The sequence below is a fragment of the Apodemus sylvaticus genome, chromosome X (genome assembly GCF_947179515.1).
Source record: "Apodemus sylvaticus chromosome X, mApoSyl1.1, whole genome shotgun sequence".
Classification (NCBI taxonomy): domain Eukaryota; kingdom Metazoa; phylum Chordata; class Mammalia; order Rodentia; family Muridae; genus Apodemus; species Apodemus sylvaticus.
In genome coordinates this window covers 143,332,795-143,476,973 of record NC_067495.1, presented here as the reverse complement: position 1 = coordinate 143,476,973, position 144,179 = coordinate 143,332,795, and the positions used below count along the sequence as shown (strand labels likewise).

The 144,179-nt window shown below is 38.3% G+C and overlaps 1 pseudogene; it reads right to left on the bottom strand.

Moving 5' to 3' along the window:
- Positions 1-54,202: 54,202 nt before the first annotated feature.
- Positions 54,203-117,132, bottom strand: LOC127674719 (E3 ubiquitin-protein ligase RNF125-like; annotated as a pseudogene).
- Between the last annotated feature and the right edge of the window lie 27,047 nt (positions 117,133-144,179).

The window sequence follows — 144,179 nt, the reverse complement described above, 5'->3', positions numbered from 1 at the left end:
CTTAAGTTTTAGTAATGTTTATTTTGTTAATGTGACTGCCCTTGCATTTGGAAAGTAGATGATCAGAATGGAGATACCATATTGGAAGATTTTTCTTTTGGTGAGTGTGAAGTGCCCTTCCCTATCTCTTTTGATTTTGATTACTTTTGATTGAAAGTATATTTTATTAATTATTTGAATGGCTAGTCTACCTTGCTTAAGTCTGTTTACTTGAAAAACTTTTGTCCAGCCCTTTATTACTCTGAGGTAATATTTATTTTATTTCTTAGGTGTGTTTCTTGTATGCAGCAGAAAAATAGATCCAGTTTTTACATCAATTCTGTTAGCCTCTGTGTTTTGTTTTTTGTTTTTTAACTTTTTTTTATTCGATATATTTTTTATTTACATTTCAAATGATTTCCCCTTTTCTAGCCCCCCACTCCCCGAAAGTCCCATAAGCCCCCTTCTCTCCCCCTGTCCTTCCACCCACCCCTTCCCACTTCCCCGTTCTGGTTTTGCTGAATACTGCTTCACTGAGTCTTTCCAGAACAAGGGGCCACTCCTCCTTTCTTCTTGTACCTCGTTTGATGTGTGGATTATGTTTTGGGTATTCCAATTTTCTAGGTTAATATCCACTTATTAGTGAGTGCATACCATGATTCACCTTTTGAGTCTGGGTTACCTCACTTAGTATGATGTTCTCTAGCTCCATTCATTTGCCTAATAATTTCATGAATTCATTGTTTCTAATGGCTGAATAGTACTCCATTGTGTAGATATACCACATTTTTTTGCATCCACTCTTCTGTTGAGGGATACCTGTGTTCTTTCCAGCTTCTGGCAATTATAAATAGGGCTGCTATGAACATAGTAGAGCATGTATCCTTATTACATGGTGGGGAATCCTCTGGGTATATGCCCAGGAGTGGTATAGCAGGATCTTCTGGAAGTGAGGTGCCCAGTTTTCGGAGGAACCGCCAGACTGATTTCCAGAGTGGTTGTACTAATTTGCAACCCCACCAGCAGTGGAGGAGTGTTCCTCTTTCTCCACATCCTTGCCAACACTTGCTGTATCTGTAATTTTATTGAGAAATTAAGTTCATTGATATTGAGAGATATTAATGATCAATGATTTATAGTGTGTGTGTTTCCTTTTAATTCACTCGAACAGAATTATTTCCTGGGTTTTCTTAGGTGAGGTTTGTCCTCCTTGGGTTGGAGGTTTCATTCTAGTATTTTCTGTAGGGCTAGGTTTGTAAATAAATCCCATTTAAATTTTTTTCTTGCAATATCTTTTTTTCTCCATGTATGGTAATTGAGAGTTCTGCTGGGTTGACATGTAGTTTCTTAAAATCTGGAAGACAACTATTTTTCCAGGCCCTTCTTGTTTTAGTGTCTCTGTGAGAATTTGGATATAATTATGATAAGTCTGCCTTTGTATGTTGTTTGTCTTTTTCCCTTTAATATTCTGTTATTGTTCTGTAGATTTGTTGTTTAAATTATTATGTGGCAGGAGGCTTTTCATTTCTGGTCCAATCTACTTGGTGTTATATAAGCTTCTTACATTTTTATAGGTTTTTCTTTCTTTAGGTTCAAGAAATACTCTTCTATGTTTTTCTTGAAACTATTTTCTGGTCTTTGGAGCTGGGCATGTTCTTCTATCCCTATTATTATTACACTAGGTCTTTTTAAAATATCCCAGATTTCCTGGATGTTTTACAATACAAATATTTTACATGTATTATTTTCTTTGACTAATGTATCAATTTCTTCTATGAAAGCGTTTATGCGTGAGATTCTCTCTTCCATCTCCTGTAATCTGTTGGCATCTGTAGTTCCTGTTCTCCTACCTAGGTTTTCCATCTCCAGGATCTCCACAGTTTGTGTTTTCTTTATGGTTTCTACTTCCATTTTCAGATATTAGAAAGTTTTATTCATTTCCTTTACCTATTAATTGTTTTTTCCTGTATTTCTTTTTTTTTGTGGTTCATCTTTTTTTTTTTTCTGTTAGATTCTTTTGATAATTTAGCCATTCTTTTTTTTTTTTGTCTTTTTTTTATTTGATATAATTTATTTACATTTCAAATGATTTCCCCTTTTCTAGCCCCCCCCACTCCCCGAAAGTCCCGTAAGAGTAAAAGAAAAAGGCCAAGTAACATATAAAGGAAGACCTATCAGAATCACAGCAGACTTTTCACCTGAGACTATGAAGGCTAGAAGGTCCTGGGCAGATCTCATGCAGACTCTAAGAGAACACAAATGCCAACCAAAATTACTATATCCAGCAAAACTCTCAATCACCATAGATGGAGAAACTAAGATATTTCACGACAAAACCAAGTTCACCCAATATCTATCCACAAACCCAGCCCTAAAAAGGATAATAGGAGGACAACACCAATACAAGGAGGGAAACTCCACCCTGAAAAAAGCAAGATAGTAACCTTTCATCAAACCCAAAAGAAGTTAAGCAATCAAATTTAAAAAATAACGTCAAAAATGATAGGAAGTAACAATCACTATTCCTTAATATCTCTTAACATCAATGGACTCAATGCCCCAATAAAAAGACACAGACTAACTGACTGGATACGTAAACAGGACCCTACATTTTGCTGCTTACAGGAAACACACCTCAGGGTCAAAGACAAACACTACCTTAGAGTAAAAGGCTGGAAGACAATTTTACAAGCAAATGGTCTCAGGAAACAAGCTGGAGTAGCCATTTTAATATCAGATAAAATTGACTTTCAACCCAAAGTCATCAAAAGAGACTCTGAGGGACACTTCTTGCTGGTCAAAGGAAAAATACAACAAGAAGAACTCTCAATCCTGAACATCTATGCTCCAAATGCAAGGGCACCCTCTTTCATAAAAGAAACTCTATTAAAACTCAAAGCACACATTACACCTAACACAATAATTGTGGGTGACTTCAACACTGCACTTTCCTCAATGGACCGATCAGGAAAACAGAAACTAAACAAGGACACAATGAAACTAATTGAAGCTTTGGACCAATTAGACTTAACTGATATATATAGAACATTCTATCCTAAAACAAAAGAATATACCTTTTTTTCAGCACCTCATGGTACCTTCTCCAAAATCGACCATATAATTGGTCACAAGACAGACCTCAACAAATATAAAAAGATAGAACTAATCCCATGCCTCCTATCTGATCACTATGGAATAAAAGTGGTCTTCAATAGCAACAGAAACAACAGAAAACCCACATCTTTTTTTTTAATATTTTTATTTTCTATATTCTTTGTTTACATTCCAAATGATTTCACCTTTCCCTGATCCCCCCTCCCCATATGTCCCATAAACCTTCTTCTCTCCATCCATTCTCCAATCACCTCCCTCCTTTTTCTCTGTCCTTATTTTCCTTTCCCATGCTAGATCAATCCTTTCCAGGATCAGGACCCTCTCCATACTTCTTTATCGGAGTCATTTGTTATACAATTTGTGCCTTGGGTATTCAGAGCTTCTGGGCTAATTAATATCCACTTATCAGAGATTACGTTCCATGTGTATTCTTTTGTGATTGAGTTACCTCACTTAGGATGATATTTCCCAGATCAAACCATTTGCCTAAAAATTTTGTGAATTCATTGTTTCTAATTGCTGAGTAGTATTCCATTGTGTAAATATACCACATTTTCTGTATCCATTCCTCCTTTGAGGGGCATCTGGGTTCTTTCCAGCTTCTGGCTATTATAAATAAGGCTGCTATGAACATAATGGAGCATGTGTCTTTATTCCATGCCGGGGAATCCTTTGGGTATATGCCCAGGGGTGGTATAGAAGGGTCCGCTGGAAGTCTCATGTCCAGTTTTCTGAGGAACCTCCAGACTGATTTCCACAGTGGTTGTACCATCTTACAGCCCCACCAGCAGTGGAGGAGTGTTCCTCTTTCTCCACACCCTCTCCAACACCTGCTGTCTCCTGCGTTTTTGACCTTAGCCATTCTGACTGGTGTAAGGTGAAATCTCAGGGTTGTTTTGATCTGCATTTCCCTAATGACTAACGATGTTGAGCACTTCTTAAGGTGCCTCTCGGCCATCTGAATTTCTTCATGTGAAAATTCTTTGTTAAGATCTGTACCCCATTTTTTAATAGGGTTATTTGGTTTGCTGGAGTCTAACTTCTTGAGATCTTTGTATATATTGAATATTAGCCCTCTATCAGATGTGGGGCTGGTGAATATCCTTTCCCAATTTGATGGTTGCTGTTTTGTCCTTTTAACAGTGTCCTTTGCCTTACAGAAACTTTGTAATTTTATGAGGTCCCATTTGTCAATTCTTGATCTTAAACCATAAGCTATTGGTGATCTGTTCAGGAACTTTTTCCCTGTGCCCATGTCCTCAAGGGTCTTCTGCAGTTTCTTTTCTATTAGTTTCAGTGTGTCTGGTTTTACATGGAGGTCCTTGATCCACTTGGAGTGAAGTTTAGTACATGGAGATCAGAATGGATCAATTTGCATTCTTCTGCATGCTGACCTCCAATTGATCCAGCACCATTTGTTGAAAAGGCTATCTTTTTTCCACTGGATGTTTTTGGCTCCTTTGTCAAAGATCAAGTGACCATAGGTGTGTGGATTCATTTCTGGATCTTCAGTTCTATTCCCTTGGTCCACTTGTCTGTCACTGTGCCAATACCATGCAGTTTTTAACACTATTGCTCTGTAGTATTGCTTGAAGTCAGGGATACTGATTCCCCCAGAATTTCTTTTGTTGTTGAGAATACTTTTAGCTATCCTGGGTTTCTTGTTATTCCAGATGAATTTGAGAATTGCCTTTTCTAACTCTTTGAAGAACTGAGTTGGGATTTTGATGGGGATTGCATTGAATCTGTAGATAGCTTTTGGCAAGATGGCCATTTTAACTATATTAATCCTGCCAATCCACGAGTATGGCAGATTTTTCCATTTTCTGAGGTCTTCTTCGATTTCCTTCTTCAGAGACATGAAGTTCTTGTCATATAGATTTTTCACTTGTTTGGTTAGAGTCACACCAAGATACTTTATATTGTTTGTGGCTATTTTGAAGGGTGTCATTTCCCTAATTTCTTTCTCAGCCTGCTTATCCATTGAGTATAGGAAGGCTACTGATTTGCTTGAGTTGATTTTATAACCAGCCACTTTGCTGAAGTTGTTTATCAGCTGTAGGAGTCCTCTGGTGGAGGTTTTTGGGTCACGTAAGTAGACTATCATGTCATCTGCAAATAGTGATAATTTGACGCCTTCCTTTCCAATTTGTATCCCCTTGACCTCCTTATGTTGCCTAATTTCTCTAGCTAGAACTTCAAGTACTATAATGAAAAGACATGGAGAGAGAGGACAGCCTTGTCTAGTCCCTGATTTTAGTGGGATTGCTTCAAGTTTCTCTCCATTTAGTTTGATGTTGGCTACCGGCTTGCTGTATATTGCTTTAATGATGTTTAGGTATGGGCCTTGAATTCCTGTTCTTTCCAATACTTTTAGCATGAAAGGATGCTGGATTTTGTCAAATGCTTTTTCTGCATCTAATGAGATGATCATATGGTTTTTTTCTTTGAGTTTGTTTATGTATTGGATAGCATTGATGGATTTCCTTATATTGAACCATCCCTGCATCCTGGGATGAAGCCTACTTGATCATGGTGGATGATCGTTTTGAGGTGTTCTTGGATTCGGTTGGCAAGAATTTTATTAAGTATTTTTGCATCAATATTCATAAGAGAAGTTGGCCTGAAGTTCTCTTTCTTTGTTGGATCTTTGTGTGGTTTTGGTATCAGGATAATTGTGTCTTCATAGAAGGAGTTGGGTAGAGTTCCTTCTGTTTCTATTTTGTGGAATAGTTTGAAGAGTATTGGTGTTAGGTCTTCTATGAAGGTCTGATAGAACTCTGCACTGAAGCCATCTGGTCCCGTGCTTTTTTTGGTTGGGAGACTTTCTATGACCCTTTTTATTTCTTCAGGTGTTATGGAACTGCTTAGTTGATCTATTTGATCCTAATGTAGTTTTGGTGTCGGATATCTGTCTAAGAAACTGTCCATTTCCTCCAGATTCTCCAGTTGTGTTGAGTATAGGCTTTTGTAGTAGGATCTAATGATTTTTTGAATTTCCTCAGTTTCTGTTGTTATATCTCCCTTTTCATTTCTATGTTTGTTAATCTGGATACTGTCTCTGTGCCCTTTGGTTATTCTGGCTAAGGGTTTATCTATCATGTTGATTTTCTCAAAGAACCAGTGCCTGGTTTGTTGACTCTTTGTATGGTTCTCCTTGTTTCTACTTGATTGATTTCGGCCCTAAGTTTGATGATTTCCTGCCTTCTACTCCTCCTGGGTGAAATAGCTTCTTTTTGTTCCAGGGCTTTCAGGTGTGTCATTAGGCTGGTAGTGTATGCTCTCTCCATTTTCTTTTTAGAGGCACTCAGGGCTATGAGTTTTCCTCTTAGCACTGCTTTCATTGTGTCCTATAGATTTGGTTGGGGATGTTGTGTCTTCATTTTCATTGTGCTCTAAAAAGTCTTTAATTTCTTTATTTCTTCCTTGACCAAGGTATCATTGAGTAGAATATTGTTCAGTTTCCACGTGTATGTGGATTTTCTGTTGTTTTTGTTGCTATTGAAGACCACTTTTACTCCATAGTGATCTGATAGGAGGCATGGGATTAGTTTGATCTTCTTAAATTTGTTGAGGTCTGTCTTGTGACCAATTATATGGTCGATTTTGGAGAAGGTACCATGAGGTGCTGAGAAAAAGGTATATTCTTTTGCTTTAGGATAGAATGTTCTCTCTCTCTCTCTCTCTCTCTCTCTCTCTCTCTCTCTCTCTCTATATATATATATATATATATATATATATATATATATATATATATATATATATATATTAAATCTAATTGGTCCAAAGCTTCAGTTAGTTTCACTGTGTCCCTGTTTAGTTTCTGCTTTCCTGATCGGTCCATTGAGGAAAGTGCAGTGTTGAAGTCACCCACAATTATTGTGTTAGGTGCAATGTGTGCTTTGAGCTTTAATAAAGTTTCTTTTACGAAAGAGGGTGCCTTTGCATTTGGAGCATAGATGTTCAGGATTGAGAGTTCTTGTTGTATTTTTCCTTTGACCAGCAAGGAGTGTCCCTCAGAGTCTCTTTTTATGACTTTGAGTTGAAAGTCAATTTTATCTGATATTAAAATGGCTACTCCAGCTTGTTTTCTGAGATCATTTGCTTGTAAAATTGTCTTCCAGCCTTTTACTCTAAGGTAGTGTTGTCTTTGACCCTGAGGTGTGTTTCCTGTAAGCAGCAAAATATAGGGTCCTGTTTACGTATCCAATCGGTTAGTCTATGTCTTTTTATTGGGGCATTGAGTCCATTGATGTTAAGAGATATTAAGGAATAGTGATTGTTACTTCCTGTCATTTTTGACGTTATTTTTTAAATGTGATTGATTAACTTCTTTTGGGTTTGATGAAATGTTACTATCTTGCTTTTACCAGGGTGACGTTTCCCTTCTTGTATTGGTGTTTTCCTCCTAGGGCTGGGATTGTGGATAGATATTGGGTAAACTTGGTTTTGTCATGAAATATCTTAGTTTCTCCATCTATGGTGATTGAGAGTTTTGCTCGGTATAGTAGTTTTGGCTGGCATTTGTGTTCTCTTAGAGTCTGCATGAGATCTGCCCAGGATCTTCTAGCCTTCATAGTCTCAGGTGAAAAGTTTGCTGTGATTTTGATAGGTCTTCCTTTATATGTTACTTGGCCTTTTTCTCTTACTGCTTTTAATATTCTTTCTTTGTTTAGTACATTTGATGTTTTGATTATTATGTGACGGGAAGTATTTCTGTTCTGGTCCAGTCTGTTTGGAGTTCTGTAGGCTTCTTGTATATTCATGGGCATCTCTCTCTTTAGGTTAGGGTAGTTTTCTTCCATAATTTTATTGCAGATATTTGCTGGCCCTTTAAGTTGTAAATCTTCACTCTCATCTATGCCTATAATCCTTAGGTTTGGTCTTCTCATTGTGTCCTGGCTTTCCTGGATATTTTGGGTTACAAGCTTTTTGCATTTTGCATTTTCTTTAACTGTTGAGTCTATGGTTTCTATGGTATCTTCAGCATCTGAGATTCTTTCTTCTATCTCTTGTATTCTGTTGTTGATATTTGCATCTATGTCCCCTGATTTCTTCCCAAGGTTTTCTATCTCCAAAGTTGTCTCCCTTTGAGTTTTCTTAGTTGTTTCTACTTCTGATTTTAGATCCTGAATGGTTTTGCTTAACTCCTTCACTTGATTGTTTGTGCTTTCCTGTAATTCTTTAAGAGATTTTTGTGTTTCCTCTTTCATGACCTCAGCCTGTTGACCAAAGTTCTCCTGTATTTCTTTAAGTGTTTTTTGTGTTTCCTCATTATTGACTTTTGTATTCTCCTGGATTTCTTTCAATGATTTTTGTGTTTCCCTTGCAAGGGCTTCTAACTTTTGATCCATTTTCTCCTGAATTTCTTTAAGCATGTCCTTCATGTGTTCCTGTACCAGCATCATGACCAGAGATTTTAAATCCAAATCTTGTTTTACTGGTGTGATGGGGTATCCAGGACATGCTGGTAGAGGAGAATTGGGTTCAGATGTTGCCATATTGCCTTGATTTCTGTTAGTGATGTTCCTGCATTTGCCTTTTGCCATCTAGTTCTCACTGGTGTTAGTTGGTCTTGTCAATGCTGGACTCACCAGTGCAAGCTGCCCTTTCCCAGGTGGCCTCTGGTGCACAGCTTACCTCCTGCACTGCCTGGAGACAAGGTGCTATTGCCCAGGCTGTTCAGATCCCAAAGCAGACACCTGAAGGCTCCCGCTGGGTCCTGCTTGATTCACCAGAGCACACTGATTTCTCCCCGCTGGCAGCCCGGAAGCCCCTCTTGCCTCTTGCAGTACCTGGAGATGTGGTGTTGCTGCCCAGGATGATCTGGATCAGGAAGTGGAGAGATCTGAGGGCTCCTGCCAGAGGCCTCAGGACTGGAATCTAAGCCTGTGCCCCGGGAGCAAGATCGAGTGCTGTGGCCCAGGCTGTTCAGATCCCAAAGCAGGAACCTGAAGGCTCCTGCTGGGGCCCACTAGATTCACCAGAGCACACTGACTTCTCCCCGCTGGCCGCCTGGAAGCCCCTCTTGCCTCTTGCAGGACCTGAAGATGTGGCATTGCCGCCCAGGCTGATCTGGATCCGGAAGTGGAGAGATCTGGGGGCTCCAGCCAGAGGCCTCAGGACTGGAATCTAAGCTCAGTGCCACCAGAGCAAGCTGTGCGCTCCCAGACTGCCTCTGGGTGCACACCAGGTCTTCTTGTATTTCTTTAAGGGATTTATTCATTTCTTCTTTAAAGGGCTTTACAGCATTTATAAGATTGGATTTAACATCATTTTATTGCTCTTTGGTTGTGTTAGGATTTCCAGGGCTTGCTATAGTAAGATATCTCTGAAGGTACTATGCTGTGCTGGCTTTTGTTGATTATGTTCTTTTTTTATTTTTTGTTTTCTATATTCTTTGTTTACATTCCAAATGATTTCCCCTTTCCAGGTTCCCCCCTCCCCATAAGTTCCATAAACCCTCTTCCCTTCACCCATTCCCCAATCACCCCCTCCCATGTCTCTGTCCTGGCAATCCCCTAAAATGTTGGATCAAGCCTTTCCAGGACCAGGACCCTTTCCTTCCTTCTTCTTGGTAATGATTTGATATGTTAATTGTGCCTTGAGTATTCAGAGCTTCTGGGCTAACTAATATCCACTTATCAGTGACTGCATTCCATGTGTATTCTTTTGTGATTGGGTTACCTCACTTAGGATGATATTTTCCAGTTCCAACCACTTGCCTAAAAATTTCATGAATTCATTGTTTTTAATTGCTGAGTAGTATTTCATTGTGTAAATATACCACATTTTCTGTATCCATTCCTCCATTAAGGGACATCTGGGTTCTTTCCAGCTTCTGGCTATTATAAATAAGGCTGCTATTAACCAAGTGGAGCATGTGTCCTTATTGCATGCCAGGGAATCCTCTGGGTATATGCCCAGAAATGGTATAGCAGGATCCTCTGGAAGTGTGGTGCCCAGTTTTCTGAGGAACCGCCAGACTAATTTCCAGAGTGGTTGCACCAATTTGAAACCCCACCAGCAGTGGAGGATTGTTCCTCTTTCTCCACATCCTCACCAATACCTGCTGTCTCCTGAGTTTTTAATCTTAGCCATTAAGACTGGTGTGAGGTGAAATCTCCGGGTTGTTTTGATTTGCATTTCCCTAATGATTAATGATGTTGAACATTTCTTAAGGTACTTCTCAGTCATTAAAATTCTTCAAGTGAAAATTCTTTGTTTAGCTCTGTACCCCATTTTTAATAGGGTTATTTGGCTCTCTGGAATCTACCTTCTTGAGTTCTTTGTATATGTTGGATATTCACCCTCTGTCGGATGTAGGGTTGGTGAACATCTTTTTCCAATTTGTTGGTTCCTATTTTGTTCTATTGACAGTGTCCTTTTTGCCTTACAGAAAGTTTGTAATTTTATGAGATCCCATTTGTCAGTTCTTGATCTTAGAACATAAGCTATTGGTGTTCTGTTCAGGAACTTTTCCCCTGTGTCCACACCCTCAAGGGTCTTCCCCAGTTTCTTTCCTATTAGTTGCAGTGTGTCTGGTTTTAGTGGAGGTCCTTGATCCACTTGGAGTTGAGTTTAGTACAAGGAGATAAGAATGAATTGATTTGCATTCTTCTACATGCTGACTTCCAGTTGAACGAACCAGCACCAGTTGTTGAAAAGGCTATCTTTTTTTCCACTGGATGTTTTTTGTTCCTTTGTAGTAGATCAAGTGACCATAGGTGTGTGGGTTCATTTCTGGGTCTTCAATTCTATTCCATTGATCTACCTGCCTGTCACTGTGTCAATACCATGCAGTTTTTAACACTATTGCTCTGTAGTACTGCTTGAGGTCCGGGATACTGATTCCCCCAGAAATTCTTTTACTGTTGAGAATAGTTTTAGCTATCCTGGTTTTTTTCAGTAGCCTTCCTATACTCAAAGGATAAGCAAACTGAGAAAGAAATTAGAGAATTGATACCTTTCACAATAGCCACAAACAGTATAAAGTATCTTGGTGTGACTCTAACCAAATATATGAAATATCTGTATGACAAGAAATTTACGTCTCTGAAGAAGGAAATCGAAGAAGACCTCAGAAAATGGAAAAATCTTCCATGCTCCTGGATTGGCAGGATTAATATAGAAAACATGGCCATCTTAACAAAAGCAATCTACAGATTCAATGCAATCCCCATCAAAATCCCAACTCAATTCTTTATAGAGTTAGAAAAAGCAATTCTCAATTTCATCTGTTGATTTTGTTCTTATGCTGGCCTTTAGCCATCTGGTTGTCCCTGTATGTTCCTGATGTAGCAGGTATTGGGAAGGCAGGCCTTACCTGGAAGTGCTTGCTGTAGCAAGATTCTGGTGGGCTTCCTTGGGCTGAACAATGTGAATCAGGGGGGCATTGCAAGTCTCCCAGCACCAGAATTTGCCCCTCAGAACACAGCAGGCAGGTCATTTGATTGAACAAAAGGGTTAAATTTTATATGTTCCTGGTGCTGCCGGTGTATTGAAGATTGGTTACCTGGTGGCCTGACAATGAAGCTCTGGGAGGACAGCACATTGCATTGTGCAGCTGAGCATGTCCCTAGAAGACTCAGCAAGTAGATCAATGGGTGGAGGTAAGGGATATAACATGTTCTTAGATCAGCAGGTCTGGTAAAGACAGGTAGAGATGTGCTTGGACAATCCATTACTTTTTTTTTCAGAAACCAAAATTTTCACCACAATAAACACTAAACGTCAACATGATTTCACTCAATAGTAGATTAGTTCATGGACACTAAAATAGCTCTGGAGGCCACACAGTTTACAGACATCCACACAGCCTCTGATAGCAGTACAGATAACAGACATCAGCAAGGCCCCCAAATGTAACAAAGACCACGGAGATATCACAAGGAGGCATAATCCAGAAAATGAACCATTCTTCATCTCTGTATTCCTCTTCATATCTAACTGTTGCTTCACCAGCGCCAGCACTGGCCTGCCTGCCCTGAAAATTATATTTTAAAAGATATTGAAAGGAAATAAAGAGTTGAATAAATATCCTGATACTTCATCATGTCATTAGAATTTCTGTGAAGTCTCTGTAGAGAAAGAATTCTTTTTGTCAGTGGAAGCTACAAATGAAGAGGAGTCCACACAGTAAACATACCAGGAATTGTGAGCCTCACATAATATGTCAGTGCAATCTTCAAGTAAAATGTTATGAGCTATGTTCCTAATTTTATAAGAGCAACCTGAGCAACAATTGAAGATAAATCCTAAAAGTAACTGTCTTCAACATTATATTAATCTTCTGAAGATGGTAATGGAAATTTATTGAATAAATCAAAGCCTGTTGTTTCCCTCTGGAATACATTTATTCTGATGAGAAATTTTGGATGCTATTCTCAGCTTTAGTTTCCTTGTTATGTTATTTCCTTTTTTTTTTTCCCTTGTGACTTTGGATTTTTTCTGCATATGCTAGCCTTAGGGTCAGGAAACAGCTGAAAAAATGCATGAAAGCATGATGTGTGTGATGTGTGACTATTCACAGTTGAAGGTGGACTTCATATTTATGAAAAGGCTATCTCACTTTAGGCAAGCTTTATAATACAAATACTTTAAAATGAAACTTTTTCATTCACAAGTGAATTAATATTTCTTTACTCCCTCTGAAGTAAATCATCTGCCTTCTTCCAGAACAAAACAGTAGGTTTAGAAAAGAGCTCTGATTCATAAGGGTAAAGTAGATAATCTGAGAAAAAGCTCAGCTAAATAAGTTACTTTTACCTTGCATATACATGTGTGAATCCTTGTGCACAGATGCATGTGCTGGTATACATACTTTCATATAGGTGAATGTGTGCTCATGCATGTGCTTGCACATGTATGTGAACACACACACACAAAATATAGTGGGAAGAATAAAGTTCTTGTAATAGTATAGAAATGAAAAGAGAAGTTTCAGCAAGACAGTAAAAAGAAGAATGTCCCAGTTACCAAGTTGAGAAAAAAAGCGTAATGTTTTAAAGATGATTAAAATAATTATTTTTCAAATTAATATCCTATTATTAACTAATATTTAAGGTTATGAATATCACATATGTAAAAACTTATTTATACTTACATAATAGAAGAGAGTCTAACATTTATATAACCTCTTTATTGCTGAAGAATAAAACCAGTCATTTACTTGCTGCTTTTCACTGCAGTTACAGTGATTCAGTAGTCAAGATTCTTTTGTTAGCAAATACAAACAAACTCAAACTAATTAAGCCATTAAACTGTTTTTCATTGGTCTGCAGAACAAGGTAGAAAAGACCAGAAATGATGCCTGAGCACATTAAAAAGTCTATGCATATTTTCTCCTTGAATCTTCCATCATTTTCTGACATTAAGTAAAATGTAACTGCCAGGGTAACCTGACATTCTGGTTGTTAATAACACAGTTGGCAGCACATTGCTCACCACGGCTTATGATACTTATTTTGAGCATTCTATATTCACCACCAAATATGACTCTCTCCTCTACCAAAATTACAATTAAATGGAACTTTAAAAAATAATGAGTATGTAAAATATTCATACATGTGAACCATTTCATTTGATATTTGTGGTAGCAGTAGTAAACTTGTGCAGCAGCTGTCATCACATGCTTTGTAAAATTATTGTAATCTCACTCTGGAATTTTTAATCTCATTTTGGAACTTCAACTGTACTTGGCCAATTTGTTCCATTCTGTTTTAATAGAATGCTGTATTCCTGACTATTTATAGATTTAATCCACAGATCTCAATCTCTCCTATACACACACACACATACACACACAGAGAGACACACACACACAGACACACACACACAGACACACACACACACACACCATCTAAAAGACACATATTCAAGTATTGAATGATTGTATTAACAAGCTGAATTTTAAATAAATAGGAAGAATCAAACCAGTTAACTATTTATTTCATTGAAACAAGGAAGTAAATGTGCTTTTATCAAAACAGTTTTAGAAGAAAGAAATGAAACTCAGATGATCATAGGAGTTATTAAAATGTATAATAGAATATGCAGCCCAATTATAGGAAAGATATGGGCCCTATATTCAGAGAGGGCATGTCTGAGGACAAAATAGTCAGTGATGAGTACACAGCAGAAGAAGGGTATCCTTGTCAGAGTTAGATAAATTAAAATTGTTCAATCAGTATGATAACCCAGTACTCAATTCTAGAGCAACAAAATATTGTTTATATTACTATCACCAGTCTGAAATTAGCACTATCACCAACTGTGAATCATGTAGCAAGGTATATCTTTTGTGCCCAGGTAGAATGTACTATTTTCTGCTTTAATAAAAAGAGATATTTTATTTCAAATATATTTATTAATATTTCTGATATGTTTTAAAGATTAAAAATACAAAACAAAGAACACTTATTCATACAAATTAACAAATGTCATTTAATCTTTTAGCTATTTACCTCACATCCTTTTTCAGGTATAATTGTAGCACCCTAGCAATTTTTGCTGACTACAGTGTGGTCTGACTGTAAACTGCCTGCCCCTGTAGATTTGTTTATTTGAATACTCATTATCCAGGTGGTAGCACTGCTTCAGAAGTTGGTAAAACCTTTAGGAGGCAAAATCTTGCTAGTAGACTACAATCTCTGGTCATGGATCTGGAGGTTTTGTATTTCAGCTATACCTATATATATATTCCTCATTTCCTGTTTTGGATAGAATTTGACAGGATACTTCCACCTCCTGCCAACAGGTTTTCTCTATCACCATTGATATAAACCTAAATTAATTCTTTTTCTCTTAAGTTGTTCTCGTAAATTATTTGATCACAGTGATGAGAAAAGAAAATAATGCAAGATATTAGTACCAGGGGGGTATCATTGCAGTGACAAACATAACTATATATGATGCTTATGCTTTTGAAACAATCTTGTAGATGCACTATGGAAGGTTTTGGAATTGTGTGTAGGCTTATATTTTTCAAAGTCTTCTTTGATATGGGTTCTTAAATGTTTCAACCTCCCTTATAGCCCACTGACCAAAGGTAGGGGAAAGACAATGCCTAATAGGACAAGAGGAACATGGACCTGTTTAAAAGTAGTTCCTTGGGGTTATTCCAATCTTCATTGTCTGCAGTCCAGTCCACTACCAAAACACCAAACATGAACTTGTGGCAGCAGCCCAACCCAGTCTGTGAAAATGGCAAGAAACATCCTGAACAGCATAAGAAGTTCTTTGGGACACTTCTCTCTATAAAGTCTAGATAAGCAAAGGTCAGTGAAGAAAGAAAGGAGAACCAATAGAATAGTGTAGTCAGCAAAGACAAGCATCAGCAAAGCCCAACGAAGACCAACAAGGTGAACCAATGCCAGAACATCATCCACTTTCTGTTTGGTTATACTTATACTCTTTCCAAACATCGTGTGTCCTCTAAAGCATTCACTCTAGTAATATATCACATGCCCTTTCACCAGATAGCTTCCAGAAAAAAAACCCACCATGTCTCCTTCAGCAAAACATCCTCTCTTAAGATAGCTTTTAGAAAAACACCACATGATATAATTGGTTCACTAACAAAACCAGAAATTCCCACTTCAGTTGTAGGCTATAAATAGAATGCTACATGGCAAGCTGACTTAATCATTCCTGTGCAAGTTTGGAAAACAAGAATGGTGAGATAAATGCAGACTATGGCATTTATGAAATTTCAGAATGGGAAGAATGGCTCAGTTAGAAACTGAGAAATTAAGTGAGGTTCAACTGAAAATGCAATAAACTGATTTGTTTGGCAGAGTAAACCTAAAGGTGAAAATAGCACACAGGCTGGACCATGGTTGCCATTCACTATTCTCATCCAGGTATATAGTAAAAAGAGCAAAAAGTGGTGCAGAAAAATAAGAAAAAATGTGATATTTGATGAGGAAAGATGTTTGAGCATGCATTTCAGATGAGAATGTAGATGGCAAAGAATCTATAATTGTTACAGAATTTAGCACCATTACCCCCAAAAAACATCAGATAAAGACTTTATTATTTCAGAGTATGGAAATAAAGGAGATAAAGAAGATTCAGCCATTGAAACTGATAAAAGTAGGCAAAGCAGTATGGAAATTCTCCTAGAAATCAATTAATAATAGTATTTTAGGAAAGAGACACTCACATATATCCACTGTTACTGAAGGATCAAGTAACAAGATGAATGAGAACAACATAGGAAGAAAATCAAGAAAGAAATTCTGTGGTATAACATAGCTGCCTTAAGGAACCAATTGAATTCATCATATAACAGCAATATTATATCAAAACACAAACAATAAAAATAGATGTCCATCAAAACATTAAGCCCAAGTTACAGGGCTCCTAACAACTGATTTAGACTTTTCTTAAGGACTTCCAGTACCATTATTATATATTAACCTAGCAATGCCAAGCAAACATTTTCATGTTTGGTGATGTCCCAATGACCCCTTTTGTTGAATATGCAGGCATATTAGATCCTAGTCATCATCTAAAATTTTGCCTTGTGGGACATATAATGTAAATTACTACTGACTATAAAAGAATTATAATCTAGCAATAAGCCTGCCCTAGTGAGAGATCATATCCAAAATTCTTCTAGGTCTTTGTGATCTGCCTTGAATACAGACATGTGCTTATTTCACATTGATTACAAACAATGATGGTAAAGTTAGTTTGTAGAAGTAAGCAGCCATATTTGAAAGTGAAATCTAATTGAGGGGCGGACAAAGTGAATCAGAGAAAGATTTGTCAGAATAAATCAGAGATAGAGTGCATGTAAATCTCTCAAGAACAGACAGAAAAAAAGAGGCAACTTAACAGAGAGAAGGGGAGGAAAGGCAGTTTTATAAGGGCAGTTTTACAAACACAGGTTACAGAGAGAACAAGCTAGACACTGGAGAAGACAGAACAAGACAGAACAAGCCAGAGAATGAATAGGAGCCAGAAACTTAGCACCGATTGCCAGTGTTAATTTGAGGCCAAGCAGACCAATTCAGTCAGAATCTGAGAGAAGCCACTTTGATTTGGTCAGCATGGAGAGAATTTTGGACCAGAATAGCTGAGTTTAACCAGACATCTAGAGTTCAGAAAAAGCTAGAAAGGATAGATTTATTAAGCATTAAGCCTCCAAGATGACAATTATTTATCAAAGATAAAAATGTCACATTTACAATTGACTGTCATACAGATGTCATTTGTAATATTTTTAAAAGTTCATTTTTTTGACTGGTGTGAGGTGGAAACTCTGGGTTTTTTTTAATTTGCATTTCCCTGATAACTAAGGATGTTGAACATTTCTTTAGGTACTTCTCATCCATTCATTATCCCTCAGTTGAAAATTCTTTGTTTAGCTCCATACCCCATTTTTCTAGGGTTATTTTTGGTTCTCTGGAGTCTAAATTCTTAAATTCCTTGTATATATTGGATATTTGCTCTCTATCAGATGTGGGACTGGTAAAGATCTTTTCCCAATCTTTTGGTTGCCATTTTGTCCTATTTACAGTGGCCTTTACCTTACAGAAGCTTTGGAATTTTATGAGGTCCTATTTATCAATTCTTGATCGTAGAGCATAAGCTATTGTTGTTCTGTCCAGGAAATTTTTCGCTGTTCCCCTGTGCTCCAGGTTCTTGCTACTTTCCCCTCTACAAGTTTCAGTGTATGTGGTTTTATGTGGAGGTCCTTGATACACTTGGACGTAAGCATTGTACAGGAAGATAAGAATAGGTTTATTCGCATTTTTTCTACATGCTGACCACTAGTTGAACCAACACCATTTGTTAAAAATGCTATCTTTTATCCACTGGATGGTTTTACTCCTTTGTTGAAGATCAAGTGACAGCTTGAATAGCTAAAATAAAATAAAAAAAAACACCGGTGACAGCAGATGCTGGTGAGGATGTGGAGAAAGAGAAACACTCCTCCATTTCTGGTGGCATTGCAAGCTGGTACAACCACTCTGAAAATCAGTTCGGTGGCTCCTCAGAAAATAGGACATAGTATTACCTGAGGACCAAGTTATCCCACTCCTGGGCATACCCAGAAAATGCTCCAACATGTAATAAAGACACATGCTCCACTATGTTCATAGCAGCCTTATTTATAATAGCCAGAATCTGGAAGAACCCAGATGACCTTCAACAGAGGAATGGATACAGAAAATTCTTTACATTTATAGAATGGAGTACTATTTAGCTATAAAACTATCAATTCAGGACATTCTTATGTAAATGGATGGAACTAGAAAATATCATCATGAATTAGGTAACCCAATCACAAAAGAACATACATGCTATGCACTCACCAATAATGTGGATATTAGCTCAGCAGCTCGGAATACCCAAGATACAAATTCATAGACCACATGAAGTTCAAAAAGAAAGAAGTCCAAAGTGTGGATGCTTTGGTTTTTCTGAGAATGTGAACAAAATACTCAAGGGAGTAAGTATGGAGATAAAGTGTAGAGCAGAGACTAAAGGAAAGGTCATCCAGACACTATCCCACCTGGGGAATCATCCCATATACAGTCACCAAACCCTGTATCCACTATTATGGATACCTAGAAATGCTTGCTGAAAGGAGGTGGATATGATTGACTCCTGAGAGGCCCTGCCAGAGCCTTGCAAATACGGAGGTGGATTCTAGCAGCCAACCATTCGACTGAGAGCAGGGTCCCTAAAAGAGGAGTTAGAAAAATGACTAAAGGAGCTAAAGGGGTTTGAAACATCATAGGAATAACAATATCAACCAACCAGGCACCACAGAGCCCCCAGGGATTAAGCTATCAAAAAGGAGTTTGGCACATGGCTCCAGCTGCAAATGTAGCAGTGGATTGCCTTGTCAGGCATCAATGGGAGGAGAGTTTCTTGGTCCTATGAAGGCTAAATAGATATTCCAGAGAAGGGTAATTGAGGGCATGGAGGTAGCAGTGTGGTGGGTGGAGGAACACCCCTCATAGAAGCACAGGGAGGGAGGATGGGATAGGGGGTTTCAGGGAGGGGTAACCCAAAAAGAGGATAGCATTTGAAATGTAAATAAAGAAAATATCCAATAAAATAAGTTCATATTTTAAACTTCCACAAGAAATAACCTTTTAAGAGATATCACTAAAAGATATGGTAATCTTACATGTAGCCACCACCCACATTCATGATGCTTCTGCTTTGGTCAGTTTCATTCTGCTACACTGTTCTTCAGTGACACTCGGTTAAAATAATGCACTCCTGTGTTACTCCCACTATAAATACTCCTCGTCCAGGATACTGCTCTATGATTGGCTATTGTTTACTCTCTCCATGTCTTTTTGCCAAGCTAATGTAAGTCCTTTTTCAAAACAATCAGAAGTCTGAGGTTTGAGAACAGCCGTGGCTGCAACGCCACATATCTAGGTCCTGCAAGAGGCCAGAGGGGCAACCAGGAGGTCAGCTGGGAGAAGTCAGTGTGCTCTGTGAGTCCAGCAGGCCCCTGCGGGAGCCTTCAGGTGTCTGCTTTGGTATTTGAACAGCCTGGGCCACAGCACTCGGTCTCCAGGAAGTACAAGAGTCCTGGTGTGCTCCTGGAATCAGACTAGGAGGACACAGCTTGCTCCAGCCCTGAGTTTAGGTTCCACTCCTGAAGCCTCTGGCAGGAGCCTTCAGATCTCCACTCCAGGATCCAGAACAGCCTGGGCTGCAACACCACATCTCCAGGTCCTGCAAGAGGCAAGAGGGGCATCTGGGAGGCCGGCTGGGAGGAGTCAGTGTGCTCTGGTGAGTCTAGCAGGCCCCTGCAGGAGCCTTCAGGTGTCTGCTTCAGAATCTAAACAGCCTGGGCCACAGCAGCCCATCTCCAGGCAGTGCAGGAGGTCAGCTGTACACCAGAGGCCACCTGGAAAGAGGCATCTTGCACTGGTGAGTCCAGCATTGACAAGACCAACTAACACCAGTGAGAACTAGATGGCAAAAGGCAAACGCAAGAACGTCACTAACAGAAATCAAGGCAATATGGCAACATCTGAACCCAATTCTTCTTTACCAGCATGTCCTGGATACCCCATCACATCAGTAAAACAAGATTTGGATTTAAAATCAATGGTCATGATGCTGGTACAGGAACACATGAAGGGCATACTTAAAGAAATTCAGGAGAAAATGGATCAAAAGTTAGAAGCCCTTACAAGGGAAACACAAAAATCATTGAAAGAAATTCAGGAGAATACAAAAGCCAATAAGGTGGAAACGCAAAACTCACTTAAAGAAATACAGGAGAACTTTGGTCAACAGGTTGAAGTCATGAAAGAGGAAAAAAAAATCTCTTAAAGAATTACAGGAAAACACAAACAATCAAGTGAAGGAGCTAAGCAAAACCATCCAGGATCTAAAATCAGAAGTAAAAACACCCAAGAAAACTCAAAAACAGAATACAAGAGATAGAAGAAAGAATCTCAGATGCTGAAGATTCCATAGAAACCATGGACTCAACAGTTAAAGAAAATGCAAAATGCAAAAAGGTTGTAACCCAAAATATCCAGGAAATCCAGGACACAATGAGAAGACCAAACCTAAGGATTATAGGCATAGATGAGAGTGAAGATTTACAACTTAAAGGGCCAGCAAATATCTTCAATAAAATTATGGAAGAAAACTTTCCTAACCTAAAGAGAGAGATGCCCATGAATATACAAGAAGCCTACAGAACTCTAAACAGACTGGACCAGAACAGAAATACCTCCCGTCACATAATAATCAAAACACGAAATGGACTAAATAAAGAAAGAATATTAAAGGTAGTAAGAGAAAAAGGCCAAGTAACATATAAAGGAAGACCTATCAGAATCACAGCAGACTTTTCACCTGAGACTATGAATGCTAGAAGATCCTGGGCAGATCTCATGCAGACTCTAAGAGAACACAAATGCCAGCCAAGACTACTATACCCAGCAAAACTCTCAATCACCATAGATGGAGAAACTAAGATATTCCATGACAAAACAAAGTTTACCCAATATCTATCCACAAGCCCAGCCCTACAAAGGATAATAGGAGGAAAACACCAATACAAGGAGGGAAACTTCACCCTGGAAAAAGCAATATAGTAACCTTCTCTCGTCAAACCCAAAGAAGTTAACCAATCACATTTTAAAAATAACATCAAAAATGACAGGAAGTAACAATCACTATTCCTTAATATCTCTTAACATCAATGGACTCAATGCCCCAATAAAAAGACATAGACTAACCGACTGGATACCTAAACAGGACCCTACATTTTGCTGCATACAGGAAACACACCTCAGGATCAAAGACAAACACTACCTTAGAGTAAAAGGCTGGAAGACAATTTTACAAGCAAATGGTCTCAGGAAACAAGCTGGAGTAGCCATTCTAATATCAGATAAATTTGACTTTCAACCCAAAGTCATCAAAAGAGACTCTGAGGGACACTTTTTGCTGGTCAAAGGAAAAATACAACAAGAAGAACACTCAATCCTGAACACCTAGGCTCAAAATGCAAGGGCACCCTCATTCATAAAAGAAACTTTATTAAAGCTCAAAGCACACACTGCACCTAACACAATAATTGTGGGTGACTTCAACACTGCACTTTCCTCAATGGACCGATCAGGAAAACAGAAACTAAACAGGGACACAATGAAACTAATTGAACCTTTGGACGAATTAGATTTAACAGATATATATATATATATATATATATATATATATATATATATATATATATATATATATATATATATATATATATAGAGAGAGAGAGAGAGAGAGAGAGAGAGAGAGAACATTCTATCCTAAAGCAAAAGAATATACCTTTTTCTCAGCACCTCATGGTACCTTCTCCAAAATCAACCATATAATTGGGCACAAGATAGACCTCAACAAATTTAAGAAGATCAAACTAATCCCATGCCTCCTATCAGATCACTATGGAGTAAAAGTGGTCTTCAATAGCAATAAAAACAACAGAAAACTCACATACACATGGAAACTGAACAATATTCTACTCAATGATACCTTGGTCAAGGAAGAAATAAAGAAAGAAATTAAAGACTTTTTAGAACTTAATGAAAATGAAGACACAGCATACCCAAATCTATGGGACACAATGAAAGCACTGCTAAGAGGAAAACTCATAGCCCTGAGTGCCTCCAAAAACAAAATGGAGAGAGCATACACTAACAGCTTAATGACAAACCTGAAAGCCCTGGAAGAAAAAGAAGCTATTTCACCCAGGAGGAGTAGAAGGCAGGAAATCATCAAACTCAGGGCCGAAAACAACAAAGTAGAAACAAAGAGAACAATACAAAGAATCGCCAAAACCAGGAGCTGGTTCTTTGAGAAAATCAACAAGATAGATAAACCCATAGCCAGACTGAACAAAGGGCACATAGACAGTATCCAGATTAACAAACTTAGAAACTAAAAGGGAGATATAACAACAGAAACTGAGGAAATTCAAATTATCATTAGATCCTACTACAAAAGCCTATACTCAACACAACTGGAGAATCTGGAGGAAATGGACAGTTTCTTAGACAGATATCCGACACCAAAACTACATTAGGATCAAATAGATCAACTAAAGAGCCCCATAACACCTGAAGAAATAAAAAGGGTCATAGAAAATCTCCCAACCAAAAAAAGCACGGCACAGAGGGCGGCGGCGGCGGCAGCAGCGGCAGCAGTGGCTGCTCCAGCTGAAGGGCCATCAGCAGTGGAACCAAGGCGTCACAGGGACCAGTTAGGCCCTGCGCCCACGACCACTGACCTTCGCTGACCAGCCGGACAGCAAGCAGCTGCAGTTGTGCGGCGCCTTTCCTGCACGGAGGCCACTTCAGAACTCGGCCTCCCACCAGTCAGGAGAGGAGCATCCATCTTGGTTCCGTACTCCAGGAATCTGACAGACTGAGGTACACAAACATAATCCGAGGCCAACACCGCGGTGGTCTGAGCCCGACGGGCGTTGGCCTGCACCCAGGCCCTGGGCGGGTCGGGGGGCCATCGGGATGCCAACCCAACCAGGAGGTTTTTTGCCCAGGCCTGCGAGCACACCGCCGCCATTTTGCCTGCAGGGCGACAGAGAGCTCAGGCGGGCAGACCTGTAACAGGCATAGCCTAAGGCTAACAAAGCGGGGGTCCAGGCCCCAAAAGGCACAGGACTGACCCCAAGAACTGGGCGGCTTGGTGGGCCATCTGTGAGTCAACCCGCCCAGGTGATTGTTAGCAAAGCAGACTCTCCCGGCGCTTTCAGGGAGCGCGGGCACACACGCCCGCCATCCTAGTCACCTGGCAAACCCAATTAACAGTCAAAGCCGTAGGAGAACTTTGCTCAGACCTTGCCCTCCCAGGCTTTTGCCTGGACTCAGGGACTGGGCGGCCAGGCTAACCTTGTGTGCGACAGCCCGGTTGGCAGATCGGCTGCCCAGCAGAGTGAGCGGAACACAGGGGAGGTCACAGTAGCATACACCATCCGCACTCCCTGGGAGTGCACACGGGCTCCATCTGCTCCACAGACACAATCTGGGGCAAGGCCTCAGGCAGAAGCCCTTAGCTCTACTCTCTCCGCTTCCGGATCCAGATCAGTCTGGGCGGCAGCATTACATCTCCAAGTCCTGCAAGTGGCTAGCTGGGCTTCCGGGCGGCCAGCTGGGAGAAGTCAGTGTGCTCCAGTGAATCCAGCGGGCCCCAGCGGGAGCCTTCGGGTGCCTGCTTTGGGATCTGAACAGCCTGGGCAGCAGCACACTGTCTACAAGCAGTGCAGGAGGTAAGCTGTGCACCAGAGGCCAACTGGGAAGGGGCAGCTTGCACTGGTGAGTCCAGCACTGACAAGATAAACTAACACCAGTGAGATCTAGATGGCAAAAGGCAAACGCAGGAACGTCACTAACAGAAATCAAGGCAATATGGCAACATCTGAACCCAATTCTCCTCTACCAACATGTCCTGGATACCCCATCACACCAGTAAAACAAGATTTGGATTTAAAATCACTGGTCATGATGCTGGTACAGGAACACATGAAGGTCATACAAAAAGAAATTCAGGAGACAATGGATCAAAAGTTAGAAGCCCTTGCAAGGGAAACACAAAAATCATTGAAAGAAATCCAGGAGAATACAAAAGCCAACAAGGAGGAAATGCAAAAAACACTTAAAGAAATACAGGAGAACTTTGCTCAACAGGCTGAGGTCATGAAAGACGAAACACAAAAATCTCTTAAAGAAATACAGGAGAACTTTGGTCAACAGGCTGAGCTCATGAAAGAGAAAACACAAAAATCTCTTAAAGAATTACAGGAAAACACAAACATGCAAGTGAAGGAGCTAAGCAAAACCATCCAGGATCTAAAATCAGAAGTAGAAACAACTAAGAAAACTCAAAGGGAGACAACTTTGGAGATAGAAAGCCTTGGGAAGAAATCAGGGGACAGAGATACAAATATCAACAACAGAATACAAGAGATAGAAGAAAGAATCTCAGATGCTGAAGATTCCATAGAAACCATGGACTCAACAGTTAAAGAAAATGCAAAATGCAAAAAGCTTGTAACCCAAAATATCCAGGAAATCCAGGACACAATGAGAAGACCAAACCTAAGGATTATAGGCATAGAGGAGAGTGAAGATTTACAACTTAAAGGGCCAGCAAATATCTTCAATAAAATTATGGAAGAAAACTTCCCTAACCTAAAGAGAGAGATGCCCATGAATATACAAGAAGCCTACAGAACTCCAAACAGACTGGACCAGAACAGAAATACTTCCCGTCACATAATAATCAAAACACCAAATGTTCTAAACAAAGAAAGAATACTAAAGGCAGTAAGAGAAAAAGGCCAAGTAACATATAAAGGAAGACCTATCAGAATCACAGCAGACTTTTCACCTGAGACTATGAAGGCTAGAAGGTCCTGGGCAGATCTCATGCAGACTCTAAGAGAACACAAATGCCAACCAAAACTACTATATCCAGCAAAACTCTCAATCACCATAGATGGAGAAACTAAGATATTTCATGACAAAACCAAGTTTACCCAATATCTATCCACAAACCCGGCCCTAAAAAGGATAATAGGAGGACAACACCAATACAAGGAGGGAAACTTCACCCTGGAAAAAGCAAGATAGTAACCTTTCATCAAACCCAAAAGAAGTTAAGCATTCAAATTTAAAAAATAACGTCAAAAATGATAGGAAGTAACAATCACTATTCCTTAATATCTCTTAACATCAATGGACTTAATGCCCCAATAAAAAGACACAGACTAACTGAATGGATATGTAAACAGGACCCTACATTTTGCTGCTTACAGGAAACACACCTCAGGGTCAAAGACAAACACTACCTTAGAGTAAAAGGCTGGAAGACAATTTTACAAGCAAATGGTCTCAGGAAACAAGCTGGAGTAGCCATTTTAATATCAGATAAAATTGACTTTCAACCCAAAGTCATCAAAAGAGACCCTGAGGGACACTTCTTGCTGGTCAAAGGAAAAATACAAAAAGAAGAACTGTCAATCCTGAACATCTATGCCCCAAATGCAAGGGCACCCACTTTTGTAAAAGAAACTTTATTAAAACTAAAAGCACACATTGCACCTAACACAATAATTGTGGGTGACTTCAACACTGCACTTTCCTCAATGGACCAATCAGGAAAACAGAAACTAAACAGGGACACAATGAAACTAATTGAAGCTTTGGACCAATTAGATTTAACAGATATATATAGAACATTCTATCCTAAAACAAAAGAATATACCTTTTTCTCAGCACCTCATGGTACCTTCTCCAAAATCGACCATATAATTGGTCACAAGACAGACCTCAACAAATATAAGAAGATCGAACTAATCCCATGCCTCCTATCTGATCACTATGGAGTAAAAGTGGTCTTCAATAGCAACAGAAAAAACAGAAAGCCCACATACACGTGGAAACTGAACAATACTCTACTCAATGATACCTTGGTCAAGGAAGAAATAAAGAAAGAAATTAAAGACTTTTTAGAACACAATGAAAATGAAAACACAACATACCCAAATCTATGGGACACAATGAAAGCAGTGCTAAGAGGAAAACTCATAGCCCTGAGTGCCTCCAAAAAGAAAATGGAGAGAGCATACATTACCAGCTTAATGACACACCTGAAAGCCCTGGAACAAAAAGAAGCTATTTCGCCCAGGAGGAGTAGAAGGCAGGAAATCATCAAACTCAGGGCCGAAATCAATCAAGTAGAAACAAAGAGAACCATACAAAAAATCAACAATACGAGGAGCTGGTTCTTTGAGAAAATCAACAAGATAGATAAACCCTTAGCCAGAATGACCAAAGGGCACAGAGAAAGTATCCAAATTAACAAACTTAGAAATGAAAAGGGAGATATAACAACGGAAACTGAGGAAATCCAAAAAATCATCAGATCCTACTACAAGAGCCTGTACTCAACACAACTGGAGAATCTGGAGGAAATGGACAATTTCCTTGACAGATACCAAATACCAAAATTAAATCAGGACCAACTAGACCATCTAAACAGTCCCATAATGCCTAAAGAAATAGAAGGAGTCATAGAAAGTCTTCCAACCAAAAAAAGCACAGGACCAGATGTGCAGAATTCTACCAGACCTTCAAAGAAGAGTTAACACCAATACTCTTCAAACTATTCCACAAAATAGAAACAGAAGGAACACTACCCAATTCCTTCTACGAAGCCACAATTACGCTGATACCAAAGCCACACAAAGATCCAACAAAGAAAGAGAACTTCAGACCAATTTCCCTTATGAACATCGATGCAAAAATACTCAATAAAATTCTTGCCAACCGAATCCAAGAACACATCAAAACGATCATCCACCATGATCAAGTAGGCTTTATCCCGGGAATGCAGGGTTGGTTCAATATACGGAAATCCATCAATACAATCCACTACATAAACAAACTCAAAGAACAAAACCACATGGTCATTTCATTGGATGCTGAAAAAGCATTTGACAAAATTCAGCATCCCTTCATGCTTAAAGTCTTGGAGAGAACAGGAATTCAAGGCCCATACCTAAACATTGTAAAAGCAATATACAGCAAACCGGTAGCCAGCATCAAACTAAATGGAGAGAAACTTGAAGCAATCCCACTGAAATCAGGGACCAGACAAGGCTGCCCCCTTTCTCCTTATCTTTTCAATATTGTACTTGAGGTACTAGCTCGGGCAATTCGACAACATAAGGAGGTCAAAGGGATACAAATTGGAAAGGAAGAAGTCAAACTATCATTATTTGCAGATGACATGATCGTCTACGTAAGTGACCCAAAGAACTCCACTAGAGAGCTCCTACAGCTGATAAACAACTTCAGCAAAGTGGCAGGTTATAAAGTCAACTCAAGCAAATCAGTGGCCTTCCTATACTCAAAGGATAAGCAGGCTGAGAAAGAAATTAGGGAAATGACCCCCTTCACAATAGCCACAAACAGTATAAAGTATCTTGGGGTGACTCTTACCAAACATGTGAAAGATCTGTATGACAAGAACTTCAAGACTCTGAAGAAGGAAATGGAAGAAGACCTCAAAAAATGGGAAAACCTCCCATGCTCATGGATCGGCAGAATCAATATAGTTAAAATGGCCATTTTGCCTAAAGCACTATACAGATTCAATGCAATACCCATCAAAATCCCAACTCAATTCTTCACAGAGTTAGAAAGAGCAATTATCAAATTCATCTGGAACAACAAAAAACCCAGGATAGCTAAAACTATTCTCAGCAACAAAAGAAAATCTGGGGGAATCAGTATCCCTGACCTCAAGCAATACTACAGAGCAATAGTGTTAAAAACTGCATGGTATTGGTACAGTGACAGGCAGGAGGATCAATGGAACAGGATTGAAGATCAAGAAATGAACCCACACACCTATGGCCACTTGATCCTCGACAAAGAGGCTGAAAACATCCAATGGAAAAAAGATAGCCTTTTCAACAAATGGTGCTGGTTCAACTGGAGGTCAGCATGCAGAAGAATGCGAATTGATCCATCCTTGTCTCCTTGTACTAAGCTCAAATCCAAATGGATCAAGGACCTCCACATAAAGCCAGACACTCTGAAGCTAATAGAAAAAAAACTGGGGAAGACCCTTGAGGACATCGGTACAGGGAGAAAGTTTCTGAACAGAACACCAATAGCGTATGCTCTAAGAGCAAGAATTGACAAATGGGACCTCATAAAATTACAAAGTTTCTGTAAGGCAAAGGACACCATCAAGAGGACAAATCGGCAACCAACAAATTGGGAAAAGATCTTCACCAATCCTACATCAGATAGAGGGCTAATATCCAATATATATAAAGAACTCAAGAAGTTAGACTCCAGAAAACCAAACAACCCTATTAAAAAATGGGGTACAGAGTTAAACAAAGAATTCTCACCTGAAGAACTTTGGATGGCGGAGAAGCATCTTTAAAAATGCTCAACTTCATTAGTCATTAGGGAAATGCAAATCAAAACAACCCTAAGATTTCATCTTACACCAGTCAGAATGGCTAAGATTAAAAATTCAGGAGACAGCAGGTGTTGGAGAGGGTGTGGAGAAAGAGGAACACTCCTCCACTGCTGGTGGGGTTGCAAATTGGTACAACCACTCTGGAAATCAGTCTGGCGGTTCCTCCGAAAACTGGGCACCTTACTTCCAGAAGATCCTGCTATACCACTCCTGGGCATATACCCAGAAGACTCCCCACCATGTAATAAGGATACATGTTCTACTATGTTCATAGCAGCCCTATTTGTAATTGCCAGATGCTGGAAAGAACCCAGGTATCCCTCAACAGAAGAGTGGATGCAAAAAATGTGGTATATCTACACAATGGAGTACTATTCAGCCATTAGAAACAATGAATTCATGAAATTCTTAGGCAAATGGATGGAGCTAGAGAATATCATACTAAGTGAGGTAACCCAGACTCAAAAGGTGAATCATGGTATGCACTCACTAATAAGTGGATATTAACCTAGAAAACTGGAATACCCAAAACATAATCCACACATCAAATGAGGTACAAGAAGAAAGGAGGAGTGGCCCCTGGTTCTGGAAAGACTCAGTGAAACAGTATTCAGCAAAACCAGAACGGGGAAGTGGGAAGGGGTGGGTGGGAGGACAGGGGAAGAGAAGGGGGCTTGCGGGACTTTCGGGGAGTGGGGGGGCTAGAAAAGGGGAAATCATTTGAAATGTAAATAAATTATATCGAATAATAAAAAAAAATAAAATAAAAAAAAAAAAAAAAAAAAAAGCACGGGACCAGATGGCTTCAGTGCAGAATTCTATCAGACCTTCATAGAAGACCTAATACCAATACTCTTCAAACTATTCCACAAAATAGAAACAGAAGTTTCTATTTTCTACCCAACTCGTTCCATGAAGCCACAATTACGCTGATACCAACCCCAAACAAAGATCCAACAAAGAAAGAGTACTTCAGGCCAATTCCTCTTATGAATATTGATGCAAAAATACTTAATATAATTCTTGCCAACCGAATCCAAGAACACATCAAAACGATCATCCACCATGATCAAGTAGGCTTCATCCCAGGGATGCAGGGATGGATCAATATAAGGAAATCCATCAATGCTATCCACTACATAAACAAACTCAAAGAAAAAAACCATATGATCATCTCATTAGATGCAGAAAAAGCATTTGACAAAATCCAGCATCCTTTCATGCTAAAAGTATTGGAAAGAACAGGAATTCAAGGCCCATACCTAAACATCATTAAAGCAATATACAGCAAACCGGTAGCCAACATCAAACTAAATGGAGAGAATCTTGAAGCAATCCCACTAAAATAAGGGACTAGACAGGGCTGCCTCCTTTCTCCTTATCTTTTCAATATTGTGCTTGAGGTACTAGCTCGGGCAATTCGACAACATGAGGAGGTCAAGGGGATACAAATTGGAAAGGAAGAAGTCAAATTATCACTATTTGCAGATGACATGATAGTCTACTTAAGTGACCCAAAAACCTCCACCAGAGAACTCCTACAGCTGATAAACAACTTCAGCAAAGTGGCTGGTTATAAAATCAACTCAAGCAAATCAGTTGCCTTCCTATACTCAAAGGATAAGTAGGCTGAGAAAGAAGTTAGGGAAATGACACCCTTCACAATAGCCACAAACAATATAAAGTATCTTGGTGTGACTCTAACCAAGCAAGTGAAAGATCTATATGACAAGAACTTCAGGTCTCTGAAGAAGGAAATCAAAGAAGACCTCAGAAAATGGAAAAATCTCTCATGCTCGTGGATTGGCAGGATTAATATAGTTAAATGGCCATCTTGCCAAAAGCAATCTACAGATTCAATGCAATCCCCATCAAAATCCCAACTCAATTCTTCTCAGAGTTAGAAAAAGCAATTCTCAAAATCATCTGGAATAACAAGAAACCCAGAATAGCTAAAACTATTCTCAACAACAAAAGAAATTCTGGGGGAGTCAGTATCCCTGACTTCAAGCAATACTACAGAGCAATAGTGTTAAACACTGCATGGTATTAGCACAGTGACAGACAAGTGGACCAAGGGAATAGAATTGAAGATCCAGAAATGAATCCACACACCTATGGTCACTTGATCTTCAACAAAGGAGCCAAAAACATCCAGTGGAAAAAAGATAGCCTTTTCAACAAATGGTGCTGGATCAATTGGAGGTCAGCATGCAGAAGAGTGTGAATTTATCCATTCTTATCTCCATGTACTAAACTTCACTCTAAGTGGATCAAGGACCTCCATGTAAAACCAGACACACTGAAACTAATAGAAAAGAAACTGGGGAAGACCCTAGAGGACATGGGCACAGGGGGAAAGTTCCTGAAGAGATCACCAATGCTCTAAGATCAAGAATTGACAAATGCGACCTCATAAAATTACAGTTTCTGTAAGGCAAAGGACACTGTGAAAAGGACAAAATGGCAGCCATCAAATTGGGAAAGGATATTCACTAACCCTACATCTGATAGAGGGCTAATATCCAATATATACAAAGAACTCAAGAAGTTAGACCCCAGGGAAACAAATAACCCTATTAAAAAAATGGAGTACAGATCTAAACAAAGAATTTTCACCTGAAGAAATTCGGATGGCCGAGAGGCACCTTAAGAAGTACTCAACATCATTAGTCATTAGGGAAATGCAAATCAAAACAACCCTGAGATTTCACCTTACACCAGTCGGAATGGCTAAGATCAAAAACTCAGGAGACCATCTTACACCAGTCAGAATGGCTAAGATTAAAAATTCAGGAGACAGTAGGTGTTGGAGAGGGTGTGGAGAAAGAGGAACACTCCTCCACTGCTGGTGGGGTTGCAAATTGGTACAACCACTCTGGAAATCAGTCTGGCGGTTCCTCCGAAAACTGGGCACCTCACTTCCAGAAGATCCTGCTATACCACTCCTGGGCATATACCCAGAGGATTCCCCACCATGTAATAAGGATACATGCTCTACTATGTTCATAGCAGCCCTATTTATCATTGCCAGATGCTGGAAAGAACCCAGGTATCCCTCAACAGAAGAATGGATGCAAAAAATGTGGTATATCTACACAATGGAGTACTATTCAGCCATTAGAAACAATGAATTCATGAAATTCTTAGGCAAATGGATGGAGCTAGAGAACATCATACTAAGTGAGGTAACCCAGACTCAAAAGGTGAATCATGGTATGCACTCACTAATAAGTGGTTATTAACCTAGAAACCTGGAATACTCAAAACATAATCCACACATCAAATGAGGTACAAGAAGAAAGGAGGAGTGGCCCCTGGTTCTGGAAAGACTCAGTGAAACAGTATTCGGCACAACCAGAACAGGGAAGTGGGAAGGGGTAGGTGGGAGGACAGGGGAAGAGAAGGGGACTTACGGGACTTTCGGGGAGTGGGGGGCTAGAAAAGGGGAAATCATTTGAAATGTAAATAAATTATATCGAATTAAAAAAAAAAAAACTCAGGAGACAGCAAATGTTGGCGAGGATGTGGAGAAAGAGGAACACTCCTCCACTGCTGGTGGGGCTGTAAGATGGTACAGCCACTTTGGAAATCAGTCTGGTGTTTCCTCAGAAAACTGAGCATGATACTTCCGGAGGACCCCGCTATACCTCTCCTGGGCATATACCCAAAGGATTCCCCGGCATGCAATAAACACACATGCTCCATTATGTTCATAGCAGCCTTATTTATAATAAGCAGAAGCTGGAAAGAACCCAGATGCCCCTCAAAGGAGGAATGGATACAGAAAATGTGGTATATTTACACAATGGTATACTACTCAGCAATTAGAAACAATGAATTCACAAAAATTGTCAGCAAATGGTTTGATCTGGAAAATATCATCCTAAGTGAGGTAACCCAGTCACAAAAGAATACACATGGAATGCAATCTCTGATAAGTGGGTATTAATTAGCCCAGAAGCCCTGAATACCCAAGGCACAAATCGCATAACAAATGACTCCCATGAAGAAGTATGGAGAGGGTCCTGAACCTGGAAAGGATTGATCTAGCATTGGAGGGGAATATAAGGACAGAGAAAAAAGGAGGGAGGTGATTGGAGAATGGATGGAGAGAAGAAGGTTTATGGGACATATGGGGACGGGGGATCTGGGAAAGGGGAAATAATTTGGAATGTAAACAAAGAGTACAGAAAATAAAAATATTTTAAAAAAAGAAGTCTGAGTTTTATTATTTTCATAACTTTACACTCTAAACCAAGAGGACAATCAATAAAACTTGGGCACTTTCCAAGTACTCCAACCAGTAAGTAATCATTACAGTGCTACTGTGAATTCTATTCCATACCTCTATACTAACCCACCCTAAAATTGGGCTCAGAATATAATGTTAGAAAATGTAATTATCTCATTATGAGATGCTATTGCTTCAAAATCCCTCAAGTGCACATGACAATGACTTCATCACAGTTATCAAAATTACCTGCCATTCACAGGTAAGAGAATGTTTCAGAAAAAGAAGCATTAAGCAAAATTGAGTGGTTGAATGCTACTGTCTAATTTCCTATACATCCACAGAAAACTTTAGAGGACTCATTGAAGTCAGATTTCTACTGGTTAGCTTAATTTGTAAATGATGCACTTTGGGCACATTAAACAGCAGACGCCAGTTTTTTTCATATGTTTCCAAAGTTTAATAGAATGCAATAAGCAATTTTAGTTGTGTACTTTGTTTAGCCTATAGTAAAGAAAAAATTTGCAATCTGAAGAATCCCTATATTGAGTAAAATATTCTCATAATTTCTTTTCTGATAGATTGTCTACTATCACCTCTCAATATTCACTTCTTGAAAGCAAATAAAAACAGAAATCTCCTTCCAACAACTTTCTGTAAATTGCATGTCTCATTTTGTGCCTTGCTGAGCTAGTGAATGTTTTTTCCTGAGAGAGATGATCCTACTGTATATATCCTTGAATCATCTTATATCTTCTCATAAGATCCCATTCTTAATATGATCAGTCCCAATGCTTAAGAGGATGTCATAAACATTAGAGTAGAGCCTTCTACTGATATTCTCCCATTCTCAAAGCACAAACCATTCATTTACTTGTGATATTCCTACTATCTTTGTCACTTTTCATTTGTTGTGATATAGAACTCCAGTATAAGCAAGTCATTGTGATTGTTATTAAAGCTAGTAAAGTCTCTAAACCCAACGTGTCTTTATGTTTTTTTTTTTTCATTTTGACACAGTAAAGAAGCTGGTTAACTAAGGAAAGATATAAAATAAAACAATGTCTAAAGGATACTCACTATAAAAGAAACAAAAAAATGACAGAGGCCAGCTCCAGAACTCTGATTCTCTCTTGAAGGTAGCCAAAGGGAAAGAGGATTGGGGGGGGGGGGCAACTTGTATGACTTATTAGGGTTGCTTTTATCATGATGATGATGATGATGATGAAGATGTTTACCTATCTGGAATTTAAGATACTCTGAAGCCAGAAGTTGCAGGCTTCTAGTCAAATTAACACCCATTGCTTAACAGTGGATGATTGATTAAGTAAAGGTTTAATTGTTAAGGCTTTTTTTTTCTCTCTTGCCCAGAAACCTCCACTCTTGCTTGTCAGGCTGGATTGAGGATTGGAGCAATAAACTTTTATTGAACTAGGAGAAGAGTGTCATTCACAGGAGGAAACGCTTTTACAAAACAAATATGCACAAACTCACATACATTCATCCTTAAATTCATGAACACACTCAGATATCTTCATGCATTTCAGTTGGGTCAAGCTACTTATCTCATAATTACAAGGTCACATAGACATTTGCATATGGAGCAAAAACCCAAATGTCAGTGCAGAAAGAACTCATTCTAGATGAAAAATAAGCTACAATTTTTATTGCATAGAGAAAGAAAAAGATTCTATCCTCTTATTGCAGAATGAATTAAATTCAAATCTATAAGAAAAAAGTTTTGACCTCTTTTGTAAGATTAAGCTTGCCTTGTTGTTAAGAAAAGGCCTGTTTCATCTCATGGTAAGGAGAAGCCTGCCTGGTCTTTCTGCTGTCTCTGCACCTTCTTCTTTGTTCCTCTTTCTCTCTGCATTCTGTGTATTGCTCTCTTCTGTCACTCCTGCCCTAATGTCCTCCTTATTCCCAATGGAAAGTAAAAAGGGGAAAATATTTCAGACTATATGCTTTCATAATTTCAAAGTTTCTCTCTTAATTCTTAAATCTCTCTGTTGATTTCCAAGTTATCCTACTCTGCAGTCCTTCTCCTTTCTCCTCCTAATCTTGTTCTCTCCTTTCTCCCCAGCATTGCTCTCTCCCCTGCTCTGATATAATAATGCCATATTCTGTAATTGTTCCTAGATTTTTGTACCTTTTTAAGGGGATTAGATCATATGGCTTTACCAAGCATCCTTTTTTAAAAAGAAAAAAAAACAAAATGCTAACTAAAAATTCAAATAAAATTCAAATCATAAAATGAATGAGAACATTATAACAGAGAAGTTTACATGTGTTTTCAATAAGAGTAATTATCTGGTTAAGTATTAATATAGCATCACTGCCACCACAGGTTAAAGACCATAATTTTTCTGAATAAGTTATCATTGAATTTTTGTATATATAAACCCAATCAATATTTTATATTCTGTCCTTGCATCTTTAATAAATCATTATTTCCCTTTTATGACCCTTTGTTTATTGTTTTACAACCCCTTGGAATGTGTTCATAGTTGTAAACACCTGCTTCAAATATCAGAAGCAATTAACTCATAACAATTGACAACTGGCCGAGTTCTAATTGCAGTTTTCATATCAGAGAGGGCTTTAATAGCACTCCTATTATAAAAGGTTTAATATTAATTTTAGGAATTCTTATAAGATCATCACTAAGAATTAAGACGTCATCTATTTGTCTATACAGCATCACAAGACAGTATATCTTCATTGATCTTTAGAAATCTACCAAATAGGGTGGGCTAATGTCCAATGATTATATAATATTAATTTTATAATGACAGGAAAGGTATATGAGCCACAAGAGATATCCTGAGATTAACTCTCATTGGGGCCTTGCCTCATAGACCCCACCCATCGCAGACCATGTAAAAGTGGCAGGAAGCATGCCTGCTAACCTTAGCCTGTCCAAATGTGTCCTGACAGCTATACAAACTACTGATATCAGCGCATGACCATTATGTTAACATTCTGGAACCAAAGTAAGAAATCACATAACATGGGTGAATGTAATCAAGAAAAGCTTCATGAGAAGAAAATACGTAAGTTCATTTTTGGAGACTATACAAGACTACATGTTATCAATGCATTGGCTACAGGACTATATGGGATACACAACTAGAGATATAAAACCTGATATAATGAATGAGGAATTTCAAGCACTTTAGTATTGCTATGCTGTGGTGGTTAATACTGATCATCAACTTGATTGAATCTACAATCACCTGGGATAGAAGCCTTTTGAAACTCTCACAAGGGCTTATATAAATTAAGTGTGGGTATGTCTTAGATGAATTATCCAGGTTAGGTTACATGAAGTGGAAAGACCACCTTAACTGTTGAAAACTCCATTCCAATGGCTAAAATCCTGTACTAAATAAATAATGCGAGCTGAGCAAAAGCATTCATGATTCCCTGCTTCCTAGGGATGAAATGTGACAAGTTGCTTAAGTTTCTCACATGAAGAAATGTATTTTTTTTTTGAAGTGTAAACTGAAATGAATCCTTCATGATGCTTTTGTCACTGAAGCAGTAAGAAAATGACTAATATATTTGCTAGCATTGGGAATGCATTGCTACATAGAGCAGAAGGTAGGCCAAGTTGACATTAATCAGGAAAGAAATAAATCATCTCAAATATTCGGGGATGATTTAGAGAAAAAGTAGAGTTTAAAACTCAGATTGTTTCAAAAACATAGCCAGGCTGTAAGACTGCTTCCACAGATTTTCTGTAATCCATGATTTTCATGCTTTAATGTGTGAACATATCACCTAGAGAAGTTCCTTAAAATGAAAATTCTATAACTCCTGTAGATAGGGTGCCTCTTCTTGGTAGCAGTTAGGTAGACCATGCCTATAGAAGGCAGTTAAGTCTTATATTGACAGCAGCTTCAGCATGGTCCAAGTGACCCTATACACAAAAATATGTTTAGTACCATGATATAGAATAATCATCTCTTATCAGTGGAGAATGCATTCCAATTCTTCCAATAGATGCTTAAAACTACAGAGTACCAACGCATATACAGTGTTTTCTATTAAATTATATTGTCTATTCATATGAGCATGATCATTTTAATTTGTGAACTAACCACATTATTAACGGAAATCACTCAATAAAACAAAGTTATAACAATATACTATAATAAAATTTCTGAATTATTGATTTCTGGACTTCTCTTTGTAATATCTTAGACCATAGGTAACTAACTCTAACTACAGAAAAAAATATATATAAAGGGATCTATTATAATAGCAATTTTAAAGCCTATGTTTCCAATCCAATCTCCTTTCTGAAAGCCAACATTTATCTATTAATTTTCTTACTATATAATGTCTCTTGAATGCCCTCATGAATGCACCAAATTCAAAATGCTAACATCCAACTCATTATTTTTCCTTAAGTCAACTTAATACTAGCCAATCACACCTATTACAGTGCTGACAACTACCCAGTGACTTCCCATAGCACTCAAGGTAAAATGGAACACTCATATTAAAGTCTACCAGACCTCCAAGTAACCTACAGATTCTCATCTCTGCCATATTCTCTGTCATACATTCTATGGTCAGTGTTATGGGTTTTGTTTAGGTTCTTCAAAGTTCTCTCTTCCATAACTAACCTGCCTTTTAATGGATTTTTCTTTCTGTCATGGTTCTGCAGTATTTTATATTCCTCCTTTCTTCAATATCAGTGAATGTCATTTCCTCCAAGACAGTCTATTCCACTGAATTATATATTAATTTTTTACAAGCACAGTGACAGTTGTTATCTTTCCACTGAGTGGGCTGTAGTCTAGTTAAAGTGTGAACACATAGAAATAGGAATGCATGTTTTCTATTCCAATTACAGACTCCCCAGTGCCTAACATGATATCTGGTTAATAAGGAAAATGATATTTAAAGCTATGAAGAAATGAATGCAGTGACACAAGACAGCGACTTATGCTAAAGAAAACATATATTTCAGATGCATTTCGACATACACAGATATTAATTAGAATAGTGATTACCTAAAAGATAGGGGAAAGATTTTAAATGCCTATCAATAGGACTGAGGTATCACCTTATGATCTAATCACATATATACATTATGAAAATGGTTCAGTTTCACATTTAGCAAATTTAATGAAATGGATAGTGTTTGAAATGCTATTTCTCTGAAAATTATAGAGGAAAGATGAGAGTTGAAGGAATCATCAGACCTTAATCAGGAAACTAGAAGACTTAATATATTCATAATTTAATGCTATTTGTATCTCTTAGATTTAGGGGAGTCAATGGAAATTAAAAGTTCTGGGGGAAAAAATAGAGAAATTAATGCAATATAAAAAGTACCCAACAATAAAGCATATTGTTTTTAAGTGAATTATTGGATTATGGTTGATTCTTAAATTCTTTAGTGTTTTAAAAGCCAAGGTCTGTTCACGTCTGCTTACTCCTGTCTCTTAAAAATATTGCTGTCAGGCTCCCTTGTGCATTACCAATGGTAAACAAGTAACGTCTAGTTGGTGTACTTTATCTTGGCCCTACAATAAATGTAGGAGGAATTCTTAGTAAAACAATATTATTGTGTTGACTTTTCATCTAAAATGAAAGTGAAATAGAAGTAAAGATAAGTAACAGCAAATAACTCAGGCTAAGATCCAGTTAGATAGAGCCCAAACATTACTATCCAAACTATTTTGAAGACATTGTAGTTTACTAGAAAGTAAAAGAGGCAAAATATGAAGATTCGCCGATTCCAGTTTATTGTATGTGTGACCATGGGCTTTTTTCTGAACTCAATGTAATTAATTTGTTCATTTGTACTAAGTAAAATATAAAATGTTTCCATCCTCAAATATGATTAGGTATTTGAAATGTTTTATCGATTATAAAGTATTACATAATATCTATGCTTATAAACATAACTCAACAATATATTTCTTGTCCTCTGATAGGATCCATCAAAACAGAATAATTCAAATTGATGGGGCTATAAACACACACACACACACACACATGAAAATTCACCTGGAGTGTAGGGAGCTCTATAGTCAATCACTAGACCTGAAAAATGAATTAAATAAAACAAGGCAGTAATTCAACAGAATAATGTGTGTAGATATGGTTTAACAACCAAAACTCCTAGAATACTATTATAAAATTATATACTTAAGGTCAATCCTCTTCCATCCATTAAATGTAGTTTGATTATGGCAAATACCAGTAGCAGAAGGCTGACTACAGACAATGAAGGTTGTTGGAAACTGTCTGAAAAGCAATTTGTAAATCAATAAAGGCTTAAAACCTACTGAGAAGATGGTGAAACCTACAGCTGCATGAAATTGGAATTGTTAAATCCCAAATTGTTTGTGAATAAAGATTTTATAAAATGTGCTGTGATGGTTTCTACTTCAGTGAATTCATACACCCAGCTATGGTTTTCAAAAAAAACACTTGACCATACTTTACATCATTACTACAGAAGGGGACATCCCAGTTGCATACTTTCAAAGAATTGAAAAGATTATGACAAAGCACCAGACAATGTGTCGTCCAAACAGCATGCTTGAAAGACACATTATATTCTCCTGTTCTCGAGGATAGAATTGTCTATATCTTCTTCAAAGTAAACCTTTCTTCCAAGGAACTGGTATTGGAGCTTTAAATTTTTCTACTAATCTCAAACATAATTAGCAAATCTAAAAATACAATAAATTCAAGTCACCTATGTTTAGTAAAGCAAAATCTAAAAATAGTCTTCTGTACCATGAAGTATAATTATCCATAGGAGTTCTAGAGCAGACAAGATGATTATTTAGCAGAAATGTCAGAAAAGAACAATAGGGTTTATTAAACAATAATATATACAGAAATCACCAGGAGAGTAAGTTTAAATGCAGATTCTGACAGTGTATGGGCTAGGCTGATGTTTTGCATGTCTAACAATGAGGAAGGGGATGCAGATCCTGATACCTGGATAATATTTTGAGTAACAAAATATTCCATCTGTTTTTACTGATATTTGACTTTTAAATCAATTATCTCTAGCAATTGTTAAAAATTGATAATTCAATACCCCAGATGCTACATATTCCTAAGAGTAGGCAAGACTCAATATTAAACATCTGGGCAGGGTAAAAAGTCCTCTACTCTGAACTAATCTTTACACCATGGTCATAAGAGGAAACAGTTTTATAACTGAAATAATTGATTTGTGTACACAAGTCACATTAAAAAGCCTCAAAGATAGTACTTGAAATTTGAGTGTTGAAGAAGAATTTTCCAAATACATGTCTTTTCCTCACCACCTGTCAGCCTTAGTATTCAGACACTGGGCCTGGACATTTCCTCAGGAAAACCCTAATTTAAGAATACTTCCATTTAGGCTGTGCATTCACTGTGGGCCTCAGTATTCTCTCTTGTGTTAGAAGATTACACAAGTAGTGACTTATTTATTTTATTAGGACTTTCCGGCCATTATAAAAAAGGATTTCTTCTAGGCATCTGCTTCTTGAATTGCTAAGACATTTGATTTGTTTTCTTCCACTTGATTAATGGAGCCACCTTCCTTACCTATTCTTCACTACTGACCTTCAAGCAGATCAGTAGGAAAAAAAAAAAAAAAGAGCAAAAACAAACCAGAAAAGATCCTAAATCACATTTCAAACTTCATGTTGCTTTTTCAAAGAGGCAATAGGTAAGATCCAAAACCAAGCCAACATACAGTTTAAATTATATTGTATTCTTGTGATTCTTCTAGTATTAGTATAAAAAGAGCAATGTTATAGGCAGGAGTCATATTGAAAACTAAGTATGAGTTTCCTTGGTCAACAAAAATTATTGCCATGGAAAATGATGATTTTTTTTGAAATACACTGCTTTCATTTTTAGTCTTCCAGAAGACAGTATGTAAAAGTAAAATATATTATTTCTACTATCTTAGATTCTAATTAACACCCCTAAAGTTATGATAAGATTTATTTAGTGGTATTTATTTATTTATTTACTTACTTACTTACTTTCTTTCTTACTTGGTTTTTTGAGACAGGATTTCTCTGTTTACCCCTGACTGTCTTGGAACTCAATATGTAGATGAAGCTGGCCTCAAACTCAGAAATCCACCTGCGTTTGCCTCCCAAGTGCTGAGATTAAAGGCATGTACCACCATTGCCTGTCCTCTTTAGTGGTCTTTTACAAATCCTTTACCATTCGAAATTATTCAGGTGAAAATTCTTTGTTTAGCTCTGTACCCCATTTTTAATAGGGTTATTGGGCCCTTTAGAGTCTACCTTCTTAAGTTCTTTGTATATGTTGGATATTAGCCCTCTGTCGGATGTCGGGTTGGTGAAGGTCTTTTCCCAATTTGTTGGTTGCCATTTTGTCCTTTGCCTTACAGAAACTTTGTAAATTTATGAGATGCCATTTGTCAATTCTTGATCTTAGAGCATAAGCTATTGGTGTTCTGTTTAGAAACATTTCCCTTGTGCCCATGTTCTCAAGGGTCTTCCCCAGTTTGTTTTTTTCTATTAGTTTCAGTGTGTGTGGTTTTATGTGGAGGTCCTTGATCCAATTGGAGTTGAGATTACCTGAAGAATTTTGAATGGTTGAGAAGCACCTTAAGAAATGTTCAACATCATTAGTCATTAGAAAAATGCAAATCAAAACAACCCTGAGATTTCACCTCTCACCAGTCAGAATGGCAAAGATTAAAAACTCAGGAGACAGCAGGTATTGGCAAGGATGTGGAGAAAGAGGAACACACCTCCACTGCTGGTGGAATTGCCAGCTGGTACAATCACTCTGGAAATTAGTCTGGCGATTCCTCAGAAAACTGGGCATGACACTTCTGGAGGACCCTGCTATACCACTCCTGGGCATATATCCAGAGGATTCCCCAGCATGCAATAAGGACACATGCTCCGCTATGTTCATAGCAGCCTTATTTATAATAGCCAGAAGCTGGATAGAACCCAGATGTCCCTCAATGGAGGAATGGATATAGAATATGTGCTATATTTACACAATGGAATATTACTCGGCAATTAAAAACAATGAATTCATGACATTCTTAGGCAAATGGTTGGAACTGGAAAATATCATCCTAAGTGAGGTAACCCAATCACAAAAGAATACACATGGAATGCAGTCACTGATAAGTGGATATTAATTAGCCCAGAAGCTCTGAATACCCAAGACACAATTAACATATCAAATGATTCCTAAGAAGAAGGAAGGAGAGGGCCCTGGTCCTGGAAAGGTTTGATCCAGCATTGTAGGGGAGTACCAGGACAGAGAAAAGGGATGGAGAGTGATTGAGGAATGGGTGGAGGGAAGAGGGCTTATGGGACTTATGGGGAGGGGGGAACCATGAAAGGGGAGATCATTTTGAATGTAAACAAAGAATATAGAAAATAAAAAAAAAAAATCCTTTACCAGCCAACAAGCCATTACAGCCTTAAAATGATCTCTACAAATCAATTTCATAAATTGTGATTGGAACTGATCCACAACTGTTTAAATTTTCAAGTGAACTTTTTATAAATACTAGATACAATTCAGATATATTTCATGTTTAGCTTTGTTTAAACTTAACAAAAGTAAATAGATAAGAGTGAGGAGAAATTGATATTGAAACAAGAAAGCTGTTGAGGTTTCCTATCCACTACTAAGTGATTATCCATGTACTCACACAGTCCACTTTCTGTGGCTGATGAGTGGTAAGCACTACCATCAAGCCCATTGATGGCCTAGAAATAGGTGTGCCTTCTTCCATCATCCACTAGCCCCGCAATTTGAGTAAATTGAATAAAATAATGTTGAAAAGTAAGAATGAGCTTGCTTGAACTGGCTTATGAGACTTTATTAAGATTTGTGGACATTTTGTAAATGAATGGGATGAAGAATTGCCTCTTGATATCAAAAACGGTGATTTTTTTTTTTTTTTTTTTTTTTTTTTTTTTTTTTTTTTGCTTAGACCAAAGAAATCATCAAATACTGCAAATGGAGATTTTCGTCATATTTGTTTCTTCTTCCCTTTCTTCCTTTCTTTCTGTCATTTTCTTCCCTCTCTCCCTCTCCCTCCTTCTCTCGCTCCCTCTCTCTTCCTGTTTCTTTCTGATTCCTATTAAAAAGATTGTTCATCACCAGTAATATGGTAAACTTCTTTGTCTCTCAGTTCTAGTTTTCTCATGTATAAAATGAGATCTGTAAAAGTCCTAACTTCATCTACTAAACAATTAAATAATATTTTCTCTAGTATTGATAATGATGATAAACAAATAAATAAACTTTTATTTACTGTTGATAAGAATGAAAATTAGTGGATCCTACTATGGAAATCAGGTTGAAGGTTCTTCCAAAAACTCAAAGTATGATATAAAACAGTTACACTATGAAAGTTTGAATAAGAATGGCTTAGCCATGATGAAGTATCACTATTCCAAAGGATTAGATGAATTAGGAGGTATGGTCTTGTTGGAGGAAGTATGTCATTGGTGATTGGCTTTGAGGTTTCAAAACCCAAGACAGGCCTAGTCTCTCTCTCTCTCTCTCTCTCTCTCTCTCTCTCTCTCTCTCTCTCTCTCTCTCTCTCCCTCTCCCTCTCTCTCTCTCTCTCTCTCTCTCTCTCTCTCTCACCCCCACACACAAACACATACACACACATACACATTTTCTGTCTCTCTGTCTTTCTCTCTGTCTCTCTTTGTGTCTTTCTGTCTCTTTCTGTGTGTCTCTCTGTTTTTCTTTCTCTTGCTGTCTCTGCCTTTCTCTCTCTTTATAGATTAGGATGTAGAACACTCAGCTATGTTTCCAGCACCATGTCTGACTGCCTGCCACTATGCTCCCTCAATTAGAATTATAGTTTCATCCTTTGAAACTGTTAAACCAACCCCAATTAAATGAATTAAAGGTTTTCATTTCTAAGACATACTGTGGTCAGTGTCTCTTAAAAACAATAAAACAGTGACTAAGAAAATAAGAAAATAAAGCCAAGGGAATCATAGTCAACACACAATCAACATACATTGTCTTACAGAGAAATGTTTATTGCTCCACTATCACAACAGCCACAATGTCGTGTGAGCATAAATATAAGTCAACATATGACTTCATTAAATAATATGGTTCTTATAAACAATGACATTCTTTTCAGTCTTCAAGAAGAATGAAATTGGTACTGGAGAGATAGCTTAGTGTTTAAGAACATTTACAAATATTGCAGAAGACTGAAAATCAGTTCTTACCCCTCTTGTTGGTATGTTCACAACTATTTTTAACTATCTAGCTCCAGGAGACCTGTTTGCCTCTTCTGAACTGTAGGAACACACGCACACACTCATGTGTATACACAGAGAGATACACATGCATCCACATAAATTAAAATTTAAAATTTAGTCTTCAAAAGAGAGTAAAATTATGCTACCACCTGTATGATATGGAATTAGAAATTTCCTGTTAAAATAAATAATCCAAACACAGAAAGGATATGTCATTTATTTCCTTATGACCCCAACCTAGATTGTACCTATCCACACATTTACCTCTGTGTGACAAGATAATAGAAGGGGAACTATTTAGAAAGAGAGAGAGGAAAGTCAAGGTAATGGATCATGAATAGGGTCAAAGTCTATGACATACTTAAAGTAGCTTTATAATACTCATTCATCTGTATGATGAATATACACTAATAGGGATTATTTTTAAAAAATAAAATATGCATAAGACAATAGAGTTTTCTTGATTAAATGTATCAAAATCTTACAAATCACTAATAGATTATCATAGGACTCTAGTCTATTGATTTGATAGCAATATTTGATAAATGATAGAATGAATATATTCATAACTCATAAATCATTTTCTATTCATTAATTGCTTAAAGATTTATTTATTTATTATATATAAGTGTGCTATAGATGTCTTCAGACACACCAGAAGAGGGTATCAGATCTCATTACAGATGGTTGTGAGCCACCATGTGTTTGCTGGGATTTAAACTCAGGACCTCTGGAAGAACAGTCAGTGCTCTTAACTGCTTAGCCATCTCTCCAGCCTTGGCCACTTTTACCTTTCCAACAAGCATACAGCTGTTTCCAGGCTCTCTCCTTGAAAAGGCCTTGTATAGCCTAGGCTGTCCTTGACATTGATTTGTAGCTGAGGAAGACCTTGAACAACAGATCTTCTTTACAAGCATGAGATACCATCCCCAGCTTCTGACTTCAGTTTGCAATGCCATTCCATACAGAAAGAAAGCAGGCTTCTTAGAGAGTTACTGATCTCAGGTCCATAGAAGGAAACAAATTCAACATGGAAGACATTTGTAATGGATGGAAGTCTATTTGTAGATGTCTAAATACATGAGCTCACAATGCTTTTGTTTCTTTGGCTTTGAAACAGGGTCTTACACTCTAGCCCAGGCAAGCCTGCAACTAACTATGTAGTCCAGGCTGGCTTTGAACTATAATCCTGCTCAGCCTCTTAAGCGTACAGCATAACCATCCATGAACAATGTTTCTTATGACATATTAAGCTGTGCTTTTCATATCTGACTTTTAGTACAGTGTGCTTTACTTTATACGTTTTAATAAGCTATGGTTATTTGAAAAATATTTCATGAAATTTGTATATATGCAAATATGGTAGTATATCAGTAGATAACTACACATAAGTTTTTTTTTCCTTTTTAATGTTTTTAAATGTTGTATTGTCTCAATAGCCAGCTCTTTAGCCAAGGCTGGCCTTGTTCTTCTCACCCTTCTGTGATCACCTCCTGAATACTGGGATTACACACATGTTCCTCCATTCCTAGCTAAGAATACACTTCAAACACAGAATTTGTTGCAGTATTGTGTACTGTAATTTGGTTAAATTGGATTTTCGTGACTTGAAATTCTTTCCTTTCCTCCTTTCTCATATGGTTTTTCACAAAAAATAATCGTTTTTTTTGTTTGTTTGTTTTTAATTTTTTTATTCGATATAATTTATTTACATTTCAAATGATTTCCCCTTTTCTAGCCCCCCACTCCCCGAAAGTCCCGTAAGCCCCCTTCTCTTCCCCTGTCCTCCCACCCACCCCTTCCCACTTCCCCGTTCTGGTTTTGCTGAATACTGTTTCACTGAGTCTTTCCAGAACCAGGGGCCACTCCTCCTTTCTTCTTGTACCTCATTTGATGTGTGGATTATGTTTTGGGTATTCCAGTTTTCTAGGTTAATATACACTTATTAGTGAGTGCATACCATGATTCACCTTTTGAGTCTGGGTTACCTCACTGAGTATGATATTCTCCAGCTCCATCCATTTGCCTAAAAATTTCATGAATTCGTTGTTTCTAATGGCTGAATAGTACTCCATTGTGTAGATATACCACATTTTTTGCATCCACTCTTCTGTTGAGGGATACCTGGGTTCTTTCCAGCATCTGGAAATTATAAATAGGGCTGCTATGAACATAGTAGAACATGTATCCTTATTACATGGTGGGGAGTCTTCTGGGTATATGCCCAGGAGTGGTATAGCAGGATCTTCTGGAAGTGAGGTGCCCAGTTTTCGGAGGAACCGCCAGACTGCTTTCCAGAGTGGTTGTACCAATTTGCAACCCCACCAGCAGTGGAGGAGTGTATCTCTTTCTCCACACCCTCTCCAACACCTGCTGTCTCCTGAATTTTTAATCTTAGCCATTCTGACTGGTGTAAGATGAAATCTTAGCGTTGTTTTGATTTGCATTTCCCTAATGACTAATGAAGTTGAGCATTTTTTAAGATGCTTCTCCGCCATCCGAAGTTCTTCAGGTGAGAATTCTTTGTTTAACTCTGTACCCCATTTTTTAATAGGGTTGTTTGATTTTCTGGAGTCTAACTTCTTGAGTTCTTTATATATATTGGATATTAGCCCTCTCTCTGATGTAGGATTGGTGAAGATCTTTTCCTAATTTGTTGGTTGCCAATTTGTCCTCTTAATGGTGTCCTTTGCCTTACAGAAACTTTGTAATTTTATGAGGTCCCATTTGTCAATTCTTGCTCTTAGAGCATACGCTATTGGTGTTCTGTTCAGAAACTTTCTCCCTGTGCCGATGTCCTCAAGGGTCTTCCCCAGTTTCTTTTCTATTAGCTTCAGAGTGTCTGGCTTTATGTGGAGGTCCTTGATCCATTTGGATTTGAGCTTAGTACAAGGAGACAAGGATGGATCAATTCGCATTCTTCTGCATGCTGACCTCCAGTTGAACCAGCACCATTTGTTGAAAAGGCTATCTTTTTTCCATTGGATGTTTTCAGCATCTTTGTCGAGGATCAAGTGGCCATAGGTGTGTGGGTTCATTTCTGGATCTTGAATCCTGTTCCATTGATCCTCCTGCCTGTCACTGTACCAATACCATGCAGTTTTTAACACTATTGCTCTGTAGTATTGCTTGAGGTCAGGGATACTGATTCCCCCAGATTTTCTTTTGTTGCTGAGAATAGTTTTAGCTATCCTGGGTTTTTTGTTGTTCCAGATGAATTTGATAATTGCTCTTTCTAACTCTGTGAAGAATTGAGTTGGGATTTTGATGGGTATTGCATTGAATCTGTATAGTGCTTTAGGCAAAATAGCCATTTTAACTATATTGATTCTACCGATCCATGAGCATGGGAGGTTTTCCCATTTTTTGAGGTCTTCTTCCATTTCCTTCTTCACAGTCTTGAAGTTCTTGTCATACAGATCTTTCACATGTTTGGTAAGAGTCACCCCAAGATACTTTATACTGTTTGAGGCTATTGTGAAGGGGGTCATTTCCCTAATTTCTTTCTCAGCCTGCTTATCCTTTAAGTATAGGAAGGCCACTGATTTGCTTGAGTTGATTTTATAACCTGCCACTTTGCTGAAGTTGTTTATCAGCTGTAGGAGCTCTCTAGTGGAGTTCTTTGGGTCACTTAGGTAGCCGATCATGTCGTCTGCAAATAATGATAGTTTGACTTCTTCCTTTCCAATTTGTATCCCTTTGACCTCCTTATGTTGTCAAATTGCCCGAGCTAGTACCTCAAGTACAATATTGAAAAGATAAGGAGAAAGGGGGCAGCCTTGTCTGGTCCCTGATTTCAGTGGGATTGCTTCAAGTTTCTCTCCATTTAGTTTGATGCTGGCTACCGGTTTGCTGTATATTGCTTTTACTATGTTTAGGTATGGGCCTTGAATTCCTGTTCTCTCCAAGACTTTAAGCATGAAGGGATGCTGAATTTTGTCAAATGCTTTTTCAGCATCCAATGAAATGACCATGTGGTTTTGTTCTTTGAGTTTGTTTATGTAGTGGATTGTATTGATGGATTTCCGTATATTGAACCAACCCTGCATTCCCGGGATAAATCCTACTTGATCATGGTGGATGATCGTTTTGATGTGTTCTTGGATTCGGTTGGCAAGAATTTTATTGAGTATTTTTGCATCGATGTTCATAAGGGAAATTGGTCTGAAGTACTCTTTCTTTGTTGGATCTTTTTGTGGCTTTGGTATCAGCGTAATTGTGGCTTCATAGAAGGAATTGGGTAGTGTTCCTTCTGTTTCTATTTTGTGGAATAGTTTGAAGAGTATTGGTGTTAACGCTTCTTTGAAGGTCTGGTAGAATTCTGCACTGAAACCATCTGGTCCTGTGCTTTTTTTGGTTGGAAGACTTTCTATGACTCCTTCTATTTCTTTAGGCATTATGGGACTGTTTAGATGGTCTAGTTGGTCCTGATTTAATTTTGGTATCTGGTATCTGTCAAGGAAATTGTCCATTTCCTCCAGATTCTCCAGTTGTGTTGAGTACAGGCTCTTGTAGTAGGATCTGATGAATTTTGGATTTCCTCAGTTTCCGTTGTTATATCTCCCTTTTCATTTCTAAGTTTGTTAATTTGGATACTTTCTCTGTGCCCTTTGGTCAGTCTGACTAAGGGTTTATCTATCTTGTTGATTTTCTCAAAGAACCAGCTCCTGGTTTTGTTGATTTTTTGTATGGTTCTCTTTGTTTCTACTTGATTGATTTCGGCCCTGAGTTTGATGATTTCCTGCCTTCTACTCCTCCTGGGCGAAGTAGCTTCTTTTTGTTCTAGGGCTTTCAGGTGTGTCATTAAGCTGGTAATGTATGCTCTCTCCATTTTCTTTTTGGAGGCACTCAGGGCTATGAGTTTTCCTCTTAGCACTGCTTTCATTGTGTCCCATAGATTTGGGTATGTTGTGTTTTCATTTTCATTGTGTTCTAAAAAGTCTTTAATTTCTTTCTTTATTTCTTCCTTGACCAAGGTATCATTGAGTAGAGTATTGTTAAGTTTCCACGTGTATGTGGGTTTTCTGTTGTTTCTGTTGCTATTGAAGACCACTTTTACTCCATAGTGATCAGATAGGAGGCATGGGATTAGTTCTATCTTCTTATATTTGTTGAGGTCTGTCTTGTGACCAATTATATGGTCGATTTTGGAGAAGGTACCATGAGGTGCTGAGAAAAAGGTATATTCTTTTGTTTTAGGATAGAATGTTCTATATATATCTGTTAAATCTAATTGGTCCAAAGCTTTAATTAGTTTCATTGTGTCCCTGTTTAGTTTCTGCTTTCCTGATCGGTCCATTGAGGAAAGTGCAGTGTTGAAGTCACCCACAATTATTGTGTTAGGTGCAATGTGTGCTTTTAGTTTTAATAAAGTTTCTTTTACGAAAGAGGGTGCCCTTGCATTTGGGGCATAGATGTTCAGGATTGACAGTTCGTCTTTTTGTGTTTTTCCTTTGACCAGCAAGAAGTGTCCCTCAGGGTCTCTTTTGATGACTTTGGGTTGAAAGTCAATTTTATCTGATATTAAAATGGCTACTCCAGCTTGTTTCCTGAGACCATTTGCTTGTAAAATTGTCTTCCAGCCTTTTACTCTAAGGTAGTGTTTGTCTTTGACCCTGAGGTGTGTTTCCTGTAAGCAGCAAAATGTAGGGTCCTGTTTACGTATCCATTCAGTTAGTCTGTGTCTTTTTATTGGGGCATTAAGTCCATTGATGTTAAGAGATATTAAGGAATAGTGATTGTTACTTCCTATCATTTTTGACGTTACTTTTTAAATTTGAATGCTTAACTTCTTTTGGGTTTGATGAAAGGTTACTATCTTGCTTTTTCCAGGGTGAAGTTTCCCTCCTTGTATTGGTGTTGTCCTCCTATTATCCTTTTTAGGGCCGGGTTTGTGGATAGATATTGGGTAAACTTGGTTTTGTCATGAAATATCTTAGTTTCTCCATCTATGGTGATTGAGAGTTTTGCTGGATATAGTAGTTTTGGTTGGCATTTGTGTTCTCTTAGAGTCTGCATGAGATCTGCCCAGGACCTTCTAGCCTTCATAGTCTCAGGTGAAAAGTCTGCTGTGATTCTGATAGGTCTTCCTTTATATGTTACTTGGCCTTTTTCTCTTACTGCCTTTAGTATTCTTTCTTTGTTTAGAACATTTGGTGTTTTGATTATTATGTGACGGGAAGTATTTCTGTTCTGGTCCAGTCTGTTTGGAGTTCTGTAGGCTTCTTGTATATTCATGGGCATCTCTCTCTTTAGGTTAGGGAAGTTTTCTTCCATAATTTTATTGAAGATATTTGCTGGCCCTTTAAGTTGTAAATCTTCACTCTCATCTATGCCTATAATCCTTAGGTTTGGTCTTCTCATTGTGTCCTGGATTTCCTGGATATTTTGGGTTACAAGCTTTTTGCTTTTTGCATTTTCTTTAACTGTTGAGTCCATGGTTTCTATGGAATCTTCAGCATCTGAGATTCTTTCTTCTATCTCTTGTATTCTGTTGTTGATATTTGTATCTCTGTCCCCTGATTTCTTCCCAAGGCTTTCTATCTCCAAAGTTGTCTCCCTTTGAGTTTTCTTAGTTGTTTCTACTTCTGATTTTAGATCCTGGATGATTTTGCTTAGCTCCTTCACTTGCATGTTTGTGTTTTCCTGTAATTCTTTAAGAGATTTTTGTGTTTCGTCTTTCATGACCTCAGCCTGTTGACCAAAGTTCTCCTGTATTTCTTTAAGTGTTTTTTGCATTTCCTCCTTGTTGGCTTTTGTATTCTCCTGGATTTCTTTCAATGATTTTTGTGTTTCCCTTGCAAGGTCTTCTAACTTTTGATCCATTGTCTCCTGAATTTCTTTAAGTGTGTCCTTCATGTGTTCCTGTACCAGCATCATGACCAGTGATTTTAAATCCAAATCTTGTTTTACTGGTGTGGTGGGGTATCCAGGACATGTTGGTAGAGGAGAATTGGGTTCAGATGTTGCCATATTGCCTTGATTTCTGTTAGTGACGTTCCTGCGTTTGCCTTTTGCCATCTAGTTCTCACTGGTGTTAGTTTTTCTTGTCAGTGCTGGACTCACCAGTGCAAGCTGCCCCTTCCCAGTTGGCCTCTGGTGCACAGCTTAACTCCTGCGCTGCTTGTAGACAGGGTGCTGCTGCCCAGGCTGTTCAGATCCCAAAGCAGGCACCCGAAGGCTCCCGCTGGGGCCCGCTGGATTCACTGGAGCACACTGACTTCTCCCAGCTGTCTGCCCGGAAACCCAGCTAGCCACTTGCAGGACTTGGAGATGTGGTGCTGCCGCCCAGGCATATCTGGGCAGCAGAACTCCCAACCGGGTTGGTGCACACAAGGCTAGCCTAGCTGCTCAGGCCCTGAGTCTAGGAAAAAGCCTGGCAGGCCAATGTTGGTGCAAAGCTCCCCTCAGCTGTGGGTGTTAATTGGGTGTGTCAGGTGGCTAGGATGGTGGCATGCGCGAGTTCCCTGAGAGTGCTGGGAGAGTCTGCTGGGCTAACAACCTCCTGGCTGGGTCAGCACACAGATGGCCCAACGAGCAGCCCAAGGCCTGGGGGCAGTCCAGGGCCTGACCGTCTGAGACCCCTGCTGTGTCCTCCTTGGGCTATGCCTGTTAGCTGGTTTGGTTTTGCCTGCTAGGTCTCTCTGGCTTCCCGTAGTCAAAATGGCGGTGGTGCGCAAACTGGCCTGGATAAACAACCTCCTGGCCGGGTTGGCACACAGATGGCCCACCGAGCAGCCCAGGGCCTGGGGGCAGTCCAGGGCCTGACCGTCTGAGACCCCTGCTATGTCCGCCTTAGGCTATGCCTGTTAGCTGGTTTGGTTTTGTCTGCTAGTCTCTCTGGCTTCCCGTAGGCAAAATGGCAGTGGTGCGCGCCGGCCCGGGCAAACAAGCTCCTGGCTGGGTCGGCACACAGATGGCCTGCCGAGCAGCCCAGGACCTGGGGGCAGTCCGGGGCCTGACCGTCTGAGACCCCTGCTATGTCCGCCTCGGGCTATGCCTGTTAGCTGGTTTGGTTTTGCCTGCTAGGTCTCTCTGGCTTCCCATAGGCAAAATGGCGGTGGTACGCAAACGGCCCCGATAAACAACCTCCTGGCTGGGTCGGCACACAGATGGCCCACCGAACAGTCCTGGGCCTGGGGGCAGTCCAGGGCCTGACCGTCTGAGACCCCTGCTATGTCCGCCTTGGGCTATGCCTGTTAGCTGGTTTGGTTTTGCCTGCTAGGTCTCTCTGGCTTCCCATAGGCAAAATGGCGGCGGTGCGCACCGGCCCAGGCAAACAAGCTCCTGGCTGGGTCGGCACACAGATGGCCCGCCGAGCAGCCCAGGACCTGGGGGCAGTCCGGGGCCTGACCGTCTGAGACCCCTGCTATGTCTGCCTTGGGCTATGCCTGTTAGCTGGTTTGGTTTTGCCTGCTAGGTCTCTCTGGCTTCCCGTAGGCAAAATGGCGGTGGTGCGCGCCGGCCCAGGCAAACAAGCTCCTGGCTGGGTTGCCACACAGATGGCCTGCCGAGCAGCTCAGGACCTGGGGGCAGTCCGGGGCCTGACCGTCTGAGACCCCTGCTATGTCCACCTCGGGCTATGCCTGTTAGCTGGTTTGGTTTTGTCTGCTAGTCTCTCTGGCTTCCCGTAGGCAAAATGGCGGCGGTGTGCGCAGGCCCGGGCAAACAAGCTCCTGGCTGGGTCGGCACACAGATGGCCCACCGAGCAGCCCAGGACCTGGGGGCAGCCCAGGGCCTGACCATCTGAGACCCCTGCTATGTCCGCCTCGGGCTATGCCTGTTAGCTGGTTTGGTTTTGCCTGCTAGGTCTCTCTGGCTTCCCTTAGGCAAAATGGCGGTGGTACGCAAACGGCCCCAATAAACAACCTCCTGGCTGGGTCGGCACACAGATGGCCCACCGAGCAGTCCTGGGCCTGGGGGCAGTCCAGGGCCTGACCGTCTGAGACCCCTGCTATGTCCGCCTTGGGCTATGCCTGTTAGCTGGTTTGGTTTTGCCTGCTAGGTCTCTCTGGCTTCCCGTAGGCAAAATGGCGGCGGTGCGCGCCGGCCTGGGCAAACAAGCTCCTGGCTGGGTCGGCACACAGATGGCCCACCGAGCAGCCCAGGACCTGGGGGCAGTCCGGGGCTTGACCGTCTGAGACCCCTGCTATGTCCGCCTCGGGCTATGCCTGTTAGCTGGTTTGGTTTTGCCTGCTAGGTCTCCCTGGCTTCCCTTAGGCAAAATGGCGGTGGTGCGCGCTGGCCCGGGAGTAAAAAAACCTCCTGGCCAGGTTTGCACCCAGGTGGACCTCCGATCAGCCCAGGGCCTGGGTGCAGGCCAAAGCCCGTCGGGCTTAGACCCCCGCGATGTTGGTCTCGGGTTATATTTGCGTACCTCAGTCTGATTTCTCTGGCGACCGAGAACCAATATGGAGCCCTGGTAAATGACTGGCGGGAGGCAGAGTTCTGATGTGGCTTCTGTGTGGTGAAAGGCACTGTAAATCCTCCGCTGCTCGCAGCCTGGCTGGCCAGCGATGGCCAGTGGTCGTGGGCGCAGGGTCTGCCTGGACCCTGTCCGCTTGGTTCTACTGCTGATGGCCTTTCCTCTGGACCAGCCGCTGCTGCTGCTGCTGCCGCCGCTGGTGTCCAAAATAATCGTTTTTTATTGGCGATTATAGCATGAGAGTTTGAATAAATTTCAGATTTCCTTTAATGCTCATATTTTGTTCCTTTCTCTGTCTTTTAACATAGGACAGAGACTGGCTTTCTCAATTAACCATGATGATAGTAGGGGATATGTAGCATTATACACAGCATCACTAATGTACACATGAAGTGACTCCATCACATAGCCAGCCTGTGTTGTGTCTCTTCCATCTGCTAATGGCTGATGGAGGCTGTTTCATGTGGTTAAATGTCTAATAAACTCAAGAATGTAAAGGCAGATCAAAACCGAAGTGAAAACGGTTTTTGAATGCAACATAACAAAGACAAGCATATAACACTGTAGTACATATTTCTCCAACAAACATTGACAACTTCCCTCCAGTCCTTCAAGCAGTGTCTTAAACAGTATGAGTGAATGGTCCCCTTCCTTTTCATAAAATTATGTGGTGTTTCACTGATTCACATATTCAAGGAGTGAGTGGTCTAACACTCTGCGAATAATTGCTTCCTCAATTATATCAAAATCTATAAAATCATCTTAAAACAAAGTGTGGGTGACTTGCAAATGTCCAATTAAACTGGCATTGGTTTTCATTAGGTCGTGAATGGCAAAGTAGACAGAACACAGGCCTCCTTTCTGATTTATGGTGGATAATGCAATGATCCAGCAAGCATTCTTTATCCGGTTCTCTCTGACAAAATGGACATACACTTCTTGCTGTGGTCCTGCCAAGCTCTTGCAGTGGGCTATATTTATCGATGTACTTCTCACACATCCTTATGTGGACCCTCATGCCAATGAGGCAAACCAGAGTTCCAGAGTCGGCACAGTCCTGGTAGTCTGACTTCAGCCTTTTGGATATGTCAGTCAGCTCCGTTTTCTATTTTTTTTTAAATATTTTTATTTTCTATATTCTTTGTTTACATTCCAAATGATTTCTCCTTTCCTGGATCCCTCCTCCCCATATGTCCCATAAACCACAGATTATTTTCTCCTTTATTTGAGAGACAGCCTTTTGTCATATAATCAATATTTTATGAAACATATCATTTTAAAATAATAAAAAATTAAACATTGCTTCCTTAAAAGTACGTATTCTTTAGAACTTTAGTTGTATACATATATTATTTGAACAAAAACTTTTAAAACATTTATAAAAGTAATTTCATTTAAATATTCAAAATATCTGCTAAATAACTGATGTAGAAATTTAAATGAATCATAAAAGGATTAATTAGAATAATATTAAATGAAACTTTATATTCCAGTCTTCACTGTCCTTGTTTTACTCATGCAAAGAATTAATACAGAGATTCCCTGGGAACCCATAGACCACTCCACCAAAGTAAGCAGGTAGGCCTATTGCAGGTCTTAACCTCTCCCTCAGCTTCTCCAAAACAAATTCCCTGGACTACTTGTTATGTCCTCTCCTCAATTTCTGCCCCAATTTCCAGGGGACTAAACAAATCCTGGTGGAACACTATGCTTTCCTCTCTATTTCTTTTACCCTTCTTGCCCATCCTCATTCCTAAGTGTCAGATCTAAAAGCTAGAAACACATTTGACTTGGAATACCCAGTGAACATACCTTATTATGATCCCAGACGAACTTCCTACCAGGGAACACATAACTACCACACACTCCAAAGAATCAAAGAGGACAACAGAAGCCAAGGAACAAAATACCCACCCAACAAGGACAAGACTGTATATTAGAACCTGGAATTATAATCTTCCCAATCCCAGATGTCAAAATGCCAGGACACCACATCTTGACTAGTGCCCAAGAAAACCACCACAGCAGGCACTGATGATTGCAACATAGCTGGGGAAAAAAAACAAGAAAAAAAACTTAGATCAGCCTGGGCAGCAACACCACATCTCCAGGTCCTGCAAGAGGCAAGAGGGGCTTCCAGGCGGCCAGCAGGGAGAAGTCAGTGTGCTCCGGTGAATCCAGCGGGCACCAGCAGGGGCCTTCAGGTGCCTGCTTTGGGATCTGAACAGCCTGGGCCACAGCACTCAGTCTCCAGGAAGTGCGGGAGACCTGGTGTGCACCCAGAGGCAGTCTGGGAGCTCACAGCACAGCTTGATCCTGTGGCACAGAGCTTAGGCTCCAGTCCTGAGGCCTTTGGCGGTAGCCCTCAGACCTCTCCTCTTCCGGATCCAGATCAGCCTGGGCGGCAACACCACATCTCCAGGTCCTGCAAGAGGAAAGAGGGGCTTCTGGGCGGCCAGCAAGGAGAAGTCAGTGTGCTCCGGTGAATCCAGCAGGCCCCAGCAGGAGCCCTCAGGTGCCTGCTTTGGGATCTGAACAGCCTGGGCAACAGCACCCTGTCTCCAGGCAGTACAGGAGGTAAGCTGTGCACCAGAGGCCACCTGGGAAGGGGCAGCTTGCACTGGTGAGTCCAGCATTGACAAGACCAACTAACACCAGTGAGAACTAGATGGCAAAAGGCAAACGCAGGAACGTCACTAACAGAAATCAAGGCAATATGGCAACATCTGAACCCAATTCTCCTCTACCAGCATGTCCTGGATACCCCATCATACCAGTAAAACAAGATTTGGATTTAAAATCACTGTTCATGATGCTGGCACAGGAACACATGAAGGACATACTTAAAGAAATTCAAGAGAAAATGGATCAAAAGTTAGAAGCCCTTGCAAGGGAAACACAAAAATCATTGAAAGAAATCCAGGAGAATACAAAAGCCAATAATGAGGAAACGCCAAAAAAAACACTTAAAGAAATACAGGAGAACTTTGGTCAACAGGCTGAGGTCATGAAAGAGGAAACACAAAAATCTCTTAAAGAATTATAGGAAAGCACAAACAATCAAGTGAAGGAGCTAAACAAAACCATCCAGGATCTAAAATCAGAAGTAGAAATAACAAAATCAACTCAAGCAAATCAGTGGCCTTCCTATACTCAAAGGATAAGCAGGCTGAGAAAGAAATTAGGGAAATGACCCCTTTCACAATAGCCACAAACAGTATAAAGTATCTTGGGGTGACTCTTACCAAACATGTGAAAGATCTCTATGACAAGAACTTCAGGACTCTGAAGAAGGAAATGGAAGAACACCTCAAAAAATGGGAAAACCTCCCATGCTCATGGATCGGTAGAATCAATATAGTTAAAATGGCCATTTTGCCAAAAGCAATATACAGATTCAATGCAATACCCATCAAAATCCCAACTAAATTCTTCACAGAGTTAGAAAGAGCAATTATCAAATTCATCTGGAATAACAAAAAACCCAGGATAGCTAAAACTATTCTCAGCAACAAAGAAAGTCTGTGGGAATCAGTATCCTTGACCTCAAGCAATACTACAGAGCAATAGTGTTAAAAACTGCATGGTATTGGTACAGTGACAGGCAGGAGGATCAATGGAACAGGATTGAAGATCCAGAAATGAACCCACACACCTATGGCCACTTGATCCTTGACAAAGAGGCTGAAAACATCCAATGGAAAAAAAGATAGCCTTTTCAACAAATGGTGCTGGTTCAACTGGAGGTCAGCATGCAGAAGAATGCGAAATGATCCATCCTTGTCTCCTTGTACTAAGCTCAAATCCAAATGGATCAAGGACCTCCACATAAAGCCAGATACTCTGAAGCTAATAGAAAAGAAACTGGGGAAGACCTTTGAGGACATCGGTACATGGAGAAAGTTCATGAACAGAACACCAATAGCATATGCTCTAAGAGCAAGAATTGACAAATGGGACCTCATAAAATTACAGAGTTTCTGTAAGGCAAAGGACACCATCAAGAGGACAAATCAGCAACGAACAAATTGGGAAAAGATCTTCACCAATCCTACATCAGATAGAGGGCTAATATCCAATATATATAAAGAACTCAAGAAGTTAGACTCCAGAAAACCAAACAACCCTATTAAAAAATGGAGTACAGAGTTAAAAAAAGAATTCTCACCTGAAGAACTTTGGATGGCGGAGAAGCATCTTAAAAAATGCTCACCTTCATTAGTCATTAGGGAAATGCAAATCAAAACAACCCTGAGATTTCATCTTACAGCAGTCAGAATGGCTAAGATTAAAAATTCTGGAGACAGCAGGTGTTCGAGAGGGTGTGGAGAAAGGAACACTCCTCCACTGCTGGTGGGGTTGCAAATTGGCACAACCACTCTGGAAATCAGTCTGGCGGTTCCTCTGAAAACTGGGCACCTCACTTCCAGAAGATCCTGCTATACCACTCCTGGGCATATACCCAGAGGATTCCCCACCATGTAATAAGGATACATGCTCTACTATGTTCATAGCAACCCTATTTATAATTGCCAGATGCTGGAAAGAACCCAGGTATCCCTCAACAGAAGAGTGGATGCAAAAAATGTGGTATATCTACACAATGGAGTACTATTCAGCCCTTAGAAACAATGAATTCATGAAATTCTTAGGCAAATGGATGGAGCTAGAGAATATCATACTAAGTGAGGTAACCCAGACTCAAAAGGTGAATCATGGTATGCACTCACTAATAAGTGGATATTAACCTAGAAAACTGGAATACCCAAAGCATAATCCACACATCAAATGAGGTACAAGAAGAAAGGAGGAGTAGCCCCTTGTTCTGGAAAGATTCAGTGAAGCAGTATTCGGCCAAACCAGAACGGGGAAGTGGGTAGGGGTGGGTGGGAGGACAGGGGGAGAAAGGGGGGCTTAAGGGACTTTCGGGGAGTGGGGAGCTAGAAAAGGGGAAATCATTTGAAATGTAAATAAAAAATATATCGAATAAAAAAAAAGAATATAACTTTTTCTCAGCACCTCATGGGACCTTCTCCAAAATTGACCATATAATTGGTCACAAGACAGACCTCAACAAATATAAAAAGTGCATTCTAATCCCATGCCTCCTATCAGATCACTATGGAGTAAAAGTGGTCTTCAATAGCAACAAAAACCACAGAAAGCCCACATACACATGGAGGCTGAACAATACTCTACTCAATGATACCTTGGCCAAAGAAGAAATAAATAAAGAAATCAAAGACTTTTTAGAATTTAATGAAAATGAAGGCACAACATACCCAAATCTTTGGGACACAATGAAAGCATTGCTAAGAGGAAAACTCATAGCCCTGAGTGCCTCCAAAAAGAAAATGGAGAGTGCATACACGAGCAGCTTAAAGACAAACCTGAAAGTCATGGAACAAAAAGAAACCAATTCACCCAGGAGGAGTAGAAGGCAAGAAATCATCAAACTCAGGGCCGAAATCAGTCAAGTGGAAACAAAGAGAACCATACAAAGAATAATAATAATAATAATAATAATAATAAAAAGCAGGAGCTGGGAAAATCAACAAGATAGATAAACCCTTAGCCAGACTGACCAAAGGGCAAAGAGAAAGTATCCAAATTAACAAAATTAGAAATGAAAAGGGGGATATAACAACAGAAACTGAGGAAATTCAAAAATCATCAGATCCTACTACAAAAGCCTATACTCAACACAACTGGAGAATCTGGAGGAAATGGACAATTTCCTAGATGGATACAAAATACCAAAATTAAATCAGGACCAAATAGATCATCTAAACAGTCCCATAACCCCTAAAGAAGTAGAAGGGGTCATTGAAAGCCTTCCAACCAAAAAAGCACAGGACCAGATGGTTTCAGTGCAGAATTCTATCAGACCTTCAAAGAAGACTTAACACCAATACTCTTCAAACTATTCGACAAAATAGAAACAGAAGGAACACTACCCAATTCCTTCTATGAAGCCACAATTAAGCTGATACCAAAACCACAAAAAGATCCAACAAAGAAAGGGAACTTCAGACCAATTTCCCTTATGAACATCGATTCAAAAATACTCAATAAAATTCTTGCCAACAGAATCCAAGAACACATAAAAATGATCATCCACCATGATCAAGTAGGCTTTATTCCAGGGATGCAGGGTTGGTTCAATATATGGAAATCCATCAGTACAATCCACTACATAAACAAACTCAAACAACAAAAACCACATGGTTATTTCATTGGATGCTGAACAAGCATTTGACCAAATTCAGCATCCTTTTCATGCTTAAAGTCTTAGAAAGAACAGGAATTCAAGGCCCATATCTAAACACAGTAAAAGCAATATACAGCAAACCTGTAGCCAGCATCAAACTAAATGGAGAGAAATTTGAAGCAATCCCACTAAAATCAGGGACTAGACAGGGCTGCCCCCTTTCTCCTTATCTTTTCAATATTGTACTTGAAGTACTACCTCGGGCAATTAGACAACATAAGGAGGTCAAAGGGATACAAATTGGAAAGGAAGAAGTCAAACTATCATTATTTGCAGATGATATGATAGTCTACCTAAGTGACCAAAAACTCCACTAGAGAACTCCTACAGCTGATAAACAACTTCAGCAAAGTGGTAGGTTATAAAATCAACTCAAGCAAATCAGTATCCTTCCTATACTCAAGGGATAAGTAGGCTGAGATAGAAATTAGGGAAATGACACCCTTCACAATAGCCACAAACAGTATAAAGTCACTTGGGGTGACTCTTACCAAACATGTGAAAGATCTGTATGACAAGAACTTCAAGACTCTGAAGAAGAAAATGGAAGAAGACCTCAAAAATTGGAAAAACCTCCCATGCTCATGGATTAGCAAGATTAATATAGTTAAAATGGCCATTTTGCCAAAAGCAATATACAAATTCAATGCAATACCCAACAAATCCCACCTTAATTCTTCATAGAGTTAGAAAAAGCAATTATCAAATTCATCTAGAATAACAAAAAACCTAGGATAGCTAAAACTATTCTCAACAATAAAAGAAATCCAGGGGGAATCAGTGTCCCTGATCTCAAGCGATACTACAGAGCAATAGTGTTAAAAACTTCATGGTATTGGTACAGTGACCAGCAGGCAGATCAATGGAACAGGATTGAAGATCCAGAAATCAACCCACACACCTATGGCCACTTGATCCTTAACAAGGGTAATGAAAACATCCAATGGAAAAAAGATAGCCTTTTCAACAAATAGTGTTAGTTCAACTGGAGGTCAGCATGCAGAAGAATGCGAATTGATCCATCCTTGTCTCCTTGTACTAAGCTCAACTCCAAAGGGATCAAGGACCTCCACATAAAGCCACTCTGAAGCTAATAGAAAAGAAACTGGGGAAGATCCTTGAGGACATAGGTACAGGGGGAAAGTTCCTGAACAGAACACCAATAGTGTATGCTCTAAGATCAAGAATTGACAAATGGGACCTCATAAAATTACAAAGTTTCTGTAAAGCAAAGGAGACCATCAAAAGGACAAATCGGCAACGAACAAATTGGGAAAAGATCTTCACCAATCCTACATCAGATAGAGGGCTAATATCCAATATATACAAAGAACTCAAGAAGTTAAACCCCCAGAAAACCAAATACCCTATTAAAAATGGGGTACAGAGTTAAACAAAGAATTCTCACCTTAAGAACTTAAGATTCTCACCTGAGATGGCGGAGAAACATCTTAAAAAATGCTCAACTTCATTAGTCATCAGGGAAATGCAAATCAAAACAACCCTGAAATTTCACCTTATACCAGTCAGAATGGCTAAGATTAAAAACTCAGGAGAAAGCAGGTGTTGGTGAGGATGTGGAGAAAGAGGAACACTCCTCCACTGTTGGTGGGGTTGCAAATTGGTACAACCACTCTAGAAATCATTCTGGCGGTTCCATACAAAACTGGGACCATCACTTCTGAAAGATCCTGGTATACCACTCTTGGGCATATACCCAGAGGATTCCCCAGCATGTAATAAGGATATTTGCTCCACTATGTTCATAGCAGCCCTATTTATAATATCCAGAAGCTGGAAAGAACCCAGGTATCCCTGAACAGAAGAATGGATGCAAAAAAAGTGGTATATATATACACAATGGAGTACTATTCAGCCATTAGAAACAATGAATTTATGAAATTCTTAGGCAAATTGATGGAGCTGGAGAACATCATACTAAGTGAGGTAACCCAGACTCAAAAGATGAATCATGGTATGCACTCACTAATAAGTGGATATTAGCCTAGAAACCTGGAATACCCAAAACATAATCCACACATCAAATGAGGTACAAGAAGAATGGAGGTGTGGCCCCTGGTTCTGGAAAGACTCAGTGTATCAGTTTAAGGCAAAACCAGAACAGGGAAATGGGAAGGGGTGGGTGGTAGAGCAAAGGGAGGGAAGCAGGCTTATGTGACTTTCAGGGAGCAGGGGACCAGAAAAGGGGAAATCATTTTAAATGTAAATAAATAATATATTGAATTAAAAAAAAGAAAAAAATTAATGTGATAGAAATTTTTAAAGGGGAAATGACTAAATTACTAAATCCTGTAGAGCAGTCAGTGACAACCCTTTTGGGAAGTCACATGTTAGATTTTCTGCATAATCAGTTATTTACATTATCATTCATAACAGTAGCATGTATAATTGTGAAATAGCAACTAAAACTTTTAAGATGGAAGTGTCACCACAGATGAGGAACTATATTAAAGGATGGCAGCAGTAAGAAGGTTGAGAACCATTCCTTAAATAAATTTATAAAAATACAAACTGTGGAAGCAAATGAATGAAAACAGCTCAAAATCTGAAAGTAGAAATAGAACCAATAAAGAAAACTCAAACTGAGGGAAATCTGGAAGTTAAAAAGTTAGGAATTTTAGCAGAAACTACAGAGACATGCTTCACTAATAGAATACAAGAGATGAAAGAGAAAATCTCAAGGGATAAAGATATGATAGATAACATGGATATATCGGTCAAAGAAAATGTTGAATATAAAAACTCTTGTCATTTCTGACAATTACCTTCATAACAGTGATAGAACCACTTACATTTCAGCCAAAGCTATCAACATTTGTCAAATAAATACATGTCTCCATCATTCACTGATCACATTACTTGTCTTGTTGCTGTGACAAAATAGCCTGACAAAAGCAACTTGTAAAGGGTTTATTTTGGCTTATAGTTTAAGTTTATATATTCATCACAATGGTGAAGTTGTAATCACAGGAACATGAGTCAGTTGATCATACTGCATTCAAATTAGCAGTAGCTGGAGATGAATGCTTGAGATCATGTCAATTTTTCTTTTACCCAGTCTGTGTCCTCAGTCTATGGAATGGAACCACAAGTATTTAGGGTAGGTCTTCCTATATTACTTAATCTAATCTAGATTATCCTTCTAAACATGCATGAAAGCATACCTAATCTAGGTAATTTCTCATAGGAAATAAATCCTGAGGTTTGTCTGCTAGGTGATTCAAGATCCCGTCAAGTAGATAATAAATATATCTGCATAGTATAGTTGTAGCATAAACTTATAACTAAAGGAAATATATATGAGACTATGGAAGATATAATCAAATCAAAGATCCTGATATGATTTGTTTCTATACTTATCTATGCTACTTTCTCCACAAACCTGAACAAAAAGCAGAGTATATAAACAAAGCCTCTAGCAAAGAGCATGCCTTTTAAGGTGTCTTGGAGAGTCCAGAGTTCTCATGAACTTGATCCATGTGAGGGAAGAGGGAAGGATAAAGAAGATGGGGGAAAAGGGAACCAGGTGCAGCAGTCAAGGATCCAATGGTACAAAGGGGGCGGGTAACCAAAATGTCTGGATTATATGGGGAAGGGCAGTTCATCACCCTGTTCTGAAGAGTTCAGCATAAATGGTGAGGTATGCAAGTCAATAGGACCTTGTGACAGCGAAGAAATTGAGGGACCCTATGAGAACCTGGAGGCCAAGACTGCTTTGATATGTTAAATAGACACCTGAGCCTTTTGTCTCAGGTTTGAAACTTAGTGTCAGGACAAGGGTTATTTACATTGCACATGACTTCAAATAGTTTTTTCACTGCAAAATCTTACCCCACCATGGACAATAACCTCATTGATGCTGTGTCATTGAGTCTTCCTTTTGGTTAACTCTAATTTTTGTATATTCTATGCTAAGTTCATTTGCTCCTCAGGGCAGGGTGGTACAGAAAACTTTCATTAATAGATGAATCGTAAATCTAGAATGATGTTTTGTGATCCTGGTTCATCTACTTGACCCAGCTATCTTTGTTTTATTTTACTGATTAGTGGTCATGGCTGTGTGGCCAAGCTATCCAATACTGCAAGATAACAATATAGTGAACATGATATGTCCAAAGAAAATTGAATTGAGGCTATGAGTGCACACATGGGAATATTTAAATCATATCAGAGAAACTTGACCTGATTATTTACTGAACACAGAAGACCAATGAAAGTGTATAATTCCATCATGTAGGACCCTAAACTTGATGGTCATTTGTCTACCCATTTAATCCACTGTATCAGGTCTTGCTTTTGCCTCTGTGGCCAGAATCAGATCCACACCTCCTCTCTCAAACTTGTGACTCTCAGAGGCATGCTTAACAGCATCAGTTGTTTCTCTATAGTTGGTTTGTGTTATCTCATCAAGACAGACTGTATTTACATTTCTATTGATCTACTTCTGAAATCGTTTAAACTTAGCCACTTTAACCCTTTGTATTCATTCTATAATATATAGTGTGTGATGCATGATATGAGAATTAAAATTAGTAATAATATTGGAATAAAAGAATTTGTATTTGCCTCAACCAGGTTACCAAAGAAAGTGATACTATCTGGTAAACTGTTGCCACTGAAACCTAATTACTTCTAGAGTTCATTTGTATTAAATACATTCTAATGTTGCAAAAAGATACAGGCATGTATTGGTTTTGTTTTTGACAGTCATGACAGTAGAGAAAGTAGACAGGGATATGTTTAGCCTCATTATCTCACTAGTACCACCACAAAACTTCATGAGCAAAGATGCAGACTTGAAATAGAAATTCATCATGTGGTATTCACAAAATAGAGTTCATATAAGCAATGCTTCAATCCTTAATGGATAGTGAAGGATATGCTATTTCTAGATTCTAAAAATATAACCATATTCAAACCAATAAATGAAAAACTAAATATGAGAGTTAAATGTTCAACTGCCATTTAGTGTGTGAAGAAAGCTAATACGAAAGGTTAAAACATGTCAAAAATGTATGTTAAAGCTTTACTTTTGTTCTTTTTTTCTTTTTGTATTAAGGTTTGCAGATAAAGCTACTTTAAAACAGTGGGGATTTTAAAACACAAAGGCTCAACTGTACTATTTCATGAGGAATCCTGAGCAAGTTTTCTATTTTTAGAAGCTAGAACTGCTGGAAGGATCAAGTACATCTGTGATTACCATAGCTTCATATTCTATCAAGTTGCTCAAGTGATTAGAATATCTGTCTGAAGAAAATAAAATGCCATTATGTCTATCTAAATAAAAAATGTGACAAATAATGATTTGTTGCTGCATAAAAATGAAAGTCTCTCAAGCTGGAATTCCATACTAATGTTTTCTTTGTTGTATTTTATATTCTAGAGGGGGAAAGCACCCCAGGAGTTAAAGTAGAAGTGACTTAGCCACCTATGCCAGAATGTTGTTGTGAAACCCGCCACTGCCTAGCTATGCAATTTTGAGATAATTGCTCTTTCTCCATATCCTTGACAGCACATATTTTCTCCTGACTTTTCGATCTTAGCCATTCTGACTGGTGTGAGGTAAAATCTCAGGGTTGTTTTGTGCTGGTGGGGTTGTAAGCTGGTACTACCACTCTGGAAGTCAGTCTGGCGGTTCCTCTGAAAACTGGGCACCTCACTTCCAGAAGATCCTGCTATACCACTCCTGGGCATATACCCAGAGGATTCCCCACCATGTAATAAGGATACATGCTCTACTATGTTCATAGCAGCCCTATTTATAATAGCCAGAAGCTGGAAAGAACCCAGGTATCCCACAACAGAAGAGTGGATGCAAAAAAATGTGGTATATCTACACAATGGAGTACTATTCAGCCATTAGAAACAATGAATTCATGAAATTCTTAGACAAATGGATGGAACTAGAAAACATCATCCTAAGTGAGGTAACCCAGTCTCAAAAGAACACTCATGGTATGTACTCACTGACAAATTGATATTAGCCTAGAAGCTTGGAATACCCAAGACACAATGCACATATCAAATGATGCCCAAGAAGAAGGAATGAGTGGCCCATGGTCCAGTGCAGCAGTGTCAGGGAATACCAGGACAGGGAAGTGGGAAGGAGTGGAATGGGGAACAGGGGGAGGGAAAAGGGCTCATGGTACTTTGGGGGAGGGGGAGCCAGGAAAGGGAAAATCACTTGAAATGTAAATAAAGAATATATTGAATAAAAATAGAGATAATTGCTCAACCTTTTTGAATACAGGTTTCTCAATCTGTAAAATAATGATACTGAAACCAAAACCAAAGGGATGGTTCAGCAGATAGAGATTTTTGTGCACAACTCTGATGATATGTGCTCTATTCCTAGATCTCACAGTATAGCAGTAGGGAATGGCTCCTAAGACTTGTCCTCTGACATTCATATGTGTAGCACAGTACCAATTTGCCTGCACTTTCTCACAACAAATGAGTGAATATTACCATATATTTAAAGTGAGTAATATAAGTTGGTATGCTGGTCAAATAACATTATGGCTATGAAATGCTTAATAAATCTGAAAGTTCTAGACAAACAAATCTTAGTACATTTATTTACTAAAGGACTATGAATATATGAACAACAATAGTAGTGGTGTTAACATTTGCAAATCCTTTATTCTTTGAGAGATGCAGAATTCTGTCAGCACAGTTTTCCTCCAAGCTACAAATAGTAAGAGATAGAAAAACTGAAAGAAGATGAAGGATATAAGCATAAATTTTCAATTTGCTGAAAATTAGCTACCCAAGAATAAAGCAAATAAAATTTGAACAGTAATTAGACATGTGATAGAAAAAAGTTTCTTTAAATTATAAAAGACTTTGTTGTTCAAAATAGTTCATTGTGTTTCAGCTGAACTTAATGTAAAAAAAATGTAAACTTAGTCTGGTGATATATTTTAATTACCTGGATAAAAAAAATTTTTATTAATAGTGCAAGAGTAAAACCAGACAACTTACAAAAAAAGGAAGCCAATGTACTATTAAACTTCTGATTTGCAATATTGAGTATATGAAGTAAGTAGAACAGTATCTTTAGAACTGTGAAGTAAAAAGGTTGTGACCTCAGTTTTTTCTACTAAGTCAAGATATTGTTCATTGATAAAAGTCACTTTATACCTTGCAGAACCAGTAACCCTGAACTTTTTTTGCTATGAATATCAGAAGAGGCAAAAATGTTAGAAATGTACAAATTAATGATCTCTGTGGAATATAAACCAGAAACAACTGAAGAATAATAAATTTAAACTAAATAAGAATTTTGTAGAGCAAAGTACATGTGCAGTAGAGACAAGAGACAAGATATTTATGGAAATAGCCATAATTGTATGCATTGAACCTCATCAATGAAAGCTAAAACAGATATATGAGGGAGTTCCTTTAAAATATTTGGTAAACACAACCATCTGTAGCTGTAGTCCTATATGAATCCAATGCCTTCTTCTGGAACGCAGATGTACACACAGACGAAACACATCCATAAAAGAACCTTCAAAAGTTATCTGAACTATTCTTTGGCTGTGCTGTTTTACTACCAACATAATATGTAGTTTGATGAATTTGTTTCTATGAACTTTTGTCTATTTTCCATTGTTTTCCCTAATTAAAAAAATCACATTGTAAATGTACAGTGAAAAAACTGTGTCTAAAATGTTTGAGGTAGGGCTGGAGAGATGGCTCAGTGGTTGAGAACACTGATTGCTTTTCCTGAGGTCCTGGGTTCAGTTCCCAGTAACCACATGGTTGCTTTTTCTGGCGTGTCTGGTGTGCCAGCTACAGAGTATTCGTATACATCAAAAAAATAGTACATTTTTAAAAAAGTTTGAGCTAATTTTTGTGCATGTATGCCTTTAATTCCGAATAATTTTTAGGTTTTTTTGTTTGTTTGGTTGGTTGGTTTTAGTTTTTTCAAGACAGGGTTTAAAAAATAAAAAAAATAAATAAAAAATATTAGGTAAATTGAGCTAAACAAAGACATCTAATGATACCATTTTTATGTATATGACATATAAATACATTTATTCTTATATCAGTTTTTATTTTCAAATAATAAAATAAAAATCTCAGAAAAAGCTGTTGAAATTTATATTTTATAGTTATCTGTGAAGATATTTAGTACTGGTAATAACTGGAAAAATTTGAAAAAATCTATTGCAGTGATATTAACGTAACTAGATATTTAATCAGACTATAAAAATGTAACAATATAAGAATCAATAGTCAGATAAAATAAATATATAAATTTGTCTGCAAATACTTTTATTGTAAAAACAAATTTAACATATTTAAATTAGACCAAGGAGGAAAATATTCCATTAAATTCTATGGAATTTACTACTTGGAAATCGCAAGCAAATCCTTTCAACAATTATCAACGTAATTTCAGGTTTATTAAACAGCCAAATATAAGATAGAGATTATATTAAAATTTCCAAGAAAATGTAGATAAATATTACTTTATCATAATTTTCTATAATATAATTATGTTAAGGTTCCTGGGCCCCAATATTAGTTGGGTGACCTAAAAGAATACTATTGTATTAGTCTTTGCTTTGTACTTGTCTGTAGTTCTCTCCAGTTTTTATGTTGAACTCTTACACTCCAGTGTGATAATATTAACAACTGAGGTCTTTGGGACCTAATTAGAATTAGAGAAGGCCATAATGACAGCACCCTTGTCAATAGCATTGTACCCATTTAAGAGTCAACAACGAACTTGCTTCCTTTCCCTACTCTATGCCAGGTGATGATACAACAAAAGTCAACAGTCTTTAAATCAGGAATGGCTTCTTTCCAATATTTAACCATGCTTAGAGCATCATGAAATGTAGCAAGTAAAAGTTTGTAGCTTAGAAGCTCATAGTACTTTACTATAGTAGCCCAAAAGAAAGACTTTTGTACCCCCATCTTTTTTCAGACAAAATAGTTGCCTCGGGCATAATATTGTAAAATGGTTTACTAAACCTGTTTTTGTTTGTTTGTTTGTTTTGCTTTGTTTGGTTTCTTCTTTTAAATTTGTTGGACTCGGGGTCTCATTATGCAACCTAAGCTACAGTCATGATGTACCTTACATATTTATTTCATTTCTGGTGCATAGTTATGTCATATTACTTCCTTTGATATATAAATGTATGTAGTTTATATTACATAATAAATAAATAAATAAATAAATAAATAAATAATTCTTAAATCTACATATTTTCAAGAGATGAATGTCAATTTATTGGTAGTGGATAAATTTGTTTCTCCCAACCAGATTGTAAACGCTACCAATACAAAAACCATAATTATTTCCTGCACTGCACTGCATTAGTTAAAATGCTTTAATGATTCAAAAGGAAAAACAGCAAAGAGTTTTTTTCCTGCCAGTGTCTAAGTTACTTTTAGAATACGTAAATAAAATACCCTGATAAAAGCATCTTAAAGATAAAAATAAAATGATTATTGTGACTTACACTTCCAGAAAGATACTGCCCATTGTGGTAGAGAAGATTTGACACGAGGCAAGAAATGGATGATGGCCTGAAAGGAGGCTAGCTGGCTTTAATGTTTTCACAGGAAGTAAGAGGAGAGTAATAACTGCTTGCTCATAATCCTTAACTCACTATGTCCATTTTATTCAATAGAGACTACCCTTACTAAAGAATGGTCCTTTTTACAATTAAAATGGATCTACTAACATCAATATACTTAATCAAGGCTATCCCTCATAGACATCATCAGAGGCTAACCTTAATCTAGATGTATCAATAAGCCTGGATCCTGGGTGATTTTTTATTCTGTCAAGTTGGCAGTTTGCACTAATGATCAAACTTAGTGAAGATGTAATAGCACAGGGCAATGCATATAGTTCTATCCCTAGTATATTCATTGTTGTCCGAGCATAAAGGAACTAACAGGATTTAATATTTTTTCCCTTCTAAACAGAAGAAGATTCAGTATTTCAAAACTACACAATGCCACCAAAGTTTTCAAAAAATGTTTGTATGTTATCACAAAGTCAATGTTCTGAATTATTACTTGATCTTTCTTTCAGTTGCACAAGAATCACATGTGGGTTTCATTTAAATGTCATTTCTGCTACAGTAAGTCAGAGGCAAGGCCTGAGAATCTAGCTTTCTAACAAGCTCCTATGTGATCTTGATGCATGTGATCCCATGGCCTGTGATGCACACCCAGAGAAGCAGGACTATATTTACAAGTTATTGTCAAAATAATTTCAGACACATGTACTTACACACATACACATTTATAGGTTTTTTGTTATGTTAACTTGTATGAACAGAAAATAAGAGTTTTATAGTTTATTTAAACAAAACAAATATTGATAATCTAGAAATGTGTGGAAGGATATGTTGGTATATATCTTAATTTCCCCCACTAAGCAGACAGGCATACAAAATTATCATACCATAGATTTGAACAATGTTATATCATATACTCCATACATACTGAGTCTATTTTACAACTTGAATATGAGTTATAGGAAAATCATTATATTTTTACATTACTGAAATTATTGAACTAGCATTATTAATTGCTATTTGATGGGACTATGGTATTTATAGTTTGAATATGTGATATCATTAGTACTAGATTAACATGATTTCTAAATTGACATGAAAGCTTATTTCTAAAAATGAATCATATTTGCAGTAGATTAATGGAACTGACTTGCCTGAATTTGAAAAGAACTTCTCAAAATCAAGCTGGATAGAAATGTATCTTTTCAAAGGAACTACCCATATATATATTTGATGATTCTGTGAGCTTTCAAAGCCATGAAATTGGCTATTATGCATCAAGTCTACTTTCTGAAAGCTATGCCAAGTTCCAGTGTAATTTCCGTTCCGTTTCTGCTAAACTTACCATTTCTAGTCAGACCAATTTAAATTTACTATAATCAAGATACTATTCTCTTCCCTCTCTCATGTGACCACCTTTTAAATTCACTTGGCTCACCATTCTTGCTGTGATAAAGATGTATAACTTGAGCCTTCATTTTGAGAACAAATCCCAAATGTTTGCTTTGAATTGCAGAATCATTTTTAAAACACTTTTCTGTAATTAGAGAATTTTTATTTGAGCTTAGTTTTCAAATGTTCAAAGTGTTCTACTCTTATCATTTTATATTGATCATGAAGTGGAAAGCAAGATGTTCCCTCCATTTTAAAACTATTCATTAACACAACTCCCATTTCAGATTTATTATCAAACCCAGGAGTTTCTATAAGAAAACAGTATTCATTTTGCAGCAGGCATCATGTGGGCCAAAGGACAATGTGTGTATTTTATAACTAAAAGACAACTATGCTTTTCTGAGAAACATATAATTTAGTGCTGTGATGTTTATACAACAAAACTAACACGATGTGTCATAAGAGCTTATGGAAAAAGTAATCCTATGGAGTGGAAATTCTTGCACACGTGATTTGAAAGTTATACAAATGTACAAATATTTTAAGTACATTCCCCCATTTTCCACTTCCTTTTATTTCAAGACAAGGTTTATCTGTGTAGCCCTGGCTGTCCTGGAACTCACTCTGTAAACCAGCCTGGTCTCAAACTCAGAAATCTGCCTGCCTCTGCCACCCAAATGCTGGTATTAAAGAGGTGAGCCACCACTGCCTGACTCCATTTTCCACTTTCTAATGCCACCCTTTGCTAATTAATAAACAAATGTTGAAGCTAGCTTTTAAAGCCAAGCACTTTGGTCACAAGATTCACCCTTAAATCATGACACTACCTTGCTTCAAGTAAATGTTCTTTGTAGTAGGTATGCCAATTGATTAAAAGAGACAAAAAAACATTTTTGGCACATAGATGGGTTTATTAAGACTGATTTCAACTTCTAGAAGTTCAAAAATCAAGTGAAAAAAACAGCATGAATTTGTAATCTCTTAATAAATCCCTTTCTTTTTTTCCCTTTTTTTTATTGATATATTTTTTATTTACAATTCAAATGATTTCCCCTTTTCTGGACCCCCACTCCCCGAAAGTCCCATCAGACCCCTTCTCTCCCCCTGTCCTCCCACCCACCCCTTCCCACTTCCCCGTTCTGGTTTTGCCGAATACTGCTTCACTGAGTCTTTCCAGAACAAGGGGCCACTCCTCCATTCTTCTTGTACCTCATTTAATGTGTGGATTATGTTTTGGGTATTCCAGGTTTCTAGGTTAACACCCACTTATTAGTGAGTGCATACCATGATTCATCTTTTGAGTCTGGGTTACCTCACTTAGTAAAATGTTCTCCAGCCCCATCCATTTGCCTAAGAATTTCATGAATTCATTGTTTCTAATGGCTGAATAGTACTCCGTTGTGTATATATACCACATTTTTTGCATCCACTCTTCTGTTGAGGGATACCTGGGTTCTTTCCAGCTTCTGGCAATTATAAATAGGGCTGCTATGAACATAGTGGAACATGTATCATTATTACATGCTGGGGAATCCTCTGGGTATATGCCCAGGAGTGGTATAGCAGGATCTTCTGGAAGTGAGGTGCCCAGTTTTCGGAGGAACCGCCAGACTGATTTCCAGAGTGTTGTACCAATTTGCAACCCCACCAGCAGTGGAGGAGTGTTCCACTTTCTCCACATCCTCACCAACATATGCTGTCTCCAGAATTTTTACTCTTAGCCATTCTGACTGGTATAAGGTGAAATCTCAGGGTTGTTTTGATTTGCATTTCCCTAATGACTAATGAAGTTGAGCATTTTTTACGATGCTTCTCCGCCATCCGAAGTTCTTCAGGTGAAAATTCTTTGTTTAATTCTGTACTCCATTTTTTAATACGGTTATTTGGTTTTCTGGAGTCTAACTTCTTGAGTTCTTTATATATATTGAATATTAGCCCTCTATATGATGTAGGGTTGGTGAAGATCTTTTCCCAGTTTGTTGGTTGATGATTTGCCCTTTTGATGGTGTCTTTTGCCTTACAGAAACTTTGTAATTTTATGAGGTCCCATTTGTCAATTCTTGATCTTAGAGCACAAGCTATTGGTGTTCTGTTCAGGAACTTTCCCCCTGTACCTATGTCCTCAAGGATCTTCCCCAGTTTCTTTTCTATTAGCTTCAGAGTGTCTGGCTTTATGTGGAGGTCCTTGATCCATTTGGAGTTCAGCTTAGTACAAGGAGACAAGGAAAGATCAATTCGCATTCTTCTGCATGCTGACCTCCAGTTGAACCAGCACCATTTGTTGAAAAGGCTATCTTTTTTTTCCACTGGATGTTTTCCACCCCTTTGTCAAGGATCAAGTGGCCATAGGTGTGTGGGTTCATTTCTGGATCTTCAATCCTGTTCCATTGATCCTCCTGCCTGTCACTGTACCAATACCAAGCAGTTTTTAACACTATTGCTCTGTAGTATTGCTTGAGGTCAGGGATACTGATACCCCCAGAATTTCTTTTATTGTTGAGAATAGTTTTAGCTATCCTGGGTTTTTTGTTATTCCAGATGAATTTGATAATTGCTCTTTCTACCTCTGTGAATAATTGAGTTGGTATTTTGATGGGTATTGGGATGAATCTGTATGTTGCTCTTGGCAAAATGGCCATTTTAACTATATTAATCCTGCTGATCCATGAGCATGGGAGGTTTTTCCATTTTTTGAGGTCTTCTTCCATTTCCTTCTTCATAGACTTGAAGATCTTGTCATATAGATCTTTCACATGTTTGGTAAGAGTCACCGCAAGATACTTTACACTGTTGTGGCTATTGTGAAGGGTGTTATTTCCCTAATTTCTTTCTCAGCTTGCTCATCCTTTGAGTATAAGAAGGCTACTGATTTGCTTGAGTTGATTTTATTACCTGCCACTTTGCTGAAGTTGTTTATCAGCTGTAGGAGCTCTCTAGTGGAGTTTTTTGGGTCACTTAGGTAGACTATCATATCATCTGCAAATAATGATAGTTTGACTTCTTCCTTTCCAATTTGTATCCCTTTGACTTCCTTATGTTGTCTAATTGCTCTAGCTAGAAATTCAAGTACTATATTGAAAATATATGGAGAGAGAAGGCAGCCTTGTCTAGTCCCTGATTTTAGTGGGATTGCTTCAAGTTTCTCTCCATTTAGTTTGATGCTGGCTACCAGTTTGCTGTATATTGCTTTAACGATGTTTAGGTATGGGCCTTGAATTCCTGTTCTTTCCAAGACTTTAAGCATGAAAGGATGCTGAATTTTGTCAAATGCTTTCTCAGCATCTAATGAAATGACCATGTGGTTTTTTTTCTTTGAGTTAGTTTATGTAGTGGATTGCATTGATGGATTTCCGTATATTGAACCAACCCTGCATCGCTGGGATGAAGCCTACTTGATCATGGTGGATGATCATTTTGATGTGTTCTTGGATTCGGTTGGCAAGAATTTTATTGAGTATTTTTGCATCGAAGTTCATAAGGGAAATTGGTCAGAAGATCTCTTTCTTTATTGGATATTTGTGTGGTTTTGGTATCAGTGTAATTGTGGCTTCATAGAAGGAGTTGGGTAGAGTTCCTTCTGTTTCTATTTTGTGGAATAGTTTGAAGAGTATTGGTGTTAGGTCTTCTATGAAGGTCTGATAGAATTCTACACTGAAGCCATCTGGTCCTGTGAATTTTTTGGTTGGGAGACTTTCTATGACCCTTTTTTATATCTTCAGGTGTTATGGAACTGCTTAGTTGATCTATTTGATCCTGATGTAGTTTTGGTGTCGGATATCTGTCTAGGAAACTGTCCATTTCCTCCAGATTCTCCAGTTGTGTTGAGTATAGGCTTTTGTAGTAGGATCTAATGATGTTTTGAATTTCCTCAGTTTCTGTTGTTATATCTCCCTTTTCATTTCTACGTTTCTGAATCTGGATACTGTCTCTGTGCCCTTTGGTCACTCTGGCTAAGTGTTTATCTATCTTGTTGCTTTTCTCAAAGAACCAGCTCCTGTTTTTTTTTTTTTTTTTTTTTTTATTCTTTGTATGGTTCTCTTTGTTTCTACTTGATTGATTTCAGCCCTGAGTTTGATGATTTCCTGCCTTCTACTCCTCCTGGGTGAAATAGCTATTTTTTTTTTTGTTCTAGGGCTTTCAGGTGTGTCATTAAGCTGTTAGTGTATGCTCTCTCCATTTCTTTTTGGAGGCACTCAGGGCTATGAGTTTTCCTCTTAGCACTGCTTTCATTGTGACCCATAGATTTGGTTGGGTATGTTGTGTCTTCATTTTCATTAAGTTCTAAAAAGTCTTTAATTTCTTTCTTTATTTCTTCCTTGACCAAGATATCATTGAGTAGAATATTGTTCAGTTTCCATGTCTATGTGGGTTTTCTGTTGTTTTTGTTGCTATTGAAGACCACTTTTACTCCATAGTGATCTGATAGGAGGTATGGGATTAGTTCAATCTCCTTATATTTGTTGAGGTCTGTTTTATGACCAATTATATGGTCTATTTTGGAGAAGGTACCATAAGGTGCTGAGAAAAAGGTATATTCTTTTGCCTTAGGATAGAATGTTCTCTATATATCTGTTAAATCTAATTGGTCCAAAGCCTCAATTAGTTTCATTGTGTCCCTGTTTAGTTTCTGTTTTCCTGGACGGTCCATTGAGGAAAGTGCAGTGTTGAAGTCACCCACAATTATTGTGTTAGGCGCAATGTGTGCTTTGAGCTTTAATAAAGTTTCTTTTATAAATGAGGGTGCCCTTGCATTTTTAGCATAGATGTTCAGGATTGAGAGTTCTTCTTGTTGTATTTTTCCTTTGACCTGCAAGAAGTGTTGATGACATTGGGTTGAAACTCAATTTTATCTGATAATAGATAATAGAATGGCAACTACAGCTTGTTTCCTGAGACCATTTGCTTGTAAAATTGCCTTCCAGCCTTTTACTCTAAGGTAGTGTTTGTCTTTGACCCTGAGGTGTATTTCCTGTATGCAGCAAAATGTAGGGTCCTGTTTACGCATCCAGTCGGTTAGTCTATGTCTTTTTATTGGGGCATTGAGTCCATTGATGTTAAGAGATATTAAGGAATAGTGATTGTTACTTCCTGTCATTTTTGATGTTATTTTTAAAATTTGAGTGGTTAACTTTATTTGGGTTTGATGAGAGAAGGTTACTTACTATCTTGCTTTTTCCAGGGTGAAGTTTCCCTCCTTGTATTGGTGTTTTCCTCCTATTATCCTTTGTAGGGCTGGGCTTGTGGATAGATATTGGGTAAACTTGATTTTGTCATGGAATATCTCAGTTTCTCCATCTATGGTGATTGAGAGTTTTGCTGGGTATAGTAGTTTTGGCTGGCATTTGTGTTCTCTTAGAGTCTGCATGAGATCTGCCCAGGATCTTCTAGCTTTCATAGTCTCAGGTGAAAAGTCTGCTGTGATTCTGATAGGTCTTCCTTTATATGTTACTTGGCCTTTTTCTCTTACTGCATTTAATATTCTTTCTTTGTTTAGTACATTTGTTGTTTTGATTATTATGTGACGGGAAGTATTTCTGTTCTGGTCCAGTCTGTTTGGAGTTCTGTAGGCTTCTTGTATATTCATGGGCATCTCTCTCTTTAGGTTAGGAAAGTTTTCTTCCATAATTTTATTGAAGATATTTGCTGGCCCTTTAAGTTGTAAATCTTCACTCTCATCTATGCCTATAATCCTTAGGTTTGGTCTTCTCATCGTGTCCTGGATTTCCTGGATATTTTTGGGTTACAACCTTTTTGCATTTTGCATTTTCTTTAACTGTTGAGTCCATGGTTTCTATGTTATCTTCAGCATCTGAGATTCTTTCTTCTATCTCTTGTATTCTGTTGTTGATATTTGTATCTATGTCCCCTGATTTCTTCCCAAGGTTTTCTATCTCCAAAGTTGTCTCCCTTTGAGTTTTCTTAGTTGTTTCTACTTCTGATTTTAGATCCTGGATGGTTTTGCTTCACTTGCTTGTTTGTGTTTTCCTCTAATTCTTTAAGAGATTTTTGTGTTTCCTCTTTCATGACCTCAGCCTGTTGACCAAAGTTCTCCTGTATTTCTTTAAGTGATTTTTGCATTTCCTCCTTATTGGCTTTTGTATTCTCCTGAATTTCTTTCAATGATTTTTGTGTTTCCCTTGTAAGGACTTCTAACTTTTGATCCATTTTCTCCTGAATTTCTTTATGTATGTCCTTTCTGTGTTCCTGTACCAGCATCATGACCATTGATTATAAATCCAAATCTTGTTTTTCTGGTGTGTTGGGGTATCCAGGACATGCTGTTACAGGAGAATTGGGTTCAGATGTTGCCATATTGCCTTGATTTCTGTTAGTGACATTCCTGCATTTGCCTTTTGTCATCTAGTTCTCACTGGTGTTAGTTGGTCTTGTCAATGCTGGACTCACCAGTGCAAGCTGCCTCTTCCCAGGTGGCCTCTGGTGCACAGCTGACCTCCTGCACTGCCTGGAGACAGGGTGCTGTGGCCCAGGCTGTTTAGATCCTGAAGCAGACACCTGAAGGCTCCTGTAGGGGCCTGCTGGACTCACCAGAGCACACTGACTCCTCCCAGCCGGCCTCCTGGATAATAAATTCCTTTCTTAAATATGTCATGAAACTTTTGGATTTGAGGTATAAAATAACTTTAAGAAAAATACTTTCTATCAAAATTTATGGTTATTAACCCCTCCTCTCAAATGCATTTACATGTAATACATTTTTGTTTGTTTCTGGGACCCTCAAAATAGCACATGCAGAAACTCACTCTGATTGAAACTTCTGTCAACTTCCAACTCTGCTAATGAAACACTAATGAGAAGCTTGTTCTACTGAACATAAAATATTTATTCATATCCCTATTGACTGATTACTAATGATACATGCAGCAAACGGAGCACAACCATGACCTGATTGAACCATGAGTTTTTTGTTCTTTTACTTTTGAACTGAAAATTGTTTCTTTTCTCATTAAATATATCCTGATTATTGTTTCCCATCCCTCTAATTCTCCCAGTACTTTCCTACCTCCCCTAATACTCATATCCACACCATTTCTCTTTCTCATTAAAAAATAACAGGCTTCTAAGAGAAATAAGCGAACATGACAAAGTAAAATATAATACTTTGAAGCAAAAGCCATCATACTAAAGTTGGACACAGCAACCCAACAGGAGAAAAAGAGTCCCAAACCAGACACAAGAGACAGAGACCTAAACATTCTCATAGCCATGTCTCTGACAAAAAAATACTAAATATGTAGCTATAATATATTCACAGAAGACCTGGTATGCCAATGACTGGCTTTAACATCCATGTGGTGGGTAAAATGAGGAGGTAGCCACTGGAAGTCAGTGCTTAGAGCTGCTGACTGAGGTGGAACTAGATACCTACAGAGGCTGTTGCCAAAGGCAGCCAGCAATTAGAGAAGTTACTCAGCACACTTTTATTTTTTCCTGAGGAAACAAAGCTTAACTTACTGGGGCGGGCACTCTCAGTGGCCAGTGGAAAAACTTTGTGAATTCTTTTAACTCCTTGGTACTGATAAGAAAGAAGAAAGAAAATAATTCAGACATGTACACACACACACACATACACACACACACACACAAGCGTGCATGTGCGTGCACATGCATGCATGCAAACACTGAATGGACGATCAAAAGCCAGAGTCTAATAGCTTTATACATACAAATATACATATATACATACTTATATACATATTTATATACATATGTATTTATATACATATACACACAGAGACAGACCTCCAGACAGATATATATTCATACATAGAATAGTTAGAGCAAAGCTCTGACAAACAGGCTCCAAGTATTCTACACATACATACATAAATATATACAACCAGTGGATGGAAGGAACAATATTCTAACCCCAATTCACACAAACTTTATATATACACACATAGCTGATCAATGGGAGAGTCAATGTTCCAAACACACCATCATTTATTATTTCTTCCATAGCTTATATATTTCAGCAAAATCTTTCAAGGAGTATATAATTATAATGTGATTATGTTTTAGTTTTCTTCTAGTATATGATTATGAAAAAAAAACAATACAAGAAATAACATTATGTGGTTCAGGTAAAGAAAAAAAAATTATTCTCAAAAAACCCACATACATTCTTAACCAAGCAAATTGTTATGTAAGTGTAAGCAAGCAAGATAGTTTTTTCAGCCGGTTTCTCTTACTTGGAGGCAGCAATTTGTGGCTACAAAGAAGTTTTTTTTGTTGTTCTTTGGGTTTTGTTTGTTTGTTTGTTTGTTTTTTGTTTTTTTGTTTTTTTGTTTTTTGTTTTTTGTTTTTTGTTTTTTTTTTTTTTTTTTGGTTTTTCGAGCTAGGGTCTCTCCGTGTAGCCCTGGCTATCCTGGAACTCACTCTGTAGACCAGGCTGGCCTCAAACTCAGAAATCCACCTGCCTCTGCCTTCCAAGTGCCTCCAATCCAATATCTGGATCTTCAATTTGATTGCATTGATCATTGCATCTCTTTTTGTGACAAATACGTGTATTTTATTACTAGTACTCTTTTGTATAATTTGAAATTGGGAATGGTGGGGCCTCCAGAAATTCTGTTATAGTTCAGGATTTAGTTATTTTGGGTTTTTAAGTGAAGTTGATAATTTACCCTTTTTTTTTTTTTTTGATTTTGTTTTTTTTCGAGACAGGGATTCTCTGTATAGCCCTGGCTGTCCTAGACCTCACTCTGTAGACCAGGCTGGCCTTGAACTCAGAATCTGCATATGATTTTTGTTAAGATGGACATTTTTACCTGTTAATTGTTGCTGTCCAGTGGCCATGGACAAATTAGGTTTACCTGAAAGGGGGTCTGGAAATGAAAAAGAGGGGGGGTGGGGGGCAGGGTAAGAGAAAAATAAAGCCAAGACAAGGTTATGATCAAGGCTTCAACTTTAATATTCAGCACTGTATTTTTGTAGGAAAAGTACACAGACCCCATCCTTTGATTCAGCTGTATTATGTTGTAAGACAAGGTCAATGGGCAGTCTGTTCTTCTAAGTTCCTATAGGAAGTTGCACATGCAACCAAGGCAGATAACTCCACCTAGGTCATTAATATCCAATGTGGCAAATGCTCAAGTTCTATTCAGCCTGCTCAAGGCTGGAAGAAAACCTGCTCAAAGCTGGAACAAAAACCTGCTCAAGGCTGGGAAGAGTACAATTTCCCCTTTTTGTTTTTAAAAGTTGAACAGTCCCAGTAGCTGGATCAGAGCACAAGATTTACTTGTTTTACATAATCCTATCTAGAGTAAAGAGTGGTCAGGCAACTATGCCTGCCTTAGGTCGGTGTCTATATTGCTCCTTCTTACCCATCATGGAGGACAAACATAGTAGTGATGTATGTCTCTGTCTTAGGTCGATAGGAGATCAAGAACACTCTTACCTGTCTTCGACTACTGGTCTTATATAGAACACTCTTTCCCTTTCAGACCAAAGCCACAAAGAACATATGAATATGCACTCAATACATTTCTTCATAGCAATAGATAACTGCCATGGTGAAATAGCTGAGCTTGTTGAAAGGGATCCTGTATGAAGCAAACAATCTGTTTAAGATACAAGATCCAAAAATGAAAAGCAACAAAATTATAATTAATAGTCTAAAGAGTGTAGAAATTAAAGTAGTAAGCCATTGGAAGTAGAGAATCAGGATTCAAACTATCCCCGATTCTCTTCTTTCTTTTTTCTCTCTGTCTAGTCCTTCTCGAACTTTAGCCAGAGATTCTTTTACTATTCCTGAATGATCCTTGTAAAATTAATATCCTTCATAGAGGGCTGTACATACTACTCGTTGTTGAAAGAATTAAAGATCAAAGCCTCTCCTGTTTCAAATTTACTGTATGAAGTTGCACATGCAAACAAGGAAGATTATTCCACCTAGGTCATTAAGGACATTAAGGACCAATGTGGCAAATGCTCAAGGTCTATTCAGCCTGCTCACGGCTGGAAAAAACTCTGCAGACAAGAAGGTTAGAGATTTTATAAATGGGAAATAGAGGTTTCTCTTTTCTATATATGTATTAATCTAAGGAGCTCATAATTTTTTCCTTGAAAAACCACTACAGAATCATCAGTATCTACCCCCATACTCAGAGAGAATTTTGGCACCCAAATTTTATTTTTTTTAAAAAAGCATGATTTAAATAATTTTGTGGTATATGGGGATATAATTCCCCCTTTCTTTGTTTTTGATGAAGATATTGTTTTAAAGTTCCATGGGCCTGTTCCACAATACCTTGTCCTTTAGGATAATAAAGAAATATGGGTAACATTTATTTATCATAATTGACTAGGTATGAATCCTTGAGAATTAACACCATTATGTTGAACATGAAGAAATTAAGGACACTAAGAACAAGTCTTTACAAATTGACATGCATATTTTCTAGAGATACTAAATTGCTTTCTCAAATCTTTACTATTTTGGTGATGTAAAGAATGAGATTGCTTGGCTAATTGTTCCTGCACATGAACACATGATGGTGCAGCTTCCAGTATGTCAAAGAGAAAGTGCCCTAAATACTAGTCTGATTTCTAGGATAAGAATTACATAAAATATTATTGCAACTAAGAATTGCCTTTAGAAGTGTTTCCCTGGGTTGGCTCATCCAAAGAGTTATTGCTTAGAATGACTCCAACCCTGAGTTACCAGTTTTGTTTTGTTTTTCCTTTCTTTTTATTGTTTTCTTCATTATTAGATATTTTCTTTATTTACATTTCAAATATTATCACATTATCTGGTTTTCCATCAAAAACACCCTATCCCCATTCCCCTACTCAAAAACCCATCCATTCCCTCTACCCTGTCCTAGCATTCCCCTATACTTGGGCATCAGGCCTTCTCAGGACCAAGGGATTCTCCAACGTTTATGACCAACAAGCTCTGCTTAAGCTTCGTTTGATCTGTAAACTGTATCTTGGGTATTCCAAGCTTCTGGGCTAATATTCACTTATCAGTGAGTGCATACCATGTGTGTTCTTTTGTGATTGAGTTACCTCACCCAGGATGATATTTTTTAGTTCCATCCATTTGCCTAAGAATTTAATGAATTCATTGTTTTTAATAGCTGAGTAGTACTCCATTGTGTAAATGTACCACATTTTTCTTTATCCATTCCTCTGTGGAGGGATATCTGGGTTCTTTCTAGCTCCTGGCTATTATAAATAAGGCTGCTATGAACATAGTGGAGCATGTGTCCTTATTACATTTGGAGAATCTTCTGTGTATATGCCTGGGAGAGGTATAGGTAGGTCCTCTGGTAGTACAATGTCCAACATTCTGAGGAACCAACAAACTGATTTCCAGAGTCATTATACCAGCTTGTAATCCCATTAGCAGTGGAGGAGTGTTCCTCTTTCTCCACATCCTCACCAGCATCTACTATCACCTAAGCTTTGGATCTTAGCCATTCTGACTGCTATGATATGGAATCTCAGGTTTGTTTTGATTTACATTTCCCTGATGACTAAGGATGTGAACAGTTCTTTAGATGCTTCTCAGCCATTTGGTATTCCTCAGTTGAGAATTCTTTGTTTAGCTCTGTACCCCACTTTTAATAGGACTATTTGGTTCTCTGGAGTCTATTTTCTTGAGTTCTTTGTATATATTGGATATTAATTAGCCCTCTGTCAGATGTAGGGGTAGTAAAGATCATTTCACAATCTGTTGGTTGCCATTTTGTCCTATTGACAGTATCCTTTGCCTTGCATAAACTTTGTAATTTTATGAGGTCCCATTTCTCAACTCTTGATCTTAGAGCATAAGCTATTGGTTTTCTATTTTTGTATTTTTTCCCCTGTGCCCATGTACTCCAGGCTCTTCCCCAATTTCTAGTCTATTAGTTTCAGCATGTCTGGTTTTATGTGGAGGTCCTTGATCCACTTGGACTTGAGCTTTGTGCAAGGTGATAAGAATAGATCAATTTGGGCTGGAGAGATAGCTCAGCTGTCAAAGGCTAGGCTCACAACCATAAAATATAAGAATGGATCAATTTGCATTCTTCTGCATGCTAACCACCAGTTGAACCAACACCATTTTTTGAAAAGGCTATCTATTTTTTCCATTGGATGGTTTTAACTCTTTTGTCAAAGAAAAAGTAACCATAGGTGTGTGGGTTCATTTCTGGGTCTTCAATTCTATTCCATTGATCTACCTGCCTATCATGGTACCAATACCAAGCAGTTTTGAACACTATTGCTTTGTAGTACTGCTTGAGGTCAGGGATACTGATTCCCCTAGAAGTTCTTTTACTGTTGAGAAGAGTTTTAGCTATCTTTGAATTTTTGTTATTCCACATGAAATTGAGAATTGCTCTTTCTAGCTCTTTGAAGAATTGAGTTGGGATTTTGATGGGAATTGCATTGAATCTGTAAATTGTGTTCGGCAAGATGGCCATTTTGATTATAATAATCCTGCCAATCCATGAGCATGGGGGATCTTTCCATCTTCTGATGTCTTCTTCAATTTCTGTCTTCAGAGACTTGAATTTCTTGTCATACAGATCTTTCACTTATTTGGTTACTTCTGAGGTCTTCTTCAATTTTTGTCTTCAGAGACTTGAATTTCTTGTCATACAGATCTTTCACTTATTTGGTTAGAGTCACACCAAGATACTTTATATTGTTTGTGACTATTGGGAAGGGTGTCATTTCCTTAATTTCTTTCTCAGCCTGTTGATCCTTTGAGTAAAGGAAAATTACTGATTTGTTGGAGTTAATTTTATATCCAGCCACTTTGCTAAAGTTATTTATAAGCTGTAGTAGTTCTCTGGTGAAGTTTTTAGGGGTCACTTAAGTATGTGATTATATCATCTGCAAATAGTGATAATTTGAATTCTTACTTTCCAATTTGTAGCCATTACACTTTTGTTGCCTGTTTGATCTAGCTAGAGCTTCAAGTAATATATTGAATAAATATAGAAGAAGAGGGCAGCTTTTTCTAGTCCCTGATTTTAGTGTGACTGCTTCAAGTTTCTCTCCATTTAGTTTGATGTTGGCTACTGCTTTGCTGTATATTGCTTTTGCTATGTTTAGGTATGGGCCTTGAATTCCTGATATTTCCAAGGCTTTTAACATGAAGCAATGCTAAATTTTGTCAAATGTTTTTTAGGCATCTAATGAAACGACCATGTGTTTATTTTTCCTTGAGTTTGTTTATTTACTGGATTACATTGAGAGATATCTGCATATTGAACCATCCCTGCAGCCCTAGGATGAAGCTGACTTGATCATGGTGAATGATTTTTTTTTTTTTTTATGAGTTCTTGGGTTCAGTTGGCAACAATTGTATTGAGTATTTTTGCATTGATATTCATAAGGGAATTTGCTCTGAAGTTCTCATTCATTTTGGATCTTTGAGTAGCTTTAAAATCAGTGTAATTGTGGCTTCATAGAATGAGTTGGGTAGTGTTCCTTCCATTTCTGTTTTGTGGAATAGTTTTAACAGTATTGGTATTAGGTTTTCTTTGAAGGTCTTATAGAATTCTGCACTAAAACCATCTGGTCCCATGCTTGTTTTTGTTGGGATAGTTTCAGTTACTGCTTCTATTTTTTTTAAGAGTCATGGGACTGTTGAGAGCATTCATCTGATCCTGATTTAACTTTGTTATTTGGTATATTTCTAGAAAATTGTCCATTTCATCCAAATTTTCTAATTGTGTTAAGTATAGTTCTTTGTGATAGGATCTGATGATTTTTTTTTTTTAATTTCCTCAGTTTTTCTTGTTTGATCTCCCTTTTCATTTCTGATTTTGTTGATTTTGATACTGTCTCTGTGCCTTTTGGGTAGCCAGGCTAAGGGCTTATCTATTTTATTGCTTTTTTTTTTTTTTTAAAGAACCAGTTCCTGGTATTATTGATTCTTTGTATAGGTCTTTTTGTCTCTTCTTGGTTGACATCAGCCCTGAATTGATTTCCTGCCATCTCCACTTCTTATATGTATAAGCCTTCATTTTGTTCTAGAGCTTTAGGTTTGCTGTTAATCTAGTATATGCTTTTTCCAGTTTCTTTTAGGAGGCACTTAGAGCTGTGAGTTTTCCTCTTAGCACTGCTTTCATTGTGTCCCATAAGTTTGGGTATGTTGTACCTTCATTTTTACTAAATCCTAAAATATATTTGATTTTTTCCCGTATTTTTTTCTTTGATCAAGTCATCATTGACTAGAGCATTGTTCAGCTTCCATGTGTATGTGGGCTTTCTGCTTTTTGGGTTTTTTTTTGTTTTGTTTTTTGTTGTTGTTATTTTTTATTTTGTTGTTGTTGTTGTTGCAAATGATGACCAGCCTTAATCCATAGTGATCTGATAGGAGGCATGGGATTATTTCAATCTTCTTATATGTGTTGAGTTATGTTTTGTGATAAATTGTAATGGTCAATTTTGGAGAAGGTACCATGAGGTACTGAGAAGAAAGTATATTATTTTGATTTAGGGTAAAATGTTCTATAGATATCTTTTAAATCCATTTGGTCCATAACTGCTGTTAGTTCCACTGTGTCTCTATTTATTTTGTGTTTTGTTGATCTGTCCATTGATGAGAGTGGGGTGTTGAAGTCACAGGTAATTATTATGTGAGATGCAATGTGTGCTTTGATCTTTAAGAAAGTTTATTTTATGAAGGTGGGTGCTCTTATATTTGGGGGCTTATATGTTCAGAACTGAGAGTTCTTCTCTTGGTAGATTTTTCCTTTTATGAATATAAAGTGTCCCTCCATGTCTTTTTGGTGACTTTTGGTCAATTTTAGCTGATATTAGAATGGCTATTTCAGCTTGTGTCCTGGGACGATTTGCTTAGATAATTGTTTCCAGCCCTTTACACTGTGGTAGTATTTATCTTTGGCACCAAGTTAGAGTTCCTGCAGGCAGCAAATTGCTGGGTCCTATTTCTGCATCTAGTCTGTTAGTCTAGGACTTTTTATTGTGGAATTGAGTCCATTGATATTAAGAGATATGAAGTAATAGTGATTGTTGCTTCCTGTTATTTTTGATGTTATTTTTTATGTTTCTGTTTCTATGTTCTTTTGGGTTTGTTGAAAGAAGATTATGTGCTTGTTTTCTCTGGGGTGTAGTTTCCCTCCTTGTGTTGGGCTTTTCTATTATCCTCTGTAAGGCTGGGTTGTGGAAAGATATTGTGAAAATTTGGTTTTGTCATGGAAAATCTTAGTTTCTCCATCTATGGTAATTGAAAGTTTGTCCTTGTTCCCCTGTATTTTTTTAAGAGAGTTATTTATGTCCTTCTTGAAGTCCTCTAACAGCATCATGAGATGTGATTGTGAATCCAAATCTTGCTTTTCTGGTTGATGTGTTGCGGTATCCAAGATTTGTTGCATTGATGTTCATAAGGGAAATTGGTCTGAAGTTCTCGTTTTTGTTGAATCTTTGTGTGGTTTTGCTATCAGCTTGATTGTGGTTTCATGGAAGGAATTGGTAGTGTTCCTTCTGTTTCTATTTTGTGGAATAGTTTGAAGAGTATTGGTGTTAGGTCTTCTTTGAAGGTCTGATAGAATTCTGCACTGAATCCATCTGGTCCTGTGCTTTTTTGGGTGGAAGACTTTCTATGACCCCTTCTATTTCTTTAGGGGTTATGGTACTGTTTAGATGATCTATTTGGTCCTGATTTAATTTTGGTATTTGGTATCTGTCTAGGTAATTGTCCATTTCCTCCAGATTCTCCAGTTGTGTTGAGTATAGGCTTTTGAGTAGGATCTGATGATTTTTTGGATTTCCTCAGTTTCTCCTGTTATATCCCCCTTTTCATTTCTAATTTTGTTAATTTGGATACTTTCTCTGTGCCCTTTGGTCAGTCTAGCTAAGGGTTTATCTATCTTGTTGATTTTCTCAAAGAACCAGCTTCTGGATTCATTGATTCTTTGTATGGTTCTCTTTAGTTCCACTTCATTGATTACAGCCCTGAGTTTGATGATTTCCTGTCTTCTACTCCTCCTGGGTGAATTGGCTTCTTTTTGTTCCAGGGCTTTCTGGTGTGTCATTAAGCTGCTAGTGTGTGCTCTCTCCATTTTCTTTTTGAAGGCACTCAGGGCTAAAAAGTCTCTGATTTCTTTCTTTATTTCTTCTTTGGCCAAGGTATCATTGAATAGAGTATTGTTTGGTGTCCATGTGTATGTGGGCTTTCTGTTGTTTTTGTTGTTATTGAAAAACACTCTTACTCCATAGTGATCTGATAGGAGGCATTCGATCTTTTTATATTTGTTTAGGTCTGTCTTGTGACCAATTATATGATCGATTTTGGAGAACTTACCATGAGGTGCTGAAAAAAGTTATATTCTTTTGCTTTAGGGTGAAATGTTCTATAAATATCAGTCAAAATTCAATTGGTCCAAAGCTTCAATTAGTTTTATTGTGTCCCTGTTTAGTTTCTGTTTTCCTGATCGGTTCATTGAGGAAAGTGCAGTGTTGAAGTCACCCATAATTATTGTGTTAGATGCAATGTGTGCTTTGAGCTTTAGTAAAGTTTCTTTTACGAATGAGGGTGTCCTTGCATTTGGTGCATAGATGTTCAGAATTGAAAGTTCTTCTTGGTGAATTTTTCCTTTGACCAGCAAGAAGTGTCCTTCTGTGTCTCTTTTGATGACTTTAGGTTGAAATTCAATTTTATCTGATATTAGAATGACTACTCTGGCTCGTTTCCTGAGACCATTGGCTTGTAAAATTGTCTTCCAGCCTTTTTACTCTAAGGTAGTTTTTGTCTTTAACACTGAGGTGTGTCTCTTATATGCAGGAAAAGGTAGGGTCCTGTTTATGTAACTAGTCTGCTAGTCTGTGTCTTTTTATTGGGGAATTGAGTCCATTGGTGTTAAGAGATATTAAGGAATAGTGATTATTACTTCCTGTCATTTTTGATGTTATTTTTATATTTGAGTGGTTATCTTCTTTTGGGTTTGATGAAAGAAGGTAACTTTCTTGCTTTTTCCAGGGTGTAGTTTCCCTCCTTGTATTTGAGTTTTTTTCCTATTATTCTTTGCAGAGCTGGGTTTGTGGAAAGATATTGTGTAAACTTGGTTTTGTCATGGAATATCTTGGTTTCTCCATCTATGGTGAATGAGAGTTTTGCTGGGTATAGTAGTCTTGGTTGACATTTGTGTTCTCTTAGAGTCTGCATGAGATCTGCCCAGGATCTTCTAGCTTTCATGGTCTCTTGTGAGAAGTGTGGAGTGATTCTGATAGGTCTTCCTTTATATGTTGCTTGGCCTTTTTCTCTTGCTGCTTTAATATTCTTTCTTTGTTTAGTACATTGGGGGATTTGATTATTATGTGACAGGAAGTATTTCTGTTCTGGTCCAGTCTGTTTAGAGTCCTGTAGGCTTCTTGTATATTCATGGGCATCTCTCTTTAAGTTGGGAAAGTTTTCTTCCATAATTTTGTTGAAGATATTTGCTGGCCCTTTCAGTTGTAAATCTTCACTCTCATCTATACCTATAATCCTTAGGTTTGGTTTTCTCATTGTGTCCTGGATTTCCTGGATGTTCTGGGTTACAAGCTTTTTGCATTTTGCATTTTCTTTGACAGTTGAGTCAATGGTCTCTATGGTATCTTCAGCATCTGAGATTCTTTCTTCTATCTCTTGTATTCTGTTGTGGATATTTGCATCTATGGCCCCTGATTGCTTCTCAAGGTTTTCTATCTCCAAAGTTGTCTCCCTTTGTGATTTCATAGTTGTTTCTACTTCTGTTTTTAGATCCAGGGTGGTTTTGCTCAGTTCCATCATTTGTTTGTTTGTGTTTTCCTGTAATTCTTTAAGAGATTTTTGTGTTTCCTCTTTCATGACTTCTGCTTGTTGATTCAAGTTCTCCTGCATTTCTTTAAGGTTGTTTTTGTTTGTTTGGGTTTTTTTTTTTTTTTTTTTTTTGCATTTCTTCTTTATTGGCTTCTATCTCTTGAGCCTTATTCTCCTAAATTTCCTTAAGTGATTTTGTGTTTCCATTATATGGGTTTCTAGCTTATTCATGTTCTCCTGTATTTCTTTAAGAGATTTATTCATGTCCCTTTTATGTTCTTCTAGCAGCATCATGACCAGTGATTTTTAAATCCAAATCTTTTTTTTCTGCTGTGTTGGCATAACCAGGACTTGCTGATGTTGGGGAGTTTGGTTCAGATGCTGCCATATTGCCTAGATTTATTTTTTTTATTCGATATATTTTTATTTACATTTCAAATGATTCCCCATTTTCTAGACCCCCACTCCCCGAAAGTCCCATCATCCCCCTTCCCTCCCCCTGTTTTCCCACCCAACCCTTCCCACTTCCCTGTTCTGGTTTTGCCCTATCCTGCTTCACTGAATCTTTCCCGAACAAGGGGCCACTCCTCCGTTCTTCTTGTACCTCTTTTGATGTGTGGATTATGTTTGGGGTATTCCAGTTTTCCAGGCTAATATCCACTTGTTAGTGAGTGCATACCATGATTGATCTTTTGAGACTGGGTTACTTCACTTAGTATGATGTTTTCTAGCTCCATCCATTTGCCTAAGAATTTCATGAATTCATTGTTTCTAATGGCTGAATAGTACTCCATTGTGTATATATACCACATTTTTTGCATCCACTCTTCTGTTGAGGGACATCTGGGTTCTTTCCAGCTTCTAGCAATTATAAATAGGGCTGCTATGAACATAGTGGAGCATGTATCTTTATTACAAGCTGGGGAATCCTCTGGGTATATGCCCAGGAGTGGTATAGCAGGATCTTTGCACTAAACAAAGAAAGAATTTTAAAGGCAGTAAGAAAAAAAGGCCAAGTAACATATAAAGGAAGATCTATCAGAATCACAGCAGACTTCTCACCAGAGACCATGAAAGCTAGAAGATCCTGGGCATATTTCATGCAGACTCTAAGAGAACACAAATGTCAGCCAAGACTACTATACCCAGCAAAACTTTCAATCACAATAGATGGAGAAACCAAGATATTCCATGACAAAACCAAATTTACACAATATCTTTCTACAAACCCAGCCCTACAAAGAATAATAGGAGGAAAACTACACCCTGGAAAATCAAGATAGCTACCTTCCTTCATCAAACCCAAAAGAAGATAACCACTCAAATATAAAAATAACATCAAAAATGACAGGAAGTAATAATCACTATTCCTTAATATCTCTTAACATCAATGGACTCAATTCCCCAATAAAAAGACATAGATTAACAGACTGGATAAGGAAACAGGACCCTACATTTTGCTACATACAGGAGATACACCTCAGTGTCAAAGACAAAAATTACCTTCGAGTAAACGGCTGGAAGACAATTTTACAAGCCTAGATTTATGTTAGTAGCCTTCTTGTGTTTGCCCTTTGCCATCTTGTTCTCTGGCATTAGTTGGCCTTGTCTCTGGCTGGTGTTTGAGCCTCCTGTGAGGCTCTAGGCTATTCCCACAACACTGGATGGCTGGGTTTACCCTGTCACAGATTGCTGATGTGCTGTCCTCCTCTTGGGTGCCATTGCAGCCCTAGTGTGCCTTGCCCCAGATTGTGTCTGTGAACCAGATGGTGCCCTTTTTCTCCTTCAGGGAGTGCTGATGGTCTATGCTGCAGTACCTTTTCTGAGTTATGATAACTCTGCTGGGCAGCCAATCTCCCAACAAGGTTGGTGCACACAAGGCTTGCCTAGCTGCTCAGGCCCTGAGTCTAGGCAAAAGCCTTGCAGGCCAAGGTCCGAGGAAAGTTTCCCTAGGGCTATGAGTGTTAACTGGTTCTGTCAGGTGGCCAGGATGGGTGTGCATGCACTCCCTGAATGTGCCTGGAGAGTCTGCCTGGCTAACAACCTCCTGGCCCAGTTGGCACACAGATGGCCCACTGAGCAGCCCAGGTCTTAGGGGCAGTCCAAGGCCTGTCAGGCCTAGACACCTGCTATGTTAGCCTCGGGCTATGACTGTTAGCTGACTTTGCCTGCTCGAACTCTCTGGCATCCTGTAGCCAAAATGGCAGTGTGCACACCGGGCCGGGCAAACAACCTCCTGGCTGGGTTGGCACACCAATGCCCCCCCACAGCCCAGGGCCTGGGTACAGGCCAACGCCCATAGGGCTTATATCCCCCAAGATGTTGGACTCGGGTTGTATTTGTGTACCTCAGGCTGTCTGATCTCTCTGGCATCCTAGAACCAGGATGGAGGCGAGTCTCTCATAACTGACTGGCTGGAGGCAGATTTCTGATGTGGCTTCTGTGCAGTGAAAGGCGCTGTAAATTCGCCGCTTGCAGCCCGGCTGGCCAGGGATGGTCAGTGGTAGTGGGCGCAAGGCCTGCCTGGACCCTGTCACCTTGGTTCTACTGCTGATGGCCCTTCCTCTGGACCAGCTGCTGCTGCTGTTGCCTCTGCTCTTTTACCTTTTCTATCCCCCTTGATCTCCTTTAGATGTCCTTTTATATTCCCTCTTTTTATGTATAATTTTTCACATTCCAGATTTTATTCCTCTTGCAGTCCACCCTCTGACTGTTGTACATCCCATATCTCTCCCCACCCCCTGTCTCCCCGCAGATGTCCCCAACCCTCCAATCTAACCCCACTATACCTCTAAACTCCATGGGGCCCCAGTCTCTTGAGAGTTAGGTCCATCTTTTCTGACTGAACCCAGAACTGGCAGTCCTCTGCTGTATATATGTTGGGGGCCTCATACAAACAGAAGTATGCTGCCTGGTTGGTGGTCTAGGGTCTGAGAGACCATGGGGATCCGTGTTAATTGAGACTGCTGGTCCTCCTACAGGGTTCCCCCCCCCTCCTTCTCTGCTTCTTCCAGCTTTTCTCTAATTCAACCACAGGGGTCAGCAGCTTCTGTCTATTTGTTGGGTGCAAATATCTGCATATGACTCTTAGCTGTTTGCTGGGTCTTTCTGGGGCAGTCATGACAGGCTCCTTTTAGTGAGTGCTCCATAGCCCCAGTAATAGTGTCAGGCTGTAGGGGATACTCTTTAACTGGATCCCACTTTGGACCTGTTGCTGGAAATACATTTCCTTGGGCTCCTCTCCATTTCCATCCCTACAGTTATTTCAGACAGGAACAATTATGGGTCAGAGTTTTGACTGTGGGATAGTAACCCCTTCCCTCACTTGATGCCCTGTCTTTCTTCTAGAGGTGAGCTCTACAAGTTCCCTCTCCACACTGTAAGTCACTTCATCTAAGTTCCCTCCCTTGTATTGCTCAGTGTATCCATCTCCCAGGTCTCTGGTATATTCTGGAGGTACCCCCTAACCACCTACCTTCCGAGGTTGCCTGTTACCATTCTTTCTTCTGATCCTCAGGGTTTCAATCCCTTTCAGCCACCCAATACCAGATCATGTTCCCCTCTTCCCACCCCTGTCCACCATTTCCTCCAATATCTCTCCCCCTCTCACCCTTGTGATTGTTTTCTTCTCCCTCCCCAAGTGGGATTGAGATGTTCTCACTTCGGCCCTTCAGCTTGTTGACCTTTCTGAGTTCTGTGGACTGTGTCTTGAGTGTTCTGTACTTTCTTTGACTAATAACGACTTATTAGTGAATACATACCATGCATGTCCTTTTAGGTCTGAGTTTCCTCATTCAGGATTACATTTTCTAGTTCTATCCACTTGCCTGCAAAACTCAGGAAGTCTTCATTCTTAATATCTGTGTAGGATTCCATCATGTAAATGAACCACATTTTCTGTATTCATTCTTCTTTCCTGGGATATTTAAAGTGTGCCCAGCATCTGGATATCACAAACAAAGCTACTCTGAACATAGTGACACACTTGCCCCTGTGGCATGGTGGGGCATCTTTTGGGTATATTCCCAAGGGTGGTATTGTTGGGTGTTCAGGAAGATCTCTTTCCAATTTTCTGAGGAACCTCCAGATTGGTTTCCAGAGTGGTTGTACGTACCAGTTTGCAATCCCACCAAAAATGGAGGAGTGTTAACCTTTCTTCACATCCTTGCCAACATGTATTGTCATCTGAGGTTGTTATCTTAACCATTCTGATTCAATTTCAATTAATGGTGCTGATCTACTGGCTGTATATATGTAGAACAATAAATATAGACCCATATTTGTCACCTTGCATAAAGCTCAAGTCCAGGTTGATCAAGAACCTCCACATAAAACCAGATACACTGAATCTAATAGATGAGAAAGTGGTAACTTGAACTCATTGGCATAAGGGAAATTTTCCTCAACAGAACTACAATGGCTCATGCTCTAAGATAAAGAATTAATAAATGGGACCTCATGAAATTGTACAGCTTTTGTAAGGCAAAGGACATAGTCCATAGGACAAATCGGCAACCTACAGATTGGGAAAAAATCTTCACTAAGCCAAGATCTGATAGAGGGCTAATATCCAAAACATAAAGAACTCCAGAAGCTAACCACCAAAAAGACCAAACAACCCAATCAAAAAATAAGGTATAGAACTAAACTAAGAATTAACAACAAGGAAGTCTTGAATAGCTGAGAATACCTAAAGAAATGTCTTTCAGTTGTCTTACTGTGGTAGCTAAATATTCAAGTACTATATTGATTATATGTGAAAGAATGAACATCTTTTTTCCTAATTTTATTGGAAATGCTTTGTATTCTATGGGATTACTATAAATTCACTTTATTTTTTTTTAGTTATATCCCTTGTATATCTAATCTTTCTAAGATATTTATCAAGAAGGGGTGTTCAATTTTTGTCAAAGAACTTTTCTGCATATAATGAGATAATCATGTGAGATTTTTAGTCTCTCCTCTCTGTCTCTGTCCTCTGTCTCTCTGTCTCTCTGTCTCTGTCTCTGTGTCTCTGTCTCTCTCTCTCTCTCTCTCTCTCTCTCTCTCTCTCTCTGTCTCTCTCTCTCTCTCTATATATATATATATATATATATGTGTGTGTGTGTGTGTGTGTGTGTGTGTGTGTATTGCACCATCCTGGCTATAAAGTGTTTTGTTTAAGAATAAATTTAATAATCTATACACATTTATCTATACCCCCCTTTCCCCTACCAACCCCCTTCCCTTTACCTAAGAAAGAAAGAATGGTAGAGGAGAGGAAAGGAAAAACAGAAATCTCCACATTTGGTTTCCTCCTAAAATTCATCCTTAACTTATCTGTGCACCTTGCACTTTCCATGCAAATATCTGAATATTGGTTGTAAGACTCATATATTACAGAATGAAACACCAAGAGGACAGATGAAATGACCTGCTGTTTCAGCACCATGTCTGATCCTGCTTCAGCTGAATATGCTGTTTTCAGAGACTTGCTTCCTGAACAGCTTCAAGAATGGCTGCTAATCCCTGATGACCTCCATTCACCCAACCTTTCAGATGGTTCCTGTCAAGACTTCAATTAAGCCTTGAACTTTCTCAACACATAAAGACTATACAACAAATAATGCCAGCTAGCTTTATTTTCACTTTTTCCTATTTCATTTTGGGCCCCTAAAAAAAAAAAAGAAAAATTTCATCCCATTTCAGCAACAAGCAGAGCAAGCAGATATAAGAAGAACATCTTCCCAGTCCCATAAGTTGGGGTTGATAAATTGGTCATTTTATGAATTATAGATATGTTTTCATTTAAAGAATAATATAATTTCTTTCTTTACTTCTGCCTTAACCCATTTTTTTCATTCAGTAGAGAGCTGGTCAGTTTCCATGAGTTTGTAAACTTTGTGTTGTTTTGTTGTTGTTAATATATAGCTTCAATCCGTGGTTGTATGATAGGATACAGGGAGTTATTATAATGTTCTTGTATCTGTTGAAACTTGCTTGTTGTCTTAGTGTGTGGTCAATTTTGGAGAAAGTTCTATGAAGTAAGGAGAAGAAAATATACTCTTTTGTATTTGGGTGAAATACTCTGTAGACATTTGTTAGGTCCGTTTGAGTCATAACATCTGTTAGCTCTAATATTTTTCTGTTAATTTTGTGTCTGTATTGCCATACAAGTTGAGTATGAAGGCTCCCACTATCATTGTGTGAGGGTCAATATGTGATGTAAGGTATAATACTGCTGTTTTGTTGTTTTTGTTTTGTTTTTATGACTTTGGGTGCCCTTGTGTTTGGGACATAGATGTTAAGAATTAAGATATCAACTTGGTAGATTTTTTCCTTTAAAGTGTATATAGAATCCTTTCTTATCTCTACTGATTAGTTTTGGTTTGAAGCCTATTTTGTTGAATATTAAAAGGTCTAGACCAGTTTGCTTTTTATGTCCATTTTCTTGATATACTTTTTCCAACCCTTTACCCTGAGGTAAAGTCTATTCTTGATGTTGATGTGTATTTCTTGTATATAGCAGAAGAATAGATTCTGTTTTACATCCATTCTGTTAGTCTGGTTTTTTTTATTGAGAAACTGAGATAATTCATATGAAGAAACATTAAAGACCAGTGATTGTTATTTCCTGTTATTTTGTTGTTTTTGTTATTGTTGGTAGTGGTGCAGCTGCTGCTGCTGCTGCTGCTGCTGCTGCTGCTGCTGCTGCTGGTGGTGGTGGTGGTGGTGGTGGTTGTAGTATATTCTTTTGACTTTGCTGGTGTGAAATTATTAATTCCAGCATTTGTACAGCTATACTTAACATCTTTAGGTTGGATTTTTCCATCTAGAACCTTCTGAATTTTTAGATCGATACTGTTTATCATGGAATATCTTACTTTCTCCACCTATGGTGACTGAAATTTTTCCTGGATATAAAAGTAGTCTTGACTTGTATCTATAGTGTCTTATTTATTCAGAGATATGTCAATGGCCTTCTGGCTTTTGGAGTCTCCATTGAGATATCATGCATAATTATGATAGTTCTTCCTTTATATGTTACTTGGACTTTTTATTTGGTTGCTTTTAATATTTTTCTTTGTTCTATATATTTAGTTTGGGTTAAGGATTTTTATTATTGTGTAGAGAGGAAACATTTTTCTCTAGTCCACGTCATTTGGTATTTTGCATGTTTTTTGTACCTTCATAGGCATTTCCTTTAGATTGGGAACATTTTCTTCTGTGATTTTGTTAAAAATGTTTTTCAGCAAATGTAACAAATGTTTGGCGTTTGAGCTGGATTTCTTCTCCTTTTTCTATACCTATTCTTAGGTTTTTTTCTTTTTATTATGTCTCAAATTTCCTGGATATGTTGTGCAAGGATTTTTTCAGAGTTAACATTTTGTTGACTGATATATCTACTTCTATTGTTGAATCTTCAACCCATGAGATTTTCTCTTCCATCTCTTGTATTCTATGGGTGAAGCTTGCTTCTGTAATTCTTGTTAAATTTCCTATTTTTTTCATTGCCAGAGTTCTCTGAGTTTGTGTTTTCTTTATTGATTCTATATCCAATTTAGTTCTTGAGCAGTTTGATATATTTCCCTATACTGTTTATTCATGTGTATCTGGATTTCTTTCAATATTTATTCATTTCCAATTTAAGGATCTCTATGATATTCATATAGCTGGTTTTGTTTCACCTATGTTGGAATATTCAGGGCTTGCTGTCATAGTATATTTAAGCTTTATAGATGCATATTGTCCAAGCTGCTATCGATTGTGCTTTCACACTGGTACTTATGCATATGGATTTGGGATGATTATAGGTCTAGGTTATGATTTATCAATGTGTCATCCTTGGGTGGATTTTCTTCCTTGGTTTGTTTGCCTTTTGGATTTTTGGAGAGTGTGATTGGTGTGCATTAGATGTTTCCCTGGCCTGATCAGCTGCTGTGTACACAGGGAATACCTGCCTGTGTTGGAAGCTGTGATACTGGGATGAGTTACGGGAAATGAGGTTGGAGGGCAAGTCTTTGTGATCTGTTAGGGATGAGGTCAGTGTGGAAATAGATACCACAGCAGGTTTCCGGAAATAGAGCTAGGAATGAGAGGGAAAGATTTGCTTGATCCCTACATGATGATAGCAGAAGGTCACAAAAGACTGCTGTGGGTATTCTGCTACATAGCTAGAGATGGGACTGGAGCATTGGAGTAGGAGAATAATTAGAGGAGAAAGTTGGGAGGTAGCATACCTGGTATTTTGGTAGGGGTGGCCTGTGATTAAGCAGGGGTTACCTGCTAGATTTGGATGTGGGAGGAAGTTTAGGAGGGGGTGGTCTGTAGGATCCACAGGAGATCCATAGATGTGAGCAGGGGAGAAGGAAGTCTGCAGCTGATGTTCAGTTGCAATGCCAGGGATGAGACTTGGAGATTGGGTTTGGGGGAACAGAGAGAGAGAGAAGATCTTCAAGCAGCCTAAAACATAAGCTGATTTTTCAAAATGTCTTCTTTAGCTCCCTTCATCTGTTTCTTTTGTTTCCTCTCCTAATTCTCACTATTTTCCCTTGTTTGCCTCCTCCCTTGTTCCTTTCACAATGTCTTACTTTTGACTGTCTTCTCTTTTCTCCTTTATTCCTTCCTTTTCCTTCCTGTTTTTATCACCTGTCCATTTTTCTTTCCATGCTCCTTTCTGCTCTTACTTTTGATTTTTGTCTTCCCATTCTTTTCCTTCTACATCTTTTTTTTTTGTTTACTTGGCCCTTCCTACAATTCCATACTTTTATCATTTGTTGTTTCCATCTACCTTGTGTGTCTTGGACTCTTTTAATCACTCGTGAAGTGTTTGGTAACAGGGCTATGCTGAAGCTCTTCTCCACAGGATCACCAGATGTCTTTCACCTTCTAATAACCTTCTCCTAATTTTACTATTGGCATATGTTAGGTTTTTTTTCCTGTCCATTGCAACTGAATGATGTATTTCTTGCCCTTCATTTCTTAAAAAAAAATAAACCAAGCTACTTGAATCTTTTGCTTTCAGAATACTCTTCTATTACTGAAAATACTTGTGCCTTCCTATCTTATTAATGAACAAATATATGTGTTTTGTCATAGTGACTTCTAAAATACAAAACTAAGGATGAAAAATAAGCCTTATGGAAATGAATTTTGTTCATAACTTATCTAGTTTACAATGAATGTAAACCTTGATAATTAGGCATAATAAAGATAAAATTACAAGAACAAAAAATACGTATGGAGTTGAAAGCATTGTAAAATATTCAGGTTTTAGTCTGGTCTATTAGTCTTATGCAGTTTATAAAAATCACAAAAAGTGAAAACCATCAGTTATAATTTATGAATGAGAGTATAGTTATCATGGAGAAATGAGAGAAAAAGAATATGTGGAGTATATGTATAAATCCCCTGTGAATTTAGAAATTTGAATGTTCAAATAGAAAAATTAAATAATATAATTTATACATAGTGTCTTCTCAGGACATGATAGAATTCATCTGAGAAATGAGAGAATATAATAGAAATATAAATTTTGAAACTTATGTATAACCAACAGTATGATCTACAACCTAACTAAAACAAGCAAATTAAGCAACAAAAGAAAAATGAGAGACTTTATTTTATCCAACTTTAACTAAATAGTTAATTAAGTTAAGAGCAAAGAACAATGCAAGAAACCAAACAGGGACTTATATCAATCCCCATACTATTAATAAAAACTTACAGTTTCTACATCACTCACTGAATCAAATAGAAGCTCACACTAGGAAGGCAAGTAATGAAAGGCCATAGTAAAGAGAACAGTATATTCCTAACCAGAAATATACTAAAGTCATAGATACATAATTTGGGAACACAAAATACATAATTTGAATTGTGATTTATTGTCATATTATGTTTATGGTTCATTCATCCAGCAACATGTGAGTTTGCCAGTACACCCTCTTTCTTCAGAGTAGCATTTGTGTGGTGTGTGTGTGTGTGTGTGTGTGTGTGTAAAACCTCTTAAATCTGACATTCTACACTGGATTCTACATATATTTCATCTGTTCCTAAAGGAAGACCACACAGTGTTCAACCATTTATAGGAATTTTGTTAATCCACATCACACTATGCATGAAATACCTTCTAATGTTTCCAGCTCACTTTCAATACAAGATGAAAGATTATCTAAAACAGCCTTAAAAAGACACTCCTCTAATTATTACAGGCCACTAAACAGGAGAGTGTGCCTATTGTGGGCCAAGGACAGTTTGCAACAATGTTGGATTTTCCTCTTTGAACTTCATGGGGAAAAGTAAACAGATAATACTCTGGAAGACATATGAATGCCATAGTTAATTCAAGTGCCAAGTTTCAAATTTGCAGAAGAAAGCTTCTCAGTATTTCATCATTTTTTTTTTTACTTGCATTATAGCATAGGCATTTATTTCAAGATGTCTTCTTAGCATATTATAGGTTTAGGGTATTACCATATACAGACATTTAACAGAAAAGGTTAAGCCATATGTTTTCACTTTGCTGGACTACATTAGTCCTATGTAAGTCCATTCCATTTATCAAGCTGCCAAAGGTAGATTTTGCAAAGACAAGCATTTGCAGACTTCAAAACAAACATTGGTGAGGAAGCCAGCAGAGGGAGAGCACATAGGCAGTTCATCTGCCAGACCTCTGGGTATGGGGCCTGTGTCCTGCCTAGAGAGCAGCAGAGGGAGAGAACCCCGCGGCCATATTCGCTGCCTTCCGGAGCAGAAGAGCTTCACTAGGTACTGTATCAAACCAAGCTTTAGATCTCTGGGGGTGCAAACAACCAGGGGTCTGCCTGCACCCAACAACTGAGCACATAGGTGGTTTATCTGCCAGTTGGTAGGTCATGGGGCCTATATCCTGCGTGGAGAACAGCAGAGGGAGCAACTCCCCATGGCCATCTTCCTGGGATGCCAGGGCAGAAAAACATCACTAGGTACTGTATTATACTGAGCTTAAGATCTCTGGGGGAGCAAATCTCCAGGGGTCTGCCTTCGCTCAGGACCTGAGATCATAGGCGGTTTATCTGAAATAATAGCCAGTTTATAATAGCCAGAAGCTGGAAAGAACCCAGATGTCCCTCAATGGAGGAATGGATACAGAAAATGTGGTATATTTACATAATGGAATACTACTCAGCAATTAAAAACAATGAATTCATGAAATTTGTAGGCAAGTGGTTGGAACTGGATAATATCATTCTAAGTGAGTGTCTTAGTCAGGGTTTCTATTCCTGCACAAATATCATGACCAAGAAGCAAGTTGGGGAGGAAAGAGTTTATTGAGCTTACACTTCCACGTTGCAGTTCATCACTAAAGGAAGTCAGGACTGGAACTCAAGCAGGTCAGGAAGCAAGAGCTGATGAAGAGGTCATGAAGGGATGTTTCTTACTGGCTTGCTTCCCCTGGCTTGCTCAGCTTGCTCTCTTATAGAACCCAAGAATACCCGCCCAAAGGTGGAACCACCCAAAAAGGGCCTTCCCCACTTGATCACTAATTGAGAAAATGCCCCACAGCTGGATCTCATGGAGGCACTTCCCCAACTGAAGCTCCTTTCTCTGTGATAACTGCAGCCTGTGTCAAGTTGACACACAAAACTAGCCAGTACAGTGAGGTAACCCAATCACAAAAGAATACACATGGAATGGAATCACTGATAAGTGGATATTAACTAGCCCAGAAGCTCTGAATACCCAAGCCACAAGTTGCATAACAAATGACTCCCATGAAGAAGTAAGGAGAGGGCCGTGATCCTGGAAAGGCCAGATCCAGCATTGTAGGGGAGTACCAGGACAGAGAAAAAGGAGGGAGGTGATTGGAGTATGGGTGTAGAGAAGGCTTATGGGACATATGGGGAGGGGGGAACTGGGAAAGGGGAAAGCATTTTGGAATGTAAACAAAGAAGTTAGAATATTAAAAAAATTAAAAATTAAAAATAGGTTTTATTAACACAGTACATCTCAACACAGCATGCCCTCCCTCCACTCCTTCTACCCCCACTCTTCTCTTTCTCCCAGATCTACTACTCCTCTATTTCTCTTTAGAGCACAACAGACTTCCGAGGGATATGAACTGAACACAGCATAACAAGATTTATTAAGATTCGCCATAAACCCTTATATAAAAGCTAGACTAGGCTTTTCTTGAAGGAAGAAAAGCATACCAAGAATAGACATAAGAGTCACACTGTTAGGACTCCCACAAAAACACAAAGCTATACAACCATAATATATAGCAAAGGCCCTAGCTCATACTTGAATTTTCATGCCAGGTTATACTTAGAAGTATGAGGCTTTCATATAAATGCCTACTTCTGATTTTATGACCTAGGATAATCAGTTTGGTTAGAACAGATCCAGGAGTAGGAATTCTGGTTCCCTTTGCATTGTAGTTTTATGTTAGTACCATTACACCATGTTGTATTCTAAGTTCCAGATGCTGTGTCAAGAATTAATGACGAAATTATCTAATGATAACTGTTATAAAGTCCCTCTAGGAACTACCATGTATGTTCACTTGGTTTGCACCTATACATTTCTGATTTTCCTTAGTAGAATTAGGCAATAGAGAGGATTGGAGGCTTCCTCTTGTGTTTTTCTATAACAGTGTCTCATCCTATCAGAACACAGAATTAGGCAAGACAGTGGCAGGATCTCTGTTTGTCTGATAGCTATGAGCATCCGTTACCATGACCATTGAAATGCATGGATAATTTTAAAATCTTCTCTATGCAAGGAAAAACTGAAATGACCTTGCACAGCCTCTGGGACAAGAGTGGATGGAACCCCAGCTGTACCAGCAAGTTCCAATTTACTGCCACTCTGCTGATTATATGCTTGTATGTTCCCTAAAATAGGGAAAAGTTGTGTAAGCTATAAACAAATAGAAGATAGAAAAGATGGCTATTGTTTTTTTGTTTGCTTTTTTGTTTTTTTTATTCGATATATTGTTTATTTACATCTCAAATGATTTCCCCTTTTCTGGTCCCCTGCTCCCCGAAAGTCACATAAGCCCCCTTCCCTCCCCCTGTTCTCCCACCCACCCCTTCACCCATCCCTGTTCTGGTTTTGCCTTATACTGCTACACTGAGTCTTTCCAGAACCAGGGGCCACTCCTCCGTTCTTATACCTCATTTGATGTGTGGATTATGTTTTGGGTATTCCAGTTTTCCAGGCTAATATCCACTTATTAGTGAGTGCATACCATGATTGACCTTTTGAGACTGGGTTACCTCACTTAGTATGATGTTCTCCAGCTCCATCCATTTGTCTAAGAATTTCATGAATTTATTGTTTCTAATGGCTGAATAGTACTCCATTGTGTAGATATACCACATTTTTTGCATCCACTCTTCTATTGAGGGATACCTGGGTTCTTTCCAGCTTCTGGCAATTATAAATAGGGCTGCTATGAACATAGTGGAGCATATATCCTTAATACATGCTGGGAAATCCTCCGGGTATATGCCCAGCAGTGATATAGCAGGATCTTTCAGAAGTGACATGCCCAGTTTTCTGAGGAACGGCCAGACTGATTTCCAGAGTGAATGTACCAATTTGCAACCCCACCAGGAGTGGAGGAGTATTCCTCTTTCTCCACATCCTTGCCAACACCTGCTGCCTCCTGAGTTTTTAATCTTAGCCATTCTGACTGGTGTAAGGTGAAATCTCAGGGTTGTTTTGATTTGCATTTCCCTAAGGACTAATGAAGTTGAGCATTTTGTAAGATGTTTCTCCACCATCTGAATTCTTCAGGTGAGAATTCCTTGTTTAACTCTGTACCCCATTTTTAATGGGGTTATTTGGTTTTCTGGGGTCTACTTCTTGAGTTCTTTGTATATATTGGATATTAGCCCTCTATCTGATGTAGGATTGGTGAAGATCTTTTCCCAATTTGTTGGTTGCTGATTTGTCCTTTTGATGGTGTCCTTTGCCATACAGAAACTTTGTAATTTTATGAGGTCCCATTTGTCAATTCTTGATCTTAGAGCATATGCTATTGGTGTTCTGTTCAGAAACTTCCCCCCTGTACCTATGTCCTCAAGGTTCTTCCCCAGTTTCTATTAGCTTCAGAGTGTCTGGCTTTAAGGGGAGGTCCTTGATGCATTTGGAGTTGAGCTTAGTACAAGGTGTCAAGGATGGATCAATTCACATTCTTCTGCATGCTGACCTCCAGTTGAACCAGCACCATTTGTTGAAAAGGCTATCTTTTTTCCATTGGATGTTTTCAGCCCCTTTGTCCAGGATCCAGTGGCCATAGGTGTATGGGTTCATTTCTGGATCTTCAATCCTGTTCCTTTGATCTGCCTGCCTGTCACTGTACCAATACCATGCAGTTTTTAACACTATTGCTCTGTAGTATTGCTTGAGGTCAGGGATACTGATTCCCGCAGAATTTCTTTTGATGTTGAGAATAGTTTTAGCTATCCTAGGTTTTTTGTTATTCTAGATGAATTTGAGAATTGCTGTTTCTAACTCTATGAAGAATTGAGGTGGGATTTTGATGGGTATTGCATTGAATCTGTATATTGCTTTTGGCAAACTGGCCATTTTAATTATATTAATCCTGCTGATCCATGAGCATGGGAGGTTTTTCCATTTTTTGAGGTCTTCTTCCATTTCCTTCTACAGAGTCTTGAAGTTCTTGTCATACAAATCTTTCACATGTTTGGTAAGAGTCACCCCAAGGTACTTTATACTGTTTCTGGCTATTGTGAAGGGTGTCATTTCCCTAATTTCTATCTCACCCTGCTTATCCTTTGAGTATAGGAAGGCCACTGATTTGCTTGAGTTGAATTTATAACCTGCCACTTTGCTGAAGTTGTTTATCAGCTGTAGGAGTTCTCTAGTGGATTTTTTTGGGTCATTTAGGTAGACTATCATATCATCTGTAAATAATGATAGTTTGACTTCTTCCTTTCCAATTTGTACCCTTTGAACTCCTTATGTTGTCTAATTGCCCGAGCTAGTACCTCAAGTACTATATTGGAAAGATAAGGAGAAAGGGGGCAGCCCTGTCTAGTCCCTGATTTTAGTGGGATTGCTTCAAGTTTCTCTCCATTTAGTTTGATGCTGGCTACCGGTTTGCTGTATATTGCTTTTACTATGTTTAGGTATGGGCCTTGAATTCCTGTACTTTCCAAGACTTTAAGCATGAAAGGATGATGAATTTGGTCAAATGCTTTTTCAGCAACCAATGAAATGACCATGTGTTTTTTTTTTTTTTCTTTGAGTTTGTTTATGTAGTGGATTGTATTGATGGATTGCCATATATTGAACCAACCCTGCATCCCTGGAATAAAGCCTACTTGATCATGATGGATGATCGTTTTTATGTGTTCTTGGATTTGGTTGGCAAGAATTGTATTGAGTATTTTTGCATCAATGTTCATAAGGGAAATTGGTCTGAAGTTCTCTTTCTTTGTAGGATCTTTGTGTGGTTTTGGTATCAGCTTAATTGTGGCTTCATAGAAGGAATTGGGTAGTGTTCCTTCTGTTTCTATTTTGTGGAATAATTTGAAGAGTATTGGTGTTAGGTCTTCTTTGAAGGTCTGATAGAATTCTGCACTGAAGCCATGTGGTCCTATGCTTTTTTTGGTTGGAAGGCTATTTACGAACCCTTCTATTTCTTTAGGGGTTATGGGACTTTTTACATGATCTCTTTGGTCCTGATTTAATTTTGGTATTATGTATCTGTCTAGGAAATTGTCCATTTCCTCCAGATTCTCCAGTTGTGTTTAGTATAGGCTTTTATAGTAGGATCTGATGATTTTTTGAATTTCCTTGGTTTCTGTTGTAATATCCCCCTTTTCATTTCTAATTTTGTTAATTTGGATATGATCTCTCTGCCCTTTGGTCGGTCAGGCTAAGGGTTTATCGATCTTATTGACTTTCTCAAAAAAAACAAAAACAAAAACAACAACAAAAAAAAACAAAAACAAAAAAAACAGCTCCTGGATTCATTAATTCATTGTATGGTTCTCTTTGTTTGCACTTGACTGATTTCAGCCCTGAGTTTGATGATTTCCTGCCTTCTACTCCTCCTGGGTGAGTTGGATTCTTTTTGTTCCAGGGCTTTCAGGTGTGTCTTTAAACTGCTAGTGCATGCACTCTCCATTTTCTTTTTGGAGGCACTCAGGGCTATGAGTTTTCCTCTTAGTACTGCTTTCATTGTGTCCCAAAGATTTGGGTATGTTGTGCCTTCATTTTCATTGAATTCTAAAAAGTCTCTGATTTCTTTCTTTATTTCTTCTTTGGCCAAGGTGTCATTGAGTAGAGTATTGTTCAGCCCCCATGTGTATGTGGGCTTTCTGTTGTTTTTGTTGCCATTGAAGACCACTCTTACTCCATAGTGATCTGATAGGAGGCATGGGATTAGTTTGATCTTTTTATATTTGTTGAGGTCTGTCTTGTGACCAATTATATGGCCGATTTTGGAGAAGGTAACATGAGGTGCTGAGAAAAAGGTATATTCTTTTGTTTTAGGGTGAAATATTCTATAAATATCAGTCAAGTCCAATTGGTCCAAATCTTCAATTAGTTTTATTGTATCCCTGTTTAGTTTCTGTTTTCCTGATCATTCCATTGAGGAGAGTGGAGTGTTGAAGTCCCTCACAATTATTGTGTTAGGTGCAATGTGTGCTTTGAGCTTTAGTAAAGTTTCTTTTACGAATGAGGGTGCCCTTGCATTTGGCGCATAGTTGTTCAAAATTCAAAGTTCTTCTTGGTGGATTTTTCCTTTGACCAGCAAGAAGTGTCCTTCTGTGTCTCTTTTGATGACTTTAGGTTGAAATTCAATTTTATCTGATATTAGATTGGCTACTCCGGATAGTTTCCTGCGACCATTGGCTTATAAAATTGGCTTCCAGCCTTTTACTCTAAGGTAGTTTTTGTCTTTGACATTGAGGTGTGGTTCCTGTATGCATCAAAATGGAGGGTCCTTTTTCCTTATCCAGTCTGTTAGTCTATGTCTTTTTATTTGGGAGTTGAGTCCATTGACATTAAGAGATATTAAGGAATAGTGATTATTACTTCCTGTCATTTTCGATGTTATTTTCATATTTGAGTGGTTATCTTCTTTTGGATTTGATGAAAGAAGGTAACTATCTTGCTTTTTCCAGGGTGTCGTTTCCCTCCTTGTATTGGAGTTTTCCTCCTATTATTCTTTGTAGAGCTGGGTTTGTAGAAAGATATTGTGTAAATTTTGTTTTTCATGGAATATCTTGGTTTCTCCATCTATGGTGATTGAGAGTTTTGCTGGGTATAGTAGTCTTGACTGGCATTTGTGTTCTCTTAGAGTCTGCATGAGATCTGCCCCGGATCTAACTTTCAGGGTCTCTGGTGAGAAGTCTGGTGTGATTCCGATAGGTCTTCTTTTATATGTTACTTGTCCTTTTTCTCTTGCTGCCTTTAATATTCTTTCTTTGTTTAGTGCATTTGGGGTTTTGATTATTATGTAACAGAAGGTATTTCTGCTCAGGTTCAGTCTGTTTAGATTTCTGTAGGCTTCTTGTATATTCATGGGCATCTCTCTCTTTAAGTTGGAAGAGTATTTGCTGGCCCTTTCAGCTGTAAATCTTCACTCTCATCTATACTTATAAGCCTTAGGTTTGGTCTTCTCATTGTGTCATGGATTTCCTGGATGTTCTGGGATACAAGCTTTTTGCATTTTGCATTTTCTTTAACTGTTGAGTCAATGGTTTCTATGGTATCTTCGGCATCTGAGATTCTTTCTCACATCTCTTGTATTCTGTTTTTGATATTTGCATCTATGGTCCCTGATTTCTTCTTAAGGTTTTCTATCTCCAAAGTTGTCTCCCTTTGTGATTTCTTAGTTGTTTCTACTTCTGATTTTAGATCCTAAGTGGTTTTGCTTAGCTCCCTCACTTGCTTGTTTATTTTTTCCTGTAATTCTTTAAGAGATTTTTTTGTTTCCTCTTTCATGACTTCAGCCTGTTGACCAAAGTTCACCTGTATTTCTTTAACTGATTTTCTCGTTTCCTCCTTATTGGCTTCTGAATTCTCCTGAATTTCTTTCAATGATTTTTGTGTTTCCCTTGTAAGGGCTTCTAACTTTTGATCCATTTTCTCCTGAATTTCTTTAAGGAATTTATTTATGTCCTTCATGTGATCCTGTAACAGCATCATGACCAATGATTTTAAATCCAACCTTTTGCTGCATACAAGACAACCACCTCCATGATAAGGACAGACACTACTTCAAAGAATAATACTGGAAAACTGTTTTTGAAGCAAATGGACTCAAGGAACAATGTGGAGCAGCCATTCTAATGTAAGATAAAGTTAACTCTCAACCTAAAGCTATCAAAAAACATAAGGAAGGACACTTCAGGATCATAAAAGGAAAAATCTCCGAAGAAGAACTCTCAATTCTAAACATCTATGCTACAAATGCAAGGTCACCCACATTAGTAAAAGAATCTTTACTAAGGCTCAAAGCACACATTCCACCTCAAACAGTAACAGTGGGAAACTTCAACATCTGACTCTTTTTTTTTAAAAACCTTCATTAAAAACGTTTTATTTTTTTTAAATATACCACATTTTTTCGATATATTTTTTATTTACATTTCAAATGATTTCCCCTTTCCTAGGCCCCCCACTCCCAGAAAGTCCCGTAAGCCCCCTTCTCTCCCCCTGTCCTCCCACCCACCCCTTCCAACTTCCCCGTTCTGGTTTTGCTGAATACTGCTTCATTGAGTCTTTTCAAAACAAGGGGCCACTCTTCCTTTCTTCTTGTACCTCATTTGATGTATAGATTATGTTTTGGGTAATCCAGGTTTCTAGGTTAATATCCACTTATTAGTGAGTGCATACCATGATTCATCTTTTAGGTCTGGGTTACCTCACTTAGTATGATGTTCTCTAGGTCCATCCATTTGCCTAAGAATTTCATGAATTCATTGTTTCTAATGGCTGAATAGTACTCCATTGTGTAGATATACCACATTTTTTACATCCACTCTTCTGTTGAGGGATACCTGGGTTCTTTCCAGCATCTGGCAATTATAAATAGGGCTGCTATGAACATAGTAGAGCATGTATCCTTATTACATGGTGGGGAATCCTCTGGGTATATGCCCAGGAGTGGTATAGCAGGATCTTCTGGAAGTGAGGTGCCCAGTTTTCAGAGGAACCGCCAGAATGATTTCCAGAGTGGTTGTACCAATTTGCAACCCCACCAGCAGTGGAGGAGTGTTCCTCTTTCTCCACACCCTCTCCAACACCTGCTATCTCCTGAATTTTTAATCTTAGCCATTTTGACTGGTGTAAGGTGAAATCTCAGGGTTGTTTTGATTTGCATTTCCCTAATGACTAATAAAGTTGAGCATTTTTTAAGATGCTTCTCCGCCATCCGAAGTTCTTCAGGTGAGAATTCGTTGTTTAACTCTGTACCCCATTTTTAAATGGGGTTGTTTGGTTTTCTGGAGTCTAACTTCTTGAGTTCTTTATATATATTGGATATTAGCCCTCTATCTGATGTAGGATTGGTGAAGATCTTTTCCCAATTTGTTGGTTGCCGATTTGTCCTCTTGAAGGTGTCCTTTGCCTTACAGAAACTTTGTAATTTTATGAGGTCCCATTTGTCAATTCTTGCTCTTAGAGCATATGCTATTGGTGTTCTGTTCAGAAACTTTCTCCCTGTACCGATGTCCTCAAGGGACTTCTCCAGTTCCTTTTCTATTAACTTCAGAGTGTCTGGCTTTATGTGGAGGTCCTTGATCCATTTGATTTGAGCTTAGTACAAGGAGACAAGGATGGATCAATTCGCATTCTTCTGCATGCTGACCTCCAGTTGAACCAGCACCATTTGTTGAAAAGGCTATCCTTTTTCCATTGGATGTTTTCAGCCTCTTTGTCGAGGATCAAGTGGCCATAGGTATGTGGGTTCATTTCTGGATCTTCAATCCTGTTCCATTGATCCTCCTGCCTGTCACTGTACCAATACCATGCAGTTTTTAACACTATTGCTCTGTAGTATTGCTTGAGGTCAGGGATACTAATTCCCCCAGAATTTCTTTTGTTGCTGAGAATAGTTTTAGCTATCCTGGGTTTTTGTTATTCCAGATGAATTTGAGAATTGCTCTTTCTAACTCTGTGAAGAATTGAGTTGGGAATTTGATGGGTATTGCATTGAATCTGTAGATTACTTTTGGCAAAATGGCCATTTTAACTATATTGATTCTACAGATCCATGAGCATGGGAGGTTTTCCCATTTTTTGAGGTCTTCTTCCATTTCCTTCTTCAGAGTCTTGACGTTCTTGTCATACAGATCTTTCACATGTCTGGTAAGAGTCACCCCAAGATACTTTATACTGTTTGTGGCTATTGTGAAGGGGGTCATTTCCCTAATTTCTTTCTCAGCCTGCTTATCCTTTGAGTATAGGAAGGCCACTGATTTGCTTGAGTTGATTTTATAACCTGCCACTTTGCTGAAGTTGTTTATCAGCTGTAGGAGTTCTCTAGTGGAGTTTTTTTGGGTCACTTAGGTAGACTATCATGTCATCTGCAAATAATGATAGTTTGACTTCTTCCTTTCCAATTTGTATCCCTTTGACCTCCTTATGTTGCTGAATTGCCTGAGCTAGAACCTCAAGTACAATATTGAAAAGATAAAGAGAAAGGGGGCAGCCCTGTCTAGTCCCTGATTTTAGTGGGATTGCTTCAAGATTCTCTCCTTTTAGTTTGATGCTGGCTACCGGTTTGCTGTATATTGCTTTTACTATGTTTAGGTATGGGCCTTGTATTCCTGTTCTCCCCAAGACTTTAAGCATGAAAGGATTCTGAATTTAGTCAAATGCTTTTTCATCATCCAATGAAATGGCCATGTGGTTTTTTTTCTTTGAGTTTGTTTATGTAGTGGATTGCATTGATGGATTTCCGTATATTGAACCAACCCTGCATTCCCAGGATAAAGCCTACTTGATCATGGTGGATGATCATTTTGATGTGTTCTTGGATTCGGTTGGCGAGAATTTTATTGAGTATTTTTGCATCGATGTTCATAAGGGAAATTGGTCTGAAGTTCTCTTTCTTTGTTGGATCTTTGTGTGGTTTTGGTATCAATGTAATTGTGGCTTCATAGAAGGAATTGGGTAGTGTTCCTTCTGTTTCTATTTTGTGGAATAGTTTGAAGAGTATTGGTGTTAACTCTTCTTTGAAGGTCTGATAGAATTCTGCACTGAAACCATCTGGTCCTGTGCTTTTTTGGTTGGAAGACTTCCTATGACTCCTTCAATTTCTTTAGGCATTATGGGACTGTTTAGATGATCTATTTGGTCCTGATTTAATTTTGGTATTTGGTATCTGTCAAGGAAATTGTCCATTTCCTCCAGATTCTCCAGTTGTGTTGAGTACAGGCTCTTGTAGTAGGATCTGATGATTTTTTGGATTTCCTCAGTTTCCGTTGTTATATCTCCCTTTTCATTTCTAAGTTTGTTAATTTGGATACTTTCTCTGTGCCCTTTGGTCAGTTTGGCTAAGGGTTTATCTTTCTTGTTGATTTTCTCAAAGAACTAGCTCCTGGTTTTGTTGATTCTTTGTATGGTTCTCTTTGTTTCTACTTGATTGATTTCAGCCCTGAGTTTGATGATTTCCTGCCTTCTACTCCTCCTGGGTGAAATAGCTTCTTTTTGTTCCAGGGCTTTCAGATGTGTCATTAAGCTGGTAATGTATGCTCTCTCCATTTTCTTTTTGGAGGCACTCAGGGCTATGAGTTTTCCTCTTAGCACTGCCTTCATTGTGTCCCATAGATTTGGGTATGTTGTGTCTTCATTTTCATTGTGTTCTAAAAAGTCTTTAATTTCTTTCTTTATTTCTTCCTTGACCAAGGTATCATTGAGCAGAATATTGTTCAGTTTCCACGTGTATGTGGGTTTTCTGTTGTTTTTGTTGCTATTGAAGACCACTTTTACTCCATAGTGTTCTGATTGGAGGCATGGGATTAGTTCGATCTTCTTATATTTGTTGAGGTCTGTCTTGTGACCAATTATATGGTCGATTTTGGAGAAGGTACCATGAGGTGCTGAGAAAAAGGTATATTCTTTTGCTTTAGGATAGAATGTTATATATATATATATATATATATATATATATATATATATATATATATATATATATATATATCTGTCAAATCAAATTGGTCCAAAGCTTCAATTAGTTTCATTATCTCCCTGTTTAGTTTCTGTTTTCCTGATTGGTCCATTGAGGAAAGTGCAGTGTTGAAGTCACCCACAATTATTGTGTTAGGTGCAATCTGTGCTTTGAGCTTTAATAAAGTTTCTTTTACAAATGAGGGTTCCCTTGCATTTGGAGCATAGATGTTCAGGATTGAGAGTTCTTCTTGTTGTATTTTTCCTTTGACCAGCAAGAAGTGTCCCTCAGAGTCTCATTTGATGACTTTGGGTTGAAAGTCAATTTTATCTGATATTAAAATGGCTACTCCAGCTTGTTTCCTGAGACCATTTGCTTGTAAAATTGTCTTCCAGCCTTTTACTCTAAGGTAGTGTTTGTCTTTGACCCTTAGGTGTGTTTCCTGTAAGCAGCAAAATGTAGGGTCCTGTTTACATATCCAGTCAGTTAGTCTATGTCTTTTTATTGGGGCATTGAGTCCATTGATGTTAAGAGATATTAAGGAATAGTGATTGTTACTTCCTGTCATTTTTGACGTTATTTTTTAAATTTGATTGGTTAACTTCTTTTGGGTTTGATGAAAGGTTACTATCTTGCTTTTTCCAGGGTGAATTTTCCCTCCTTGTATTGGTGTTTTCCTCCTATTATCCTTTGTAGGGCTGGGTTTTTGGATAGATATTGCGTAAATTTGGTTTTGTCATGGAATATATTAGTTTCTCCATCTACGGTGATTGAGAGTTTTGCTGGGTATAGTAGTTTTGGCTGACATTTGTGTTTTCTTAGAGTCTGCATGAGATCTGCCCAGGATCTTCTAACCTTCATATTCTCAGGTGAAAAGTCTGCTGTGATTCTGATAGGTCTTCCTTTATATGTTACTTGGCCTTTTTCTCTTACTGCATTTAATATTCTTTCTTTGTTTAGTACATTTGGTGTTTTGATTATTATGTGACAGGAAGTATTTCTGTTCTGGTCCGGTCTGTTTGGAGTTCTGTAGGCTTCTTGTATATTCATGGGCATCTCTCTCTTTAGGTTAGGGAAGTTTTCTTCCATAATTTTATTGAAGATATTTGCTGGCCCTTTAAGTTGTAAATCTTCACTCTCATCTATGCCTATAATCCTTAGGTTTGGTCTTCTCATTGTGTCCTGGATTTCCTGGATATTTTTGGGTTACAACCTTTTTGCATTTTGCATTTTCTTTAACTGTTGAGTCCATGGTTTCTATGGTATCTTCAGCATCTGAGATTCTTTCTTCTATCTCTTGTATTCTGTTGTTGATATTTGCATGTATGTCCACTGATTTCTTCCCAAGGCTTTCTATCTCCAAAGTTGTCTCCCTTTGAGTTTTCTTAGTTGTTTCTACTTCTGATTTTAGATCCTGGATTGTTTTGCTTAGGTCCTTCACTTCCTTGTTTGTGCTTTCCTGTAATTCTTTAAGAGATTTTTGTGTTTCCTCTTTCATGACCTCAGCCTGTTGACCAAAGTTCTCATGTATTTCTTTAAGTGTTTTTTGTGTTTCCTCATTATTGGCTTTTGTATTCTCCTGGATTTCTTTCAATGATTTTTGTGTTTCCATTGCAAGGGCTTCTAACTTTTGATCCATTTTCTCCTGAATTTCTCTAAGTATGTCCTTCATGTGTTCCTGTACCAGCATCATGACCAGTGATTTTAAATCCAAATCTTGTTTTACTGGTGTGCTGGGGTATCCAGGACATGCTGGTAAAGGAGAACTGGTTTCAGATGTTGCCATATTGCCTTGATTTCTGTTAGTAACGTTCCTGAGTCTGCCTTTTGCCATCTAGTTCTCACTGGTGTTAGTTGGTGTTGTCAATGCTGGACTCACCAGTGCAAGCTGCCCCTTCCCAGGTGGCCTCTGGTGCACAGCTTACCTCCTGCACTGCCTGGAGACAGGGTGTTGTTGTCCAGGCTGTTCAGACCCCGAAGCAGACACCTGAAGGCTCCTGCTGGGGCCCGCTGGATTCACAGGAGCACACCGACTTCTCTCCGCTGGCCGCCTGGAAGCTCTACCTGCCTCTTTCAGGACCTGGAGATGTGGCGCTGCTGCTCAGGCTGATCTGGATCTGGTAGCGGAGAGGTCCGAGGGCTACCGCCAGAGGCCTCAGGACTGAAGCCTAAGCTCTGTGCCACAGGGAACCAACATCTGACTCTTAGCTATGGACAGATCATGGAAACAGAAAATAAACAGAGTCACATTGCAATCAACAGAATTTATAAACCACGTGGATTTAACAGATTCCTATAGAACATTTTCTCTTAAAATAAAAGAGTGTACCTTCTTCTCACCACCTCATGGTACCTTCTCCAAAATTGACCAGATAAACAAAGACTAAACAGGTCTCAACAGATACATGATGATTGAAATAATCCCATGCTTTGTATCAGATCACCATGGAATAAGGCTGGTCGTTGATAGCAACAAAAACAATAGAAAGCCCACATACACATGGAAGCTGAACAATACTCTATTCAATATGTTGCTATGTTTGACCACAAGTAGATTTTTTTAATGGTTGCTACAAAAGTTGCTTGTTGAATAAAATGGAGGGATAGAAAATCTTATGAAACCAATACCAGAAAATATGAAACAATTCCTGGAAAAATATTTTAGGAATAAAAGTGTATGTGTGTGTGGGGGGGGGGGGGGGGAGACTAGCTCAGCATCTGATGAGTGATCCATTAACAAAACCAGGACTGAATCCAGTGATAAAAAAAGAGGTCAGTGGGAAATAAATCTACCATTGGAAAATCTAATGATGTCTTGTGTTATACAAACTATGAGGGTATGTTTGGATTTAAAATTACTTTTCTAGCCATAAGAGTTCAATTTCAATATCTGCAAGTCACTAAAATGGCAAAGAAGTAGTAAATATCATCATATATCCCTTCTGAAACCTCAGACATATAATATGGAGGGACAATCCAAATTCCCCCTTAGCTTTTCATGGGGATTCTACATGAATTTGAGGTATGGCTAGTTGTGCTTAACTGCAAATGTTAGCCCTGGGATTTTTCTTGCCATACAGAATCTTCAGGAGTTTGAGTAACTTTGACAGAGTAATATGGGCATCTAGTCATTTTATAAAAAACTCATTTTCTGATGAAATTCACATATGTGACAGGGGACTGTCAATTTATACTAAAAAATTGAACTATTTATAAACTCCAAATGGCATTTAAACCTAAGAATGGCTTCGGTAATACACTTTGGGAAAATGTTTAGGAATAGAAATAAGCTAGTAGATCTACTTTCAGCATGAGATGCCTGCACATAATAATAGCAAAATAGTTAATATTCTTATTTGTCTTCATTTTAAATTTGCATGTAACAAATTTCTTCTTCTTTTTAAATTTGTGGGTAAAACAACTTTATGTATAAATTAGTCTCATTTCTTCTTCCAAAGATATTCTGAGGCCACATACCTAGGGACCATTAAGATGTAGACAATCTCTTAACCCAACTAAGGATAGCTTTGTAAATTGGGTTATGCATAATATCTTTTCCATTCCAATCAGAATCAATTTAGAGATTTCCAAATCTTCAGTCACATTTCTGGTGTTTCCTTTACCTGCTATTTCTCTGGAGTACCTGTCAGTTTTCTTCATCCTCTGTCACAAAGTGGAGTCCAACTCCCTCTCCTTTTCTTTTATCTACATACTTAATATAATATTACTAAAGGCTGTAAGAACCTGAGGCCCTTGCTTTCAAATAATCAAAGCTCATATAACTATTTCTTTTTACCTGTCTTAGTGTAGTGGAACAATAAAAAGTCCTCAGCAATGTTTTGTTTTTTTTTAATTCAATGCATTCTTTATTTACATTTCAAATGATTTCCCCTTTTCTGGGTCCCGACTCCCTGCAAGTCCCATAAGCCCTCTTCCCTCCCCCTGTTCCTCCATCTACCCCTTCCCACTTACCTGTTCTGGTATTCCCCTATACTGTTGCATTGAGTCTTTTCAGAACCAGCGGCCACTCCTCTGTTCTTTTTGGACATCATTTAATATGTGGATTATTTCTTGGGTATTCCAAGTTTCTAGGTTAATATCCACTTATCAGAGAGTGCATACCATGATTGATCTTTTGAGACTGGGTTACCTCACTTAGTATGATGTTCTCCAGCTCCATCCATTTGTCTACGAATTTCATGAATTCATTGTTTCTAATGGCTGAATAGTACTCCATTGTGTATATATACCACATTTTTTGTATCCATTCCTCTGTTGAGGGACACCTGGGTTGTTTCCAGCTTCTGGCTACTACAAATAGGGCTGCTATGAACATAAGGGAGCATGTGCCTTTATTGCATGCCTGGGAATCCTTTGTGTATATGCCCAGGAGTGGTATAGCAGGGTCCTCCTGTAGTGTCACGTTCAGTTTTCTGAGGAACCTCCAGACTGATTTCCATAGTGGTTGTACATCTTGCAACCCCACCAGCAGTGGAGGAGTGTTCCTCTTTCTCCACATCCTCACCAATACCTGTTGTCTCCTGAGTTTTTATCCTTAGCCATTCTGACTGGTATGAGGTGAAATCTTAGGGTTGTTTTGATTTGCATTTCCCTAATGACTACAGTCTCTGTGAGCCTCTTCAGTCCCTGCTTAGTTGACTCTATGGCCTATGTTCTTCTGGAGTGTTCAAAACTCTGGCCCCTACAATTCCTCCTCCCTATTTTTGTTGTGGGTTTGAACACTCTGCCTGTTTGTCTGTGAGTCTCTGCCTTTGTTCCCAGCAGCTTCTGAAGGAAGCCTCTCTGGTGAGAATTGGACTAATCTCTGATCTATGAGTATAGCAAAATATCATTATGAATCCTTTCATTATTTTTTTCAGTAGTGTGTTTGATTCTACCCTAGGCCTTTGAGCCATCCAGCTTCTGGTTGCTGGCCATCTAGACATTGTTGTTGGGTGTGGTCATGGTGTCCCTCTTGTGGCATGGGCTTCAAGTTAGACCACTCATTTATTGGCCACTCTGACAACCTCTGTACCGCAATTGCCCCCACCACTTCTTGCAGGTAGAAAAGATTGTAGATAGAAGATTTTACAACTGGATTGCTGTTCCAGACCCACAACTGGAGGGCTTTCCTGGTTACAGAAAATGGCTGGTTCAGACCTCACTATGGAGATCCTATTAGGTTCCACACAGTTTCCACTATGAGTTTCCACAATGGCCCTCAGATGACCCTCAGTTCTAATTGTCTTTCCAAATATGTTTGCCCTCTGTCCCTCCATCTCCTGTGTGCTCCCATTCCCATCTGCCTCCAGCCTTACAAAATCTATTCTATTTCCCGTTCTGAGGGAGAAGAAAAAAAAAAAAAGAAAATTCAAGTATGAATACAAGAACAAATGAGCTGGAGGATATGGTTCAGTGGACAGACCTTTTTTTTTATTCTCAGCACACATGAGGCAACTCACAACCACATGTAACTCTAGTACTAGCAAGTCTGACACTCTTCTGGTTCTAACATCATCAGATGCATACATATTACACAAACACACATGTAGATGAAACATCTGTACACATAAATAAATGAAAAAAAAAATTTAAAGGAAACCAAACCAAACAAACTAACATATAAACTACAACAAGTACGGATTTGTTGAGACCTAGAACAAGAAACTAAGGACTCTATAGTGGTATAAAGTGAGGAGTTTACATTCCTCACATGTTTTGAACATAATCAAATGCAGTTTGGAGTCTGAGAGAAAATGTAGAAATCAGGATGTTTCTGAAACAGATATTAGCAGATCAGAATTGAGGAATGGCTTCATGTCATGAATTACTAAGTGTCTTTGCTATTCTCAAAAATTCTATAACATTTCCACTGCACTAGGTTTCTACCTAGCCTGCTAAAATGCTCCCCAGTTCCAGTTTTGTCTCCCATCCTGAACTAACCATCCTCTGTAAGCAGATGGATTAGGATACCTACTCAGCCACAAAACTTTCAACCCAACATTTGTCCTGCCTACAGAGTATCCTGGGACAAGAGCCCCCTAGCAGAATTGTCATGAAAGAAACCAGAGAGACTGTATTCAGCAACTTATGAAAACAGATGCAGAGACCCATGGCCAAACACTAGGCAGAACTCAGCAAGACCTGCAGAAGAAGGCTGGGGTAGGGGTTGGATCAGAGTAACCAGTGGAGTAAGTAAGTAAGTAAGCAAAAGAACATGGCTCACAGAAGCAACTGACTGGGACTCATGGTAACTTGCAGAGATCATGAAGCCTGTATGGGTCTGACCTAGGGCCTCTGCATATATGCTACAGTTGTGTAGCTTCGTATTTTGGGGGGATGCCTGACAGTGGAAGCTGGGACTATCTTTGACTTAGCCTGGTCTTGGGATACTTTACCTCTTACCTGGTTGCCTTGTCCAGCTTTAATGTCATGGTATGTACCTAATAGTATTGAAGCTTGGTGTGCCATGTTAGCTTGATATCCCCTGGAAATCCTGCTATTTTCTGAGGGGAGGTGAAGTGGAATAGATTTTGGGGAGAGGTAGGAGGAAGAGATTGGAGGTGGGAGTGAGGGAAAGCAGAGGAAGGAAATTAGAAATGAGGTGAGGCTATAAACTCTGACAACCTATCTCTTAGTGACTTTTTCCAGCAAGGTTATAACACCTCCAAAAATAGCACTATGAATTAGTATCCATGTACTCAAATACCTGAGACAATGGGGCCATTTATCATTCAGATAATATCACCTCAGTGTTGATTGACCTACAATACTACATCTAATGACAAAATGGAAAGTACAAAAAAACCTCATGTTTATAGCTTTGTGACCTTGAAAGTGACAACATTATTCTTATTCCAGATATATATTAAAAAATGAACCACTGGTGTAGGTGTTAAGGGTTTCTATACACTGGGTGCTTATCAGTCCTAATCCACCTATTTTTCACTGGTCATGGTATTCTTCATTATTGAGCCCCCATTTCTATATATGTAATACCTTCTTTTCTAAGAGTTATAATTAAATAAATAAATATAATTAAATAAAATGTTCAGGAGGCCATCATTTTAGACTAGACTCCTTTCCTGAGCCTCAACACAGCAAGCTAAATATAAAGATGGAGTTTCTCACTTTACAGTTCAATGTCACTAAGCTGAAACTGTTGATCTGTCCTTCAGAGAAATCAAGGCCAGAGACATAACAGCTTCATTCCCCAAATAACCTAGTTTCAATTGATATAATAATAGTTTTTCTAAAAGTGCTCCAGCACCTTTTCTCTCTTTAAAGACACCCTCCCAATACTTGAAGCATTCAAGCATTTATTTTATTTTGTGGGATGAAGCTGCTTATTTTTGGACCCTAAAATAAATCCAAATAGCATATTTAAAATTTTAAAGTTTAACTTGTTTTACACACACACACACACACACACACACACCAATTTAAAGATAATACTTGGCTTTGTTTCAGCAGAGTAGGAGAAAGAGCACCCATGGACTGCAAAATCAGAAAAGAAAATGTGTGCAAATATTTCTTTTAAGCTCTATGCCATATTTCTGCAAGTTATGTGCCTCAAAATATTCATAAACATAATAGAAGTACCATAGGAATTTAAGGAGGTGAAATGTTACTGTCAACAATTTATGTTGTAGCAAGTGTGAAGAGCTAGGGTAATGTATTATTTATGTTTGTTTATACATAACCATAAATATATGAAACCAGTAAGAGTGTAATAGATAACATGTATAGTTATGTGTCCCTTTAATATTTGATACTGACTGGTTGGATTCTATGTTTACATTAAACATGTTCTGTTAGAGTGTTTGAAAGTTACTTAAAAAAACAACACATGTTAAGCTAGCATAAAAAGAATAAATAAATAGGAGATTTGGAAAAATATATTTTAAGGCTTGTTGCTATGAAATGTGAGTTGAATCACAATTCCTCAAGAGCTGCAAGTGAAAGACAAAAATTATTTACTAATTCCCTTTGGCAATATCAGTCAGAATGAAAAAGATTCTTCCATTTCATACACATATTTCATTTCAATCACATTTGCTGTTCTACCAACGGTACTACCTATCCCTAATATCTATTAAAGTCATCATTTTGGGTACTGGAGTTGTGCTATGGACCCACTGAGTCTGACAACACCATAATCAGTCACTCTGTGCAGTTTATTTTATTTTATTTTGGTTTTTTCAAAACAGGGTTTCTCTGTGTAGCCCTGGCTGTCCTCGGACTCACTTTGTAGACCAGGCTGACCTCGAACTCAGAAATCCTCCTGCCTCTGCCTCCCAAGTCCTGGGATTAAAGGTATGCGCCACCACTGCCTGGCTCACTCTGCATTTTAAACAGTTACATTTTTCTATAATGGCCTTCTGTTGTAAATAAAATCTTTTTGGTGAGAGATGAGAGCTACATTTATCTGTTGATTTAAGGATATGTCTTTAGAATGCAGATAAGAATTATACGGTTTTAATAAAATGATGGGAGGAGGTTCTCCTCTGAGATCCATGACCCATGAACATTTGCCCTGGGTAGTTGTCAATATTTACAGTATTAAGGATATTATCTCAAAACACCAAATGCACAAAACAAAGAAAAAATATTAAAAGTAGTGAGGGAAAAAGTCAAGTAACATGTAAAGGCAGACCTATCAGAATTACATGAGACTTTTTAACAGAGAATATGAAAGCTAGAAGACCCTGGGTAGATGTCATACACACCCTAAGAGAACACAAATGCCAGCCCAGGCTACAATATCCGGCAAAATTATCAAATAACATAGTTGGAGAAACTAAGATATTCCATGACAAATCAAATTTACATGATGTTTTTCCACAAATCCAGCCCTACAAAGAATAATAGATGGAAAATGCCAACACCAGGAGGTAAACTACACCCTTGAAAAAGCAATAAAGTAATCTTTCAGAAAAACCCCAAGAGCACTCAGTCTCCAGGAAGTGCAAGAGACGTGGTGTGCACCTGGAAACAGACTGGGAGCGCAAAGCTTGCTCCAGCACGGAGCTTAGGTTCTAGTCTTGAGTCCTCTGGCAAGAGCCTTCAGATCTACGCTCCGGGATCCAGAACAACCTGTGCTGCAACACCACATCTCCAGGTACTGCAAGAGGCAAGAGGGGCATCTGGGAGACGGGTGGGAGAAGTCAGTGTGCTCTGGTGAGTCCAGCAGGCCCCTGCAGTAGCCTTCAGGTGTCTGCTTCAGGATCTGAACAGCCTGGGCCACAGCACCCTGTCTCCAGGAAGTGCAGGAGGTCAGCTGTGCACCAGAGGCCACCTGGGAAGGGGCAGCTTGCACTGGTGAGTCCAGCATTGACAAGACCAACTAACACCAGTGAGAACTAGATGGCAAAAGGCAAATGCAGGAATGTCACTAACAGAAATCAAAGCAATATGAAAACATCTGAATCCAATTCTCCTTTAACAGTATGTCCTGGATACCCCAGCACACCAGTAAAACAAGATTTGGATTTAAAATCACTGGTCATGATGCTGGTACAGGAACACATGAAGGACATATTAAAGAAGTTCAGGAGAAAATGGATCAAAAGTTAGAAGTCCTTACAAGGTAAACACAAAAATCATTGAAAGAAATTCAGGAGAATACAAAAGCCAATAAGGAGGAAACGCAAAAATCACTTAAAGAAATACCGGAGAACTTTGGTCAACAGGCTGAGATCATGAAAGAGGAAACACAAAAATCTCTTAAAGAATTACAGGAAAGCACAAACAAGCAAGTGAAGGAGCTAAGCAAAACCATCCAAGATCTAAAATCAGAAGTAGAAACAACTAAGAAAACACAAAGGGAGACAACTTTGAAGATAGAAAGCCTTGGGAAGAAATCAGGGGACATAGATGCAAATATCAACAACAGAATACAGATAGAAGAAAGAATCTCAGATGCTGAAGATACCATAAAAACCATGGACTCAACAGTTAAAGAAAATGCAAACTGCAAAAAGCTTGTAACGCAAAATATCCAGGAAATCCAGGACACAATGAGAAGACCAAACCTAAGGATTATAGGCATAGATAAGAGTGAAGATTTACAACTTAAAGGGCCAGCAAATATCTTCAACAAAATTATGGAAGAAACCTTTCCTAACCTAAAGAGAGAGATGCTCATGAATATACAAGAAGCCTACAGAACTCCAAACAGACTAGACCAGAACAGAAATACCTCCCATCACAAAATAATCAAAACCCCAAATGTACTAAACAAAGAAAGAATATTAAAGGCAGTAAGAGAAAAAGGCCAAGTAACAATATAAAGGAAGACCTATCAGAATCACAGCAGACTTTTCACCTGAGACTATGAAGGCTAGAAGATCCTGGGCAGATCTCATGCAGACTCTAAGAGAACACAAATGCCAGCCAAAACTACTATATCCAGCAAAACTCTCAATCACCATAGATGGAGAAACTAAGATATTCCATGACAAAACCAAGTTTACCCAATATCTATCCACAAACCCAGCCCTACAAAGGATAATAGGAGGAAAACACCAATACAAGGAGGGAAAATTCACCCTGGAAAAAGCAACATAGTAACCTTCTCTCATCAAACCCAAAAGAAGTTAACCAATCAAATTTTAAAAATAACATCAAAAATGACAGATAGTACCAATCACTATTCCTTAATATCTCTTAACATCAATGGACTCAATGCCCCAATAAAAAGACATAGACTATCCGACTGGATACGTAAACAGGAACCTACATTTTGCTGCATACAGGAAACACACCTCAGGGTCAAAGACAAACACTACCTTAGAGTAAAAGGCTGGAAGACAATTTTACAAGCAAATGGTCTCAGGAAACAAGCTGGAGTAGCCATTCTAATATCAGATAAAATTGATTTTCAACCCAAAGTCATCAAAAGAGACTCTGAGGGACACTTCTTGCTGATCAAAGGAAAAATACAACAAGAAGAACTCTCAATCCTGAACATCTATGCTCAAAATGCAAGGGCACCCTCTTTCGTAAAAGAAACTTTATTAAAGCTCAAAGCACACATTGCACCTAACACAATAATTGTGGGTGACTTCAACACTGCACTTTCCTCAATGGACCGATCAGGAAAACAGAAACTGAAAAGGGACCCAATGAAACTAATTTAAGTTTTGGACCAATTAGATTTAACAGATATATATAGAACATTCTATCCTAAAGCAAAAGAATATACCTTTTTCTCAGCACCTCATGGTACCTTCTCCAAAATTGACCATATAATTGGTCACAAGACAAACCTCAACAAATATAAGAAGATCGAACTAATCCTCTGCCTCCAATCAGATCACTATGGAGTAAAAGTGGTCTTCAATAGCAACAAAAACAACAGAAAACCCACATACATGTGGAAACTGAACAATATTCTACTCAATAATACCTTGGTCAAATAAGAAATAAATAAAGAAAGAAAAGTCTCTTTAGAACTTAATGAAAATGAAGACACAACATACCCAATCTATGGGACACAATGAAAGCGGTGCTAAGAGGAAAACTCATAGCCCTGAGTGCCTCCAAAAAGAAAATGGAGAGAGCATACATTACCAGTTTAATGACACACCTGAAAGCCCTGGGGAAAAAAAAAGCTATTTCACCCAGGAGGAGTAGAAGGCAGGAAATCATCAAACTCAGGGCTGAAATCAATCAAGTAGAAACAAAGAGAACCATACAAAGAATCAAAAAAAAAAAAAAAAAAAAAAAAAACAGGAGCTGGTTCTTTGAGAAAATCAACAAGATAGATAAACCCTTAGCCAGACTAAACAAAGGGCACAGAGACAGTATCCAGATTAACAAACTTAGAAATGAAAAGGGAGATATAACAACAGAAAGTGAGGAAATTAAAAAAAATCATCAGATCCTACTACAAGAGCCTGTACTCAACACAAAGGGAGAATCTGAAGGAAATGGACAGTTTCCTAGACAGATATCCGACACCAAAACAAAATCAGGATCAAATAGATCAATTAAACAGTCCCATAACACCTGAAGAAATAAAAAGGGTCCTAGAAAGTCTCCCAACCAAAAAAAAAAAAAAAAAAAAGTACGGGACCAGATGGCTTCAGTGCAGAATTCTATCAAACCTTCATAGAAGACCTAACACCAATACTCTTCAAACTATTCCACAAAATAGAAACAGAAGGAACTCTACCCAACTCGTTCTATGAAGCCACAATTACGCTGATACCAAAACCACACAAAGATCCAACAAAGAAAAAGAACTTCAGGCCAATTTATCTTATGAATATTGATGCAAAAATACTTAATAAAATTCTTGCCAACCGAATCCAAGAACACATCAAAACGATCATCCACCATGATCAAGCAGGCTTCATCCCAGGGATGCAGGGATGGTTCAATATAAGGAAATCCATCAATGCTATCCACTACATAAACAAACTCAAGGAAAAAAAACATATGATCATCTCATTAGATGCAGAAAAAGCATTTGGCAAAATTCAGCATCCTTTCATGCTAAAAGTCTTGGAAAGAACAGGAAGTCAAGGCTCATACCTAAACATAGTAAAAGCAATATGGAGCAAACCAGTAACCAACATCAAACTAAATACAGAGAAACTTGAAGCAATCCCACTAAAATCAGGGACTAGACAAGGCTGTCCTCTCTCTCCATATCTTTTCAATATAGTTCTTGAAGTTCTAGCTAGAGCAATTAGACAACATAAGGAGGCCAAGGAGATACCAATTGAAAAGGAAGAAGTCAAATTATCACTATTTGCAGATGACATGATAGTCTACTCAAGTGACCCGAAAACCTCCACCAGTGAACTCCTACAGCTGATAAACAACTTCAGCAAAGTGGCTGGTTATAAAATCAACTCAAGCAAATCAGTTGCCTTCCTATACTCAAAGGATAAGCAGGCTGAGAAAGAAGTTAGGGAAATGACCCCCTTCACAATAGCCACAAACAGTATAAAGTATCTTGGGGTGACTCTTACCAAACACGTGAAAGATCTAAAGGACAAGAACTTCAGGTCTCTGAAGAAGGAAATCGAAGAAGACTTCAGAAAATGGAAAAATCTGCCATGCTCATGGATCAGCATGATTAATATAGTTAAAATGGCCATCTTGCCAAAAGCAATCTACAGATTCAATGCAATCCCTACCAAAATCCAACCTCAGTTCGTCACAGAGTTAGAAAAAGCAATTCTCAAATTCGTCTGGAATAACAAATAACCCAGGATAGCTAAAACTATTCTCAACAACAAAAGAAATTCTGGGGGAATCAGTATCCCTGACTTCAAGCAACGTGAAAGATCTATAGGACAAGAACTTCAGGTCTCTGAAGAAGGAAATCGAAGAAGACTTCAGAAAATGGAAAAATCTGCCATGCTCATGGATCGGCATGATTAATATAGTTAAAATGGCCATCTTGCCAAAAGCAATCTACAGATTCAATGCAATCCCCACCAAAATCCAACCTCAGTTCCTCACAGAGTTAGAAAAAGCAATTCTCAAATTCGTCTGGAATAACAAATAACCCAGGATAGCTAAAACTATTCTCAACAACAAAAGAAATTCTGGGGGGAATCAGTATCCCTGACTTCAAGCAACCTGAAAGATCTATAGGACAAGAACTTCAGGTCTCTGCAGAAGGAAATCGAAGAAGACTTCAGAAAATGGAAAAATCTGCCATGCTCATGGATTGGCATGATTAATATAGTTAAAATGGCCATCTTGCCAAAAGCAATCTACAGATTCAATGCAATCCCCACCAAAATCCAACCTCAGTTCGTCACAGAGTTAGAAAAAGCAATTCTCAAATTCGTCTGGAATAACAAATAACCCAGGATAGCTAAAACTATTCTCAACAACAAAAGAAATTCTGGGGGAATCAGTATCCCTGACTTCAAGCAACGTGAAAGATCTATAGGACAAGAACTTCAGGTCTCTGAAGAAGGAAATCGAAGAAGACTTCAGAAAATGGAAAAATCTGCCATGCTCATGGATCAGCATGATTAATATAGTTAAAATGGCCATCTTGCCAAAAGCAATCTACAGATTCAATGCAATCCCCACCAAAATCCAACCTCAGTTCCTCACAGAGTTAGAAAAAGCAATTCTCAAATTCGTCTGGAATAACAAATAACCCAGGATAGCTAAAACTATTCTCAACAACAAAAGAAATTCTGGGGAAATCAGTATCCCTGACTTCAAGCAACGTGAAAGATCTATAGGACAAGAACTTCAGGTCTCTGAAGAAGGAAATCGAAGAAGACTTCAGAAAATGGAAAAATCTGCCATGCTCATGGATTGGCATGATTAATATAGTTAAAATGGCCATCTTGCCAAAAGCAATCTACAGATTCAATGCAATCCCCACCAAAATCCAACCTCAGTTTGTCACAGAGTTAGAAAAAGCAATTCTCAAATTCGTCTGGAATAACAAATAACCCAGGATAGCTAAAACTATTCTCAACAACAAAAGAAATTCTGGGGGAATCAGTATCCCTGACTTCAAGCAATACTACAGAGCAATAGTGTTAAAAACTGCATGCTATTGACACCGTGACAGACAAGTGGACCAATGGAATAGAATTGACGATCCAGAAATGAACCCACACACCTATGGTCACTTGATCTTCGACAAAGGATCCAAAAACATCTAGTGGAAAAAGATAGCCTTTTCAAAAAATAGTGCTGGATCAATTGGAGGTCAGAATGCAGAAGAATGCAAATTGATCCATTCTTAACTCCTTGTACTAAACTTCACTCCAAGTGGATCCAGGACCCCCATGTAAAACCAGACACACTGAAACTAATAGAAAAGGAACTGGGGAAGACCCTAGAGGACATGGGCATGGAGGAAAAGTTCCTGAACAGATCACCAATAGCTTATGCTCTAAGATCAAGAATTGACAAATGTGACCTCATAAAATTACAAAGTTTCTGTAAGGCAAAGCACACTGTTAAAAGACAAAACAGCAAGCATCAAATTGGGAAAGGATATTCACCAACCCTACATCTGATAGAGGGCTAATATCCAATATATACAAAGAACTCAAGAAGGTAGACCCCAGGGAACCAAATAACCCTATTAAAAATGGGGTACAGATCTAAACAAAGAATTTTCACCTGAAGAAATTCGGATGGCCGAGAGGCACCTTAAGAAGTGCTCAACATCATTAGTCATTAGGGAAATGCAAATCAAAACAACCCTGAGATTTCACCTTACACCAGTCAGAATGGCTAAGGTCAAAAACGCAGGAGACAGCAGGTGTTGGAGAGGATGTGGAGAAAGATGAACACTCCCCCACTGCTGGTGGGGTTGTAAGATGGTACAACCACTTTGGAAATCAGTCTGGTGGTTCCTCAGAAAACTGGACATGACACTTCTGGAGGACCCTGCTATACCTCTCCTGGGCATATGCCCAAAGGATTCCCTGGCATGCAATAAAGACACATGTTCCATTATGTTCATAGCCTCCTTATTTATAATAGCCAGAAGCTGGAAAGAACCCAGATGCCCCTCAAAGGAGGAATGGATACAGAAAATGTGGTTTATTTACACAATTGAATACTACTCAGCAATTAGAAACAATGAATTCACAAAATTTTTAGACAAATGATTTGATCTGGAAAATATCATCCTAGGTGGGGTAACCCAGTCACAAAAGAATATACAAGGAATGCAATCTCTGATAAGTGGATATTAATTAGCCCAGAAGCCCTGAATACCCAGGGCACAAATTGCATAACAAATGACTCCCATGAAGAAGTATGGAGAAGGTCCTTATCCTGGAAGGGATTGATCTAGCATTGGAGGGGAATATAATGACAGAGAAAAAAAGGAGGGAGGTGATTGGAGAATGGATGGAGAGAAGAAGGTTTATGGGACATATGGGGAGCGGGGATCCGGGAAAGGGGAAATCATTTGGAATGCAAACAAAGAATATAGAAAATAAAAATATTAAAAAATAAAAATAAATAAAAATAAATAAATAAAACAAAGAAGATGGCCACAGAAACAGAATTCCAACTCCAATAACAAAAATAAAATGAAGCAACACTCACTTTTCCTTAATATCTCTTAACATAAAAGGACTCAACTCCCCAATAAAAGACATAGACTAACAGACTGGATATGTAATCAGAACCAAGCATTTTGCTGCATATAGGAAACCTCAGTGACAAAGTCAGACAATACCACAGAGTAAAAGGCTAGGAAAAAAATTCAAAGCAAATGATACCAAGAAACAAGGAGGAGTACCCATTCTAATATTGGATAAGATCAACTTTCAATCAAAATGTATCAAAAAAGATAAGGAAGGACACTTCATACTCATCAAAGAAAAATCTACGGAAATGAAGTCTCAATTCTGAACATCTATTCTCCAAATGCAAGAGCACCCACATTCATAAAAGAAACTTTACTATAACTTAAAGCACACAAAGCACCTCTTACAATAATAGTTAGAGACTTAAACATCACATTCACATCAATGGACAGACCATGGAAACAGAAAGTAAACAGAGGCACAGCAAAACTAACAGAAGTTATGAACCAAAAGGATTTAACAGATATTTATAAAGCATTTATCCTAAAACAAAACAATAGCACCTCATGGTACCTTTTCAAAAATTGACCATATAATCAGTCACAAAATGAGCCTCAACAGATACAAGAAGATTGAAATAATCCCATGAATCCTACCAAATCACCATGAACAAAGGCTTGTTTTCAATAGCAACAAAAGCTGAACAACACTCTACTCAATAATAATCAGGTCAAGGATATAATAAAAGAAGGAATTAAAGACATTTTAGAATTTAATGAAAATGAAGGAATAACATATCCAAACTTATGGGACAGAATGAAATCAGTATTAAGAGGAAAACTCATAGCTCTGAATGCCTCAAAAAAAGAAAACTGGAGAGAGCATACACTACCAGCTTGACAACACATGAAAGCTCTAGAACAAAAACAAGCAAATGCACACAAGAGGAGTAGATGACAGAAAACAATCAAACTCAAGGCTGAAATCAATCAAGTAGAAACAAAAGTTACTATATAAAGAATCAACCAAACTAGGAACTGGTTCTTTGAAAAAATCAAGATAGATAAACCTTTAGCCAGACTAATCAGAGGGCACACAGCCAGTAGCCAAATTAACGAAATCAGAAATAAATAGGGAGACAGAACAGCAGAAACCATGAAAATTTAAAAAAAAAATAAAATCAGATCATACGACAAAAGCCTATACTCAAAAAAAAAAAAAAAAAAACTGGAAAATCTGGATGAAGTGAACAACTTTGTAGAAAGATACTAGATATCAATGTTTAATCAGGATCAGATTAACCATCTAAACAGTCTCAAAGCATCTAAATAGAAGCAGTCATTAAAAGTCTCCCATCAATAAAAAAGCCAAGAACCAGTTGGGTTTAGTACAGAATTTAACCAGACCTTGAAAGAAGATGTAATACCAATACTCTTGAAATTATTCCACAAGACAGAAACAGAAGGAACACTAATCAATTTGTTCTATGAAGCCACAATTATGCTTATACCTAAAACACACGGACTCTACCAGAAAGAGAACTTCAGAGCAATTTCCCTTATGAATATCAATGGAAATATACTCAATACAATGATTTTTATTAGATATTTGCTTTATTAACATTTCAAATGGTATCCCCTTTCCATGTTACCCTTCTGAAAACCCGCAATCCCATCCACCCACCCCCTCATCACCCACACCCCTCCCCCAATTTCCTGATGTTCAATCCCCTATTCTGGGGAATCGAGCCTTCATAGAACCAATGGCCTCTCCTCTCATTGATTGATGTCTGGAATGGTCATTTTTTGCTACATATGTAGCTGGAGCCATGGATCTCTCCATGTGTACTCTTTGGTTGGTGGGTTAGTACCTGGGAGCTCTGGGGGTTCTGGTTGGTTCATATTGTTGTTCCTCCTACAGAGTTAAAAACCTCTTCAGCTCCTTGGGTCCTTGCTCTAGCTGCTCCATTGGGGACCCTATGCTCATTCTATTGTTTGGCTGTGAGCCGTGGGTATTTTGACCCACTTATCCACACTTTGGTCTTTCTTCTTGAGCTTCATATGGTCTGTGAGTTGTATCTAGAGTATGCACATTGATCCATTCTTATTTCCTTGTACAAAGCCCAAGTCCAAGTGGATCAACGACCTCCACATAAAACCAGATACACTGAAACTAATAGCAGAGAAAAAATACACGGGCACAGGGGAAATTTTCCTGAACAAAATGCTAATAGCTTATGCTCTAAGGTCAAGAATCAACCAAGGGGACCTTATAAAATTGCCAAGCTTCTGTAAGGCAAAAGATGTTGTCAGTAGGACAAAATGGAAAGCAAAAGATTGGGAAAAATATCTTTACCAATCCTATATTTGATCGAGGGCTAATATCCAAAACATACAGTGAACTCAAGAAGTTAGACTCCAAAAAACCACATAGCCCTATTAAAAATGGGGCACAGGGCTAAACAAAGAATTTTCTACTGAGGAAACTTGAATAGCTGAGAAGCACCTAAAGAAATGTTCAACATCCTTAGTCATCAGGGAAATGCAAATCCAAACAATCCTGAGATTCTTCCTCACACCAGTCAGCATTGCTAAGATAAAAAACTCAGGTGACAGCAGATAGTGGTGAGGATATGGAGAAAGAGGAACACTCCTCCATTGCTAGTGGGATTGAAAGCTTGTAAAACCACTCTGGAAATCAGTTTGGTGGTTCCTCAGAAAATTGAACATAGTACTACCTGAGGACCCAGCTATACCACTCCTGTGCATATACCCAAAAGATATTTGGACATATAACAAGGACACATGCTCCACTATGTTCATCGAAGCCTTAGTTATAAGAGCCAGAAGGTGGAAAGAATCCAGATGTTCCTAAACAGAGAAATGGATACAGAAAATGTTTTGCATTTGTACAATGGAATACTATTCAGCTATTAAAACCAATGACTTCATGGTATTATTAGCCAAATGAATGGAACTACAAAATATCAACCCGAGTGTGGTAATCCAATCAGAAAAGAATGCACATGGCATGTATTCACTGATAAGTGAATATTAGCCCAAATGCTTGGAATACCCAAGATACAATTCACAGACCACATAAAGCTCAAGAAGATGCAAGACCAAAGAGTAGATGCCTCTGTCCTACTTCCTGTTGAGGATGTGAGCTCTCAGTTTCCTGTTCTTGCCATCATGCCTGACATTTATGCCTAGGCCCCCTCACTCTTATACTATGATGGACTATTATCCCTCTGGAACTGTAATCCCAAATAAACTATTTGCAATAGCTTTTCTTTTTGGTATAGAATATAGTTTATTCAGGGCAGAGGATGGGAGTTATTGAGGTAGTAGAGGCAGAGAAAGGGAGAGAGAGACAGAGACAGGGAGGGAGGGAGGGAGAGAGAGAGAGAGAGCACAGAGAAGTGGAGGCTGGCCATGGAGAGAGAGGGGAGGGGAGGAGAGCCCAAGAGTAGCAGAGAGATGAGAGTGCCACGAGGCAAGAGCAATGAGAGCTGAGTAATAGCTTTCAGTCCTGGTAGCACCCCCTAGAAAAATTTCATAAAAACCCAATGCTCAGACTACTCCAGAGAGTAATTATATAAAAATTTCCTGGTACCATAAACAGGCATATATACCTTTGTTGTCCCCAAATTATTTTTATTTTGGGTTTATAGATCTTTTTTCTTGTATGTATACCTCTGCCATACTTATGTGCTTGCTGCCAATGGGGGCCAGGTCATCTGATTCCATAATCAGTCAATTGGGTGCTGGGAATTGAAATGAAAGATGATCTTTTGGAAAAGCAGTCGCCATTCTTAACCGCTGAGACATTTCTCCATGCCACTGAGATTTCAGCGTGAAACAAGAAACCAGAATTAGTCACAGATTTTCACCCAAGAATTAATATTTACTGTTAAACCCCAAGAGATGATATGGAAACTACATTTATAAAACTTCACTTTGGCATCCATGGTAAGAACAGTTGCAGCTTTAATTTCCCTAGAAGAAAGAGAAACAAATAAACATAATATTTGATTCTCAGACACTAAATATTGCTACACAGTTTCATAAAGGAACCTAGTGCAGCTACAAAATTACCAACTATAAAATTAGAGACTTCAATTCTCAAAGCAAATGGAATCTGAGTCCCTAAGTGGAGCAGTGTTGATCCACAATGACTGTTATTAGTTTCATCTTTATACTACAAATATTTCACTCACAGTAGTTATTAGGTCTTAGCAATTCAGTCTGTCTCCATGGCTCTTTTTAACTCTGTTTAGTTTTTCTTTTATAGCCATCATCTGTGATGTGACTGTGACAGGTGTTACTTATGGCAGCATGATAAGCATAGTTGTTATCTCAAAGCCTTGTGGTTGATTTATTTAGAGGTCTCTTTCTGAAATTAAATTCTTTTTGAATATCATAGAACAAGATTTGCTTTGCAGAAAAAGGACTATGAATGCCTATGGCAATTTAAATTGTTCTTAAAACCAACAAAATATCTTAAATATTAAAATATCTCAAGATAGCAGAGGGACTAGGCCAGCCTATGATCTGCTGATGGAAATATTTCCCCAAATTGATGATTATCTTCTGAATAATGCATAAAGTGCTCACCAGTGACCTGAAGTTTTTGTTCTTCTATGGATCATTGGTAGTCACATAACCTTTCTGGACTTCAAAGGCTTGTTCTACAAAGCAGGGCCACTGAGTCCTGCTCTGAGTGGTTATTTTAAATTAAAGATCATTGTTTAAAAAAAAACAGGAAGCTGTCTAACTTACACTAAGTATGGATTGATTTTATTTTTCACCAACTCATAAATTCATTTATTCAACAATTTTTTTTAGAAATGTATATATGCCTGGCCAATAACTAAACCAAATCAGACAAGAGTGACAAAAATTTCTACAATTGTGAGATCAAAGGTTACGAGTAAATTATACTGAAGATGTCAATGACTTATTAACACAATAAAAATCACAAAATGGAGATTGGGTATGATGTTAGGATAGAAACAGGAATACCAACTTTATAGAGTTTTCAGGAGTATCTCCACAATAATATGGGCTGAAAGAGATGAAGAGGAAGCATTGTATAAATAATTTCCTTCTAGATAAATCTTTAGAAGGAAGCTCACTGTACAGTTTATTCAGGAGGGAGGTGAAATATTTCATCCTGCAGATGACCTTCTTCAGCTCAGGAAAGATACCTCAAAGGATTCAGGGAGTCCTTGACCAGATAGCTACCCTAGCCTACTTTCTTCTCAAACATATATGAAAAGTAAAACCTGCTGTAGGACACTCTCAAGATAGCCAGTTCCCCAGAAAAAGTAGAGACCAAATGAACTGCCTGGTACAGACAGAGACCAGCTGAGAAAAAAGACAAGGTACCTGGAAGAGACTAAAACCACTTAAGCTTCATACAAGTTGTACACTGAGTTCTGTTTGCAGTGAGCTGTAAACCAGGATGAGGTGATATTCTCATGATACAGCTACTTTTAAGTCATTTATGCTTCTGTAAGTAACCCCTCACCTACAGTACAGAACCCCAATAGAACACATTGGTTCACCAAGTTGAACATTGGTAGTATGTAGAGGAATTTTAATCCAGTCACAAGGCTACTCTGGTAAAGGATCACATCCAAAAATATGATCTTACCTGAATGCTGGCACACACTGGATTACAGTTTAATCTGACTAGAATACAGACACATCTCTCTAGCGATGAAGCTAAAGTTAGTTTGTAGAAGGAATCAGACATGTTTGAAAATGATGTCTAATTGAGAGGCAACGTGACATGTCAGAGAAAAAGTTAAGTCAGAGGTAAGATATGTCGAACTCACAGGAGAACAGCACAGGAAAGAGAGGCTACTTAAGAGAGGCAAGATAGAGGAAAATGGGTGCTGTGTTTGTATGGCAGTCTTACAAAGAAAGGTTACAGAGAGAATAAGCAAGACACAGATGAAGACAGAATTAGCCAGAGAATGAACGGAGCCAGAATATTAGAACAGATTGCCAAAATTAGTATGAGGCTAAGTAGAGAAATTCAGGCAAAAGCCCAGAGAAGCTGAGTGGAATCGGTTAGCTTGGAAGATAGGCTTCAGGGCCTACACCTAGTGATAGTTACAACAGAGAAAGAAATGCTCTGAGCTCAGCCCAAGCCATGTATTCACACAGCTTGGGTATAGATCTCATCTCATCACTTTACCACAGAAAATGTTTTTGTTTTTTTTTTAAAGGTATTTAAAGTAGTATCCTTACTTTTTTTGATTCTCTATCTGCAGTCAGTAGATATTTGCTCATATCTCACTAAGAGTATTATACAATATGAACCATACTTATCACTAGAAGAATAATTGTTCAGGGGAAACTAGATGTCAGTAGCTTGGCTTCTACACCAATGCAATGTGTTTCAGTGAATAAAAGTGTTACTGTGAATGCCTATTACACAAAAGCAGTACATACAATATATAACCAAGTAGATGTGGTCATATTCCAATCAAACCACTTGAAAACTTGAAAGATGATCCTTGGACTTTAGAAGGAAGGGGAATGATGATATAGTTATTCCATTAAAGACTGAGTGTTTTACAATATCATATTTTCTGTACTTTGACCAGTTGTGGGTATTTATATTCATTTCTATCTATTACAAGAAGAAGCTTCTTTTAAGAGGTTTGGAAGATGCACTGATCTATGATTATAGCAATAAACCATTAAGATTCTGTTTAACAATATGTCCAGAATAATACTAGCAGGTTGTCCCCTAGAGATTATGACTTATCTAGACGCAGTTTTTTGACTCAAATAACGATGTCAAGTACAGGTTTTATCTTGTAGAGAAGAATGTAAATTCAGCTAGAAAGGGATATATAACTCCCATGATATTCATACCACTATTGGACTAGTGGAAGTGTTTTACCAGGACAAATATTATTTTAGTTTGCTTGATTCACAGCTTGATAAGATTGATGATTAATTTTATCTTCTGAGAGTATGCATAGCCCTTTTCACTACTATGAAAGCTAGTAAAGATGATGATTCCAGGTTAGTTTCAGACTGATTTCTCCATGTTCCATGATTCAAGTATATGGAGTCTTCAGTAATAGGAAATTAACCATCCATTTCTGGAGGGTAGCTAAAAGTACTGGTGTTAACTTGAAATGTTTCAGAGTCTATGGGACATCATTGTCAAACAATATCAAAAGAGTTAATCCATTTCTTTTATCAGATTTTTTATTTGGTAGTTTGTTGTGTCTTAGAGATGTATCTTTCCATGCTAATCATATTATAATTCTATTTAAATTATTTTCCTATACATATATGTATATATTTTAGGAAGCTTATAAAGCAATAGTATGTTTCCACATGACTTTCTCAAAAGGTCTGTACTGTAAGATAGTTAACAATTATGAGAGCCAGGAGTGGTGAATTACAAAATAATGTGTTTTATACACAGCAGGGCAGTTGCACATATGAATTCATAATATTGTATGCAGAATACCTACATTGGATCAAGCCAGATATCTCAACATGAAGAGAGGAGATCAGCATGGAGTCTCACCTCTAGATGGGGAGTAATTGACAATTGATAGCTTCTGGGAAGGTAAAATTCATTTTCTATAAGAACATATTTGTGATGAGTCAGCCGCACTCCAGTGAAAGACCATAGGTAAAAGAATATATGGGCAGCACAAGTTGGATTAGGATGGTTTAAAAACTGAAGACACAAAGTTAGTTGTATAGTACAGAGGGTTAGATCTGGGAGAGCTGGAGAAGGGAAGAATATTATAAAAATATATTGGATAAAATTATTAAAGGGTTATTAAACAGTAAACCTAACTCAAGATTCTGAAAAAAATGGAAAATTTAAAGGAGGATTGAGACACCAAATATTGGGATAGAAAAATATTTAGCAAAGACATTCAAGAAGAGAGAATAAAATTAGCTTGGTGATAAATTCAATGAATTAACAAAACCATGGTTTTGAGAGGCACTGGTAGAAGAATTATTGTTAAAGTCTGCAAATATTATATGGAGAAATTTTTTCATGACAGTTTGAGGGAAAGTAGGGAGAGAAAATGGTTTTTCTTCTTCTTTTTTTCCTAGTGGCCAGTTGTCTCAAGGGAATTGACTCATCCAAAATGCCATAATGCATCATTCTATAATTTCTACAGGTTTGGTAGTTATATCCTTTTAACATGAAATTGGGGAATTTTATTGAAAACTGATATTGGAAGGAAACATCCCCATCCTTCACTCGATGCCCTGTCTTTCTGCTGGAGGTGGGTTTTACAAGTTCCTTCTCCCTGTTGTAGGGCATTTCATCTAGGTTCTCTTCTTTTGAATCCTGAGAGTCTCACCTCCCAGGTCTCTGGTACATTCTGGAGGGTTCCCCAACCTCCTGCCTCCTGAGGTTGCCTGTTTCCATTCTTTCTAACAGCCCTCGGGGCTTCAGTCCTTTTTCCTTTCCCAATACCAGATCAGGAACCCCCTACTACCCCAAATTCCCCCATCCACTTTCCCTCACAGATCCCCCTCTCCCTCCCCACTTGTGATTGCTTTCTTCTCCCTCCCAAGAGGGACTGAGGGGTCCCCACTTGGACCCTTCAGCTTTTTGAGTTCTGTGGAAGGTGTCTTGGGTATTCTGTACGTTTTTTCTCTTTTGACTAATATCTGCTTATTAGTGAGTCCATACCATGCATGTCCTTTTGGGTCTGAGTTACCTCATTCAGGATGATATTTTCTAGTTCCATCCATTTGCCTGCAAAACTCAGGCTGTTCTAATTCTTAATAGCTGAGTAGTATTCCATTGAGTAAATAAACCACATTTCCTGTATCCTATATTCTGTAGTAGGACATTTGGGTTTTTTTTTTTTTTTTCCAGTTTCTGGATATCATAAACAAGGCTGCTATGAACATAGTGGAACAAGTGCCCCTGTGGCATGGTGGAGCATCTTTTGGATATATTCCCAAGAGTAGTATTACTGGGTGCTCAGGTAGATCTATTTCCAATTTTCTGAGAAACCTCCAGATTGATTTCCAGAGTTGTACCAGTTTGCAATCCGACCAGCAATGTGTGGGATTTTGTTCCTCTTTCTCCCCATCCTTGCCAATGTAAGCTGTCATCTGAGGTTTTGATCTTAGCCATTTGATTGGTGTGAGGTGGATCTCAGGGTTATTTTGATTTGCATTTCTCTGATCAATAAGGACTTTAAACATTTCTGTAGGTGCTTCTCAGCCATTCGAGATTCCTTTTGCATATAATCATACAATATATTCTGATTATGGTTTTCCCTCACCCAACTCCTCCAAGATCCTCCCCACCTCTCTTTACATATATATCTACACATTTTCTTTGTCTCTGTAGCTTTACAAAATGAACAGAAATATAAACCAATAATAAAATGTGATACAAATAAAACATGGTGGAATAAAATGAAACAAATAAAGAAAAAGAGTAAAAAATAAAAACCAGAAACTTAGATGTTGAGACACACACATTCACACAGAGATGTCTCATAAAACACAAAACTGGAAGGAATAATTTATGTACAAATGGTTTATGTTAATTTTGCATTGGCAATCTTCTGCTGCTCATGGGGATTGCCTTTAAGAGTAGTTTGTATACCCAGTGATACTCCATTTGAAAAACAATTTAATGTCAGTGTCCTTTGCCTTACAGAAACTTTGTAATTTTAGGAAGTCCCATTTGTCAATTCTTAATCTTAGAGCATGAGTTATTGGTATTCTGTTCAGGAAAATTTCCCCTGTGCCCATGTGATCAAGGCTCTTTCCAACTTTCTTTTCTATTAGTTTCAGTGTGTCTGGTTTTATGTGGAGGTCCTTGATCCACTTGGACTTGAGCTTAGTACAAGGAGATAAGAATGGATCGGTTTGCACTCTCCTGCATGCTATCCTCCAATGGCACCAGTACCATTTGTTGAAAAGACTATCTTTTTTCAGTGGATGGTTGTAGTGCCTTTGTCAAAAATCAAGTGACCATAGGTGTGTAGGTTCATTTTGGGGTCTTCAGTTCTATTCTGTTGATCTACCTGCCTGTCTCTTTGCCAATACCATGTAGTTTTTTTTACACTATTGCTCTGTAGTACAGCTTGAGGTCGGGCAATACTGATTCCATCAGAAGTTCTTTTACTCTTATGAATAGTATTAGCTATCCTGGGTGTTTTGTTATTACAGATTAATTTTAGAATTGCTCTTTCTAACTCTATGAAGAATTGAGTTGGGATTTTGATGTGGATTGCATTGAATCTGTATGTTGCTTCTGGAAAGATGTTCATCTTTTACTATATTAATCCTGCCAATCCATGAGCATGGAAGATTTTTCCATCTTCTGAGCTCTTCTTTGATTTCTTTCTTCAAAGACTTAAATTTCCTGTCATATAGACCTTTCACTTGTTTGGTTAGAGTCACACCAAGATACTTTATATTGTTTGTGGCTATTGTGAAGGGTGTCATTTCCCTAATTTCTTTCTCAGCCTATTTATCTTTTGAGTATAGGAAGACTACTGATTTGCTTGAGTTAATTTTATATCCAGCCACTTTGCCGCAGTTGTTTATCAGCTGTAGGAGCTCTCTGGTTCAGTTTTTTGGATCACTTAAGCATACTATCATATCACCTGCAAATAGTGATACTTTGACGTCCAATTTGTATCCCGTTGATTTCCTTTTGTTGTCTAATTATTCTAGCTAAACCTTCAAGTACTATATCAATTAAATATGGAGTGGATAGAATTGGAGAATGTCATCCTGAGTGCGGTGACCCAATCACAAAAGAACACGCATGGTATGCACTCACAGATAAGCAGATATTAGCTTAGAAGTTCAGAATACGGAATACCCAAAACATAATCCACACATCAAATGAGATACAAGAAGAAAGGAGGAGCGGTCCCTGGTTCTGGAAAGACTCAGTGAAACAGTATTCGGCAAAACCAGAACGGGGAACTGGGAAGGGGGGGAAGGGAGGACAGGGGAAGAGAAGGGGGCTTACGGGACTTTCGGGGAGTGGGGGGGCTAGAAAAGGGGAAATCATTTGAAATGTAAATAAATTATATCGAATAAAAAAAATTAAAAAAAAAAAAAGAAGTTCAGAATACCCAAGAAACAATTCACATATCAAATGATGCCCAAGAAGAAGGAAGAAGAGGCCCATGATCCTGGAAAGGCTCAATGCAGCAGTATATGGAATACCAGGACAGGGAAGTGAGAATAGGGAACAGAGGGAGGGAAGAGGGCTTTTGGGACTTTCGGGGGGGGGGGGTCCAGGAAAGGGGAAATCATTTGAAATGTAAATAAAGAATATAGTAAATAAAAAATAGTGATAAAAATAAAAAACTGTATGGCATTGGTACAGAGACAGGCAGGTAAGGTAGATCAATGGAGTAGAATTGAAGACCCAGAAATGAACCCACACACTTACAGTCACTTGATCTCTGACAAAGGCGCTAAAACCATCCAGTGGAAAAAAGACAGCATTTTTAATGAATAGTGCTGGTTTAACTGGTGGTCAGCATGTAGAAGAATGCAAATCGATCCATTCTTATTTTCTTATACAAAGCTCAAATCCAAGTGGTTAAGGACCTCCACATAAAACCAGAGACACTGAAACTAATACAAGAATAAGAGGGGAAGACCATTGAACACATGGGCACAGGGGAAAATTTCCCAAACAGAGCAACAATAGCTTATGCTCTAAGATCAAGAATATACAAATGGGAACTCATAACATTTCAAAGTTTCTGTAAGGTAAAGGACCCCATCAATAGGACAAAATGGCAACCTAGAAATTGGGAAAAGAGCTTTACCAATCCTATATTCCATAAAAGACTAATATCCAATATATATATATAAATATATAACTCAAGAAGTTAGACTCCAGAGAACCAAAGAATCCTATTAAAAACTGGGGTGCATAGCTAAAGAAGGAACTCTCAAATGAGGAATACTGAATGGCTGAGAAGCAGCTAAAGAAATGTTCAATACTCTTAGTCATCAGGGAAATTCAATTCAAAACAACCCTGAGATGCCACCTCCTCATATCAGTCAGAATGGTTAACAATAAAAACTCTTATGATAGGGCTAGAGAGATGGCTCAGTGGTTAAGAGCACTGACTGCTCTTCCAGAGGTCCTGAGTTCAATTCCTAGCATCCACATGGTGGCTCACAGTCATCTGTAATGGAATCCGATGCCTACTTCTGCTGTGACTGAGAAGAATGACAGTGTACTCAATAAAATAAGTAAATAAATAAATCTTTTTTTAAATTCGATATAATTTTTTATTTACATTTCAAATGATTTCCCCTTTTTTAGCCCCCCACTCCCCGAAAGTCCTGTAAGCCCCCTTCTCTCCCCCTGTCCTCCCACCCACCCCTTCCCACTTCCCCGTTCTGGTTTTGCCGAATACTGCTTCACTGAGTCTTTCCAGAACAAGGGGCCACTCCTCCTTTCTTCTTGTACTTCATTTGATGTGTGGATTATGTTTTGGGTATCCCAGTTTCCTAGGTTAATATCCACTTATTAGTGAGTGCATACCATGATTCACCTTTTGAGTCTGGGTTACCTCACTTAGTATGATGTTCTCTAGCTCCATCCATTTGCCTAAGAATTTCATGAATTCATTGTTTCTAATGGCTGAATAGTACTCCATTGTGTAGATATACCACATTTTTTTGTATCCACTCTTCTGTTGAGGGATACCTGGGTTCTTTCTAGCTTCTGGCAATTATAAATAGGGCTGCTATGAACATAGTAGAGCATGTATCCTTATTACATGGTGGGGAATCCTCTGGGTATATGCCCAGGAGTGGTATAGCAGGATCTTCTGGAAGTGAGGTGCCCAGTTTTCAGAGGAACCGCCAGAATGATTTCCAGAGTGGTCGTACCAATTTGCAACCCCACCAGCAGTGGAGGAGTGTTCCTCTTTCTCCACACCCTCTCCAACACCTGCTATCTCCTGAATTTTTAATCTTAGCCATTCTGACTTGTGTAAGATGAAATCTTAGGGTTGTTTTGATTTGCATTTCCCTAATGACTAATGAAGTTGAGCATTTTTTAAGATGCTTCTCCGCCATCCGAAGTTCTTCAGGTGAGAATTCTTTGTTTAACTCTGTACCCCATTTTTAAATGGGGTTGTTTGGTTTTCTGGAGTCTAACTTCTTGAGTTCTTTATATATATTGGATATTAGCCCTCTATCTGATGTAGGATTGGTGAAGATCTTTTCCCAATTTGTTGGTTGCCGATTTGTCTTCTTGATGGTGTCCTTTGCCTTACAGAAACTTTGTAATTTTATGAGGTCCCATTTGTCAATTCTTGCTCTTAGAGCATACGCTATTGGTGTTCTTTAAAAAAAAAACAATAAAAACTCATATGACAGCAGATGCTGGAGAGGATGTGGAAAAAGAGGAAGACTCCTCCATTGTTGGTGGGATTGCTAGCTGGTACAACTACCCTGTCAATGACTCTAGTGGTTTCTCAGAAAATTGGAAATAGTACAACTTATGGACCAAGCTATATCACTCCTGGACATATACCCAAAAGATGCTTCATCATATAACAAGGACACATGTTCCACTATGTTCATAGCAGCCTTATTTATAATAGTGAGAAGCTGGAAAAAACCCAGATGTCCTTCAACAGAGGAATGGATATAGAATATGCAGTACATTTACACTTAGCAATTGAAATCAAAGTGTTCATAAAATTCACAGGTAAAGGGATGGAACTTGAAAATATCAACCTGACACAAAACAGACACAAAAGAACATATATGGTGTGCACTCACTGATAAGTGATATTAGCCCAAAGCCTTGTAGTACCCAAGATATAATTCATAGACCATATATGTCTCAAGAAGATAGAAGACCATAATGTGGATGCTTTAGTCTTCCTTAGTAGAGGGAACAAAATACCCTTGGGAGCAATTACAGAGACAAAGTGTGGAGCAGAGACTGAGGGAAAGGCCATCTAGAGACTGCCACAGCTGGGGATCCACCCCATATACAGACAGCAAACCCAGTCACTATGTCACTATTGTGGATTCCAAGAAGTCCTTGCTGACAGGAGCCTGATATAGCTGTTTCCTCAGAGGCTCTGCCAGAGCCTGACAAATATAGAGGCAGATGATCACAACCAACCCTTGGACTGAGCACAGGGACCCAATGGAGTAGTTAGTTAAAGGAATGAAGGAGCTGAAGGGGTTTGTATCTCCATAGGAATAACAACAATTTCAACCAACCAGACGCCCCTCCAGGGCTACCAGGCACTAAACCATCAACCAAAGAATACACATGGAGGGAACCATGGCTCCAGCCACATATGATGCAGAGAATGGACTTGCTTTACATCAGTGGAAGTAGAGGCCCTTGGTCCTGTGAAAGCTTGATGTCCCAGTGTAGAATAATAGTAGGGCACGAAGGCAGAAGTGTATGGGTGGTTGGGGGAGCATCATCATAGAAACAGGGGAAAGGGGAATGACATAGGCAGTTTCCAGAGGGGAAACCTGGAAATGGGAAAACATTTGAAGTGAAAATAAATACAATATCCATTAAAAACAGAAATTTCTACCAGAAACAAGCAATGAAGTAACATGAATTTTTTCTTCAAATTCTATGATTGGTAATAATAGCAAGATCTAGCTATTCCAACTGCCAAATGAAAACCATATAAAGACAAAAAAATTGCAAACAATACCTCTCTTTTTACCTCATCCAATACATATTCCCCAGAATTTTGTACAGGGTATGCATCTCTACCTATCATCAAAGGTTCAGTATCTTTGAGATAGATGAATTTATAATATTCTCCTTCATTGAAGATTGAAATAAGGGCCCAATATCTTTACCCAAGGGAAATTGTCTTTAATTATGTATTCTTTTTACACTTAGTCTCTAAAATGTAAAACCAAGAAAGAAGAAATCCAAAATTATGGTATTTAAATCAATTTTTATTTCTCTGTGTCAGTTTGTCTGGCCATCTGTCTATCTCTCCCCCTCTCTCATACACACAGTATGAAAAATTTGTCATGATCTATTAATTCAAACATAAAAATAGGTAAGAAGGCAAAGAATCAAATATTCCAAAGAATCAAAACCATTCCCAAACTGAACAAATATAAGTTTCACAACTCAATAGGAAATATTTCTTCAAGAACTCAGTAAATTCACATTGCATAATGATAAAGTTGAAATAAGACCACACTGACCTCAAAATCCACAAAATATGATGAGGTTCTTTAGCCTTACAGATGATGTAGCCAAAAATTAAAATTGGGTCAGAACCTTACCAAACCCATGGCCTAGAAACAAAGGCAGGCCAGGGACAGGCCCGGGCAAGCCCAGACAAACCCTGGGAGGCTAGGCCCACACTCAAGGTCCTTAAGACATTCCAGGAACTGACTGGTCATAAAGATAAGGAAGTTGCCTAAACGACCTCCTCTGAGTAAGAGACCATCTGGACTCCTTCCCCCAACCCTTTTGCTGACAATAGATAAGTGTCCCGCTCTCCCCCACTGCTAATGCACCAGTCTGCAGGTACTACCCGCTGATATAATTGTATATGAATTAACCAATCATGTAAAAGCGCGCGAATCCCCCTTGCCTTTCCTATAAAAACCCCTAGTTTCTGAGCTTCTGGGTCGGCTCCTCTGTCTTTTGTACAAGACACGTGTTGACCCGGAGCTCCGCCATTAAACTGCCTCGTGTTTTTGCATCAAGCCGGTTTCTCGCGTTTCCTTGGGTGTGCGCCAACCCGAGACTCGAGTGGGGTCTCCCGTTTGGGGGTCCTACAACAGACAGCAGCTTTAAGGACAGTAAGATTTGATAAAACAATTATTTAATTCACTATGTATAAAATATAGAAATACATAAAGTTTATTTTTATTTTTTATTGAAAAAGGAAGTAAAAACACTTTATGATAAAATTAAAGATTTACATGGAAAATATTTCAGATAAAACAGAATACGTAGAAAAACATGTTAAAATTGACAATTTTCATGGAAAATTAAAGAGTAAAGTGGTAGGACATATAAAACATTGCTAAATTAATTGAAATAAGAAATAGAAACATATTATGATAGAATTGAAGATTTACATGAGAAATATTTCTGGTAAAATTGTAGAAAAATTTTAGATGTTAACATTTTTAAACATGTTAGAATTGAAGATTATCATGAAAAATTTTATATAGATATAATAATGGTAAGCATGAAAGTATTCCTAGGTTGATTGAAGGTGGAATTATAAATATTTTCTGATAAACTTTTAGATTTACATGGAAAAATATTTCTGATAAAATTGAAGAAATATATAGAAAAACATGTTAAAATTAAAGATTATCATGAAAATTATACAGATAAAATGATAGGCACAAAAAAATTCTAAGTTAATTGAAGGTGGAATTATACACATTTTCTGATAACATTGAAGATTTATATGGAAAATATTTCTGGTAAAATTCAAAAAATATATAGAAAAACAGCTAAGGATTTTCCCCAGTTTCTTTTCTATTAGCTTCAGAGTGTCTGGCTTTATGTGGAGGTCCTTGATCCACTTGGAGTTGAGCTTAGTACGAGGAGATAAGAATGGATCAGTTCGCATTCTTCTGCATGCTGACCTCCAGTTGAACCAGCACCATTTGTTGAAAAGGCTATCTTTTTTCCACTAGATGTTTTTGGCTCCTTTGTCGAAGATAAAGTGACCATAGGTGTGTGGGTTCATTTCTGGATCTTCAATTCTATTCCATTGGTCCACTTGCCTATCACTGTGCCAATATCATGCAGTTTTTAACACTATTGCTCTGTAGTATTGCTTGAGGTCTAGGATACTGATTCCCCCAGAATTTCTTTTGTTGTTGAGAATAGTTTTAGCTACCCTGGGTTTTTTGTTATTCCAGATGAATTAGAGAATTGCTTTTTCTAACTCTGTGAAGAACTGAGTTGGGATTTTGATGGGTATTGTGTTGAATCTGTAGATTGCTTTTGGCAAGATGGCCATTTTAATTATATTAATCCTGCCAATCCACGATCATGCAAGATTTTTCCATTTTCTAAGGTCTTCTTCGATTTCCTTCTTCAGAGACCTAAAGTTCTTGTCATATAGGTCTTTCACTTGTTTGGTTAGAGTCACACCAAGATATTTTATATTGTTTGTGGCTATTGTGAAGGGTGTCATTTCCCTAACTTCTTTCTCATCCTGCTTATCCTTTGAGTATAGGAAAGCACCTGATTTGCTTGAGTTGATTTTATAACCAGCCACTTTGCTGAAGTTGTTTATCAGCTGTAGGAGTTCTCTGGTGGAGGTTTTCGGGTCACTTAAGTAGACTATCATGTCATCTGCAAATAGTGATACTTTGACTTCTTCCTTTCCAATTTGTATCCCCTTGACCTCCTTATATTGTCTAATTGTTCTAGCTAGAACTTCAAGTACTATATTGAAAAGGTATGGAGAGAGAGGGC